This window comes from Rhinatrema bivittatum, chromosome 7, assembly GCF_901001135.1.
Source record: "Rhinatrema bivittatum chromosome 7, aRhiBiv1.1, whole genome shotgun sequence".
NCBI lineage: Eukaryota > Metazoa > Chordata > Amphibia > Gymnophiona > Rhinatrematidae > Rhinatrema > Rhinatrema bivittatum.
In genome coordinates, this window is record NC_042621.1 from 189,163,975 (window position 1) to 189,280,727 (window position 116,753).

The window sequence follows — 116,753 nt, forward strand, 5'->3', positions numbered from 1 at the left end:
GACCTGAACCTAGCCATACAGCGGTAGACAGAGAGGATGAGAAGGGAGTTGGAAGGTCTGCAGGGAGAGGGAGACTCCTCTCTGGTGGACCTGGATGAGCCAGATGGGGACACCCTTCCTGGTCTGGAAGCTTCTAAAGATGATCAGACCCTCGGCAAAGGGACTGGCCTTGATGGGGACGATCCCGAGTGGTCTGCCTGTTTAAGAGGGACCTTATTCCTCAGGTTTTGGAGGAATTGGGGGTGAAACTGGTTCAGTAAGAGTCTGATAACGAAGGAGTTAATCTGGTCCTGGATGGTCTCAGAGGCCCGCCGAGCACTTTCCCCATCCCAAAGAAGATTCAAAAGCTGATTAGCCGGGAGTGGGATACCCCGGGTTGAGGGTGATGATGAAGCTCTAGCCCCTATTGGAAGAACACTTGGACCGCCTTAAGACTCCTAAAGTGGATGCAGCAGTCTCGGCAGTTAGCAAAATGACCACATTTCCTAGTGTGTAGCAGATGGACTCAGAACAAATGGGTATAGTGTGCTCGTGCTAGCAGTTGGAGACGGATCTGACGTCAGCACGTGGTACATATACCCCTGCAGGAAGTGCAGGAGCTCAGTAATTTCCATCTCCAAAGCAGTTTGGATCTACCTCACGCTCGCTGAGCGTTTTTCCAAATTCTAACGATTAAAACTCATAGAAGGATCCTACCTGAAGACGAGCCCCGCACTTCTGCGGTGATACCCTTCGGTCCCTCCCCCAGTTGAGTTTCCGGAGGTGATTTCCGTGGTCCCTCGGAGGTACGAGCCTCGGTCCGGTGGCCGGTTCGCGGCAGGGACCTAGTTCCCGAGTGAGAAGGGCGCGGCATAGAGGCAGCCTCGGTCCCGGTGAGGACTTGGCCCCCGAGCAAGACTAGTTCGGGCGCGGCCTAGAGGCAGCGGGTGCACTTCCTTGAGCACGGCAGTGACAGTAATCACCCTCTCCCCCCGCAGCCGGAGACTGCCCGGGTCGCAACCGGGAAGCGCCGAAGACCAGGTAAGGCGTACATCTTTACTTTTGCTGGTCTCCGAGGAAGCGAGGAGTAGCGGGGTCTGCCTATGTGGCAGCTCGCCAAGAAGGTCGCCATTTTGCCTGCCTGCTCGCCGTTGCCATCTGCCCTGCTTTGCCGCCTCTCTCTAGCGCTCAGACTAAGCGCACAGGCGACGGGCGCATATGTTCGGCACCCGAAAATAACTGGGCACACGTTTGATAGAGGCGCTCATTGAAGGGCGCACCTTGCTACACATTGATTAAGCGCACGTTGTTGGGCGCATGTTGAGAGGCGCCCGTTGCTAAGCGCCCGTTGATAGGCGCACGCTAATAGGCGCACGTTGCTAGACGCACGCGGATAAGCGCACATTAGTAGGCGCACATCTTTCACACATATTACAAGGCGCATACTTTGGCTGGGAGTGCACAGGCGCATAGAGAGATCAGACGCAATGGAGCATATGAGAGCCCATGCGTCCGCTGTGCCGTCACCTCCAGAATCAGGCATAAAAGCTCTAGGCCTCTGCTCAGCATGCCACCTCAGAGCCACACAGAGCGAGGAAGCAGACTCCCTATGTGCCCAATGTGAGGAAGCCCTGGGAGTTCCAGGCCAGGGCCGGTCCCAGCCCAGCGTATTTGCCAGTTCCTCAGGGAACACCCCGGACCTAGCAGGCCGCGGGGAGCAGCCGGGGAATCCTAGAGACCTGGTGCCCCTTAGGCTAGAACCTGCCTCGCTCTCCTGGGTGGAATTATTCAAAGGGATTCATGCCTTTGTCAAGATGCAGTCTGATCCCCGAACGGACCCGTATGTACCAGATGACCCTGCCCCTGGACCCTCAAGACCTAGGCGCGGCCACTCGCCACCCGGAAGCCCCACGTATGGGGATTCAGATTGCTCCGAGGAAGAAGGCGAGCCCCCCCAAGGAGGGAGAACTCCCCTCGGGGATAGAACCGTATCGAACCATGAGGCGCTTCTTTCTTAAAGAAGATCTCCCAGACCTGGTGTCTCAATGCCTGTTGGAGCTGGCTATCCCGGGCCAAGGCACCCCAGGGAACCTAGAATGAACCCCCTGCTAGAGGGCCTGCGCCACACGGCTCACCATTTTCCCCTCCTACAAGCAGCACAGCAGCTAATCGATCTGGAGTGGAATGCGCTGGAGGCCTCATTCAAAGGGGGTCGGGCCTTGTCTGGCATGTACCCCTGGACCCGGCAACCAAGGACTTGCTGGCGTGCCCCAAGGTAGACACCATAGTTTGCGCAATTGTGAAGCGCACCACCATTCCGGTGGAGGGGGGGGGGGGCGGCCCTCAAGGATGCACATGACCGGCGCATGGACGCCATTCTGAAACAAGCCTTTCAGGTGGCAGCCATGTCTCTGCGAATTGTGACCTGCTGCACCATGGTGACGCGTTCCTGTTTATCACAAGCCAGGAACAACACCCCGGGAGAAGAGATGGAATCAGCCCTCTTGTTCCTCACTGACGCTGCCTCCGACCTAGTTTGTACAGCAGCCAAGGGAGTGTCATCCTCAGTGGCAGCCAGGAGACAGCTCTGGCTACGAAATTGGTCGGCCGACTCCTCCTCCAAGGTGCACCTTACAGAATGCCCTTTAAGGGATCCCTCCTGTTCGGCAGCAACCTTGAGAAACTGGCTAATAAATGGGGCGCCTCTCCAGTACCCCATCTACCAGAAGACAAGTCTAGGAGGAACCAGCGCCCTTTTCCTAGGCCATCCAAAGGTAGAAACTCTCAGCGCTTCAACCCCTACAGGGCTCGCTACCAAGCACCTCGTTCTCAGACCAGGAATCAGTCCTTTTGGGCCAGGCACAACAAGAGGAGAACTGGCTCGGGTTCGAGACCCGGCCGCACCCCACAATGAGATTCAGCCGACCCATCCGAGGGAAGAAGCCATAGGGGGCAGGCTAACCCTATTCTACCGCAGATGGGTCAAGATTACTTCGGACCAGTGGGTCCTCACCATCATCCGAGAGGGATATTACCTGGACTTCCTGCGCCTCCCTCCGGACAAGTTTGTGGAATCTCCTTGTCCTCCCCTCAAGAGGGCGGCACTGGAAGCTACCTTGTTGAGGCTCCTGTCCCTAAAAGCCATAATCCCAGTGCCTGCATGGGAAATAAATTCTGGGCATTATTCCATTTATTTCATAGTACCCAAGAAAGAGGGCATTTTCAGGCCCGTCCTGGACCTCAAGTCAGTCAACCCACACTTACGGGTCCCAAGCTTTCGCATGGGAACTCTGCGGTCAGTCAGGAGCGCAATACAGCCGGGGGAGTTTCTCACATCCCTGGATCTGTCAGAGGCCTACTTGTATATCCCAATTCATCGGGATCACCAGCGCTACTTACGCTTCAAAGTCCTGAACCAACACTTCCAGTTCTGAGCTTTACCCTTTGGGTTAGCCACCGCGCCGCGGACCTTTACCAGGGTCATAGTAGTGGTGGCGGCGTCACTCAGGAAGGAAGGAGTTCTCATCCATCCCTACCTGGACGATTGGCTGATCAGGGCAAAGTCACCGGAGGAGAGCCACCAGGCAACCAACAGAGTTATGTCTCTTCTGGAAAGCCTAGGATGGGTAGTCAACGCGAACAAGAGTTCCCTACAGCCTTCACAGTCGCTGGAATACCTAGGAGTCCGATTCGACACCCAGGGAGACAAGGTCAGCCTGAACTCCAAGAGGAGATCAAAACTCCGGAATCGTCTGCAGACCCTGCTGAGCGCCACCCGGCCCACAGCTTGGGATTACCTACAGGTCCTCGGCCTAATGGCATCCACTCTGGAGGTGGTACCATGGGCGCGGGCTCATATGAGACTGTTACAACGCGCCCTTCTACCTCGGTGGAGCCCACGATTACAGAACTACACCGTGCACCTACCTCTACCGGCCAGAGTGCGGAATCAGCTACGATGGTGGTTGCAGCCCGGCCACACGAGCCGGGGGTCAAAAATGTCTTCCCCAACCTGGACCCTGCTCACTACAGATGCCAGCCTGAGCAGGTGGGGAGCACACTGCGAAGAGCTAACCGCCCAAGGACGGTGGAACAAAGAAGAGTCGGGGTGGAACATCAACCGACTAGAGGCACGGGCAGTCAGGTTAGCCTGCCTGCGATTTGCCCACAGACTTCGAAACAGAGCAGTCAGAGTGATGTCGGACAACGCCACCATGGTGGCATACATCAACCGACAGGGTGGAACCAGAAGCCGACAGGTATCCCTAGAAATAACACTGCTGATGGCTTGGGCGGAAGCAAATCTCCAGGACATCTCCGCCGTCCACATCGCCGGGAAGGACAACACCACGGCAGACTTCCTCAGCAGAGAAAGCCTAAACCCAGGGGAATGGCAGCTGTCGCCCACGGCCTTCCAGATGATTGTGGATCAGTAGGGAACTCCGGGCATGGACCTACTAGCGGACAGGTCCAACGCTCAAGTACCCAGATACTTCAGTCGCAGGCGAGACCCTCTATCTCACGGGATCGATGCTCTGGTACAGCCATGGCCTCAGGGGATCCTGCTATATGCCTTTCCACCATGGCCCCTGCTGGGCGCCATTATACACAAGATTCAGCGGCACAGAGGCCTAGTTCTTCTGGTGGCCCCGGACTGGCCAAGAAGACCCTGGTACGCAGACATGAGAAGACTGCTGGCAGGGGATCCTCTACCCCTGCCCCCCCTCACAGGGACCTGCTACGACAAGGTCCCATCCTCCACGAGGATCCGGCTCAATTCTCTCTTACTGTCTGGCCATTGAGAGGGCTCGACTGAAAAGGGGATACTCGGGGCCGGTAATAGATACACGCCTCCGAGCACGCAAGTTCTCCACATCACTCACTTATGTAAGGATCTGGAGAGTATTTGAAGCCTGGTGTGAAACTTGCAGCACCAATCTACATGCCGTTAAGATCCCCATCATTTTGGATTTCCTGCAAGATGGTCTTCAGAAGGGTCTGTCCCTCAATTCAATCAAGGTTCATGTGGCAGCGCTATCCTGCTACAGCCCCAGGAGTGACGGCAACAGCATTGCCGCACACCCAGATGTTTCCCGTTTCCTGAAGGGAGTCAAACACATTTGCCCGCCACTGAAGTGGCCAGTGCCCCTGTGGAATCTCAACCTAGTTTTGGAATTCCTAGCCGGACCCGCCTTCAGACCCCTCCGAAGCCTGTCCCTCCGTTTACTAACCTTGAAGATGGTGTTCTTGCTGGCCGTATGCTCCGCACGCTGCATCTCAGAGCTACAAGCGCTGTCCTGCCGCGATCCGTTTCTCAGAATCACTCCTGGAGCTATCCATCTTCGCACAGTTCCTTCCTTCCTACCCAAGGTAGTCTCACACTTCCACCTCAACCAAACCATATCCTTGCCAACTATGGACGGGTTGAAGAAATCGGAAGCAGGTCGAATACTGCGTCATCTCGATATCGGCAGGCTGCTGTCCAGATACCTGGAAATGTCGGAAGCAGTACGAAAGCCGGACCACCTGTTTGTCCTTCACAGTGGGAAGAGGCAAGGAGAAGCAGCCTCACGGGCGACTATTGCTCACTGGATCAAAGAAGTTATCAAGGTGGCCTACGTAGAAGCGGGAAAGCCACCACCTCTACGGGTCAAGGCTCACTCTACCAGAGCGCAAGCGGCCTCCTGGGCAGAAACTAGGATGCTGTCACCTGCCGAGATATGTAGAGCGGCAACGTGGTCCTCCATCCATACCTTCTCCAGATTCTACCGCCTGGATGTTCAGGCCAGGGAGGAGACAGCATTTGCGAGGGCAATCCTAAATGGACTTCTGGCAGCTTCCCGCCCAGTCCGGGAGTAGCTTTTGTACATCCCATTTGTTCTGAGTCCATCTGCTACACGCTAGGAAATGGAGAGATTGCTTACCTGATAATCTCGTTTTCCTTAGTGTAGACAGATGGACTCAGCATCCTGCCCGGCTGCCGACATACATGGGGATTCACCGATTCAAGGTAAGCCATGTTTTTCTTACATAGGGCATCCACCCTGCCGGGTGTCGGCGCCTTCCGGTTGAGAACACTGGCGGTCTCCAGCTACTGTCAATCGGTCAGGTTAATCCTGTTAAGTTGATCAATCAGTCAGTCACACATATATCCATAATGCTTTTGCAAGGAAGATTACTGAGCTCCTGCACTTCCTGCAGGGGTATATGTACCACGTGCTGACGTCCGATCCGTCTCCAACTGCTAGCACGAGCACACTATACCCATTTGTTCTGAGTCCATCTGCATACACTAAGGAAAACGAGATTATCAGGTAAGTAATCTCTCCATTAGGCAATATTCAAATTTCCAATTACAACTAAGTAAAAGGTACTAATTTATCTACATTAGTTTTACCCTTTTTTTAAGGTTAGGAAACTATCTACATCAGCTTTACATACCCTTTTTAAAAAAATATAAGCGAGATACTGGTTTATCTACGGATGGAAAGGAGGGAACAATTGTATCAAGTCTACACCTGTTTTATATCTCCTTCACTTTAATTTAGCATTAAAGGTTCACTAAGGGGGTCATTTTCTATGCGGATTGCACGCGATACCAAGATTGGGGCGGCGTCAGGGCGACACCAGGGCTGACGCCATGAAGACTTCGCTGACAGTGAAAGGTACGCTTCTTTTTCGCAGCCAGTTTCACGCTGAATAACTACACCTTTTATGGTGTATTTATTTGGAGCGATGCCGGCAGTGATCGCACCACGGAGGTGCGATCACTGCTGGCTATCGCAGAACCGCTCCCCCGCCCCCTGTTACGGCCGAATTCACTATGCCTTGCGGCATTAGAAAATCCAGCCCTAAATCTTTGTGGAAATGTATTCAAAGTATTCTGTCACCCATCCATTCAACAGTCAATCACTATCAAGACTGAGAAATAAATTCCATGGGTCAGTAAATTAAAATTAATTTTTAAATCCTCAATCTTCCTTTCTTACCTCAGGATAATTAATAAATAAGGTCACAAACACCTTCATAATCACTCAGTTGTGTTCCCTAGCTATCTTTAGCTATTAAGTGTTTTTACTAGGCCTCTTGGTACAAGCAACAGCTGTACAGATCTTATCCCTTTCTCAGTCAGCTCAGGAATCCCCCCAGTATTCTAAATTAAAACTAGTATGTAAGATTCAAGAGGTTATTACTCTGCATGAAGTCAATAAATAAAATAGTTCCTTGCCGCTTGATTTTAGATAAATGAGAATATATATTTAACAATTAACCAATCTGTTAGTGAATAATAAAGCTAAACCAATTTTTAATCCATTTTTACTTTTGTTTATCCTCACAAGGAAATATTTTAAAAGTGTTTTGGCTTTAGAATAGTAACACTATGCTGACTTTTCATTTCAAGAATTTTGAACAAGACTCCATTGTCAAGGAGCCTCTATAGCAATGGCTTTCCTTGTTACAGTTGCTGCGATATTTAAACCAATGGAACTTAGAAAAAATAAGTGGCAGAAACTACATTTTTAAATAAAATTAAAATCTATAATTTCCAAATAAAATATTACTTTTCACAAAATACAAAACAAACATCTCAAATCCGTTACCTCATAATTCACAAAATTACTACAGTATTCATTTACTTGAAATCCTATGAAAACCTTCAGAACCTCCTTCAGTTCAATGTCTGAATTTAAAACTTTTTCAGAACAATGTAAAAGTAGCCAAAACTTCTTAGATATTTATTAATACAAAACAATTTTTTTCCTATGAATCTATTTATCTGGCCTCCAGAACTAATTATAAATATGAGTTTTTAAATAAACGTTTTAAAGTCTCATTTTTAAATGAATTACATTCTAAATAAGTCTTCTCATGACCACCACTATCAAAACTCTAAATTTTTAAAGTTTTATAGGTCCTCTGACCCCCTCCCATAGGGGCGGATTTTCAGAGCCCTGCTCGCGTAAATCCGCCCGGTTTTGGGCCCTGCGCGCCGGGAAGCCTATTTTACATAGGCCTACCGGTGCGCGCAGAGCCCCGGGACTCGCGTAAGTCCCGGGGTTTTCGGAGGGGGCGTGTCGGGGGCGGGCCCGAACCGCGCGGCGTTTTCGGGGCGTGTCGGGAGCGTTCCGGGGGCGTGGCTACGGCCCGGGGCAGCCCGGGGGCGTGGCCGTGCCCTCCGGACCCGCCCCCAGGTCGCGTCCCGGCGCGCAGGAGGCCCGCTGACGCGCGGGGATTTACGCCTCCCTCTGGGAGGCGTAAATCCCCCGACAAAGGTAAGGGGGGGGTTTAGACAGGGCCGGGCGGGTGGGTTAGGTAGGGGAAGGGAGGGGAAGGTGAGGGGAGGGCAAAGGAAAGTTCCCTCCGAGGCCGCTCCGATTTCGGAGCGGCCTTGGAGGGAACGGGGGTAGGCTGCGCGGCTCGGCGCGCGCCGGCTATACGAAATCGATAGCCTTGCGCGCGCCGATCCAGGTTTTTAGCAGATACGCGCGGCTCCGCGCGTATCTACTAAAATCCAGCGTACTTTTGTTTGCGCCTGGAGCGCAAACAAAAGTAGGCTATTCGCGCTCCTTTTAAAATCCGCCCCATAATGGGGTAGATTTTCAAAAAACGCGAATAGGCGTACTTTTGCTGGCGCATCAGGCGCCAGCAAAAGTACGCTGGATTTTAGTAGATACACGTGGAGCCGCGCAAATCCGGGATCGGCACGCGCAGCCTACCCCCGTTCCCTCTGAGGCCGCTCCGAAATCGGAGCGGCCTTGGAGGGAATCCTCTAACGCCCTCCCCTCACCTTCCCCTCCCTTCCTCTACCTAACCCACCCGCCCGGCCCTGTCTACACCCCCCCCCTTACCTTTCTCCAGGGATTTACGCTTCCCGGAGGGAGAAGTAAATCCCCGCGTGCCAGCGGGCCTGTTGCGCGCTGGGACGCGACCTGGGGGCGGGTACGGAGGGCGTGGCCACGCCCCCGGACCGCCCCGGGCTGTAGCCACGCCTCCGAGCCCGCCCCCGGAACGCTCCCGACATGCCCCGAAAACGCCGCTGCGCTCGGTCCCACCCCCGACACGCCCCCCTCCGAAAACCCCGGGACTTACGCGAGTCCCGGGGCTCTGCGCGCGCCGGTAGGCCTATGTAAAATAGGCTCACTGGCGCGCAGGGCCCTGCTCGCCTAAATCCGCCCGGTTTTGGGCGGATTTAGGCGAGCAGGGCTCTGAAAATCCGCCCCACTGGGTATTAAAATGAATGTGTAGCCCTTTAAAAATATTATGGGAGCTTCCTTAATTATTGCACATAAAAATTGCTAAGCTTTTTAATTTTAAAATGTCCCAAAAACTTTTATTTTTAACTTAAAAAAACATCTTTAGGCATTGTGGTGGGCAGCAACTGATGTCTTTGACATCACTTAAGGTCCTCACCCTTCCATGTACCGGGTGCATTTTTTTACCTAATTAATCTCCCTAATCTCCAGCAATGGCAGATCACCAGGCTACCGCTTGGGGCAAACGCGTGACAGCACAGACACACTTTTTTTTTTTTTTTAATTTAAATTTTCTATCAGCGGCTCTGGGCTGCAGGCGGAGAAGAGACCTGAACCAGCAGGACTGACATCTGCTGCCTGCTACGGTCTCCCCTCAGCACATGATTTTTTTTTCCTTTTATTTCCATGTCGGTGGGAGTCTCCACTCTCCCACGGCACCTCCAACAAATGCCCGCAGTCCACGGCACATCAAGGCACGCATTGGGGCATGCATTGGGAGCCTCAGAGCAGCCTCGGCGTTAAAAAAAAAATAGCCATCTGCTCTAAGCCCTGATGTCTTCCCCCAGTCACACACAGCGTATGCCGCTCACTCGCAGCAAACACCGCTCTAAAAAAAAAAATCAACACGGCGCTCGTGCCTTCGACACTCAAGGCAGACACTACTCCCTCAGTCCACCTCTCTTCTTCCAGATATGGCGATCATGCCACCAGAGGCCCTCACCATGGCACTTGCTGCTTCACTTTTAAAATGCCGTGTTTCAGCCGCTGAAACTTTTTTTTTTTAATTGTGAACACACTACTTTCCAAAAGGGCTCCTCTTCTTAAAAAAAAAAAAATCAGAACAGCACCCACACAGCATGGGCCAACCCTAGCCCTGTAAACAGATACTTATTTTTTTATTTTATTCACCTATCTATAAATTTATATAGTCTAATAAACCTGTATATATGTGTACATACTGACAGCCTTGTTCACGGCCCTATTTGTTTTCCTGGGGTGAAGGGAGGGAAATCCCACCCATTAACACCTTCTCCCCCAGGTGGAGGCAGGTGGACTGACAGACTGGGGGGGGGGGGGGGGGGCTCCTGCCAGGTCGGTCCCGGATCCAAGAACGCCTCGCAAGGCAAGCAGTCAGGGGGTCGGTACATAGTCAATTCAGGTTCACCAGATTCAAGAAGGTCCGATACACTAGCTATGAATGTCTGTGAAAAAAATAAGAAATCAGTTAGACATTTCTTAGCAATATATGGTGAAGGGGATCTGGAGTACTAGGTATTAAGCTATTCCTGGTCTTAGCCAGTTTGGATGGACCTTTCCGGGATTCTTTGTCAATGTCAGCGGATCAGGCAGCAAGTTCTGCATCTAAAATCTGGATGACAGCTTTGATTTCTCCCAGCATTTCTTCAAGGGACCTGAGTCTGCTTTTATATTCAGACCATTAGCTGGGCATCTGGATACTCGAATGCCTCTGCTGATTTACGAGTACCAGACTCCTCTGTAAATCAGAGTACTGTATATAGAATTTTCCTCTGAATGCAAGTCAGAGCCATAAATGGCATTGACCTGTGTTTTGCATTGGAGACTTTTGATTTTTAAGTTTGCTTTTAGCCAAAATATCATCACATGGTATTCCATATGCACTAATCTGGCACATGTGGAATTAACATATTGCCCAAAGAATTCTGTTCGGATCTGTTCTAGGGAGTTCAGATTCTGCTAAGTACTTTCTCTGGAATCAGTAATAGATCTTTGGTGAGAATTAGGATTTCTTTGTTCCTATGCTCCTTCCTGTGGTGATGGATGGTACACCTTATCAGGCTCAGGATGAACTCTCCCCCCGCCCCCCATCTTCTTTTTGGCTGGACACCCAGATTTGGATGTAGCCAGTACAGGGATAAGCGTATCACGCTCAGTCTTCAGAGCATCTGAAAACTCTGAACTAGATTCTGGATCGGAGGATCCAGAACCAGCCAACACATAGTCAGGGGTGTGATCACCCTCTGTCTTCAGAGCATCTGAGAACCTCGGACTGGACTCTGAATTGGAGGATCTACAGCCAGCCAAAAATTCCAGAACCTCTGGATTTTTAGTTTGTTCTCTTTTTAGATCTGCACGCAACACTTTATGGCTTTGCTTTATAAGCTGAGTATTATCTTTACACAGCTCTTTTCCTTGAATAGTGTTATGCAGAATTGCATTCTGAATCAAACTCTGATATTTGCTCACTTGAGCTGTGATATCAGTTAACTCTTGATCTCTCTCATGCACCATTTGCTGGAGAGCTGTTAGTTGTACATTTAAAGTATCAACTTTAATTTTCTGACTAACAGACAGAGACAGGGCAGATTCCAACTATGGAATCTGTCCAGCTTGGGCTTGATGTAATTCTTCAAGCTCCAAGTGTTCACAGCATACATTTATGCATGGGGTGTTTAGATATGAGATTGCAGCAGTCTGCTGACATAATTTGAACATGTGACAAGCACTGATTTGTCTATGCTGCATCTCTATCCTGTCCACTACTAGATTGGGATTCCAATCCCTGGATTGCACATTTAACAATCCAGAAAGCATGAAACACAGAGCAGAGCTTTTTAAAGTGCTCATTAAGGTCACTTCCACTTTTCTGGAGAGGCCTCAAAACTTTTAAGAGTTTGGACATTCTCCCAAAATCAATAACATGTTTGCATTTCATCTCTGCCTCTTTTTCAGGAGAGAAAACAAAATTCCTTTGGTCCTGTATTCTGTATTGTTGCAACAGGTGGCATGCACTCTTGGACCATGGCGGGGCTGTCCCTCCCTCTGTATCAGGCTCTGTGTCTTTCACAAGGGGGGGGGGGGGTGTCATTCTCCCATTTGTAGTGTGATGGAAAATCTGTACTGGACTTGGAAGATGCATTTCACAAGCCAGCAGAGATTTCTCTTAACTCTGGACAGCTGATTCTACCTAGAGAATCTTCCTCCTCATTCTTGGAATGCATTAGAACATTTTCAGGCAACAAATCAAATTGCTTTTGGGCTGCGTAACTTTCTTGGACCTCAGCCAGTGTACACAAATCTCCCATTTCTTTCTTTAACACAGATAAATCATCTGTTTGTTTGTACTCCCAAGCTCTCAAGTTCTGCAAGCTTATTAATCAGTCTTAATCGCTTCATTACCTGTGTGACATTATCTTTTCACCAAAGCAAGTTCATGTAAAATGCTTTGTAACTCATATTGAGAATCCATGGATTTCGTGCCTGGTTTGAAAGGTAACACATTTTGTATTTAACATGGAGCTAATTCCAAAAACCATTTTTAGAATCACTTATAAACAAATCATGAGAATAATATCTCTCTTTACCAAGCCATATGGCAACGATCAAACTTTAATTAGAACACTGTTAACTTTAAAGTTAGCAAACTGTATTTAGACAGTTTTATAGCTGTGTGGTGCTTAGCCTTACTTTCATTTTTACACAGCTCAGGGAAAAATAACCTTAATGTTTCCAAGGCAGAAGTAATACATTTCTTTCCTATCTGAAACTGCCAGTAACTCAGAGCAATGCTGATTAATCCGTTACCGGCAAGAGTAAAAAGACTCCAATTGCACCCTAAAATGTGTCAGTGGATTGCTTTACCAAAATGACATCACTTGTTGCTTTAACAAGAACTTATGCTGGTTTAAAACAAACCTCCGGTAATTGTAACCTGGATTGGCCACTGTTGGAAACAGGGTGCTAGGCTTGATGATCCTCGCTCTGACCCAGTAGGGAAACGTCTTATGTTGTTATGTTCTCAAGTAACTGCGTAACTCCAAATATCTGTGGTTTATATCCTCCATTATGTAGGAATGTCTGGATAGACAGCCTTACCATAGATTATCAGATTTAACCAATAACCCTATGATACAAATTCATTAGCTTTAGGGAGCAGATACAAACACTTTTTGTGAGGTACACAATTTATTAGAAGCATAAGAAAACAAGAATAAAACAGGACAATTATTTATTTTGTTGCTTTGATTTTGTTACAGCTTGTTTTACAGCACAAACACTGTCAAGTAAGATAATCAGAATTTATAAGCATTATCTAAGATCAACTGTGCACTTAAGAATTATACAGTTGCCAAAATACAGTAGATTAGCCCAGTAATTTAAGCCAGTGTTCTCACCCTCTGTAGTACTGCACAAATCCAGGGTCACTGCTATAACAGGACGCTGTCTTGACACCAAAGGATTAATCTAGTGAAATCCCTTTCAGTGGATGACAGATAAAACCCCCAAAATCTCACAGACATCTCTGTGAGATAAGTCGGCAAAAAAGGGGTAAAATTCACTAACTGGCCAAACGACTTTCAAGAGAATATTTGACAAACAGTTGCTTTCATGTTAATGAACAACTGTGCTGAGTAAAAACTCACTCTTAGCTGAGAAGTCAGTTATAATGACCTGCATAGTTAGTTCTGGAAGCACGGCTCTCAAACTAAACTTTCAGGTAGTCTGTGAAGGAAAGCCATGGGGAAAAGACTTTAGCAAAGGCTCTTTTGGATAATGTCCCTGGGATAATGTCATTTAGATAACTCTGAGTCTCTTTTCTTCAAGTCCAACTTGATTGCATATTCAGTTCCATAGGATTAAAACGTTGATATGGATTGGATATTGCCACCTCCTGTAGACACAGGATTGATGGGATGCAAATGATGTCGTCATGGTCCCAATGTGTATAAATATTCTCATAAGCTCATTAGAGTCCTTCAATAAAACAGCTGTTAGAATAATACCCATTTCATAGCTGGACTCAGGCTGGATACAAAGTTTTACCAAGGACATATTCTTAATTCTGGATCAAGGTTCTCCTTTCATTTGAGAGGTGATGACAGCTCTCTGATACAAAAAAGCAAGCACAGTCTTTTCTCCTCTATGTGAAAAAAAGTCTCTTATAAAGTTGCCAAAAACATCAAATGGCTGCAAACTCTATGTCTGTATTGCTTTAGGCCTGCACCTTTTACTCAGTCTGTGTGCATAGCAGTAGGCCTCAAAAGTTCATGATGCACATCCTGTTTAGGGCCACTGGTGTGTACTCTGCACCTCCAAGATAAATCCTTAGATAGCTGAGAATGAACTGAGTATATAAAATAGAGATGTGAATCGTGTCCTCGATCGTCTTAATGATCGATTTCGGCTGGGAGGGGGAGGGAATCGTATTGTTGCCGTTTGGGAGTGTAAACTATCGTGAAAATCGTTAAAATCGTGAGCCGGCACACTAAATCCCCCACCCTCCCGAACCCCCCCCAAATGCTTTAAATTACCTGGGGATCCAGCGGTGGTCCAGAACGGCGGCGGTCCGGAACGGCCCCCTCAATTGAATCCTGTTGTCTTCAGCCGGCGCCATTTTGCAAAATGGCCGCCGCAAAATGGCGGCGGCCATAGACAAAAACGATTCGATGCAGGAGGTCGTTCCGGACCCCCGCTGGACTTTTGGCAAGTCTTGTAGGGGTCAGGAGGCCCCCCCAAGCTGGCCAAAAGTTCCTGGGAGTCCAGCGGGGTTCAGGAAGCGATTTCTTGCCGCGTATCGTTTTCCGTACGGAAAATGGCGCCGGCAGGAGATCGACTGCAGGAGGTCGTTCAGCGCTGAACGACCTCCTGCAGTCGATCTCCTGCCGGCGCCATTTTCCGTACGGAAAACGATTCGCGGCAAGAAATCGCTTCCTGAACCCCGCTGGACTCCCAGGAACTTTTGGCCAGCTTGGGGGGGCCTCCTGACCCCCACAAGACTTGCCAAAAGTCCAGCGGGGGTCCGGAATGACCTCCTGCGTCGAATCGTTTTTGTCTATGGCCGCCGCCATTTTGCGGTGGCCATTTTGCAAAATGGCGCCGGCTGAAGACAACAGGATTCAATTGAGGGGGCCGTTCCGGACCGCCGCCGTTCTGGACCACCGCTGGATCCCCAGGTAATTTAAAGCATTTGGGGGGGGGTTCGGGAGGGTGGGGGATTTAATTTAAAGGGTCGGGGGGTGGGTTTTAGGGGGTTTTAGTGTGCCGGTTTTCCTGCCCTCCCCCTTCCCCCGATTTACGATTTTTTAACGATAAATCGGGGGAATTGTTATTGTATCGTGGCCCTAACGATTTTTGACGATTTAAAATATATCGGACGATATTTTAAATCGTCAAAAAACGATTCACATCCCTAATATAAAAGCCTCACCATTAGCTTGAACCAAAATGAGGGAAGGCTGATTAGTTGATATCTACCATGATCATCTTGTGGCTTATTTGGTATAAAGTTGGTGATAACTTTTACATATTTTTCCATTTTTGTTTTTCGGAAATTGCAGATCCACCTTTATTTTGTGCAACTCCCGGTTGATTGTGATATTTCAATTGTCCATCCTAAATCTATATGGTTACCTCCAGGCACAACTGACCCAAAATAAAAACTTTTATGAGTTTAATCCTATGTGATTTAAAGGACATTGAACTACAATATTGTAAACCTAGGTTTAGTCTCACAAAAATGAACATCTTGGCATGCGATCCCTATCTCGAGATACATCGTTGGTAATAAAACCTGCCAACAAAGGAGGTGCGATAGTGAGACCAAATAGAACACAATATTTGGTGAAAATAAAATTGCAACTTGCTAATCATAATAATTATGCTATACTGGACCATGATTCTACAGTGTATCTCCAGCAGCGTATAGCTGCTGAGGTAGAAAAAGGCCCTATAACAGGATTTCTTATCTCAAAAGAGGCCAATTTTCTGATCTTTGAACATCCTAAGATTCCCACTATTTATATGTTACCTAAAATCCACAAAAATATGGAATGTCCTCCAGGAAGTCCTGGCTTCATAAATTCATAAGTATTGTCCACTTTTTTGCTATTAATCAAGTTTATTTAGGGAATAGCCATTGCTATTAATTGTATCAGTATTCACTATACATCAACCAACCTCTTCCCTTCAATAATAATTCTCCAACACACACCAATACAAGGGAACACTTGTGCTATGGTGTTGCTTATGTACGGTGGCTCTATTGAAGGACAACCAATTGATGGGTGTCCTTTTCTTTCGCCCCGTCTATTATTCTTTATTATCCAAGTTTTGTGAAACCATTTTTCTTTCAATTTTTCTTCTTCTTAAACTATTTTCCTAAAAACCCCTTATTTCCCCGTTTTCTGAGGCGACCCGCTGCTTATGTGTAAATACTTATCAAGGCATCCGTCTCAACTTCTTCTCACGGGTTCGCGTCTGCTTGCCCGACATGGGCCATGTTTCGGCACGTTCGTGCCTGCTTCAGGGGCTACGGGAGGGGTAGTGCTGTGTCCTAACCAGGTACACAGTGGCTGTTATGTCTCCAACTATGAAGATAACACAATTAATTCTCATCTCAATTCCATTTCATCAATGATGAAATGGAATTAATTAATTCTCATCTCAATTAATTAATTCTCATCTCAATTCCATTTCATCAATGATGAAATGGAATTAATTCCATTTCATCAATGATGAAATGGAATTAATTATGAAATGGAATTAATTAATTCTCATCTCAATTAATTAATTCTCATCTCAATTCCATTTCATGATGAAATGGAATTGAGATGAGAATTAATTGTGTTATCTTCATAGTTGGAGACATAACAGCCACTGTGTACCTGGTTAGGACACAGCACTACCCCTCCCGTAGCCCCTGAAGCAGGCACGAACGTGCCGAAACATGGCCCATGTCGGGCAAGCAGACGCGAACCCGTGAGAAGAAGTTGAGACGGATGCCTTGATAAGTATTTACACATAAGCAGCGGGTCGCCTCAGAAAACGGGGAAATAAGGGGTTTTTAGGAAAATAGTTTAAGAAGAAGAAAAATTGAAAGAAAAATGGTTTCACAAAACTTGGATAATAAAGAATAATAGACGGGGCGAAAGAAAAGGACACCCATCAATTGGTTGTCCTTCAATAGAGCCACCGTACATAAGCAACACCATAGCACAAGTGTTCCGTTGATTAATTGTATCAGTAGCAGAGGTTTGGCCTCTGTTGGAAACAGGATGCTGGGCTTGATGGACCCTTGGTCTGACCCAGCATGGCAATTTCTTATGTTCTTATACACTGGGGTAGATTTTAAAACCTACGCGTGCGGCCTACATTTGTGCGTGCTACCCAGCGCCCACAAATGTACGCCCGATTTTATAAATATGGATGAATCCACAGGAAGTTGTGCCAACTGAACCAAGGCTATGCTCTAGAGTTAATACTCTGTATGATTTCATTTATATTTCTCATATATTTTGAATTCTACTAATTTTAAATTTGCTCTTCTGCCAATGCATATAGGGGCGGATTTTAAAAGGGTTACGCGCCGAGCCTATTTTGCATAGGCCCGGCGACGCGCGCAAAGCCCCAGGATGCGCATATGTCCTGGGGCTTTGTGAAAGAGGCGGGAAGGGGGTGGGACCGAGGCCTCTAGCACAGTGGCCATGCCGGGGGATCACGCGCTGGTACTCAGCAGGCACGCACAACCTACGCCTCCCCAAAGGCAGGAGCAACTTACGAAATAAAGGTTGGGGGGGTTAGGTAGGGCTGGGGGGCTGGTTAGGTAGGAGCAGAGAAGGGAAGGTGGGGAGGGGGGGGCGTGGAAGGAAAGTTCCTTCCGGGAACGGGGAAAGCCATCAGGGCTCCCCTAGGGAGGAAGTAAGATGGGAGAGTTAGAGTGTGTAGCAGTGAATGATGACATAGACTTTATTGGCATCTCAGAGACATGGTGGAAAGAGGATAACCAATGGGACAGTGCTATACCGGGATACAAATTATATCGCAATGACAGAGAGGAGCACTCGGGAGGAAGTGTGGTGCTTTATGTCCGGGATGGCATAGAGTCCAACAGGATAAACATCCTGCATGAGACTAAATACATCCTGCATGAGACTAAATACAAAATTCAATCTTTATGGGTAGAAATCCCTTGTGTGTCGGGGAAGACTATAGTGATAAGGGTATACTACCGTCCACCTGGTCAAGATGGTGAGCCGGACAGTGAAATGGTAAGATAAATTAGGGAAGCTAACCAAATTGGTAGTGCAGTAATAATGGGAGACTTCAATTACCGCAGAAAACACAAGTGCAGGCACACAGTTCAATCCTGACAGAGCACTCACAACCGGTGTATATATTAAATTCTTTTAATCCTTCAATATGGCAACTCCTCTGACTCATACAGGCAACAGACTTAATGGCGTCCCCCGACACGGTACCCTGTCACTTTTAAGTTCCTATGCTGTCAGCTTTCTTATGAACCCCTATTGGCGAGCCCTCCCGATGCAGCCCGCGGCGAAACACGGGTACCGTGTCGGGGGACGCCATTAAGTCTGTTGCCTGTATGAGTCAGAGGAGTTGCCATATTGAAGGATTAAAAGAATTTAATATATACACGGTTGTGAGTGCTCTGTCAGGATTGAACTGTGTGCCTGCACTTGTGTTTTCTGCGATATTGCTTGGAGTGCAGTATTTTGCTCTTATGTACTGTTAGACTTCAATTACCCCAATATTAACTGGGTAAATGTATCATCGGGACACGCTAGAGAGATAACGTTCCTGGATGGAATAAATGATAGCTTTATGGAGCAATTGGTTCAGGAACCAACGAGAGAGGGAGCAATTTTAGATATAATTCTCAGTGGAGCACAGGACTTGGTGAGAGAGGTAACGGTGGTGGGGCCGCTTGGCAATAGTGATCATAATATGATCAAATTTGATTTAATGACTGGAAAAGGAACAGTGTGCAAATCCAAGGCTCTCGTGCTAAACTTTCAAAAGGGAAACTTTGATAAAATGAGAAAAATTGTTAGAAAAAAACTGAAAGGAGCAGCTACAAAAGTAAAAAATATCCAAGAGGCGTGGTCATTGTTAAAAAAAAATACTATTCTAGAAGCACATTCTAGATGTATTCCACACATTAAGAAAGGTGGAAAGAAGGCAAAACGGTTACCGACATGGTTAAAAGGGGAGGTGAAAGAAGCTATTTTAGCCAAAAGATTTTCATTCAAAAATTGGAAGAAGGATCCAACAGAAGAAAATAGAATAAAGCATAAACGTTGGCAGGTTAAATGTAAGACATTGATAAGACAGGCTAAGAGAGAATTTGAAAAGAAGTTGGCTGTAGAGGCAAAAACTCACAGTAAAAACTTTTTAAAATATATCCGAAGCAGAAAACCTGTGAGGGAGTCAGTTGGATCGTTAGATGATCGAGGGGTTAAAGGGGCACTTAGAGAAGATAAGGCCATCGCGGAAAGATTAAATGATTTCTTTGCTTCGGTGTTTACTGAAGAGGATGTTGGGGAGGTACCCGTAATGGAGAAGGTTTTCATGGGTAATGATTCAGATGGACTGAATCAAATCACGGTGAACCTATAAGATGTGGTAGGCCTGATTGAGAAACTGAAAAGTAGTAAATCACCTGGACCGGACCTGGACCCCAGACTTCTGAAGGAACTAAAAAATGAAATTTCAGACCTATTAGTAAAAATTTGTAACCTATCATTAAAATCATCCATTGTACCTGAAGACTGGAGGATAGCAAATGTAACCCCAATATTTAAAAAGGGCTCCAGGGGCAATCCGGGAAACTACAGACTGGTTAGCCTGACTTCAGTGCCAGGAAAAATAGTGGAAAGTGTTCTAAACATCAAAATTACAGAACATATAGAAAGACATGGTTTAATGGAACAAAGTCAGCATGGCTTTACCCAGGGCAAGACTTGCCTCTCAAATCTGCTTCACTTTTTTGAAGGAGTTAATAAACATGTGGATAAAGGTGAACCGGTAGATGTAGTATACTTGGATTTTCAGAAGGCGTTTGACAAAGTTCCTCATGAGAGGCTTCTAGGAAAAGTAAAAAGTCATGGGATAGGTGGTGATGTCCTTTCGTGGATTGCAAACTGGCTAAAAGACAGGAAACAGAGAGTAGGATTAAATGGGCAATTTTCTCAGTGGAAGGGAGTGGGCAGTGGAGTACCTCAGGGATCTGTATTGGGACCCTTACTTTTCAATATATTTATAAATGATCTGGAAAGAAATAAGAGGAGTGAGATAATCACATTTGCAGATGACACAAAATTGTTCAGAGTAGTTAAATCACAAGCAGATTGTGATAAATTGCAGGAAGACCTTGTGAGACTGGAAAATTGGGCATCCAAATGGCAGATGAAATTTAATGTGGATAAGTGCAAGGTGATGCATATAGGGAAAAATAACCCATGCTATAATTACACAATGTTGGGTTCCATATTAGGTGCTACAACCCAAGAAAGAGATCTAGGCATCATAGTGGATAACATGTTGAAATCGTCGGTTCAGTGTGCTGTGGCAGTCAAAAAAGCAAATAGAATGTTGGGATTTATTAGAAAGGGAATGGTGAATAAAACGAAAAATGTCATAATGGCTCTGTATCGCTCCATGGTGAGACCGCACCTTGAATACTGTGTACAATTCTGGTCGCTGCATCTCAAAAAAGATATAATTGCGATGGAGAAGGTACAGAGAAGGGCTACCAAAATGATAAGGGGAATAGAACAGCTCCCCTATGAGGAAAGACTAAAGAGGTTAGGACTTTTCAGCTTGGAGAAGTGACGGCTGAGGGGGGAAATGATAGAGATGTTTAAAATTATGAGAGGTCTAGAACGGGTAGATGTGAATCGGTTATTTACTCTTTCGGATAGTAGAAAGACTAGGGAGCACTCCATGAAGTTAGCATGGGGCAGATTTAAAACTAATCGGAGAAAGTTCTTTTTTACCCAACGCACAATTAAACTCTGGAATTTGTTGCCAGAGGATGTGGTTAGTGCAGTTAGTATAGCTGTGTTTAAAAAAGGATTGGATAAGTTCTTGGAGGAGAAGTCCGTTACCTGCTATTAGGTTCACTGGGAGGCAGATTTTATAAATCCGCGCACACGCGTACTTTTGTTCACGCACCAGGCGCGTACAAGAGTACGCAGGATTTCAATAGATATGCACGTAGCCATTAAAATCCGGGGTGGGCGCGTGCAAGGCTGCCCAAAATTGGCAGCCTGTGCGCACCGAGCCGCGCAGCCTGCCTCCGTTCCCTCCGAGGCCGCTCCGAAATCGGAGCGGCCTCGGAGGGGCTTTCCTTCGCCCTCCCTTCCCCTACCTAACCCACCCCCCCCGGCCCTATCTAAACCTCCCCCCTACCTCTATCCCGAAAGTTACACCTGCTGGAAGCAGGCGTAACTTTGCGCGCGCCAGGCCGGCTGCCGCGCTCCATGTTCCGGTCCGGGGGCTGGTCCAGGGGCCGCGGACACGCCCCCGAAACGCCGCGTCACTCCGGTACGCCCCCCGACACGCTCCTCCATGCAAGCCCCGGGACTTACGCGCGTCCCGGGGCTTGCACGCGCCGCCGAGCCTATGCAAAATAGGCTTGGTGCGCGCAGGGGGGGGTTGGGGTAGGTTTTCGGGGGGTACGCGTGTATCCCTTTGAAAATCTACCCCTTAGTGAATAGCTACTGCCATTAGCAAGGGTAACATGGAATAGACTTAGTTTTTGGGTACTTGCCAGGTTCTTGTGGCCTGGATTGGCCACTGTTGGAAACAGGATGCTGGGCTTGATGAACCCTTGGTCTAACCCAGTATGGCATTTTCTTATGTTCTTAAAATCAGGCCCATAGTGTGAGGACATCCAAATTACTTCATTTGCACTATTAATCGCATATTCAATTTTAAATGTTACCATTTTATATGTTGTCTTGTTTTTAATGTTTCTTATTTGTTTTAATTTAGTCTTATATATATATATTTATTTTTATTGTAGCCCCTGAGGCAGCCCCAATTGTAAGGGATGAAACTCAGCCAGAGTCGGGCTTGTTTATAGTATTTCGTCTCCACTTGAATAAAGCAATTTGATTGGACATCTGGCATCTATTCTACTTTGTTCACCCTATTTGATATTGCATTTGTTGATGAGGAGGATCATTTGAGTATAATATTTGTTCTATCCATTCATGAGCTTCAATTTGGAAAAGTGTTTTGTTTTATGTATTAAACATTTACATACTGCTAGATTTTAGGACTCTTATGAGTTTATATAATTGAAAGAAATAAACATTAAAGCCAAGAGAGTGTGTGGTCACTGAGGTTAAATAAAGATTTCTGGATGAAGGTTATCTTGTCCAGGTGATTTTTGCAGCCATGGTAGATTGATTGCTTTAACCACCTCTTAGAATTGAAAACTGGTGCAGAGGTCTGTATCCTCCAAAAAGAGAATTCTGGTGTCTTTTTTGAGCTTAGAATTGGATTACAGTGAGTCAACAGATGCTATTACAAAACAAAGCATCATGTTCCAGAAAACATGTAACACATAATGTAGTAGTAGTATCATGATTTCTTCCTCTAAAGTGGTGGAAAAGATTGACCTACAAATTTCTCTTTATAAGAAACATAGGTGTATTAATTGATTCCAGCCTGTCCTTTACCCACCAACTTAAGGCTGTGATCAAATCAGGCTTTTATAAATTGCGACTACTGTGTGACCTGAAGCCTCTATTACAATTTCCTGATTTTCATTCTGTTTTTCAGACTTTCATTTTGTCCACATTGGACTACTCTAACTCAGTGTACATGGACTTGCTTGCTTTAGCATTAAGAGCTTTGCTGTTATTACAGTTCATGGCTGCTCAGTTAATCTCTGACCATAGCATGTGAGAACATATCACTCCAGTTCTGTTTAACATCTACTGGCTTCCAGTCCAATGGAGGATAAAATATAAAATTGCAATGTTAGTGCACATATTGTTCTTCCTTGAATCTCTCCTTTGGATTAACTCCATGCCCCATAAGTATAACCCCACTTGGTCATGCTGCGATCTTCGTAAAGGGGCCTCTTGGATGTCCATACTGTGAGTCAAGGCCACTTGGCTGACACAAGGGAGTGAACATGTTCTATGACTGTGCCAGTCTTTGAGAATTCCCTGCCTCAGGAGCTGCGTTTAGTGACATGCTCTAAGACCTTTAAAAGTTTACTAAACATCTTTTTATTTGGGCTGGCATTTCTATCAAGTGATGTTGCAGGTTACTGTCTGCCTTGAATTTTCTGTAAACTGTGCAATTTTTGTACATCAGTGTGTATTTTGGAATATTGATTGTATTGTGTATGCTTTTATGTACACCATATACATCCTCGGCATAAACAGCCTATAAATACTATTAATGAATAAATAAATATGGTTCCTGATTTTATCATATGCATTAGATCTCTGGGTTTCGCTATTCTGTCATTGTTCTAATAATAACAAATTGAAGACTAGGTTGAGAGAACATTGCAGAAATCTCATCTTTGAGTTAGTTTCCTCACTCTGAAGGTCATCAAATCTTCACAAGAGAGCACTGTCTGCCTCATGTCTCACTTTGAATGTCAAAGTGGCCTCTAACCCCTACACTAATACCTAAACCTCACCTCGAGTTACTAGGTAGGCCTCCTATAGAGGTATAAATATCTACTTAGGAGGAGAGCATTATGGCTAGACTCTCTCGCTCTCTCTGCCCCGACTCCTCCTCTTCCGGGGCCAATTCTGTCCCCATTTAGTGATCACACACGAAAAGGGACTTTTCGCGTGCAATCACTTTTGAAAATGACCCCCTTGGCCAAAATTCCCACCCCAATATCCTCCCCTTTTTCTTATTTGCATCACAGCAAACATTATGGTGCTTTCGCATGCGTTAATGGCATTTTCGCATGCATTAAAGGCATTTTTTGCATGCAAAAACGCCTTAATGCATGCGAAACGCCATATAGCACTTTGATAAATGAGCCCCACAGTTAGCATGTTATGTGGCAAATCACACTCCTCTGAAGTGCGTTGTATGCCAACTTAAAAAAAATTGTTGTGACATTGTCCAGCAACTAGATTGTTAATGTAAAAAAAAAAAATCTAAAGTAGGCTGGAAATAAATCATTTTTCTTCTCTTGGACTTTGGCAGTTTCCCAGACCTTTACTACTAGACAATAAAAAATGCCTGAATGAGGAAGCAAGCATGCTTGAGGTTTAATCATTGAACTAGGCTAGCACGGGAGTGAATGGAGTCAGTCTTGGGACAACGTCTTTTCCGAAGAAGCTGAATTGTTTGTGACTATCAGAACGGGACAATTATAAATAATAACCACCAAGTTCAACTGGGAACAAGAGGGAAACTTTTAGGACTTATTTAACACATTTCCTGCTAAAATTTTGTGCCATTTCTGTAACAAAAAGAAACTTTCAAGAAAATGTTTGCGGTGCAGTTAATAGCATTTTGCTTCACGAAACTGCAAGAGGATCAAATCAAGAAGGTAAGATCTATTTTGGTAGTTTGAATGTCAGCATTTTCTTCATAGTATCATAAGAGATGTGAAATTATAGTTTGCAGCAAAGGAAACTAGTTCAGAGTAAAGTTTATTCGTAAACTAAATAGACTGACTGACATGGAACTGGAAGGAAATTTTTAGGATTTAGTGTTATCAATACAATCGCAACAAATGTGATGATAAAAAACACGAGCTTGTTTCATAAAATTATTTTTCTATAAGAACAATACTTGGGAAACCCTTTTATTAATGAGGCCTTAAATTTAGCATACAAAGGGGCTATTCAATGTACTGTAATTTTGGGACATTCATTGTCAAATGTTCTAAAACATTTATCTAATATTTGTTTTGAACTTTTTTGCCACTTTGGGCGTTCATCATAATTATGATGTGGAGACCCACCCTTCTTTTTACAGACTAATGTATAATGTTAACGATTGTCTCCTTGCTTTTGGAACAGAGTTGCATGCAGTAGTTTACAGCTGACCCTCTAAGCCACATACAGCAGCATGGGGATAATCCTTCCCGGGTTATTTCAGACTTACAATCGATAAATTTAGCAACACACCTGGATATCCTTTTCCCTTGAGTGCGGGTCCTTGAGGTCCAGTCACAAGGAAGAGCAGGACAAATAGATACTCCAAACTATAACAGGGAACGTGAAACGCCTATTGAAAGTTAAAGCTCAATGCTTGATTTGTATTTCTGGAAGGATTAAGCCATTTCCCTTCATCAACATGTACAATTTTTACTTCTCCATGGTATTTAAATCAGATTTTAAGACTTGTTTCAGATGTTTTTATGTGATTTTTCTCACTGATTAGCATAAGAAGCATCCAAATAATTATTGATTTAAAAAAACGTACTAAATTAAATGTGATTAAAACAAAAATTGTAATTTTGCAAAATAGGTACTAAAGCAGTTTACTATTAACCTACAATACCAAAATGCAGATCAAGTGCTAATAATAAATATGGGATATTGTACAACTTGAATAAACTAAGAAGAATACTTTAATGTTTGGTAGGCTAATAATACATGATTATTTTTTCAGTCAATATATAATTAAGTTTTATAATTTATTGCTAGAGGATGTGGTTAAGGTAACTGGAATAGCAAGGTTTTAAAAAAAGGCTTGGCCTTGTGTGTGCACTGAAGGGTTACTGTTTTTCAGGGTAGGATGATCCAGTCCTGGTTTTACCCCATTGCATGCAGGGACTTATTCTGATTTCCCTATTGCGCTCTCTAAGAAAAGCAAGACTATAAGTACCTGCATGCAGTGGAGTAAAACCAGGATTGGATCAACCTGTCCTGAAAATCTGGAGCCAGTTGGCAGCTCTATTGCACTGCCATGCTGAATGTCCCCAGTGTGATCCCAAAGACCGGTCTGCCACTCCATGGGTTGGCTGGGGTTGGGGCTGCTGTGGGTGCAGTGTTCATAGCCCCCAGGAGGAAGAGAGCTGTGGTCATTGCATAAGAGTGACACCTAGTGGACATATTCAGTGCCCATGTTTGCAGAGGTCTGGAAGAATCCCTGATAATCTAGGACCATCGCTGCAATGACCAGACTAGGTTATGTTGGAGAGGAATTTAAAGTAAGGGAAAAATCTCCTACTGGTTGCAAATGAAGGTCACCAGATCCCAGCACTAGTTCCTATTGAGCTAGAAGTACAAAGGAACAGAGGAAACTGCTGGGCTAAAACAAAAATTTGAACAAGTTTCTCCCCTGCAATCACCATATAGAGCATACATAACCCTGCGGTTTCATATCTAAAGTGTAAAAAATAGTGTGGTGGTACTGAATCGACCTTATCAGACAAGATCATTGCTACATATTGCCATAATACAGGTTGTAGGCTTGGCAATATTTTTCTGTATGTCTTTTTCCAATTACAACTGAAGAAAATGTGACCATGTTTCACCTATTTTGCAGAAGCTGCATGGGCTTCCTGTGTTGTGCAGGATTAGATTTAAAATTCTTTGACTTTTTGTGATTTTCATACTGGTATTCCTATATATCTGTTCAGACTGTTAACTCCTTAATTGCCAGTGAGAACACGCTGATCATCTCAACAGGGTCTGTTACAAATTCCTTCTACTATGATCAGATTGGAAGGTACTCGATGCTCATCTTTTAGTGTTGGTACTATGGAATGCCTTGCCACAGGACATTTGTGCAGAGCTAAATTATATTAAGCTCAGGAAAGCCATTAAGGCTTGGCTATTTAGTAAGGCATTCAATTGCAGCTGGATTAGTGGCCCTTGGTTGAACAGTTGAGAGCCCTATGTAGGATGGACATCTGACTAGCTCAATACTCATTACTCTTATTTTATATTGCTGTCTAGTTCAGTATATTTATTTAACAGCTTTTCTTTATTTAACAGCTTTTCTATACCGACATTAAAATACACATCATGTCGGTTTACAATAAATAACAAAAATATTGTGTTTTATTAGTTTTGTTCTAGTCTATTTTATTTATTTTGTGTTTATTGTTCAATTGATTATATATGTTGCTTTGATTGTGAGCCATTTGGTTATTTATTTTACAGGCAATATATTATTTGATAAAATAATAATAATAAAGTACATTATTATTATTTCACTGCAAATATTGTATTGTATTGTTTTGATTTCAGATTTTTTTGCAAAAAAAAAAACAAAAAGAGGTGGGGGCAATAGTATGCATCCAGCTGCATCGCAGTGGTACGTTTTCACCTGCCACGGTTGCGGCTGCAGTACACATTATTGCCACCATACCTCCAATGGAATAGGTGGTGTTATTTCCAGTGCTACTGCCGGTGATAATGTCTAAAACATTATCGCCCGCAGTGGTACCAGAATCAACATTTTTCTAACCCCGCCCAAGCCCTGCCCTAACCCCTCCTCTTTCCCTCATTAAAATTATATCGTGTTTTAATGAATGACCCTGTTAGTTTGGTGATTATTTGTAAATCATTAAAACATCTCAACTTTCATGGCTTCAGGTTGACAGGTTTCTCTACCAGATGCGTCTCTCTGATGATGATTTATTGGATATCATGACTCGTTTCCAGAAAGAGATGGATAAGGGCCTGAAAAAGGACACAAACCCTACAGCTATGGTAAAAATGTTGCCAACACATGTCCGGTCAACCCCTGATGGATCAGGTGATCAATCTTCCTTTGAATTCTGGAAAATTTGTAAAGGAATTTCACTGCAAATATTGTATTGTTTTGATTTCAGATTTAGTGCACGTCAATACACTGTAATACACTTCATAAACTGGAAACTGGCATTGGCATTATGCCTAGTGAAATTACATTTAACATTAATGCCACCATTGCCAATGACACCATACCTTTTAACCCAGAGTTCCAAACATATCCTTGTGGCCTCACAGCCAGTTGGGTTTTGGGATATCCACAATAACTATGCATGAGATAAATTTGCATATATTGGGTCTATAGTATATGCAAATTTATGTCATGCATACTCGTTGTAGATAACCCGAAAAATCCAATTGACTGAGGAGTCACCTGGACAGATGTGGGTAGCCCTGTCTTAACCCTAAAGACTGTTGGTACAGATCTGCTAAAATAATTCATTTTAATCAGTATACTGAAAATGCAAAAAAGCCATTTTTAGTAAACTTATGATGAAGCATTAACAAAATGTAACGTCTAGAGCTCCCAGACATAAAAATGGATTCAACTAGCAGTGTTGCACAATGGTTAAGATACATAACTGGGAAGCCTGGTGAAAAACTGGCAGAAAGAATGGTATGGGCAAATGTACATCAAAATAAGTATGTTTGCTTGCTTACATTTATTTATTTGTTTTTCTATACCTATGTTCATCGGACAAATCACACCGGTTTACAGTGTGACAAAGGAGTCTATTAGCTTAGACTTCTTGTTTAACAAAGGAACATTGTGGCATTTAAAATTGAGCATTTTTAACATTTAAGATTTAACTTTTTTAACATTTAAGATTGTACATTTTTAACATTTGTGATTGAACATTTTTGACATTTTATCTTGAACTTTGTAACATGTTGCATTTGAACTTTATAGCCTTTTGTATCTTAGACTTTATGATATTTTGTGTTAAAGCTTAGTGGAGTCTGTGGCAGTTGGTCTGTGGAGTCATTCTGAATCAGTTTAGGGGTAAAGAGTTTGGTTGTAAGTCAGGAGTAGTGGGAAAGTTTAGGTTTTTGGGGTTGATCATGATATGTGATTATGCGGATCTGCTGTGTGTGTTGAGGGAGGGGGGTGGGAGGTGTGTGGGGGAGCGCTCGTGTTCATGTGTTGGGTGGTGGGTGGTAGTTGGATATGCTTTTTGGCAGAGCCATGTTTTTAGGTTCTTTTTGAATGATTGGGTTATGGGGTTGAGCCTGAGTTGAGGTGGTAGGCTGTTCCATAGCGCTGGACCTGCTACTGTTAGGGCTCATTCTCTTGAGGTCAGGTGGGCTGTTCTGGGTGATGGAGTAGGAATGAGTCCAGTGTTGGTGGATCGGAGTGTTCTCTGGGAGGGAAGGGCTGAGCCAGTCTAATTTTTCAGTGTATAGTGCTTTGTGTATGAGTGTTAGAAATTTGTATTGAATTCTGGGATGGTTAGCAGTGGAGGTTTTTGAGGATTGGTGATATGTGTTCGGATTTTTTAGCATTTGAGAGTGATCTTGCCGCTGCATTTTAGAGTAGTTGTACTGGTTTGAGAGCGTTGGATCGGAGGCCCAGGAGTAGTGCATTACAATAGTCGAGTTTGGAGAATAGCAGTGCTTGGAGTACTGTTCTGTAGTCATGGGTGTAGAGAAGAGGTTTGATTTTTTTTTTTTGAGGATTTGCAGTTTGAAGAAACCATCCTTGCTTATTAAGCTTATATATTTCTTCATGTTGAGTTCATTGTCAATGAGTACACCGAGATCTCTGGCTGAGGAGGATAATCTGTCGTCAAATGTAGGTGCTGAGTTGTTATCTTTAAGAGGTGATATTGTCTTGTTGTTCATGTGAAGTATTTCGGTTTTGTTGAGGTTGAGGGACATTTGCGAAAGTACATGTTTTTGAAATAGTGCATAGGCACTCACATTTACTCCTTTACCTCTTTCAACATACCCAAAAAATAATATCCACCCAGTTAAAGTAGAACAATAAGAGCAAAGTTTTAAAGCAAAATAAAAAATATTATAATCAGTTGAACTGTGGAAATATAGCTTACAAAAAAACCCACTCAGTTAAGCCCTAACCTTCCATATCAACCCCTAGATCAGATAAACATTTCATATTTCAAAAGCCATATGTGTTGTTTATATTTTATGGTTAAAGTCTTATATATTGTATTTGTTTCTTTATGTTGTTTGTCATTTTTAGTAATGTAAGCTGCTTTATTAAATTGTTTTAAAAGTAGGATATCAAAGATAAATAAACATAAAATAAACATGAGACTTGGCAGATCTAAAAATATACCCTAGAGCAGTGGTTCTCAGCCTTTTTCAGTCGGGATACACCTGACAGATGGTTCTCACTTGCATGACCCACTGAACACATGACTGTCACGGGGCTAAATGTAAACCTATACCCTGCATCCACATGAACCCCCCAACAATGAGTGCAGAGCAGAACTAGGACATTCCCCATACAACTCACTATACAAAAAAGATATTCTGGTGTCATCTCAGTAACAGCAACATAAACTCTCCCTCCTACCAGGCGCAATTTCCTTACTTATGAAAAGACAGCAATTTCCCACCAATGATTGACCTAATGAGAAAACACAATAAATAAGACTAATACAAATGCAAACATGTTAGTAAAATACCTCACCTCTGTCACATTCACAGAATCGACCTTCACCAAGTACAGAAAGACTGCAAATTATAAATATGGAGACTGAAACTAGAATGGAAACCCAAAAAAGCCACTCTGCATGCAGTGCAAGACTGGAGAAATGGAAACAGAAATATAGCACCTAACATAGTCCCAGGATCTGCAATAATGCACACAAACTAATCCGCACAAAGTTGCACTTGCATTATGGAATGCACTCACAGGGGCTACTGGTGCCATTGGTCGGCCCCTGTCACATGGTAGGAGCAATGGACAGCCGGCGTCATCTTGTGCTCCTACCATGTGACAGGGGCCTATCAATGGCACCAGTAGCCCCTGTGACATAGTAAGGGCAAAGGCTATCGACGCCATTTTGAATACCGGCAGCCGACAGCCCGAGTACAGGATATGGCTCCAGGACCCCCGCTGGACCACCAGGGACTTTTGGCACATCTTGGGTGGGGGGTCAGGAGGGTGAGGGCTAATTTGTTAGTGATACGTTGTATTTGTGGGAGTTCGCCATACATTTCGTGACCTCCACGAATACAACGAATATGGCATATACGTTGCGGATTGCCAATACATTGCAAACGAATGCACACCCCTAGCTGTCGGTCCTCTCTTTGCGGCCCAGATGCCGCCGACGCTTTTGTTCCCATCTCCTTGTGGCATGGAACTGCTGTTGGTGCACTCCTCTTCACGGCCCTGGTGTCGCCGCCACCGCTACGCTCCACCTCTTCGCGACAGGAACACCTCTGATGCTGCTGCTCTGCTCCTACCTGTCCTTGGGCCCTGCTTAGGTGTGTGCGCACGTCCCTTCTGGTTATTTAAAGGGCCAGCGGCGGGAAATGCCCCGCGGCCCCAACTGATGATGCCATCGCCTTGTCAGTCCTATAACCTCTAAACGGGCCCTGCTTCCTCTCCTCGGCGCCTTCGCATCAGATCTTCATGGTTGTCCATGTTTCTTCTGTCCGGCCAAGGTCCTCCGTGGTCTCCTCATGTTTAGATGGCTTTTCATTGGATGTTTCTGATGTTCCTGGTCTTCTTCATTAGATGCTCCTGATGTTCCTGGTCTTGTTCCTCGTTGGAGCTCCTTCATCGCCTGTCCATATTCCTGATGTTCCATGTTTCCAGTGTTCCATGTTCCTGCTCTTCCAGTCCTGGTCCTGATGTTCTAGCTTCTGGCTCTTTGACCTGCTTCCAGGTTTCCTTCTCGTCCACATTTCCTGGCGTGCAACCATCGTGGTCCATGACCAGCCCATGGGGAGCTGTGTAGGATACTTCGTGGCACAAGGCCTATCTTCGCATCTGCAGCTCAAGTCTCTGGAAGGCCCTTGCTTTTAATGCCGAGATCTGTTCCTGAATCCAAGTTCTGAATCCTTGAATCCTGAGTCTTGAATCCTTGAACCCAGTCTTCGGAGTTCCTTGTTCCTGCTTCCGTCCATACCCTAGACTCAAGCCAGAGCCTGCTCTGCTTCAGGGTAGTCCGTGACCAGCCACAGGTGGCTGTGTAGAGTGCGCCCCGGTTCAGGCCTCTCCTGAATCTTCGTCATGTTTCCAGTTCCAAGTTTTCAACTTCTCGTCTGGAGTCTGCTTCGCTTCTGGCATAGTCCGTGACCAGCCATGGGCGATTGTGTAGGGCCTGAATCCGGAATCCTCATCTGAGTCTTCAAAGTTCCTCGAGTCCTTGTCTGAGTCTTCCAAGTTCTTCAGTTCCATGTCTTGTTATGTTCCTGCCCTCAGCCTCCGTCTGGCCTCACACACTTGTCGTTTGCAAGGGGCAGGTTCGGAAGGGCTATCGAGTGGCTGGAGGGCTACTCTTGAGAACAGGATTGCGTTGCTGGGTCTCACCTGTTCATGCAGGTCCAGTGGAAGTCTGAGCTTGCCTTGTTCCAGTTCTTTGACGTTCCAGCTCCAGCCCATGGTTGGACACTCTCATGTCCCACGGTGTGTCTTGGGACTCCTCCCTGAACTGTGCCGTGGTCCAAGGGCTCACATCCCTCTAGAGAAAGTGACCGCACCCCCGCATTCACAACAGGTTATTTTTAGACGTTAAATCTCACATTAGTGTGTGATAAATTTTTGCAGCAAGTGGCAGGAGTCCCTCATGTGCATAAAAAGCTCGCTTTTGCATACTCATTTATCAAATTTGCTTACAAACATGCAACGTGAAAAAGATCGCGCATTTATCACGCTTTAGAGCCCTATCAGGATTTGATAAATGACCCTGTTAGATTGTAAGTCCTCAGGGAATAAGGAAATCCCCACAGTACCTGAATGTAATTCACTTTGAAGTACAAAAAAGAAGAATACACAAACAAAAAATTTAAACATCAGTTTCTCCCACCCTAAGGGCCTGATTTTAAAAAGCATTTGTTCGAGTAGAACTGGGTTTTACTTGAGTAAGTGGGTTTTTGAAAACTGCTAAAATATATGCCTTTGAACTGTCCATAGGATTTTCATGATTAAGTGCACTTTACTCAAGTAAATTGCTGTTAGGATGTTACATTTATGAACGTAACTCCTTTGAAAATTACCTCCTAAGTGTTTCAGTACGCACTCACTGGACACTTAGGGGTAGATTTTCCACTTTGTGCGCGCACATCCATGTGCTAATTTTCTACCATGCGCGCGCTGGCGCGCATGGTACAAAATCCATGGGCCAGGCGCACATGTGCGCGTGGATTTTATAATCCGTGCGTATATATGTGGGCGGCGCACACAAAGGGGGGGGGGGGCTTTAATCATTTCCGCATGGCGACGCATTGCAGCTTTCCCCAGTTCCCTCCCAGTCAGCTCCAATTAAGAAGTGGACTGGGAGGGAACTTCCCTACCCCCCTGCCCATACTCCTTCCCTCTTCCCCTCTCCTCTCCTCTCCTCTCCTCCCCACCCCCAAACCCTACCTTTTTTTTGGTATTTTTCATTGTTTTGCAACTTACTTCAGCTCCTGAGCTGAAGTAAGTTGTGCGCGCCGGCCAGCTGCTGGCGTGCGAGTCTCCGGGACAGCGAGCAATGGCGCTGTCCCAGTCGTTCCCCCGCCCTGCTCCACCCAGAACATGCCCCCCAGCCTGCCTCTTCGAAGAAGCCCGGCACTTGTACGCATACCGGGCTTTACGCGTGTGGCCAGGCCCCTTAGAAAATTGGCTCAGGGTGTGCAAGGCCCAGCCATGTGCATAAAGCCTGGATTTTACATGTGCAGGGTGTTTAAAATCTGGGCTTTAGCAATTCTCTCTGTTCTCCATAAAAACTTTATAATCCTTCAGAAGTTTTTTCTGCCCCATCTAAGCAAAAGCCTAGGTCTCACCTTTCTGTTACTTCCTTATTCCATTTTTTCTCCACTGACTGTAGGATTTCCAGACTGTCCAGGACTCAGGTTTGTTCTCCTGGTTGCTTGCCCATTCAGGAAAAACACCTACTGTATCTCAGACCTTTCCTCTTAAGAGAGAAAGGCCTGCAAGGTCCTCACCAGAAAGAGGCCACCCCAGGCAAGCTCAGAACTTGGCTGGGTTCTCTACAATTCCTGCCAAATTATCATGCCAGCATTTTATACTGGATGACCACTCCCACTACAGGATTTCTCTCTCTCTCTCATTCTTAAGAGACATTCCTCTCTAAACCATTAACCAATCTTCCCACCCTGAACACAGGACGATTGCATCCTGCACGTTTACCAGAAGGAAGGCCATCTAGTAGCCATTGAGGAAACATCTCCTACCCATCATTAACAGTAATTGACAGCTTTTGCTATCCTACAGTATCTTCACCCCACCCCCCCATCAATTTTCATAATTTAGATTAGCACCCGAGTGAAGGCCAAATACTTCCCCACCCAAAATTCTTTCTAGGGGTTTCTTAGTGACTTGAAAGGGCTCCTTTCTTGAGAAGCCCATCACATACATGAGCTTTTCAGTCCATATAGGTCTTTTCTTCTGAAATTCACTCTGTATTAAATCTTTCATTTATAAGAAGTGCATCAATGAGAAATACAAATCCCTTAATAAGCAGCAGTTACCTAGAGACTTCCAGAACTGACTAAGTACCTGAGTGTGTGAAAGGTTAACATTTTGCTGCTGTGAGTACTATGTTTAGATGCTGGTAATTTGTACTTGTACTTTATATTCTGCTGGAAGTTATGCATGTAAAGAAGCACAAGCCATTTCCAGATCTGTGTACTTTACCTTAGAAGAAATACACAGTGATGCTTAGTTGTCCTAACACAAGACAAGGGAACCCCCTACAGTTCAGTAATGAAAATACAATTTGAACCAAATATCTGGAATAAATGAATCTGGAATAATTTTATTGCACAGGATAACTATAGAAAATCAAGCAGGCAGAATGTGAAGCAAATTGCATTTACTGCTTAATCTTAGATATTCTATATACTATAAATTCATAAAAATATTAGCAGTAAATAGTAATTCAGCTCTACTCCATGCCTTTGTGCTATTGGTAATATATAAAACTTCCTATGTATGTATTTTGTGATTTTATTTTGTCCTAAAAGAGGCAGTACTATCAGTACTTGAGATTCAAGGTGCTGGAATGATTAACATCATCTATAAAAAAATATGATGGCAATTCAAATTAAAGCAGAATAATATAATTATTAAAAAGTAAAACACACCAACAACGTACTTTTTTATTGTGGAAAATGTTCAATCTGCATAATAAAAATGCATAGTATGCTTCTCTTGCTTTCAAATTTTAAATTAAGTAAATATTCTAGGCATGTTTAGCTGGCCAGCTTGTTTGTTCCAGCATTAGTATGATGTCTTGTTATGCAGGAGATATGAGTTTATATCTCAAGACCAACTTCTGCTCCTAGGATCAGCCAGGCATGGATGTGCATGAAGACCCGGGGAGAATAATCAGCTGTAAATAAGCCCTGCAGTAGATTTGGATTGGTGTCCTTGGTCATAATAGGCTACTCATCTTCATAGCAGTGAAAGTTAAAGAGCTAATGGGCCGATAAAGAAAAAAGTGTGGGAGAGCCGGCGAGCGACCGCTCTCCTGACGCACCCACAGGCTACTCTCCTGTGCGCGTGATTCAGGGGGGAAGAAGATGCAATTGAGGGCCCACGGTAAAAAGAGGCACTAGGGACACTAACTGGTCCCTAGCGCCTCCTTTTTGACAGGAGCGGCGGCTGTCAGCGGGTTTGACAGCCGACGCTCAATTTTTCCGGCGTCGGTTCTCAAGCCCACTGACAGCCACAGGTTTGGAAAATGGACGCCGGCATAATTGAGCGTCCATCTTCCGACCTGCGGGCCACGGGCACATTTTAAAAAATTTTGTTTTTTAATTTTTAATTCTTTTTTATTTTTGGGGCCTCCGACTTAATATCGCTATGATATTTAAGTCGGAGGGTGTACAGAAAAGCAATTTTTTTCTGCTTTTCTGTACACTTCCCCGGTGCTGGCCGAAATTAGCGCCTGCCTTGGGGCAGGCGTTAATTTCTGAAAGTAAAATGTGCGGCTTCGCTGCACATTTTGCTTTCTGTATTGCGCGGGAATGACTAATAGGCCCATCGACATGCATTTGCATGTTGCGGGCGCTATTAGTTTCAGGGGGGTAGGCCGCACATTTTCGACACGCTATTACCCCTTACTGTATAAGGGGTAAAGCTAGCGCGTCGAAAACACATGTCCAAACCCGGGCTAACAGCATGTACTGTATCGGCCTGAAGGTTGGCTGTGAAGACCTCAAACGAAAACTATCACAGGTTAGCTATTAGAGGTAGCCAGACTATTCTCCTCCTAGTGCATTTATAGAATCAAATAGACTAGTGGCAGGTGATTAAACTGACTGGGAGTGAGATGTACTGCCCAATTAGGAATGCTTTAGAGAAAGATTGTAGCAGGAGTCCTTGTATGGTGATTGAAAAAGGAAAGAAAATGAATGTTGCATATACATATAAATAAATGTCTTCTTCACAGAAAAAGGAGATTTCCTTGCCCTGGATCTGGGTGGTTCTAAATTCCGAGTCCTAAATGTGAGAGTGTCTGAAAATGGGAAGCAGAGTGTTCAGATGGAAAGTCAGATCTACCCTGCCCCCAAAGAGATAACACACGGCAATGGGGAAGAAGTAAGTACAAGCTACTCACTTCTCGCTTTCAGAATTCCATGCTGAGTATATTTATTAAAGAACTTCTGTTGCTAACTATACAACCATATATAACAACCATTTGAATACAGTTAGCTATAACCAAGATTTGTTGTCTTGTCCAGTATTTCTAACAATCAACCATGCTGTAACTCACCTTCTTTCTATTGAGGCCGATGCAATATCATGCCCGAAAAAACGTGCGTCCAACCTGGTCATCCATTTTTTTCAACGCGCGCACATCCACCTCGCCTGGGCACCCGATGCAATACTCAAATGAGTTGCCATGCTAAAACGCATGCACTAGGGATAAATGCGCATAGAGAAAGTGCTAGCACCGTGAGTGTTGAATACCGCGGGGCTGGCATGCAGGAGGAGCCGCAGAATGCCTGCTCTCCCCAATGAAAGAGATACATCTCCATGCAGCACCATCAGCGGAGGAAGACTAAAAGGCCCCGTGGACCCTGCCTGCCTGGGGAAAAGGCACAAGATGAGTTTTCTTGGGTCCCATGTGTGAGATGGACATAGTTCTGAATGATTCAGAAACAAGAAAAATGCCAAAAATCAAAACTGAAGATGGGAAGTAGAAAAAAATCTTTTTATTTTATAATGGAGAATCAGTTCCAGGAATGGTTGCAAGTAAAGATCAAATAAATGCGTGTGTGTGTGTGTGTGTGTGTGTGTGTGTGTGTGTGTGTGTGTGAATAGAAGCTTGCCTGGGCTGGGTGGGGGTGTATGAAAGCCTGACTGGGATTGGGTGGGTTGGTGTGTGTGCATGCATGCATGGGAGCCTTCCTGGGATGGGTGGGCCATGTGTATGAGAATGGAAAATTGCCTGAGATGAGTGAGTGTGTGTGAATGTGAGTCTGCCTGGGATTTGGGTGGGTGTATGGAATGGAAATCTACATGGAATTTGAGTGGGTGTGTGTGCACCGTGGCTGTGTGGGGTACATTTTATATTATGTCATAGAACACACAGAAACAAATATTGCAAAACAAAACAAAACTTAGTTTAGTAAATGTTGTAAATATATGGATAATAAATCAGCAAAGTAATATCAACATTGAATACAATTTCACAGTAAGCTGTACATAAATCAATGCAGGTAAATAGGAGACAGCAGAAATAAAGATAGAACATTAATAAAGAATAATAAAGAACACCTGAAAACCTCCCTTATACATCCTCCTCATATATATTTATAAGCCAGTGTTCATAAGAAATCTGGAGGTCTCGGATCCGGGGATTCTGAAGAAGACACCTCTGGTCTGTTCAGCTCATTCAACTAAAATAAGCAAATGCTATGCCTTATATATATCTCTCTCTCTCTCTCTCTGCAAGTTAGGTGGTTCAATTTGCACTTTTACCCAGGAAGTCCTTTGATATCCCATTTGGTAAAGGACATCAATTGTTTAACTTATTATCAGCTCATTGGTATGGGTGCTAGTCTTTAGAATTTGATCTTCCCAGGTGATAAGAAATACAAAATGTCATGGCCTTTGATGTTACCAGGGACATCAAATGTTCCTTGGGGCCATCCCTACTCTTTATCAGCACATTGGTGCCAGAATGTCACAGGAATTTGGAAACAAATGGTAATAGTGTCATGCCTATGTACCATCCCTGCACTCAAATCATATGCAATATATTGATTCATACTCATCAGTCATTGGAGTCTGTTCTGATCCATAGCTGTTACAAAGTCTTCCGGAGATCTAATTAGCTTGCCTAAAATTATCCTTACACAGTGTGAGTGTGAATGGGAGCTTGCCTGAGGTGCGCGGGTGTGTGTGTGTGTGTGAGAAAGAGAATAGAGCTGCAGGTAGATCGCAACCTGCCAGCAGGCAAATGAGGAGGAAGACCCAGGGCTGCTGGCAGATCCCAATCAAAGAAGAGCTGGAGATACCTGGGTGTGTGTGAGAGAAAGAAGCACGTGTGTGTGAGCTTGTGTGTATATATACAGTATATAAGAAAGAGAGGAGAAAGTATGTGCACCCCACTCCCACTAATCCACGACAATCTCAGGATGACTAGAAATCAAAAGTGCCTAGGTATGGAGAGTGTGAATTTTTTAAACCCTTTTCAGTTTTATTTTTTTGAGTGTTGTTTGAGGTGTCTGCTGTTTTGGAACATTAAAAAAATGTCTGAGTTTTTAATTTTTTTTCTTCGCACGCCCGCGAACCCGACGGCCACCCTCCGCCTCCACCCCCGATCAGCGACCGTAGGAGCTGGGAGAAAGGGCTGCGCAGCCGGCGCCGGGACCCATCGGGGTAAGGCCCTAAATTTCTCGCCCTACACAGACGGCTCACCCCCCGGCCACGAGGCCTCGCTGACTTACCCTCGACAGCATAAGCTGGCTTCCTTCCCACACGATGTCCTCCGGAGCCCAGAGTCGCGCCACTGACGTCACTCTGACCACGACGAGGAGGGGATTTAAATCCCTGCTTGCTTTCTGGGTGCTGTGTGCTTGGTGTTGTGCGCCGAAGGCGCGCGACAAAAGAGCCTGCCCCTTTGTGCGCCCCTTCGTGCAGCCCCGAAGCGCAGCCCGGCAGCTAAACTAAGATCTACTCACCTCTACCTGTGGCTTTCAAGTCTCATCTCATATGCCCATAGCCGCAGGTTGTGGGATCATCCACTTCCAGTTCAACTACATCGTCTCATGACCTCAACTTCTACCATCTAACTCCGGGCCTATCCCACTAACCATCTACACATCTCGCACAGATATTGACACTGATGTCATCTTGCACTCCTCCAGATCTCATCCAGATCTCTTCATAAACTCATTCACCCGCACCCTATCTTCAGCCATCCTGCACCCTGACGTCACCCAGAAATCACCCTCGACTGAATCCAGATACCATACAGACCTCATCCAGCACTCATCCTGACTTCATCCAGCTACCAGATTCCTTACAAACCCCAGCCAGAACTCATCCAGAACTCATTCAGCACTCATCCAGCTCTCACCCATCCCGAAGTCAGCCATCACGCATCTTGATCTCATCCTGCAACCATCCCGTCATCATTCAGCTCCCACTCAGACCTCAACTAGCACGCAACCTGACCTCATCCAGCAATCGCCCAGACGTCACCCAACTCCCATCCAAATCTCACCAGAATCTCACCCAACTATCTTCCTGATCATCTACCTCGAACCAACCTCAACCAAAAAACCAGCTCTCATCTGAAGCCCTACCAGCAATTATCCAATCCCCCCGTACGGCAAGATACAGTACCCCACAAGACCCTCTCCCAGAGTCACTCAACTCTTGGTCATCAACAATCCCCCAAGACACATCATACTTAACACAACATCACTTAGCCCTCGACACCAAAACCAGAGGGCATTCTGAACTCCATAATACCAATCAACTCAATCATGACTTCCCCCCCCCCAAAGTGACTAATCAGATGAGATACAGGCACCTGATCAACATCCCAATTAAGAAACACATCAAAAACTTAATCTACCTCACCTTCTTTCTAATAAACGCTCAATCCTTAACCAAGAAATTCATGCTAATATTTGATTTAATCCAAGAAAAAAATCCTGACTTCATCGCCATAACCGAAACCTGGTTTAAAAATACTGATCAAGTACTAATGAACCAGCTAACCAATAATGACTACGACTTATTCTCAATCCCGCGCAAATCTCGCAGAGGAGGAGGACTACTTCTTATAATAAAAAAGAATCTCGCCATGAAATTGATCCCTCACAACCTCCCGAAGAAGTACGAAGTTGCTCTCTTTGACTCAGAATGCCTACAAATATGCCTAGTCTACTGCCCTCCCAAGCTTCTAGATAGTGAAATCTCCCCACTCTTAGAATACTTAACAACTAACATCAGCACAAAAAAGCCTACTATAATACTTGGAGATTTCAACCTCCACATAGACACCACCCCCAGATCACAAAGCTGCCAAACGTTGCTAGACATGCTATCCAGCTTTAACCTGAACCAACAAGTGAACATCCCCACTCATAAAACGAGTCACACGTTAGACCTGATCTTCACCAATCATCATTTCTCAGACACACACATCTCATCCAAACCAATCCCATGGTCAGATCACTTCATCGTACAATGCAGGACACAAGTGCATACCAACAACATGATAAATGCAAACGATCTACTGTCATTCAAATCCGACCTCCCTTCCAACCCAACCTACTACAACAAGAGCTCGGAAAACAACTAGCCAACTTAGACCTCTCCAACATCAACAACGCTATACAATCCTGGCTCCACCTCACCAAACAAACTGCAAACAACATAAACCCTATAAAAACGAAACAGATAAAAAAAACCAGAGGTAAAAACAACCCATAGTTTAACTCTCAACTTAGATCAATGAAAACCAGCTTCAGAAAAATGGAAAAGGAATGGAGAAAATCCAAATACCCATTAACCCTACAAAGATACCGCACGCAACTTGCCACATATAAAAAAACGATTATGATCACCAAACATGACTACTATAGTCAAAAGATAAAAAAACTCCTCAAATAACTCAAACTCCCTGTTCAACATCGTAAGAAACCTTATGGAAGAGAACAACAACAACGCCCCCACAACCAAAACAAATAATCTAAGCCAAGACCTTGCCCTGTTCTTCAAGAACAAAATAAGTAAAATAACCAGCACCTTCAACAATCCCTCAACCACAGAGGAACAACTTGACAAAACAACCATAACACCCTGGTTGAACTTCGATCCAATATCCAACACCAAAGCTGAAAATATGATTAAAAAAAATCAACCCAGCGCATCACGAACTAGACATAATCCCAATATGAGATCTGAAAGGAATGGCGCACATCATTGCCCCAAACATAGCAGCTATTATCAACAAATCACTCGAAGAAGGCGAGCTTCCAACTGAACTAAAAACTGCAACAATCACACCAATATTAAAAAAAGAAGAACCTAGATCCTGCAGATTTGAATAACTACCGTCCTATCTCAAACCTCCCTTTACTAGCAAAGATAACAGAGAAAGCGGCACTGATATAGCTTAATGAACACCTAGAGAACAACAATATTCTACATACCTCACAACATGGATTCAGGAAAAACTGAAGTACTGAAACTCTGCTCATCAATTTATCAAATAAAATAATAAGGGGCTTCGACAACAAACTAAGACACCTACTAATTCTACTCGATCTCTCTACGGCATTTGACACTGTAGACCACAAAAGCCTGATATCAAGACTTGCAAGCATTGGTCTTTCCGGCAAAACTCTCAGCTGGTTCATATTAGGGATGTGAATCATTTTAGGACGATTAAAATTATCGTCCGATAATTTTAATATCGTCTTAAACCGTTATGGAACACAATACAATACAGATTCTAACGATTTATCGTTATAAATCGTTAGAATCGTGAGCCGGCACACTAAAACCCCCTAAAACCCACCCCCGACCCTTTAAATTAAATCCCCCACCCTCCCGAACCCCCCCCCCAAATAACTTAAATAACCTGCGGGTCCAGCGGCGGTCCGGAACGGCAGCGGTCCGGAACGGGCTCCTGCTCTGAATCTTGTCGTCTTCAGCCGGCGCCATTTTCCAAAATGGCGCCGAAAAATGGCGGCGGCCATAGACGAAAAGATTGGACGGCAGGAGGTCCTTCCGGACCCCCGCTGGACTTTTGGCAAGTCTCGTGGGGGTCAGGAGGCCCCCCACAAGCTGGCCAAAAGTTCCTGGAGGTCCAGCGGGGGTCAGGGAGCGATTTCCCGCCGCGAATCGTTTTCGTACGGAAAATGGCGCCGGCAGGAGATCAACTGCAGGAGGTCGTTCAGCGAGGGTTCCGGTGCCTCGCTGAACGACCTCCTGCAGTCGATCTCCTGCCGGCGCCATTTTCCGTACGAAAACGATTCACGGCGGGAAATCGCTCCCTGACCCCCGCTGGACCTCCAGGAACTTTTGGCCAGCTTGTGGGGGGCCTCCTGACCCCCACGAGACTTGCCAAAAGTCCAGCGGGGGTCCGGAAGGACCTCCTGCCGTCCAATCTTTTTCGTCTATGGCCGCCGCCATTTTTCGGCGCCATTTTGGAAAATGGCGCCGGCTGAAGACGACAAGATTCAGAGCAGGAGCCCGTTCCGGACCGCTGCCGTTCCGGACCGCCGCTGGACCCGCAGGTTATTTAAGTTATTTGGGTGGGGGATTTAATTTAAAGGGTCGGGGGTGGGTTTTAGGGGGTTTTAATGTGCCGGTTTTTCGATTTTTCGATTTTTAACGATTTTTAACGATTTTTCACGATATTTTACCCCCCCAAACGGCAACAATACGATTCCCTCCCCCTCCCAGCCGAAATCGATCGTTAAGACGATCGAGGACACGATTCACATCCCTAGTTCATATCATTCCTAAAAGACAGATTCTTCAAGGTCACCATTAACAACAAATCATCAAATCCCCTCCCACTCGAAACTGGGGTACCACAAGGGTCCGCCCTCTCGGCCACCCTCTTTAATATATACCTATTCCCACTCTGTCACCTCATCTCAAGTCTTGGCATAACATATTATATGTATGCCGATGACATCCAACTCCTCATGCCAGTAACCACCACTATCGAAGAGGCACTGAGCACTACAGCCAACCACCTAATCTCAATCAGAAACATGCTGAACCAACTAAAGTTATGCCTCAACATGAATAAAACTGAATGCATCCTCATAGGAAGAAACAACTCAGGTCATACAACCCCCATACACTCCCTACAAATCGATAACATCAGCATCCAACTGAAAAACACTGCAAAGGACCTCGGTATCTGGATCGACAATGAACTTAACTTAAAAAAGAACATAGCAACTAAAACCAAAGAAGGCTTTCATAAACTTCACATTCTGAAACACCTAAAACAGCTTCTTCACCAACAAGAATTCCGAACCATGCTGCAATCTCTTATTTTCAACAGCCTCGATTATTGCAACTCACTCCTGATTGGCCTTCCAAAATCTACCCTAAAACCACTTCAACTATTACAAAACACTGCAGCCAGAATTCTAACCGGCAAGAAGAAATCAGAACACATCACCCCTGTTCTGAGAAGTCTTCACTGGCTTCTGATCGAGCAAAGAATTGAATTCAAAACTTTAACAATAGTTCACAATGCAATTCACAAAGAAAACAACTCCGCCCTCAATAACATGATTCAGAAACACAAATCTCAATGTACGACCAGAACCACCTGCAAACTACACTTAGACATACCCTCTCTTCCTTCAGCAAAGCTTACTAGGAACAGAGCCTTCTCCATTGCAGGACCCAAATTATGGAACTCCTTACCACAATACCTAAGCACACTTAGCGACATCAAATCCTTCAAAAAGGAACTCAAAACATGGCTATTCAGCCAAACTTTCAGATGGTGTAGGTTAAGCTGCATGCAACTTCCTAACTCATTATCCACCTCTGCTTGACTCACACTAATCTCCTCGAAAGTTTTCCTCTCTCATTTCTCACCTGTCCAAATCTCTCACCCATCCATGGTCTCCTAATGTTGTAGCATTTTTTTAGTTAATAATAAGTCCTGTCCCCTCCACCTACCGAACTCGGACTCTCCCCTCAGTCCCATCATACCCATACACGAAAAAGCTAGATGCACCCTATGTCCGATGATGAATGCACCTTATGTTCGACGATGTACTATAGTTACTACGTAACCTACATAAAATTATCTTATGGTCCACTCATATACATGTTCATTTCATGTGTTGTTAGAAATGTTTGTTTCTAGATTTGTAATAGTCATTCAATTAATAAGTCTCTCGTTCAAATGTACATATGCTGTAATAAGTTGTTCTAATGTTCATACAATGTATTAAGTTGTTCTCATGTAAACCGGAGTGAAGGCAGATTGCTATACTTCGGTATATAAATGACTTGAAATAAAATAAATATTCGATCTTTTATTATTATATTATTTTTATTAGTATGTTTTTACTATTATGATTATGTATTTATTATATTTCTTGATTTTGTTTGATGTTTGAGGAATGGTGATGCTTCTGGTTTTTTATTGTTGCACTGTATAGAGAGTCTGGCTTCTTGTGGTTTCCAGTTCAGGTTTTGTCATGTTTGTATTTCTACTTTATGGTTCCTCTATTCCGTATTTGGTGAGGGTCTGTTTATGTTCTGCATGTGTGAATGAGGTGAGGTATTCTCCTAATAGGAAGTGTATTAGTGTTTTCAGGCTTTCAGAGTCAAGCCCACACAGGCCTAATACCATATGGGTTCCAAGTCTTTTTTTCCGCAGGGATTTCTGGTTGGTATCACAGCAGTGCATATAAATATAATGTGATATTTTTATCTTAGAATATTGTACTTTGATATTTTTCATGTACAATGTTGTTATAAATACATAATTCTTAACTCTGTGTGGAATGGGCTGGGGGTGGTTGGGGGAAGGGGGTGAGTTGTGCAAGGCTATAAGGTTTGCTTAGGGCATCTAATATCCTTGTACTGCCCATGGATTCTAGGGCAGGAGGTGAAGACCTGAGGGTTGGGAGGAGGTGTCAGTTGGGAGGAGGTGTCCCAGGACAGAGGCTGAATGAACCAGAAGGGGGGGGGAGGCAGCACGATAATTTGCACAGGGTGGCAAAAAAACGCTAGCACCAGTCCTGATGGAAATTCCATGCTAATAATGACCTTAGCTATTAGTCTGCAATGCAAAGAGGTGTGCTGTCTTATGTGGTATTTTTTCAGTGCTGGAAACTCAACTGCTTATCCAAGGTGGAGTAATGTTTCTAGGGCTAATGTTAGTCTACAGATAGAACTTGTAGTTCTGATGCTAGGACCTGTAGCTGGTATTTTATGTGCAGAAAACTTTTTTTTTTTTGCACTCTATACATGTTTTCTATGCACAAAACATGATTTATGTGCACAAAAAATATTTTATGTGCTGAAAACATTTTGTGAACATAATTCATGTTTTATGCACAGAAAACATGATTATGCATATAAATCATGTTTTGCTGTGCACTTAGGGCCGGATTTTAAAAGACCTATGCACGCTGGGCCTATTTTCAAAGGCCCAGCCACACGCATAAACCCCTGGGATGCATGTAAGTCCCGGAATTGCTGAAAGGGGCGGTCCGGGGGCGGGGAGGTCAGGGGGTGGGGCTAGAGGCACCCAGCACAGCGGCAAAAGCTGTGCCAGGGGATCACATGCTGGAAAGGTGCTGGTGCGCGCAACCTGTGCCTGCTTGAAGCAGGCGCAAAAGGTAGGTTAAGGATTTTGAGGGGGTTTAGGATAGGGCTAGGTGGCGGGAAGGTTAGGAGAAGGGGTAGGAAGGTTAGTATAGGGGGTAGGGAAGTTCCTCCCAGGCCACTCCTAAATTGGAGCGGACTGGGAGGGAAATGCAGAAGACTGCAGGCGTGCAAGTTTTTAAAATCTACCCCTACATACATCTGGATTATGTGCATTTTTTAACTCCCACTAGCATACCATTAGCTTACTGCATCAGAGTTAAAAATAATTAGCTGTTAAGCAACTATACGCTAAATTTACACACACAGTTTTATTGGCTAGCTTTTGCATTGGTCTCTAAGAGAGCAAAAGGAAGGTAGACAGGAATCAAGTCGGGCAGATGTCATTTCCCTATCAGTAGCAGTGGTACCAGGATCCCAGCTGGTCATGAGTAATATTAGACTAGCGGCAGTATAATTGCTGCAGTGCAACTGCACTGTCTGCTCTCATCATCACCCATCAAATTCAAAATCACAAAACACCAGAGTAAACTTTCCAAAACATAAACTGCTCCAGAGCTCTCTGACTGCTGCGCTGCAGCTGGGCCCACACCTCAAGGCAGAACTTTACTAGAATACAAGAGAAAAATGCTCACTAGTTGGTAGTCCCTCTGAACTAAGACTGATACCATAGGATGCAATCCACTCCCTTTCTTGCTCTTCTTTTTCTTGATTCCTCACTGCCTTTTCTCATTGTCATCGTTTGTTTTTTATTTACTTTCCTTGGGCTCTCCAGCTCTGTCTCCCAGCACAATGAGTGCTGCTCAGCATTGAACTTGCCAGGTGAGATAGGACCTTGACCAACACATGGGATAAAGCTGAGCTGCTCAGATCTGCTGAAAGGCTGAAATACCAAGACTGTATCCAGGGAAGTTGTTGCTGTGGTATTTTGGGGTCACCCAGAACCAGAAGCAGTCTGATCAAGGCTTGAGATTCATGGACCACTGTTCTGGTGATTTGTTCCTTCCAAATTGTTCTTGGATCGCGACCTTCTAAAGGCTCCAGATCCAAGAGATTTTGTCCACTTACAACTTCCTTTTGTTTTCACAATGCACTTACTAGTCCATCTGTAATGCCTAATAGAAATATTTTTGTTCTTTTGTACAGCTATTTGAATATGTTGCTGATTGTCTGGTTGATTTCATGGAGACAAAAAATCTGAAACATAAGAAACTACCACTTGGTGCTACATTCTCTTTCCCTTGTAAACAGACCAAGTTAGAAGAGGTAAGAACAATCCTTCATTGCTTTAGGGAGCTTTTTTTGAATCTGGCAAGAAAGGGAATGGGAAATGTACATATTTTGCTGTATGGACATAGCTTTCATTTTACATCTTCACTATGGGGTAAATATTTGAAAGCCTGCTGAGCAGGTAAAGATAAATGTACTGTACATAGTTATCTTTGTCTGGATATTCAGCAGCATTTATCCAGCTAAAAGTATCACTCCACATCTGGCGAAATTCACTTGTATAGAGCAGGTGTTTGTCATCATATGGGTGTGTTGGCTGACAGATATTTACTTTTTTAAAGCCAAAATAATAATCACCATAAAAGTAGCGTTGTCCAACTGCATATTACCATTGTTCTGAAAACCATTTTTACGGTTAAACCCCTCAAGCCAAATGGCATACAGAGAGATTCAGATATATTTAACAGTTGGTTTCAAGGGAAGTCAATATTCAGTGCATTTGTCTGGCTAGGTTAAAGCATCTCCAAATAAACAGTGCTTTATTGTATATCTCACGCATATTCATTAGGGATATCCTGAAAACCTGATTGCTGGAAGAGTGTGCGAGGACTTGTTTGAGCATTACTGTTCTTTATTAGAATTATATATATTATTATATAATTATATATATTAGAATGATATATATTTGAAAAAGAAAATCTGAAGTCATGTAATGATCCAGTAGAGAGCAGACACAGGGCAGTAGAGCTCTGTGAAAGATCTGCATTAAGTAACCCCTTTTTTGGGAGTAATTACTCCCTTCAGGGCACACAAAGCTAATTTAAATCTTCAGGGGCTGCTCCAGCTAGCATGTTCCATCCCATACCTTACTCTTTTTATGGAGGTAAGCTCTCGCTTGTGGCCCAGACGATGATAAAAGGCTCCCGGTGCGTGTGGGCTGTAGGTGCTTCTCATGAGGTGAGAGGCCGTAATGAATAGACAGGACCAGGCTCTGGGTGTTAAATAAAAGTTTACTGATTGGAAAGCATTAATTAAAGTTCATCCATCCATAATACTGAAGTTACATCTGAATGTTGGTACTTGTATGGCTCTAGGTAGGTAGGTCTCCTTTTTACAGGCATCTGGGTAGCCCCGTTGTGATTTTTAATGTGTGCAGGGTACCCAGCAGCTGTGAGGGAATCCTATGGGAGGGGTCCCCAACTTTACTGCAAACATCCTACCTGTGGTCACCTTCTCCTCGGACACCCAGCCCATCCTGGTCCCTTGGTGTTAGTGTGTGGAGATCCAGTTGGGCTTTCCTGCTCTTGGTCTTCCTTCCTTAGTGGTTCTTTCATCCTGCATTTGCTGATATTTCTAGGGGACTTCTCTTGGGGAAAGGTCAGTGGGATCAGGTTAGTTCTCAGCACTGCAATCCCAGTGGGGAAGAGGGATCAAAAAACCTCCCCACTCTGTTCAAGTCCAAAGGATACTTCAAAAGTTAAACTGGATACATCTTCTGCCCTCACTGTCTCTCGCAGCAGGATCCATCACTGGTGCTTGTCCACCTGAGGTTTAGAGTAAGCTCACAGGTCTTTGGTCCCCTGTAGAGAGCCCTTTCGCCCCAAATGTGTATCAGGCTTAAAATCTATCTCTATGTAAATTAGTAGGAGAAGGATCCCCTTGCAGGGAGTGCATGATAAGGTGTCACTTCTAAATGAAAATAGCCACTGCTCATTACCGGCATTAGTAGCATGGGATCTATTTAATGTATGGGTACTTGCCAAGTACTTGCATTCAATTGATACTGATGTGCCACAAGTCTTGGCATTATCAGCTTTATTGTTTAATGTTTATATTCAGCTGATCTGTAGCCTACTCGCTAGTTTGGGAGCGGGCTACAGACTATGCTGAGGATATACAATGTTTTATGCCAATAACCACCATATTCACTGATGCACTTGAACTGTTCTGTAATCAACTCTGCTCTATACACGAATGGATGTATAAAAACAAGCTATCATTGTATTGAGTAGATTTCCCTCAGAAGCTTTACCAACTTCATTTAGCTTCAAAAACTGGAACATTAATATATCAGTAGTAGTAAGAGACCTAAGGGTCAACTTGAATTTAATCTATATTTAAGGGAGCAAATAAGAACAGTGGCTAACAGTGCATTTATGAAACTGAAAGTGCTGCACGGGCTAAAGCTGTTATTGACCACAGCCGATTTCTGGAATATCATACAATCTTTAATCAATTTTAAAATAGACTATCATAATGTTCTGTATGTCGGTGTACTAGCATGTATGCTGAAGTGCTTACAAGCTGTACAGAATGCTGTGGCAGGATTAATTACAGGAACTAAACTTCATGATCATCTCACTCCATGTACTCTCCTTCCTACACTGGTTCCCCATAAAATGGAGGATCCAGTTTAAAATTGGTACTCTAATATATCAAGCTTGAACTAGTGATAGTCCTATGTGCTTTAGTTCCATCTTAAAAATATACAAGCCGCAGCAAAGTCTGAGATGATCTAGCTGTAATTTACTGGAAATAGCAACAGTCATCAGGTATGATTAGATGAAACAAGGGAGCGCACCTTTTATCTTGCAGACCCAATTTAACGGATGAGATTCGGAACATTCAGTGCTACCTTTGATTTAGGAGACAAGTTGAAGTCTCTTACTTTGTGCAGACTATCAGTACATGATATAATTATTTGAATATTTTATATACAGAATTATATAATTTTTTGTCTGTTCTTGTGGTATTTTTGGTAAATGTTTTTAAACTATATTTTATTTATTTTTTACTTTTATGTTATTAGGTTTTATTAATTTCATTTATTGTTACTGAATTTTTATTATGTATCTAATCTGTTAGCCACTGAGTACCTGTGATCAAGTGGGTTATAAATTACAGAAAAAATAACTACATTTTCAGGTGTCCATGCAAGAAAATAGCAAGAACATATTTTCAAAGCGGTGTACGGGTGCACATTGAAGTGTGTGCATCAGTACGCATAGGGAAGCGGCAGTTTTATAACTTTCATGCACATGTGCATGCATATTATAAAATAGCCAGAGCACACGCGTATGTGTGCCTAACTTTAAGTGGGCGCATGCCTAGCAACGTAAATCCCATTTCTACTGCATAAGACAGGGTATTTTAAAACTGGTGCGCCTCCACACCATGACCAGTTTCACCAGTTAGTCTAGTGTTGAGCCAGATCCTCCAAATACCCCTGATTATAGCTTGCGCTTCCCCCCAGTTACTCTAGACCCCTTAAACCCCTCCAGAATGGCTGCTTTTTTGTTTTATACTGTTACACCTCCTCCATAGCAGAAGTAAAGTTACGCAGCAGAGGACTTGGGCATGCGCTGGGGCGCCTAAGTAGTTACACGTATATCTCTTGACTATGCCCTGAAATGCCTATGCCCCACTCAGACCACACCCACCTCATACCCCTTTTTAAATGGAGTGAAATGTGCGTGCAGTGGGAGATACGCGCGCATCTGGGCAGCTTTTAAAATTCGGTGGGCGCATGCGAGTCCAACTTGTGCACCCATCTTTCGATTTTTAAAGCGTGCCGGACTTTTAAAATCTCCCTCTTAATCTATTTGCATCACTCATTAAGTGGCTTTCTAATGAGCCCATTACATTTTTTTCCAATTGATTTTTTTGTGAATTTTATTGCCTAGTTCTCTATGAGCTCAGTAGACTAAGGATAACTGGAACCAGTTAAAAAAAAATAGGAAGATTACTTTGATAAAAATATTTCTCTTTAGAAAATGAAATAATTCTTCAGTCTCATAAGGTAAAAGTAAATACTAATGTGGTAGAGCACTGTGTGACAGGTATATTAGTCAGAGATTATTGGGGGTTTTATTTCCTTAGAAACAGGGAAAAGGGAATCCTGAAGTAACAAACTAAACCCTAGGGAAATAGATTGAGTGAATTAATTGCATTAATTGACCAAAACAATAGAAAGGCTCCCTGGGGAGAATCCCTGGCAGAAAGTAGGGCAGGTCTCCAAGCCACCCTAAGGAACTGGAAAAAAGAAGACTTGAGTGAGTTGTAGTTCTCACATAGTTTGAGCTGATAATTTGTCACCTGCAGCTAATTAAGCAGCATTCAGGTAGAGTAAAAGTCTGAACCACCAGGGCAAAGAGGAGCGGGGATTCTACTCCAGGTACTTCCTGATTCCAAAGAGATCAGGAGGACTCCATTCCATCCTAGACTGAGGGCCTTGAACAAGTTTCTAAAAAGAGAAAAGTTCAAGATGGGTTCCCCTGGGCATCTTGATCCCCCTTTTACAAAAGGGGGACTGGCTATGCTCCCTCAACCTAAAGGACGCATACACTCATATCGAAATCTTCCCCAGTCACAGGAAGTATCTCTGATTTGTCATGGGAACATAGCATTTCCAGTACCAGGTGTTGCCGTTTGGGCTCACGTCCGCCCCCACAGGTGTTTACAAAATGCCTGGCCATGATGGTGGACGCACTGCAGACCTGGAGTACATGCCTTCCCATATCTGGACAATTTGCTGGTCAGGAGCACGTCTCAGGTAGAGGCTGGGTGTTGGAGTCACTAGGGTTTGTTCTCAACTACCCAAAGTCCCATTTCAGCCCCTCACCTCAATTGGACTTCATAGAAGCCCTGCAAGACACAGCTCAGGCCAAGGTCTTTATGCCTCACAAGAGGGCTGTTGTCATGGTGTCCATTGCGGCAGAGATTCAACAGAGCCAATAGTTGTCAGCATGGCACATGTTGAGGCTGTTGGGCCATACGGCCGCAATTGTACAAATTACTCCCTTGGCATGTTTACACATGCACAGATCCCAGTGAACCCTGAGGTCACAGTGGCACCAGGCCACTCAGAGCCTCCAGGATTCCATCCAAGTCACCCCACCTCTCTGAGATTCATTGTCCTGGTGGAGGGCACTTTCCAATCTAGAACAGGGGATCTTGTTTTGGAGTCTCTCCACTCAAATTGTCCTAACCACAGATGCATCTACCCTGGGGTGGGGAGCTCATGTAGATGAACTCGATACCCAGGGTCTTTGGTCCGCTCAGGAACGTTCTTGTCAAATCAGCTTCCTGGAGCTTAGGGCGATCAGGTATGCGCTATGGGCTTTCATAGATCGGAAGTCCAACAAAGTTGTTCTGATCCAGACAGACAACTAGGTTGCCATGTGGTATGTCAACAAGCAGGGAGGCATGAGATCATACCTCTTGTGTCAGGAAGCGGTCCAGATTTAATCATGGGCCCTGTCCCACAGGATGGTGCTCCGAGCCATGAACACTATCCCAGATGGAGACCGTGATAGTGGACAGGCTGAGTTGAGCCTTCATACCCCACGAGTGGTCCCTGGGCTAGGGGGTAGCGAATCAGATATTCAGCCTCTGAGGGAGCAAGACATAGATCTTTTCACGTCCCTCTGCAAAAGGAAGATGCCTCAGTTCTGCTCCCTGCACAGGATAGATAGCAAACCTGTCTCAGATGCCCTCGCCAATCATTGGGCCAAGGGTCTTCTGTATATGTATCCTCCAATTCCCTTAGTGGCGAAGACTCTCTTGAACCTTCGTGAGGACAAAGGGACTATGATTCTCATAGTCCCTCATTAGCTGAGACAAGTCTGGTTTACACTCCTTCGGGAGCTGTCCATCCAGAGACTGATCGGTCTGGGACTTCCCCAGATCTCATCACGGAAGACCAAGGCAGGTTGCAGCATCTCAACCTCCATGCCCTGTTGCTCACAGCCTGGATGTTGAAAGGTTAATCCTGCAGCCGCTTGATCTTTCAGAGGATGAATCTCTGGTCCTGATGGCTTCTAGAAAGCTTACCTATGGACTGAAGTGGAGGAGGTTTTCATGTGGTGTGAGCAGAAGGCCCTAGATCTGTTCTCCTGCCCCACACAAAAACTGCTTGATTACCTTCTACATTTATCTGAGGGTGGTTTAAAAACCAGCTTCGCTAGAGTTCATCTTAGTGCAATTAGTGCACACCACCATGGTATATATGGTACGTCCATCTCTGTACAGCCTATAGTTGTACATTTCATGTGCGGCCTGCTTCAACTGAGGCCTTCGCTAAGGTCTCCCACTGTGTCTTGGGCCCTCGATGTGGAGTTAGCTCAGCTGATGAAAGTTCCTTTTGAGCAGCTGCGCACCTATGACCTGAAGTACCTGACCTGGAAAGTCATATTTTTGATGGCAGTCACTTCAGTGCACAGGGTCAGCGAGCTCCAGGCTTTAGGGGGTCATTTTCATAGCGTATCGCACGCGATAGCTAGATCAGGGTGCAATCGGGGCAGAGTCGGCCCCAGAAGAGGAGGAGTCAAGGCGTCGTTGGGGCAGACACGGTGGAAACTTCGCTGGTGGCGAAAAAGTAAGAACCCTTTTCGCTGCCAGTAGCACGCCCAATAGCACCACCTTTTATTGGGTGCGAAAGCCGGCAGAGATCGCATCGCGGAGGTGCGATCGCTGCCGGCTTTCGCAGGCCCACCCCCCACTTCGCCCTAACCCCCGTTACCGCCGGATTCTCCAAGATCTGCGACCTTAGAAAATCCAGGCCTTAGTGACTTATCCATTTTATACTAAGTTCTATCATGACAGGGTGGTCTTGCATATGCACCCTAAGGTAGTGATGGATTTCCATCTTAACCAGCCAATTGTCCTACCAATATTCTTTCCCAGGCCCCATTCGCACCAAGCCGAATGAGCACTGCACATTTTGGACTGAAAGCGAGCCTTAGAGGTAGATTTTAAAAGCGTTGCTCATGAAAAATAGATGTTACTTGATATGTCTGCTGTTTTGAAATATTTAATTGAGTTTTGGGATATGCTTAAAGTTTTTTTTATTCTTATTCTTTTTATTTATTGGATATTGTATTCATTTGTTTTTAAATATTTTTATTAGTATGCTTTACTATTATGATTGATTTATATTTCTTGATTTTATTTTATGAGGAATGATGTTTCTGTCATTGCATTATTGCACTGATATGAGTCTGGCTGAAAGGGGAAGGGCTAGAAAGTAAGATTTGGGGCCTGGGAGGGGAGATGGGGCTGGGGATCAAGACTACTGGGGACTGTGAGGAGTAGGAGAGTGTGACTACTATTGATTCTTTTTCTCTGAGATGGGAAGTGGGAATAATTTGATTTTCTGTGTGTCATTTTGGGAAGTGTATATACCAATATTTCTATTTTTTACAGTACAGGGAAAATGCAATTGTCTTTATTTCTCTGGTGTTATACTGCTGGAAGAGTCTGGCTTTTTGGGTTTCCAGTTCAGCGTTTGTCTCTATGTTTCTCTTTTTAATTTGTGGTCAGTTCTGTATTTGTAAAGGTCTGTTTGTGTTTTGTATGTGGGACTGAGGTGTTTTGCAAGCATGTAGTTTCTGTGTCAGGATCTGTAGCCATTCAGCTTGCTCTTTTTGACATCACTAAAGAATTTTAGTGCTTATAAGCAATGAAAAGTCTAATAAGAGGAGTTGATTTATACACTGCAATCTCTGCTAGCTGCATTGTACAAATCAACTCCATTTTTATCACTTATAGAGACTAAAATTCTTTATTGATGTCAATTTTACAATGAATACCTCTGAATGTGTCTGTAACACCACCACCCCTAACCCCAACCCACCTCCCGAAAACCCACTCTGATTCAAATTGCCCCTCTACAGAGGAATGTATATTTAGAGTGTCAGACTGACTCTTTACAGAGGTGCACTCTCTCTGTCTCTGTCTCTCTCTCTCTATTTCTCTACAAAAGTCTATCAGCATATGAGTATTTTAAATGTTATGCATGTACTTTATAAAATGAGATGTATCTTTGTGCACGTTTATAGGTGCATGCACATTTCTTTTAAAATTTACCAGTTAGCCTTCTATCTGGAGCAGGCAGAACCCATAGACAGTCCACCCAACTTTTTGTTTCTTTTGATAAGAATAGGCTGGGCGTTGCTGTTACTAAACAGACACTATCCAATTGGCTAGCAGATTGTATCTATTTCTGTTATGCCCAGGCAGGGCTGCATCTTGGGGGTCATGTCAAGGCTCATTCTGTCAGAGCCATGAGAGCGTCAGTGGCCAACTTGCGAGCAGTTCCTATGGAGGAGATCTGTAAGGTTGTGACATGGAGTTATCTCACACATTCATATCACATTACTGTCTGGATAGGGATGGACAGCGCGACAATAGATTTGGCCAGTCTGTCCTTCGGACCCTGTTTGAGGTTTATGACCCAACTCTCCCAACCTAGGGCCCGTTGTTTGGGTTCAGACTGTCTCCCCCCTCTGTTACAAACAGCACTGGTTAGATGTTTGTTGGTCCCCTTTTTGTGTTGGGAAGCAGTCTGTAGCTAGGGATTCACCCATGTGTGAGTACTACCATCTTGCTCGTCTCTGAGAAAGCAAAGTTGCTTACCTGTAACAGATGTTCTCCGAAGACAGCAGGATGCTAGTCCTCACAAAACCCACTTGCCACGCCACAGAGTTGGGTTTCTCCTATTTTTTATTTTTAATTATAATTCTGTGTTATGAGAATGAAGAGGGACCCTGCATGAACGCATGATACAGGGCATGCTGGGCATGCTTAGTGTGCCTAATCAAAGTTCCAGAAACCTTGACATAGGTTTTCCACATTGGGGTTCCATCTGATGATGTCACCCATGTATGAGGACAAACATCCTGCTGTCCTCAAAGAGCACCTGTTACAGGTAAGCAACTCTGCTATATTCACTGCCAGCTACTGAAAGAGATAATGTGCTCATGTAGTTTGAAACAAGGTGGGTGGATCGCTAACCATATATCAATATATAAAATAATATGATTATAAAGTTTTTTTCTTTTGAGCCATTTATAGTTGATGATGAATAGTGTGATGTAAGAAATGAATGTATTGATGAGGGAAGTAAACAAAATCAAAATTGCATTGACCTGGAAACATTATTGTATAAATCTGGTTTTGAACATTTTTCACATGTCCACTTGCAGTTCTCTTATACTTCCCAATGTTATTTTGATGTGCAACTGGTGTTTCTATTCATACAATTTTTGCAAAAAAAAGAAAAGAAAATTTAGGAATGCCCTGCCACTCCTGTTTAAAACACTTTAGAATGACCTCGTGTTTAGACATGAAAAGCAAAGTCCTTCTTAGTATTATGATGTCTTGCTTTTTAATATTCTATCCTATTTTGAGCACTGTAAATCATTTAGTATCTATACCCACCCATTTCTGGCAAAGAGTTCCAAGGCACTGTAATTGGCATAGAGTTCATCATTTTGGGGGTGGGCAAAAGCATGACTATAAAGGTTGCAGTCTGCTGGTAGTTTTCATTCTCCTGGTTTCCTCTTCTAGTTTTCAAGGTGACTGTGTTGCACATGGTTGTCCAGTGACTAATAATCAGTGCCATCCATTTAAAAAATCATGAAGACCCATATCCCATTCTCAGGTCTATCCATGAACTTGCAGAAGATCAGACAGAATATACAGGTTCCTTGAAAGCATCATTCTAGATCTGTAATGGGCTTTGGATTACCATCAATTTTGGTTTTTTTTTTAACAAGCTGGACTGTAATGGATGATCAGGTTCCTTATGCTTCTCAGAGAAGGATGCACTAAATGTTTGTTTTAAATTTGTATTTCAAACTTTCAATAATATTTTTAAAGGGAGTGTTACTGTCCTGGACAAAAAACTTTAAAGCGAGAAGAGTTCAAGGGACAGATGTGGTCAGCTCTCTTCATAATGCTATCAAGAAACACAAGGTACAGTACATTTCATACTGAAACCCCCATATGGATTTTTGTTCTACAGGAATTAAGGTCTGCAGTAACTGCTTTGGGGTCTACTCTCATATGAATCTCATATTTTTAGAACTCTCTGACTTCTGCATTTTTGCATGCTGGTCCATTCGGGTTTTATGCATTTTATTGTTAAAGTCCCATGTTCTCCTAATACCAGTTAAACCACTACACGTTCATTGTACTGAATGCACTGATGTGTCAACAGTGTGTAAAAACCACTGCTGAACACACCAAAGTCATTAGGCCAGATAATTGACTAATAACAGTAACACAGCAAATGACAGCAAAAAAAGATCAAACTGGTCCATCCAGTCTGCCCAGCTGTAATTCTTCCACTTTGGGTAGATGGGTTGAATGTGCAAATTCCTCTGTTCAACACCAAGCTCCATCTGCCATGTCTCTTACCCGAAATTTCAGCTTTTTTTCCTACCACTGCCCTCCATATCAGTCTCAAATGCCCAGAAGCTGTTAATGTACTGGTTTCCACCATCTCCACTGGTTGACCATTTCAAGACTTGTCTTCCTCTATGATTCTTATAACATCATCTAATACTGCATCTTCTTTATTTCTTCTTCCAGCCCTCCCCACCTAATAATTATCGGAGTTTGCTGCTTCAACAAACATTCTAATATGAGCAATAATGGCACAGAATATATTTATCTCCATGCAGAGACTTTAGGTGTAATAAAGATACAGTTTATCTCTTTTCTTATCACGGATTAATTTTTGCAGATTATTAGCAGTTAACCACTAATCAATGCAAACCCATTTGGCCTCATGTTTCTTCAATATATTCTCTCTCTTTTATGGAGGTAGTAACTCCATCAAGGCTCTACCCAAGGATCCAGCTAAAGTTGTTTCCTCTAAATGTACAGTACATACAGTATCACATTAAAACAACATGTTTGCATTACAAATGCATTTTCTTCATTGTCAAACTAAGGGGGTCATTTATCAAAGTGCCATATGGCATTTTCGCATGCAAAAAACGCCTTTTAACGCATGCGAAAACACCTTTAACTCATGTGAAAACGCCATAATGCATAATGCAATGCAAATTAGAAAAAGGGGTGGGATTTGTGGCCAAGTGGGCTGCCTTGCACAAATCTCATCTTTGGGTGAGTTTCCTCACTCTGAAGGTCATCAAATCTTCACAAGAGAGCACTGTTCTGTTCGTACGTCTCAATTTGAATGTCAAAGTGGCCCCTAATCCCTACACTAATACCTAAACCTCACCTTGAGCGACTAGGTAGGCCTCAAATACCTACCTAGTGTGAGGGCATTATGGCGGGTCAGTCAGTCCCTCTCCCTCTCCCCCCCGTAAAAGGGCCCTGATAGCTAGGCTGGATCTCCAGCAGCTTAAAATGCTCCCCCCAGTGGTTGTATGTAGGAAATACAACAATTCTGGCACTTATCGCAAGGTGCGAAAAAGTTATCACAGTTTGCGCTAATACCTATGCGAAGTGCTAACATAGCGCACTTTGCGATAAACTGCCTATTACCATAAAACACGCCCCTTTTCCCATCACATGAGATATTTAGTGCATTTTGATAAATCCAGGCCTAAATTAGACAGCTGAAAATCAAAATCAAGCCCATGATATGGAAAATACAAACTCATATAATAAAACCTAACAATATTTTGCTTTCCATAATAATCAATTATTATTAATCTATAGTATAAAACTGTAAAAAATGTATGGATAAGTATGGATACACTAACAGTGTGTTTGTTCTGTTAGGATATTGATGTTGATGTCTTAGCATTGGTCAATGATACAGTGGGAACTATGATGGCGTGTGGATACGATGATCAGCACTGTGAAACTGCTGTCATTATTGGTAATAAATCATTTAGTTTAATTTGCAATGATACAGTATATTGGAGGCATCTAAAGTTTTATTATGAATGTGTTTTAATTTGTATTGTTATTTGTAATATTTTGTACATCATTTTGAGTGATTTTTAATCAGTGAAGCAATATATAAATATTATTAAATCAATAAATAAATAAGTATGAAATGAGTTGTTTTTCAGTATTTCAGAGTTGCTGAGTTGATTCCCTCAGCAGGGAAGTCCTGTGGAAAAAAGATGATGCTAATAGGTCTGTACGCTAGAAAGGTTTTGCAAGATCATGTACTGTATAGTAGAGGATATCAATCACACAAAAAAACCCACACACACCAACTGGTGTACTCCAGTACACACCAATGTCAACAACCAAAAATAAACAGTGTACTAGTTTGAAAATTCATATAACACCTAAAACGCCAAGCAAATTTTGTAAGACCCTCTATTCACGGGCAGACATATCATGTGTACAACCTGGGTTACCTGGGACCTTTTCAGTGCGGATAAGTACCCGTTTTTTATCTTGATTGGCAATTGCCTAAAAAATTTTTTGAGGAACTTTGAAAAACTTTGAAAAACAAAACAAAACAAAAATTGAGTATATAAATGATTAAAGTAATAGTGACCCCTATGAGAAACGAGTTGTACACATGATATGTCTGCCCGTGAATAGAGGGTCTTACAAAATTTGCTTGGCGTTTTAGGTGTTATATGAATTTTCAAACTAGTACACTGTTTATTTTTGGCTGTATAGTAGAGGCCCATGGAAATTTAACTTTTACACTGTTTTTAAACAGGGTCTTTTACCCACAGTCTTTACATTAATTTTCAAAGTGTAAGTACATGCATAATTTCACTTTAAAAATTATCCTAGGACAGTGTTTCTCAACCAGTGTGATTTCAGACCTGGTCCAGGTCCACAGAGCACTGCCTGATGCTCAGATCTAGACCAGTACCTGGGCTCTGCTCTCAGCACCTCACAGCAACAAAAGTCAACAGTGGTGGCTTTTAAACATGTAGGAACTTCTTTCTGACAACATGGATGATCATGCATGTCTCTTTTTCCTAGCAACAGTATGAGCCCCAGAGTGTAACATATAATAACATAGTAGTGACGGCAGAAAAGGACCTAATGGTCCAAACTGTCTGCCCAGCAAACTTAAGGTAGTAACTACCACTCTGTGCAGGTTACGCCTATATTTCTCTTAAGGATAGTAACTGTTGCTCTGCGCAGCTGTCCCCAAACCTTATGATACCATGAAAAATTTCAGCTGGTAACATTCTTTACTGGATGATGATGAGCACATGTACACCCGCGCTTGCGTGCGGGTGTACATGTGCACACGCTACCCGGCGCACAGGTGTACATGTGCGCACGCTACCCGGTGCACACACATGTACGCCCGATTTTATAACATGCGCACACAGGCACGTGCATGTTATAAAATCCAGGGTCGGTGCGCACAAGGGGGGTGCACAGTTGTGCACCTTGCATGTGCCGAGCCCACTCTGAGCCGCACTGCCTTCCCCCTTTCCCTCCCATGCCACTCCGAAATTGGAGTAGCCTCGGAACTTTCCTACCCCCCCCCCCCCACCCCATCTTCTCTTCCCTTCCCCTACCTCCCCCGCCCTTTCCCCTCTACCTTTGATGACTTCCCTGGGGCTGAAGTAAGTTGCGCGCACCAGCCGACTGCCAGCACGCGATCTCTGTCACAGCAGCAAATATGGCCGCTGTGCCAAGAGCCTGACACCGCCCCGCCCATACCCTGCTCCTCCCCCGCCCCTTTTTTACAAGCCTCGGGACTTACACGCGTCCCTGGGCTTTACATGCATCGACGGGCCTTTTTAAAACAGGCCCGGCGCACATAACCATTTTAAAATCCAGCCCTATGTGTGTGAGCATGCCTGTGAAAACTTATATGTGAAACATAGGCTCTCACAGGCACACACACACATGCATACAGGCACTTGCACACAGGCTCTCACACAGACACAAACACAGACTCTCACACGGATACACACACATACACAGGAACACAAGCTCTGACACAGACACAATACATGAACAGGCACTCAAGCTCTCACACAGACAAAAACTTACACATTCACACAAGCTCTGACACATACAAAGCTCTCACATAGACACAGCACATATACATGAACACAAGCTCTGACACATACACATACTCAGGCCCTGACACAGACACACACACCTACACATGAACACAAGCTCTGACACAGCTCTTTACAAGTACACAATGGGATAAACATATGATAAATACAAAATGGTTTTTTGACTCGCACCCCTTCAGAAGGTGGCATATTAATTAATTTCGGTTTAGAGGTAATAGCACTCTTTTTCAAACACAGATCCACTCACGTATCCTTCCAAATTTCAGTCTCTGGAGAACTCCAACTGCACCTACTTCGTGCTTCCCTCCTTCCACTGTACCACTGTATATTGAAATGCTGATTACATTATCCTATGGTCTTCCTCTAACAGTATGTACTAACCTGCATTAAGATGGGCATGTTATCGCTTTAAGGTGCCGAGATTAATTTTCTATATCCTAAGCTATTAAGACGCACAATGCATTTGCACTAAAATGACTGTGTATAAGTGAGCATGGCCATTTTAGCAGAGCCATGTTCTGTATTTAAATAGCCAGGTATGCAGCGAACCCTAACTGACCCATAGTTAAAAGAACAGCTAATGCAAATAAACAAATTCCTATAACAGGAGGAAGGACTGAGAGGGCTAAACACAGAGTGCCCTTCTACACCTTGATCTCCCTCTTCAAGGCCTCACTCCCTCCACACACCCCTGCCCATGATCACCTTCCTACCCTCCTTCAATCACCTCTTCCTTAAGACCTCTTCCCCTCCATCCTGAGACTCCCCTACCTGAAATCACCACTTCCCCCCCCCACCTCAGATGGAGTGGCATGAGGAGGAGAGTGGCAGAGTGAGCTACCCCACTTCTGCTCATTTGTCATCTTGGATCAAATTGAAAGATTTTGCCCTTCATGCTATGACCTTCAAGCCATGAGGAGGTTGGTGCTTTAAGGGAGGGATTTCCTGAGGAGATTGCTTCAGGTGGGAATGATCATTGTTGGGAGCAGGGGGAACCATGACCTGGCTTCCCCCCTCCCTCCATAGTTAATTGATAGATTTGCACTGGTCCTGAGGTGGATGCATTATTAGGCACCCTAAGCAAACCTTCAGTCTTATACGCCCGCCCCACCCTCCAACCTCGAGATCTTGGTAATTAAATTAAAAAATCATGATTACCCCACTACCACCCTTTCCAGAACAAGCCTGTAAAAACACATCATTGGACAAGGGAAGGAATTTTCAAAAGAAATGTATGTGGCTAAACACCAATTTACCCAGGTAAAAAGGCAAACTTGGGTTTCCCTAAAAGCACCTAAAACTAATCATGGTTCAAAGGGAAAGTAAATTCATCCATTCCCTTTGAGAACCAGTACAAAGCCTACAGATGCAAAGCACCAACAGGCCTTGCACCAAAATGTACAGTTTTTAAAAATGTCTCATGATAAATATTAAACTTTGTATATATTTTCATAATGCAAATGTTTCATTAAAAATCTCAGTGTATGTTGAATGTATCGTCTGTGATTTTGGGGGTTAAACTGAAAAAAAACAAAAACAAGAAATTCATATACATTTTTTTCCTTTATTCTTTATTCATTTTTAAAATATAACAAGTCAAACAAACTTGATTGGAAATAGCACATAGAAATCAAAATACAACCAAAAGAAACATATTATTAGAAGAAATAATAGATCTCAAGTACTTTACCAGGCCACAAAATTGGGGAAACCAATATAAAATAAAGAAGAAATAAAATACAGAAATTCATATAAATGTATGTTAAAAGAAATCCACAACACATTGACTGAAGGTAGTCTCTGAAATAATTTGCTGGCCTGAACTAGGATGTTTCTCCTTACTACTCACCATAAAAAAAAATTTCAAATTAATTTGTCACCTCAGTAACAGTGACACAAACTCCCTCTATTACCAGCCTGGTTGTGAACTAACACAAAACCTAGACCAATTACGATGGAGACACTGCATGCAAATCTATTCCATGCATATCCATTGTGGATATCCTGAAAACCAGGCTGGTGGTGGCTTTCGAGGAGCAGAGTTGGCCACCCTTGCTAAATAGCAACCTGTCATACCAAAACAGCACTAACTCCCTAATGCAAAAGCAATACTCCTTCCTATGAAAAGGCAACACTGCAAATACGACACCAGGACCTAGAAAAGCATTATTATTCTTCACTGTAGGGAAAAAGTGTAGCCTATCAATGTGCTGAAAACCAGGGAAATCAATTCTTCCACTGACTCTCCTTGTGATCTTGAGCAAGTCGCTTTATCTTGTGTTGCTTCAGATACCCACTGAGATTGTAAGCTCTTTGGGGTAGGAACTTATGGTACCTGAATTCTAAAAATGCTGCAAGCTGCCATGAGCGTTATGCGAAAGGAGGGCTAAAAAATCAAAATGTATTGTTAGCAATACACCTACTGGGAAAACAGAGCAAGATGGAGTACACAGAAACTACACATTAGCAGAATAACTCATATAAGTCACACACACACAAAACCCTCAGCAGAGACACAGGTGATCACAAATTAGAAATAGAAATACATAGATGAAAATACCCAGTTATTTTGTGGGTCCGTCTGGCAGCAGATTAAATAGTTCTATTGATAATATGCAGACCCCTTGTCTAATCATCCTAGGATGGAGTAGGTCACAGGAGAAGTTTGATGAAGGACAATAAAGCACAATCAAGAAACAAAAAAAACAGATAGGACATTCAGTTCATAATTTGACTTTCCAGCTTCTCATTATTACTTTGGGTAACGCTGATTCATGAAAATCAAGAACACCTAATTAGAACCCCCTATAGGAAATAATTCTTAACATTAAGATCAGGGAGTTTGTATACAATGAAGCTGGAGCTATTGTCCTTTTAAAAATATATATATATACTTAGCTCACACTTTATCATTAATAGCTCAAGGTAAATAGGTATTTCCTCCACCCCCAGAGGGCTTAAAATTTAAGGGGGTGTTTTTCAAAAGGATTTACACACTTAAAACTAGGTTTTACGTATGTAAATGCACTTTATGCATGTAAGTGGGCTTTTGAAAATTGCTATAATATATACCATTGAATTGTCAATAGGTTTTATGTACTGAAGTGCACTTTAAGTACATAAATGGGCTTTTGAAAATTGCTACAATAGCATGTTATATTTACACATGTAAATTCTTTGAAAATGAAATTACCTCCTAAGTGTTTACCTAACATAAGAGTGTAAAGTGACTTGCTCAAGGTCATAAGGAGTGTTAGTGGGATTTGAACCGTGGCTTTTTTGGTTCCTAGGCCTTTAGTACTAACCATTAGTCTGCTCCTCTTAGTCTAGTGAGTTAATCTTTGCATTAGATCTGTGCTTCACTGTATTTATTCTTGTATCACTTGCAATACAGGGAGTGGTACAAATGCCTGTTACATGGAAGAAATGAGTAATGTTGATCTGGTGGAAGGTGATGAGGGGAGAATGTGCATTAATACTGAATGGGGAGCTTTCGGAGATGATGGATTATTGGATGATATCAGAACTGAATTCGATAAAGAAATAGACTTAGGATCCATCAACCCTGGAATGCAGCTGTAAGTATTTGTTTTGCTACAATATATAATGGTTTCTGCTATTTTAGTTCTTTCATTAGCCATGTGGAGTTCAAAATGAAAAGTGAAAATCAATCTTTTATAATGAGTGTAATGGGAATGATGCAGCATTTTGCATGGAATAATTACATCACTATTTCCATGTTCAAGAATAAGATGTAATAAAAATGTACGGTAAGTAGTAAAAGACTGGCCATAGTTCAGGCCAAAGCACTATATGCTATGTTGCAGCAGATCATGTTAGAGTCTGCTGACCAAGGGGTCAGAAGGGTGGTGTTGTGCCATGGAGGTGTTGAGGTCAAGTTCTTGGAGAGAAGGTGACTGATGTTACTGAGTTGCCCCTGCTAGCTGTAAATTGGTGCTGAGAGAGAATCTCAGAGGAGACATGTTTCCAGTCCTTGAGATCTACAAAGGCATCCAGGCCTGCCATCCAAGGTGAACAAATGCAATATCACAAATATTAGGAATGAAACCAAATTTCACTTTCATATTCAAAATTAGCAGCAATATTGCCTTCATTATTTGACTCTAAATGTGAAATCTTGGTTGATTGAGGAGAAACATGTTACATATAACATAATATTCAAACACTGCCTAGAGACAAGCCAGTAATATCCACTGATAAAAAGCTTCAAGCTTGCAGTTTAATGGCTTTAAGGATATGTATGCACAGTTGTTCCTAAACCAAAACTCATTGGGGTAGATTTTCAGACCGCGCGAATAGGCGTACTTTTGCTGGCGCATCAGGCGCAAGCAAAAGTACGCGGGATTTTAGTAGATACGCGCGTAGCCGCGCAAATCCTGGATCGGCGCGTGCAAGGCTATCGATTCTGTATAGCCGGCGCGCGCCGAGCCGCGCAGCCTACCCCGTTCCCTCCGAGGCCGCTCCGAAATCGGAGCGGCCTCGGAGGGAATCCTCTAACGCCCTCCCCTCACCTTCCCCTCCCTTCCTCTACCTAACCCACCCGCCTGGCCCTGTCTAAACCCCCTTCTTACCTTTGTCGGGGGATTTACGCCTCCCAGAGGGAGGCGTAAATCCCCGCGCCGGGACGCAACCTGGGGGCAGGTCCGGAGGGCGCAGCCACGCCCCCGGACCGCCCCGGGCCGTAACCACGCCCCCAGGCCCGCCCCCAAAACGCTGCCGACACGCCCCCTAAACGCCGCGCGGCTCGGGCCCGCCCCCACACGCCCCCGACACGCCCCCCTCGCCAAACCCCGGGACTTACGCGAGTCCCGGGGTCTGCGCGCGCCGGTAGGCCTATTGAACATAGGCCTACTGGCGCGCAGGGCCCTGCTCGCCTAAATCCGCCTGGATTTGGGCGGATTTAGGCGAGCAGGGCTCTTAAAATCCGCCCCATTGTCTTTTACATTTTATCACTTACTGATTCCACTGTAGTTTGTATTGCAAATAATTCAGTAAAAAAAGGGAAATTATTTGTAATGACAAAATAAGTAAAGAATATATTTACCTATTGTGTATGCTAGAAATAGATTAATTTTCATTATCTCTGTTCATCTTTCCTCTTTACTTCAATCATGAACACTATCATAATTTGTACAATACTGTAGGGTTTCACATTTATCAGCTATCGGTGTTACAGCTCTATTGTGAATCCACAAGTATATATGTAAGGTGTGTTAGGTAACTGATTTTATTTGAATTCAATTAATTTTACAAACACATGAATCAGAACTGAAGGAGTTCCATGCTTCAGGACTGATGTAGCTACATACTTCTAACCAGCAGATGATATTTTTAAGGTGAAATGCCATCCCATTATATTATGGAATTTGTTACATTTCTGGTTGTTCTTTAATTACAGCTTTGAAAAGATGATTGGTGGATTGTATTTAGGAGAACTTGTAAGGCTCGTTCTATTAAAAATGGCAAAGAAAGGCCTTCTATTCAAAGGGAAGATATCCACTGCGCTGTGTACCAAAGACAAGATTGAGACAGAACACGTGTCTGCCATGGAAAAGTAAGACACACCAAGTATACATCAAGCTGATATACCTGAAGTGCTATAATTCCATAAGTGCCATTAGTTATGTCCATTCTCTCAGAGTTTGTTGTAGAGATACATATTGTTGCCAATGCCACTATATTTTCATGAAAATCTGAAAAGATTTCTAATTGATAACAATAATCTCTACCCATCTCTATTATTGTATCTACAATATTACATTGTTAAGATTATACTTTCTTATACTGGTCATATCTGATAAGGCTCAGACTCATAAACTATATCTTTTTTGTTGGCTTAAAAAAAGGAATTACAAGCTAGAAAATCTTCACTCTATCTTATAAAAGTTTGCATTTATCATTGAGTGTGGATACTGGGACTGGATTTCCCCAGCCCTTAAGGCACTACACTAGCTTCCAGGTGTCTAGAGAATTAAATTCAAAATGTTATGCCTGGTTTTCATGGCTATTTGGGGCAAGAGAACTGGCTATTTGAGATGTAATTGGGGCACTCAGATCCTCCAATAAGGTATGGCTCAGTGTCAATGAAGAAGCATCTAAATGGGATCATATATGAGGTCAGTGCTGTGAACTACTACTACTTCTGCTTATCACTTTTATAGTGTCACTTGATATACACAGCACTGTAACAAAACACATAAGAGACCATCCTAGCTCAGTAGAATTTATAATTTAATCAAGACAAACATATAGAACAAATGAGACTCTAGGAATTTCATTTATGAAGAAAATGATTAAAAGAAAAAAGATTGTGAGCAGGTTAATCAAGGTTTAAGATTTAAAAGCAACTTCAATGGATCTGAATAAGGCCAGAGAGGGAGCATGGTGTACCAACTCAGGAAGTCTGTTCCAAGGTGAAAAGCATGCAGTTGGGAGTTAGCGGTGAAGGAGGAGAAGGGCATAGATAAGAGTGTCTTGCTCGATGAGTGGCATTCATGAGGAAGGGTGTAGGGAGATGAAAGAGAGGAGAGGTAATGAGGAGCTGCAGAGTGAAGCTTGTAGATGAGTAAGAGGAGCTTGAACTCTATGCAGAAACTGGAAAGGGAGCCAATATAGTGATTTGAAAAGAAGAGTTATATGGGTGTAACAATACTGGTGAAAGATGTCACGCAGCTGAATTTTGGATGGATTGTAGTGGAAAAAGATGGTTCATTGGGAAACCTGTGAGGAGCAGATTGCAGTAGTCCAAATGGAAGGTGATAAGAGAGTGGATAAGGGTTCTGGTAGTGTGTTCAAAAAAGAAGGGATGGGTTTTGCTGATAGAGAGAAGGTTTTAACAGTATTTTGGATGTGTATAGAGAAGGAAAGAGAGGCGCTAAAGATGACCCCAAGATTATGGGCTGAGGGGGCTGGGAAAGTGACAGTGTTTTCCACAGAAATGAAAGGGAAAGTGGAATTAAAGATAAAACAGTTGTTTCTTGGCCATGTTGAGTTGAAGGTGGCACATCCAAGTAGTAATATCAAACAAGCAAGCTAAGATTGGGACTGCATTCCTGATTAAATTTCTGATGTAGAGAAATAGATCTGGGTGTCATCAACATAAAGATGGTGCTGAAAGCCATGGAAGAAGATCAGAGCACCAAGAGAATTAGTATAGGGAGAGAAGAGAAGGCCCAGGATAGAGCCCTGAGACATATCAATTGACTGTGTGATGGTGTTAGAGGAGGATCCACCAGAGGACACACTAAAAGCGCAATGGGTGAGGGAAGAAGAGAATCAAGACTGGACAGTCATAAATTCAAGTGAGGAAAGAGAATCAAGGAATTAGTGATGATCAACAATGTCAAAAACAGTAGGTGGGTCAAAGAGGATAAGGATCAAGTAAAGGCCTTTGGTTTTAGCCATAAACTAGTTATTGGAGACTTTGGAAAAGGCTACTTCCATGGTCTGTAAAGGGCGAAATCCAAATTAGACTGGATTGAGAATGATTTGAGATAAAAGAATGTAAAGATGGTGGAGATGAAAAACATGTTAAAGTAGCTTGGATTCAAAAGGAAGCAGGGCAGGTAAGATCCAATGAGAGTTTTTTGAGGAGTGGTATGATCTCAATATGTTTGAAGGCAGAGGGTGCAATTGGAGTGGGAAAGTGATAGATTGTGAATGTGAGAGATGGAAGAGGTGACTGCAGGGGAAATAGAACTGAGAAGCTGATTAAGAAAAGGGTCAGAGTAGCAAGTAGTGAGTTTGGAGGAAGAGAGAAGATGATGAGCAATTTCCTTCACTGTGATTTCAGAAAAGAAGGGGAGGGGAGAGAGGAAGAGGGAGGAGAAGTTAGAGGTGACTTAGTTGAGAACTCACTAATTCTGTGCACATTATCATGGAAATAGTCATCCATAGTGTGGGTAGAGAGTGAAGGGGGTGGGAGGCAAGGGCAGTTTGAAGAGGGAATTGAATCAAGTAAAGAGACAGTGAGGGTTGGAGGCACGAGAGTTTGTCAAATGGACACGGTACTCTTGCTTTGTACAGGAAAAAGAAGAGTGAAGGGAGGAAGTCAGCATGAGCACAAGATTGTAGCCAGAGGTGCTTTGCAGAGCATGCACAGGAACACAGGAAACAAATTCTGGGGTGTGCTGAGGCTAGGATTTGGTGCATCTTATAGGATGGGCAAGGGGAGGAGCAAGAGTGACTAAAGCAGAGAAGAGTACAGTGGTGTAAGAAGAAACTGCCTCATTAACTCAATGTAGTGAAAGAGAGGAAAGATAAGACAGTAGTGGAGAGGATACAAGAGTCAATAGTCTGAAGATTCCTGAAGGTGTTGATAATGATTGTACGAGGCTGTGGAGGAGAGTGGTGTAGTGTGAAAATTATCAGATGATGGTCTGAGAGGAAGAACTGAAGTGGAGAGGTCTGAGGGACAACAGTTGGAAGAAAGGACTAAGTCAAGGCAATGGCTGTGCTGGTGAGTAAAGGTGATAGATCAAAGTTGGCATTCAAATTAGGAAGTTAAGGTAAGGAGTTTTGAGGTATAAGAATCATGAGGGGCCATCAACATGGAAGTTAAAGTTCCAAAGAATAAAGGAAGGAAAAGATGGTTCAAAGAAGGAAAGCCAGTCAGTGAGAGAAGAAGAGGGGGATTTATCAGGGGGTCAATCAATGACAGCTACCTGGAGAAGCAGTGGGGTGAATAGGTGGCTCGAGCAGGCATCAAAGGAAGAAAAGTGGGAATGAAGTAGAAGGGGTTGAAACCTACAGGAGGGAGAAAGCTGTCAAATACTACCACCACGGCATACTGTGCAAGGTGTATGGGAGAAAATATAACCTCCATGACAAAGAACAACAACTGAAGTAGAGGCTTCAGGGGAAAGTAAATCTCAGTCAAGGCAAGAAGATGAAGAGTATGAGAGATAAAGAGATCATAAATATAAGCGAGCTTGTTAGAAATAGAACAAGTATTTTACAGGGAACATGAGAAAGGGAGAGAAGAGGGTGGAGGGGGAGAGGAATAAGATTAAGAACATAAGAAAATGCCATACTGGATCAGACCAAGGGTCCATCAAGCCCAGCATCCTGTTTCCAACAGTGGCCAATCCAGGCCATAAGAACCTGGCAATTACCCAAAAACTAAGTCTATTCCATGTTATCATTGCTAATGGCAGTGGCTATTCTCTAAGTGAACTTAATAGCAGGCAATGGACTTCTCCTCCAAGAACTTATCCAATCCTTTTTAAACACAGCTATACTAACTGCACTAACCACATCCTCTGGCAACAAATTCCAGAGTTTAATTGTGCGTTGAGTAAAAAAGAACTTTCTCCGATTAGTTTTAAATGTGCCCCATGCTAACTTCATGGAGTGCCCCCTAGTCTTTCTACTATCCGAAAGAGTAAATAACCGATTCACATCTACCCGTTCTAGACCTCTCATGATTTTAAACACCTCTATCATATCCCCCCTCAGTCATCTCTTCTCCAAGCTGAAAAGTCCTAACCTCTTTAGTCTTTCCTCATAGGGGAGCTGTTCCATTCCCCTTATCATTTTTGGTAGCCCCTTCTCTGTACCTTCTTCATCGCGATTATATCTTTTTTGAGATGCGGCGACCAGAATTGTACACAGTATTCAAGGTGCGGTCTCACCATGGAGCGATACAGAGGTATTATGACATTTTCCATTTTATTCACCATTCCCTTTCTAATAATTCCCAACATTCTGTTTGCTTTTTTGACTGCCGCAGCACACTGTACCGACGATTTCAATGTGTTATCCACTATGACACCTAGATCTCTTTCTTGGGTTGTAGCACCTAATATGGAACTCACATTGTGTAATTATAGCATGGGTTATTTTTCCCTATATGCATCACCTTGCACTTATCCACATTAAATTTCATCTGCCATTTGGATGCCCAATTTTCCAGTCTCACAAGGTCTTCCTGCATTTATCAAATCTGCTTGTGATTTAACTACTCTGAACAATTTTGTGTAATCTGCAAATTTGATTATCTCACTCGTTGTATTTCTTTCCAGATCATTTATAGATATATTGAAAAGTAAGGGTCCCAATACAGATCCCTGAGGCACTCCACTGACCACTCCCTTCCACTGAGAAAATTGTCCATTTAATCCTACTCTCTGTTTCCTGTCTTTTAGCCAGTTTGCGATCCACGAAAGGACATTGCCACCTGTCCCATGACTTTTTACTTTTCCTAGAAGCCTCTCATGAGGAACTTTGTCAAACACCTTCTGAAAATCCAAGTATACTACATCTACCGGTTCACCTTTATCCATATGTTTATTAACTCCTTCAAAAAAGTGAAGCAGATTTGTGAGGCAAGACTTGTCCTGGGTAAGCCATGCTGACTTTGTTCCATTAAACCATGTCTTTCTATATGTTCTGTGATTTTGATGTTTAGAACACTTTCCACTATTTTTCCTGGCACTGAAGTCAGGCTAACCGGTCTGTAGTTTCCTGGATCGCCCCTGGAGCCTTTTTAAATATTAGGGTTACATTTGCTATCCTCCAGTCTTCAGGTACAATGGATGATTTTAATGATAAGTTACCACATTTTTACTAATAGGTCTGAAATTTCATTTTTTAGTTCCTTCAGAAACTCTGGGGTGTATATCATCCGGTCCAGGTGATTACTACTCTTCAGTTGTCAATCAGGCCTACCACATCTTCTAGGTTCACCGTGATTTGATTCAGTCCATCTGAATTATTGCCCATGAAAACCTTCTCCAGTACGGGTACCTCCCCAACATCCTCTTCAGTAAACACCGAAGCAAAGAAATCATTTAATCTTTCCGCGATGGCCTTATCTTCTCTAAGTGCCCCTTTAACCCCTCGATCATCTAACGGTCCAACTGACTCCCTCACAGGCTTTCTGCTTCGGATATATTTTTAATAAAAGTTTTTACTGTGAGTTTTTGCCTCTACAGCCAACTTCTTTTCAAATTCTCTCTTAGCCTGTCTTATCAATGTCTTACATTTAACTTGCCAATGTTTATGCTTTACCCTATTTTCTTCTGTTGGATCCTTCTTCCAATTTTTGAATGAAGATCTTTTGGCTAAAATAGCTTCTTTCACCTCCCTTTTTAACCATGCCGGTAATCATTTTGCCTTCTTCACACCTTTCTTAATGTGTGGAATACATCTGGACTGTGCTTCTATAATGGTATTTTTTAACAATGACCACGCCTCTTGGACATTTTTTACTTTTGGTAGCTGCTCCTTTCAGTTTTTTTTCTAACAATTTTTCTACATTTTATCAAAGTTTCCCTTTTGAAAGTTTAGCACGAGAGCCTTGGATTTGCACACTGTTCCTTTTCCAGTCATTAAATCAAATTGATCATATTATGATCACTATTGCCAAGTGGCCCCACCACCGTTACCTCTCTCACCAAGTCCTGTGCTCCACTGAGAATTAGATCTAAAATTGATCCCTCTCTCGTCTGTTCCTGAACCAATTGCTCCATAAAGCTATCATTTATTCCATCCAGGAACGTTCTCTCTCTCAGCGTTGTCCCGATGATACATTTACCCAGTCAATATTGGGGTAATTGAAGTCTCCCATTATTACCGCACTACCAATTTGGTTAGCTTCCCTAATTTCTCTTAGCATTTTACTGTCAGTCTCACCATCTTGACAGGTGGATGGTAGTATACTCCTATCACTATAGTTTTCCCTGACACACAAGGGATTTCTATCCATAAAGATTCAATCGTGCATTTAGTCTCGTGCAGGATGTTTATCCTGTTGGACTCTATGCCATCCCAGACATAAAGCGCCACACCGCCTCCCGGGTGCTCCTCTCTGTCATTGCGATATAATTTGTACCCCGGTATAGCACTGTCCCATTGGTTATCCTCCTTCCACCATGTCTCTGGGATGCCAATTAAGTCTATGTCATCATTCACTGCTATACATTCTAATTCTCCCATCTTACTTCTTAGACTTCTGGCATTAGCGTACAAACATTTCAAAGTTTGTTTTTTGTTTGTATTTTCATTCTGCTTTTTAATTGATAGGGATAAGTTAGAATTTTTTAGCTCAGGAGAGTTTTTAGTTACAGGCACTTGGACTACTTTTCTAATTATTGGAACCTCACTGTCGGGATGCCCAAATTCTAATGCATCATAGTATCCTTTGAAGATTACCTCTGTCCGAAACCATGCGCTGCTGAGCGACTGTCTGCTTTCCCCTTTGTTCTAGTTTAAAAGCTGCTCTATCTCCTTTTTTTTAAAGGTTAGTGCCAGCAGTCTGGTTCCACCCTGGTTAAGGTGGAGCCCATCCCTTCGGAAGAGACTCCCCCTTCCCAAAAGGTTCCCCCAGTTCCTAACAAAACTGAATCCTTCTTCCTTGCACTATCGTCTCATCCACGCATTGAGACTTCCGGAACTCTGCCTGCCTCTGGTGACCTGCGCGCTGGAACAGGGAACATTTCAGAGGAATGTTACCCTGGAGGTTCTGGATTTAAGCTTTCTACCTAAGAGCCTAAATTTGGCTTCCAGAAACTCCCTCCCACATTTTCCTATGTCATTGGTGCCCACATGTACCACGACAGCCGGCTCCTCCCCAGCACTGTCTAAAATCCTATCTAGGTGACACATGAAGTCCGCCACATTCGCACCAGGTAGGCATGTTACCAGGCGATCCTCACTCCCACCAGCCACCCAGCCGTCTACATTCCTAATAATCGAATCACCAACTATGACGGCCTTGGGCAGTAGGCCTTGGCAAGATATCCTCAGTGTGAAAGGACAATGCATCACCTGGAGAGCAGGTCCTTGCTACAGGATCCTTTCCTGCTGCACCCAGTTGATGCTCTCCAATCATGAGACCTCTTCCTCCAAGGCAGCACCAGGGCTGCCAGTCTGAAGTTGGGACTGGACTACTATGTCCCTGAAGGTCTCATCTATATACCTCTCTGTCTCCCTCAGCTCCTCCAGGTCTGCCACTCTAGCCTCCAGAGATTGGACTCATTCTCTGAGAACCAGGAGCTCTTTGCATCGCATGCACATGTACAACTTCTCACCGCTGGGTAAAAAATCATACATGTGACGCTCGATGCAAAAGACTGGGAAGCCCCCCTCTTGCTGCTGCTAGATAAGTCAAAGAGCCAATGTGATTCTATTCACAGTAATTCTGTAAACAACTACTAAGTGGAGTGTCGCCCAGGTCAAAATCAATCTGGAAATTAAATGTACTCTTCTTATTTTAGGCTACTTATAAGGGGGCATATTCTACTCTTTCAAAATTACTAGTTACCTGCAGCCCGTTACCTCTTCTCCTTCCATTGTATCAATTTTTCATTCACTTTCTTCTCCCCCAGCCTACATACTTACCCACTGCCCCTCAAAATTAAGAGTAATTCTTAGTATTTGGAGTGGCTAAATGTCAAGGGTGATCACAACTACTTTGCCTACTGTGGAGCATAAGCCACTTCATAGCATATAGCAATAATCACTGATCTGGCCACAAAATGTAGCTTCTTATCGAAGTTATGCAGGTCTTTATACTTAATGTTCTGCTTCTGTGTTTTTTTAGGTATAAAGAAGGTCTAAGTAATACTAAACAGATCCTGGTAGACCTGGACCTGGACCCTTCAGAAGAAGATTGCATTGCTGTCCAGCATGTCTGCACCATCGTCTCCTTTCGATCCGCAAACCTATGTGCAGCTGCGCTGGCAGCAATTCTAACGCGTATCAGGGAAAACAGAAAGCTAAGAAGACTTAGAACAACTGTAGGAATGGATGGGACAGTCTATAAAACGCATCCTCAGTAAGTACACCGCTGTATGACTTTCCTTAGTTCATACGTACTTAAACTATGAAAACAAATAACCAGTTTCAGGTTAAAGCAGCTGTGCTAGCGAAAAAAACTATTTCTAGAAAATTCACTTGGCAGGTAAAGCAATCCCGTCCTCCTCTGTCTTGGATGTGTATGTCATTCCTGATGCAATAGCCTGTACAGGTCTTGAAAGGTCCTTCCACTGGTCTCTTCCAGCTTCAAGGGAGGGGTTATTAAAGTGGTCCCAGGCCTGTGGGTACAAAGCATCCTGAGAAGATCCCATTTCAGAATGCAGGGCAGCCAGTGCTGTGGGTGTGCAGATCCCCGCCCTGGCCCCACGTGGGTGCTGTTACTCACAGTTTCAGTCCTCAACTTCAGCCAGGTATTTCTATAGCTCATTGGGGAAAATGTTTTGGAAATTGTCCTCTAAGAAACTAAGTGAACCCGGGCGCTGCTGCGCTGGCTTTCAGCAAAACACATTGCCACAGGATTTTTACTATGGCCGTGTAACAAGTGTGAGTGATGGCAGCTAAAAACATTTTCTTACCATTCCAGCAAACACAGCAGTTAAATGAGCCAAATATTTTTGTAGCGGGGACTCTCAGTGGTCATCCTGGGAATTTTTGCAGTTAGGCTTTTTGCGTGTCCTGCACCTGCCCACCTTTTGGGCCATCCTCTTTCTGGGACGGGTCTCAGGGGTATAAATTGCCGCCGAGCACATGCAGTAGCCAGGGGGCTGGAGTCAGAGGGAAGGAGATATTGAGAGGGTTAGGAGAGATTCAGAAGGAAAGCGAGCTCCACTCAGACTGAAGGGTTGGTGGCAGAAGATTTGGAGAGGTCCCCAAGGCCCTAGTCATTCTGAAGAGTTTTTGAGACTAAAAGTTATGAGAATATTGAGAGGATTTTTGATATTTTGGATCAGCTCCTGACTGAGAGAAAGAACCCCCTGGAAGGAAGGACTGTATCCCTGGTTTTGCATCTTGTGCCCAGTTAACATGGAGTTTTTTGAGCATCTTGGAGATAAAAGCTTTTTTGGAAGCTGAGGAAAGATTTTCCATCGCCCCTGTGAATGCTGGAACTGGAGGAGAACTTACCTACGCTTGCTGGGGAAGGCACTTTGGACCAGGACATGGCTGAGTAGGAGGGTCATCAGAAGAAGCACTATGGACAGGGAAACATATTTCTTTCTGTATTTTTCTTATCTTGTTTTTTTATTTTTGGAATCATTGCATAGATATAGTTTTCATGCTTAAGTAAACCTTTTTATTATTTGAATACCAACCTAGGATTCTGAGCATTTATTAGAGTGTACCCTTTTGGAGCAACTGACCCCTCTCTCTGAGTATCGATATAAGAGTGAGAGTGGCTGTGCAGCCTGGTCAGCCCACCACAGCATCTAGGGCCCCAGAGGCTTAGGCCTCCTTCCCGCCAAAGAAGCCCGGCTCCCAGAGCTGAGGTTTGGTGTTTGAGAGTTGATAGAGGTCCAAGAGAGTAAAGACAGCCCTGGGACATTTCTATAGCCCTTGCATCAGGGACCTCCGCCTGAGAAGGGGGTTACACATTATTTTGGACAAAAGCTAGCCAAATAAAAAGAAGTTGATTTCTACTGAAATGTAATTTCAGTTTTGTTACATTGTCTTTTGCATTAACTGTATTAGCCAGTGTAACCCCATCCCCGATGGGGCCATAAAAGGATATGGTTTACTCTTTGGGGCTGGAACCTTACTGGGCTAGCTTGAACACGGTCTCTTTCTTTCAGGGCCTGGATTCTTTGTCGAGTGGGGGGTAGGGGGGAAGACAAGATTACTCCCAAGGCCCCAAGTGCTAAGGGTGACCTTTCATGTCCTTGTTTTTGCCCCTGGTAGAGGGGTACTTGTGTGTGCTGGATGTGCCAAATAAAACCACTGGAGCTACTTTGTTAGTGTCCAAATTAAAGTCTTTGCTACTGAAAATAGATGAAGGACAGTACAACAAATTACAATCTCCTTCTCAATCTGTGCAGGAATGCCTGATGCCAAAACCAGGGAACTTCTATCCTCCAGGGCTAGGAAAAATAGAGTCCCCAGATGGGCAGTGTATCCTTCCAGTTGGCCAAAAAAATCAAAGTTACTGTCTCTGCACAGAGAGATAAATTCTCTCTCTCCCTAGGGCTTTAGAAGCACTGGAAGGGTGTCCTCAGTCATCTCAGACTTTTCTTTACTCATAGTTAGATGATTTCCTGTGCTTCTTAGTTTTTTTTACAGTCCCTTGATCTCTTCATTTTGGATCTCTGATGGGAGGGATCCCCTGAAGCAGGCAACTCCTTGTGCTTTAGTCAGGAAGGAAGGGGCAGCCAGAACTTCCTCCTGGATCTTGAAATAAAATCTTCTCCAATAACTGAATGTAACACTGGATGGTATTCCTTGCAGCAGGTCACTGGCACCTCCTTCCTCATGGAGGATATGGAGGGCGGGACTTCCCTAACCAGCACAGCCCCCGACACAGGGTTCCCTGTGCTCTGAGTCCAGGTGCTGTACAGGTTCTCACAAGGCTCCTACCACTTACTTATAATATTAAGTCCAAAATATATATCAGCGGGAAAATCCAAACCAGTCAGTGACTCGAGCCTGGTCAGAGCCACCGAATAGGCTCCTCTGACTGGGCCTGAAAACAACTGAAAATAACTGAAAATAAGCTCCGAGTCCTAACTACCTCTTAACTTCAGCAAACCAAAATGGACTGCCTCCCTTACTCTAGCCAAAGCACTTACGGGCCAATTCAGTACAGTGCGCTCCGGTGAAGCGCACTGTTAGCCTGGGTTTGACTACGCATTTTTGACGCAGTAGCTTTACCCCTTATACAGTAAGGGGCGGATTTTCAGAGCCCTGCTCGCGTAAATCCGCCCAAAACCGGGCGGATTTACGCGAGCAGGGCCCTGCGCGCCAGGAAGCCTATTTTACATAGGCCTCCCGGCGCGCGCAGAGCCCCAGGACTCGCGTAAGTCCTGAGGTTCTCCGAGGGGGGCGTGTCGGGGGCGGGCCCGGTCGTCGCGGCATTTCGGGGGCATGTCGGCAGCGTTTTGGGGCGGGTACGGGGGCGTGGCTACGGCCCGGGGCGGTCCGGGGGCTTGGCCGCGCCCTCCATACCCGCCCCCAGGTCGCGGCCCAGCGCGCAGGAGGCCTGCTGGCGCGCGGGGATTTACGCCTCCCTCCGGGAGGCGTAAATCCCCCGACAAAGGTAAGGGGGGGGTTTCTACAGGGCCGGGCGGGTGGGTAAGGGAGGGGAAGGTGAGGGGAGGGCAAAGGAAAGTTCCTTCCGAGGCCGCTCCGATTTCGGAGCGGCCTTGGAGGGAACGGGGGTAGGCTGCGCGGCTTGGCGCGCGCCGGCTATACAAAATCCATAGCCTTGCGCGCGCCGATCCAGGTTTTTAGCAGATACGCGCGGCTCCGCGCATATCTACTAAAATCCAGCGTACTTTTGTTTGCGCCTGGAGCGCAAACAAAAGTAGGCTATTCGCGCGCCTTTTAAAATCCGCCCCTAAGGGGTAATAGCGCGTCAAAAACGCGCGGCCAACCCTCCCCCCCCTCCCAAAACTAATAGCGCCCACAACATGCAAATGCATGTTGATGGCCCTATTAGTTATTTCCACGCGATCCAGAAAGCAAAATGTGCAGCGAAAGCCACACATTTTACTTTCAAAAATTAACGCCTGCCCAAAGGCTGGCGTTCATTTCTGCCGGCGCCGGGGAAGTATACAGAAAAGCAGAAAAAACTGCTTTTCTGTACACCCTCTGACTTAATATCATAGTGATATTAAAATGTAAATCGGCCCACGGGTTGGAAGACGGATGCTCAGCTATGCCGGTGTCCATTTTCTGAACCTGTGGCTGTCAGCGGATTTGAGAACCGATGCTGTCAAACCCGCTGACAGCCGCCACTCCTGTCAAAAAAGAGGCGCTAGGGATGCACTAGTGTCCCTAGCGCCTCTTTTTACCGCGGGCCCTCATTTGCATACTAAATTGTGCGCACAGGAGAGTGGCTTTTACTGTATCGGCCCGTATGTAGGCTCACCAGGGGGACGGCCACTCCAGACCCCTCAAAGGGAGGGGCAGCATTTAAATGATATCTCCCCCCGCTGCACTAATCTAGCTGACACCTGAGAACCCAGGACTTACTGGTAGCATGATCATAGGGTCTACTACACCAGCAAATTTTGCACTAAACTTTTCATCATGACAGAAAAAGGGTTCCTACAGCTTGATCTTCCTTGCGTCCTTTATGGACTATTCAGACAGGCCTACAGGAGCTTCTCAATGCAGGCCAGGCATTGCTGAATGTGCCTTGCTGTGCCAAATACCAAATTAGACCAGCAGCAATATCTGTAGAATGCATCTGCTAGCTGAAGGAAACTGTGATGCTTGCTGCAGTCAGCTTTCAGCAAGAAAATGTTGCATTGACCTTGCCCTCACTAACCCAAAGAGCACAAGTATCAGACCTGTATATACTAAGCTTTTTTTCCCTCACAGACACAAAATGGGGTAAAATCCTTAGCAGATAAAGCTCACATTTGTACCTACAATTTTAGAAAGCAGAGTAATGGTAATGAACAATTGTTATTTTTTTTTAAAAACAGTTTAGTAAATCAATCACTCGGTTAAGGAATGGCAAGATAAAAAAGGCTCTTAAACACACAAATATTCTTGATTCCTGGTAAGTGCATCTCTGATTATTTTGATTTATTCATCTTGTGAACTGTTTGAGTATAAGGATTCAATATCACAGGTAACTGGCAAAAATATCTCCATGTTAATATGCATGGTGTCTAAAAGCTTGTTGATGTGTGCCATATCCCTCATATATTATCTATCAGTGATCCAGAAAGAGGCAACCAAAATGTGTATTTCTTTCGCAAGCACCATATTATCCAGATCAGCCATTCCCAAAATCTGGGGTCTAGCACCCAAATGATTGCACTGTATTGTTTTTTGCTTTATAAAATTCAAATATTACAAATGCAAACAAAATAAGAAGACTCTCATGAGATGTTTTTTCCCCTTTAGATATGCCAAGCGGTTACATAAGGTTACAAGAAGACTGGTGCCAAACTGTGACGTTCGGTTTCTTGTCTCTGAAAGCGGAAGTGGGAAGGGTGCAGCCATGGTCACTGCTGTGGCGCTAAGGCTGCTGGAGCAGCGGAAACAGATAGATGAGATTCTGGCCAAATTTAAGCTTACCAAGGAACACCTTATAGATGTGAAAATGAAAATGATGGTAGAAATGAAGAAGGGTCTGAAGAAAGAAACACAAGAATCTGCAACAGTGAAAATGCTGCCGACATACGTTTATGGAACGCCAGATGGAACAGGTGCAGTCCTATAATAACTAGGGTTTCAGATAAGCTTAAAGTTTTGGAGTCATAAAATGATAAGAATCTTTTTATCCTGGGTTCCCCACCCCCCGCCAATATAGCAACAGATTGTGTATCCCGAGCCTGTGCAGCGGGAAATATTCGGAAGTGAAAACAATAATAATTACCAACATTTATAGAAAAAAAAACCCTGTTTTTGGAAGCCAAACATTCCTGCTCTTTTGTGTTTAGAGATTTTTACATATTGTGGAAATAATATATCGCCAAATGAAGGTTTGCTGAAGCCCTGTTAATAGCAGAGAAAATTAATGTGCATTGACAATACCCTTTACTGTCCTCTGTAGCTCATCAGACTTTAGAAATATCACTTTAAAAAACCTCCCTGCTACAAGTCCAGAACTATAAATCCATACAGTTAGTGGGTAAAACTAACTGGCAACACTAGGCTCGCCATCATCGTATCCAGGGAGCCAATGAGATAAACAGTGCTAAAGCTGCTGCGGGTCCTTGCACATACTTGCTTGGGTTTCTGCACACAATTCTTCCTGCACCAGCCTTAGGCGGGTTTGTAATAACGTATTCAGTACAAGAAAAACGTACGCAGAAACCCGCTTGAAAACATGAGGCTGGTTTAGCGCTAGTTCATGCAAGTGAGGAAAATTAACTATTCACGGGCTATGCAGTAAGGGGCACATCGATTAGTGCAGGGTTTTTAAATGCGGATTTTAGTTAAGTTAAAGTGGGTGTCTGGAGAGCAGTTTTGCTGGCATTAGGGTGGTTGTCCGTGCAGCTCTGGGATAATCATGGATTAGCTTTACTTTTTCCGGATGTTTGTTTTATTCTGTGGGTTGGCAGAAAAAATCTCTGCTACATTATCCGTGCCTACCGGCCTCTGCCAGAACAGCTGCAATGCGGTCGGAGATGGAACATGAAGGGGATAGACATTGCTCTCCCCACCTTCAGTTCCACTCCTGGACCACTAATTTCTAAAGATCTGAATATAGATGTTGGAGAAGGCAGGAGAGACACTGAAGGATGATTTATCATGGTTAATGCTTTTACTGATGTAACCGGTCCCCCGTTTTGGTGTGTTATCCTTCACTAAGGGTGGTATGAGTCCAGGTTTGAGTCCACACGAGGGAAAAGATTGACTTCTAGGGTCCTAGGCATAATCAACCACAGCAGCTTCACACTCTAGCCTCAAAATCTCTTGAAGGTGCCAGAAGGGGAAAATCAAAGGCAGGGGAAAAATCAACCCCTCAGGCAAAACCCTTGCTCATCTAGGAAGGGAAAACAAAAAATTCCAAAGGAGCCCAAGTTTGGTGTACAAATAAAAATAGTCTTTACTGTAGCTTAAAAGGGATGTTCCAAGCCACAATGCCAAAAATAAAAAAAAAACAACATAAAAAATATGATGGCAATAAATATTATTGTCAGTTTATATATCTTAGGTGTTATCTCCCATCTCTCTTCCTTTGCCCCATTATCCTGATGGAAAAAATATTCTCACCAGGGAGGATGGGATAACTAGAGTGCAACTCCAATATGTATCAACAACCAGTGGTAAAATATACCCCAAGACCAAGAAAAGATTCAACTGGGTTACCAAAACTTCTCCAAAACTTCAACTGTAAATCCAGCTTGTCCAGAGTTGAGACTCTGGGTTCTTCTAGTCCAAAGTCCTTAACTCTTCCTCCCTTTCCACTCTTGCTTGACTGGGTACTTAGGCAAAAACATATGCAAATCCCAATCCCTAGGGGGAGGGGGGGGAAACATTTCCTTTCCCTTCAGACCAAGAAATCCAAAAATCTTCAAAACCAAACTCTTCTCTATAGATGAGATTCGGGAAGAATCTCTGCAAAACAGCTCCTATGAATTGAGTCTCGGGAGGAATCTTTCTCCTTCCCTCTTCTGCAGCCAACTCACCCACTCTTTTGAGATCATGTAAGGGATGTCTAGCTCCTTCAGCTGCACCTAACCCTCTGACCACTGAGCATGCTCCCAGGAACTATAAATCCCCAAAACATAGTCTCTCCCGCAAAAAGGTGGGGTTAAAGCTATGGAGGTAATCCCAAAATCTCTAACTCCTCCTACTAACTCTAGCCTAGAAAAAGTACTTTAGGGAAAATACACTTTGGGGAAAAATATTAGTGACAGGTTGAGACCCCATCACACTGAAGTTAATATTTACGCCCCTAACAGTAATCAAGGTGCCTTCTTTGACTTATTGGCAGAAGTGATAAACAGCTTTACTGAAGGTCACCTGATTACTGGGGTGATTTCAAGATTATCATTTCTTCCTCTTCAGACAATTCTTAGTAAGGGGCTTATATTTAATGTATATGCTTAGAAGTGCCTGCAAAAGCAGAATATAAATATAAATATAATTAATTAATTAATTAAATCCAAAATTGTCTATAAAAACAAGTCGCCTGTTAGCTTGGGAGAGGAATTTTGATTTAAGTTGGATGAAGTTCAGGGGGACAACTGTTCTGAATGAGTGACAAAAACTTTTCTTTCACCTTTAATCTTAGAAAAGGGCTATAAAAACTTCTTTTCAGATGGTATTTTACTCCAGAAAGATTACATAAAATCTATTCTAATATGGAGGGAATTTGTTGGCAACAATGTTTTAATGAAGGGACCTTCTGGTTCAGTACTACTGGGAAAGAGTGAGTGGGTTAATTAATGAAGTGATAAAAATTAAGATTGATAAAGATCCCAAGATATTATCATCAATGCCTATAAGGGAAGTTTGTGTCAAAGAGATGAAGTTGATCCTCCAGATTATAATAGCAGTTAGGTGTGAGATAGCTGGTGCATGGAACAAAGTAAATGTGTCATCATTAGACTCTCAGAATAAACAAATTTGGAGCATGTATTATACAGGGGAATTTGACTGCAATAAGGAATGATAGGATGCGGACATTCCAAAATATTTGGAAGCCATTTTGGATCCTATAGTGGCAGTGAGGAATGAACCTGTGTGACCCTGCCTTTGGTTCACTAGAAGGACTTTTTAAGATAAAGATCTTCTTTCAAAGGCAGGTCATGAGAAGTTCAATAAAGTAAGAGTAAACTTCCTGAGCTGGTGGGAGATATTTTCCTCTTTGATGATGGGCTTGTTGAGTATGATTGATGTGCTTCCAAGGCACCAGAGGGGTGGCAGAGAAGAAGCAAGAGAATGAGAATAGGTTCTAGGCAGTCCTGGCTTGGGATTCCAGAATTTGGGAAAGCTGAGATTTGAGACCTGAAAAGTTGAGAAGGATTTCTGTTAAGACCTGCAAAGGAGCAGGGCTGGAAGTAGTGTCAGAAAATGATGTCGAGGAATTGAGGAGGGATTTCCGCTAGCAGTAACTGAGAGCCAGCCAGGAGAACTGAGACTCCAAGAATAAAAGGGGTGTCTTGGGTTAACTGAAGAGAGAGAGAGAGAATTGTTGTGGATAAGGATTCTAAGAACTCAAGCTGTTTAGAGACTGTAAGTTGCCTTTTTCTCTGCCTGGAATGTATGCTGAGTTTTGCTGGGTTTTTCTTGTTAGAGTTTTGGATGTAATAAATTCTGGTTTGTTTTGGAACAACAGTTGGGTATTGTTCTATTTTATTTTTACACAAGGTGCAAGTCTCGCCATGGGCCGCCCACCTTTTGCTGGTCCCTAACTGGACTGAACACTGCTTTGGTCTGTTCCGGGGTTGCAGAAGGTTCTCTTGTCACCCTTGCAGCCGCCAAGGGTGGAATTGGGGATTACATTTAATTTATATTTTGCTTTTCAGGCACTTCCAAGCAGATTACATTCAGGTACTGAAATCTGAAGATGTTTGTTTGGGGGAAGGGGGAAATATAGTCATACAAAATTGTGACCTGCATTATGTGCTTTTTTTGTAGCTTTACCTAAAATAAATGTAATTGTTTCTCAATGTGAATGTTAATATTTATGCTATGTGGTTCAATAACATTTAATTATAAAAAAAAATTTTTTCAAATTTATCACATTTTATATCTGAATAAAGCATGTCTTCGTTTGCAGAGCACGGAAAGTTCCTGGCTCTTGATCTTGGAGGAACAAATTTCAGGGTCCTCCTTGTAAAAATCAGAAGTGGACGAAGGAAATCTGTCAAAATGTATAATAAAATCTTTGCCATCCCTCTGGAAATCATGCAAGGAACAGGGGAAGAGGTAACCTTTTTAGAAGCAGCTTAGCCACCATTCTACCAGCTTTCAAATTTCAGTGTTTGCAAATTTGTCCCACAACAAGGAAGTGCAGTCTACTGGTCAGAGCACTGAACTGAGATCCCACAACAAGGAAGTGCAGTCTACTGGTCAGAGCACTGAACTGAGATCCCACAACAAGGAAGTGCAGTCTACTGGTCAGAGCACTGAGGCTGATCCATTTCTGCTTGAACCCCATTGCATGATTGGATTTGTAGTTCTGATTTCTCTGAGAAAAGCAGCACTACACATTCATGCATGCAATAAGGTAAAATCCAGACTGAACTAGCCTACCCTGGAAAATGCGGCTAGTTGTTACCTTGTAAAGGCCTATGTACTAAAGAGCATTAGTGTTAACACCTGCATTTAACACACACTAACGCTGGCATTACCAATATCTAATGCCTATGTACAACACGTTACATGCACATTAGTGTTATTGCATGGTAATGAAATGTGCAAGCAAATAAACCCATTAAAATTATTCTAATTACCTCATTAGGTATTAATGCTGATTAGTGCAGCCATTAAGAATACCTAAGAGGCTTAAAGCATAATACAGGAATATTAACTACACCTCTGGGCGTGTAGTTACATTTCCTGCCAGTGTCTCACATTAACAGGTACCACTGGCTCACCCCACCAGAACTGTCTCCCCCCCCACACACACACACTCCTTGTGACATGATCAAATCTTTCAGCCCATGACTCCCCCAACCCTGTAAGAGTTGCAGACCTTTGGGACCCCCTTCAGAAGAGTTGCGGTTCATCAGCCCCCATCCAAATATCAACACAAGTCTTTGTGGACCAAGAATTGACCCACCTTTCCCACACCCCAATTCTACCCCTTCCTTTCTCCCCACAAAACCCATTTATTGTGTCCAGAAATAGCCTTCCTGACTCTTCACCAGCAAGAGAAAGATGGCTTCCTACCTGCCAGTCACAGCACCAAATTCAGTATTGCGCCAGGGACACCTTGGTCCAAATGCCACAGCACTTAATAGGCCGCAGCTCTTCCGAGGAAGCCCAATAGCATGCGCCTCTGCTGGGGATGGGGATGTCACTGATCTCGAAGCCCGATCATGTTTTTGAGAGGGGGAGAGCTTTCCTTGCTCTAACTGTCCCTTTCATTTTGGGCCAGTTAGTGCAGGGAAACCTAATACAGAGTCTGCAGCGTGCGTTACCATGGCCACACTGTCTTTAACACAGCCATGATAATGCAGCTATTACTTTATGCATCGATCTTTAAAGTCCAATGTAATGTCAGTGGCAGTGTTACCATGCCTGTTTTAACGCTAATTAGTACATCTCTTAGTAATCTTACTGGTACCAAACTCCATATGTACACATAAGTGTACAGCAGATGAAAATAAATCAGGTATGTTCATTAACTTTATTCACCTAGTCTATGCTTTCTCCTTCAATTTCTCCTCCTACAACCTATCCTCTTCTCCTCCCTCCCCCAGGCTCTTCCCCTGGTTTCTCCTCCAGCCTCTCAATTCCTCCTCCTCCCTTCCCTCTCCAGTCCCGTTTCTCTTTCTCCTTTCTTTTTGTATTCCTCCTCCTCCTATCATTGCTGAACTCATTCCTGTGTATTTCTTATGGTGCTTTGTCTGCAAAATGAGAGAGAACATTTTTTGTAATAGAATCGATGAAATACTTTTACGTAGTTCATCAAACAACTTTCTACATAGTATAGATGCCTCCATTCATCTACCATTTAGAAGCCTTCATGCTCCAATGTAAAAAAAACAAACATTGTGTATGTTTCTAAAGTGCTAGGATAAAATGTGTTCGATTCCTATTCGGATGAGAGGTGCTCTAGAAATGATTGTTGTTCTTTCTTTTTAGCTCTTTGATCACATTGTAGAGTGCATTGCTGAGTTCCTGGATTACATGGGACTGAAAGGGGCTCCACTTCCCCTGGGTTTCACATTTTCCTTCCCCTGCAGGCAAACTAGCATTGATAAGGTAAGCAGGAGTGCTGAACATTATACTGCTGACCAGCTGTTTCAAGAAAGACCTGTTGACCTTGGGTTTACTCTGTGCAGCAGATGCAAACAATGTTTTGTAATTTGTGCTGACTGTAGAAATGATTGGATAAACAACCACTTTGATTGCTGCTGTCTGACCCTTCTAGACATGCAGTTCTTTGTTCCTTAATGCCTTTTATATTGGTGATCTGAAAGAAAGATAGAACAGTAATAGACAATAGGTTTGACCCTGCTTCAGCCCATATGTTCTGAAGCAGTGATGCCAGAAACAGTAAGGTGAGGAGGAAGTCCTCAGCCACTGCTCCAGCTCCGGCAACCTCCACATACAGTCACTGAGCTGGGGAAGAGGAGGCCAAAAATGCCACTGCCACTCCTCTTGGTCCCTGCGCCCCCATCTCCCAATCAGCAACCATGACTACTGGGTCTGCCTACCCTTGTTAGCTGGAGTATGCGCTTACCTGGGGTTTGCCTCCTCCACTTGCCAGCTTCAGTCTCACAGTTTGAAACTATAAGGTACTGTTCGATTCAAACCACCATACTGAAACTGGTCAGCTGAGGAGGCAGTCACGGGCAAGCACACACCCCTTCTGCCAGACAAAGAGGAAGCTGGCTGCTGCAATGGTGGCTTATTGTAAACCTCTCCCCTATTATGGGAGGGGCCACAAAAATAACTCCACCTCTCAGCTTGTGTGTTTAGGGACAGCCACATGTAATGCACCCACACAACTAAAGGGTCTCCCAGGGACGGCGAGGAGAGGCTGAAGCATAGAATAGCACAATAAGTAATAAAATAAAACCTACCTTATGTAGCTACAGCAGGTATTGCATATAAAATCAGAGCATGCACAGTTACACAGTGCATTAGGATTCTTATACTTTATAGCAAACACAGACAAATGGCATTATAATAAAAAAGAAAGAAAATGTTATTAACATTCAAAAGTGAGGAAAATCAGTTTGCAATATATATTAAAAAAAAAAAATCACTAGCCCTACTCTGTATCTCAGTTCAGTTCACTTTCAAAATACTTCAAACTCCCACCTAAATTCTGGCCAGAATAATAACATAAGTTCTTAGCTAAGTCTCATGTGAGTTCTGTTCTTCTTTTCTTTAGACAAGCTGTTCCACTATGTGCTTGATAAAGCTGATGCAGATGCTTGAGATCCTGTGATCAGTTCAGCTTTATGGTCCCCTTGCTTCAGGAGATTGGAAGTCCCAGTTCTCACAAAAAAATATATAAATTCCCTCTCTATATAAAATCATGACAAATCTTCCAAATTTCCCTGCAACTATGTCAGCCTCATACTGAATGTATGCAGATACTATTCTAACTACTGTCCTAGCTATAAATGAAACAAAAGATCAGGAAATACTTGAAACTCACTCTTTTTTCCCTCACTAAAAAATAACAAACCACTGCTTTCTTGGCACGCTATATAATTACTATTCTACAGACTATGGCTATTAGGAATGCTCCCTTCTATCTGCAACTGCTCTTTCCTTTGTGGTAGCAGCCATGTGGCTGGGGTAGGAACCTCACCTCATTTCTATGTCCTTCTGTCTTTTCCTTGCTCTGCCTGTCTGACTGTATACAAAAGACAACCTTTCTTTTATAACTAATTTAAAAAGTTAGTTAGCAATCAATCCCCTGCTCCTTATTGGCTCTGGTCTGGGATTACACCTCAAGTTCTAATTCCAAGAACTGCCATTAAACTCAAAAATTTTCTTCTGTGGATATATCCATTTAATCCTAGCAATTGTAGCCATATCCACTTGGTATCACTGCAGTTCAGAGGATAATACCATTGGCTTCCAGCCATAGCACCCCCCACCCCCCTTGTAGTGAAGCCAGAGGGTAATTTAACATTTGCATAAGTGAGAAGGACTTATGTAGGCTTCAAAGTAAAGAATTTGCATTGGCCTCTCTCTGTCTTGACTAATAAAGGTACTGACAAGTAATTCACATGTCACCATTTGCCTTTACTGTTCTTCCCTGGCATTTTTTTTTTTTAACTTCAAACAGAGAGTGAATAGGGGTTATCCCCTTTGCAATTTAATTCACCTTTGCTAGTCAGAGCAAGAACAATATCTTAAGCTTCCTCCCCACTAAGAATTAATGTTGCTGTCAACATTAACCCAAAACTCAATTTGATAACATCATAAACATATCCACAACTCTTTGGTATACAAAGGAGAAACGTAGTCACTCTGATTTCACTTTCATCAGAATAACTTCACAGAAAAAGCAGCTTTATATCGCTCAGCAACATATAATGTCCATCTTCAGAGAGCATCACTGATAAACCCAATAGTGTTCCTTCAGATAATGGGACATTTTCCCTTTGTTGGAACTCTCTGACTTTGTGACATTTGACTCTGAAATTGGCTCAGAGCTGCCAGAGCACTGTCTTCTCTTGGGGTTTCCCTTTCAAGTTCCATCTCTCCCGCTGAGCCTTCAGATTCTAAGCCATCAGCACTATCAAGTACAGTTCCTGGCTTGTCACCTGGAACTCCTGAGTCTCTTAGTACTAACTAGATTTGATCAGAATCTGAGTCATCTTCCCTAACATCTCAGAATTTTGCATTTGCCAAATTGCATCCTCAGATGGGATTATAGTATTCCTAACCATTACCTTGTCTTCATCCATCAGAGTATGCAGCTTAATTTGGTTTCAGTGTACAACTTTTCATCTCCCCAAACTTTAAACGTATTCTGAATGTAATCTCATGGGGTTCAAACAGTTTTATCACTTCATAGAGAGCAGATTCCCAGATATTTTGCATCTTATGCCTACCCAGGAAGTTATATAGTCTGAGGAGAACATTATCACCCACACCTATCAATGCACCTCTGGTCATAGTGTCTCTTCTGAATCTCTTGACTTCACCTTGATGTCTCCTCTGCTATTGCATAGTCTATATTTAGCCTATTTTGGTGAGACAACACCCAATCATCTAGCATCACTTACTCTTCTTCTTCAGTGAATGGTGCAGACACTACATCCCATGGTAATTGTGAGTCACGACCAAACAGTAGGTAATGTGGAGAGTATATGGTTGAACTATGCACATTCCCATTATAGGCCATCACTGACTCTGGAAGATGCTCTGTCCACCTTCTCTTCTTCTCAACAGACACTGTCTTGAGCATGTCATGTAGTATCCGATTGAACTGCTCACACCTGCCATTCCCTTCAGGATGATAGGGGGTTGTTCTGCTCTTCTCCATACCATACAACTTGAAAAGTTCTTGTATAGTAGCAGAGTCAACGTGCCTCCCTTGATCAGAGTATAGGCTAGAAGGGCAGCCATAATGGGCTATCTAGTGTTGCACTGTCACATTTGCTGTGGTTTTTGCTGTCTGATTTCGAATTGGTATGGCCAATGTATATCTAGTAAACATGTCTGTCAACACAAGAACATTTTCCATTCCAGTGGAATCTGGCTCTAGCACAGTATAATTGATCGCTAATACTTCCAGTAGATAAGAGACATTCATATACTGGAGGAATGTGCATTTTTTAGGGAATATGTCCTTTGCAAGAACACACCTTTTACAGTTCTTAACCCACTCAGCTACATCAACAGACATTGTGACCCAACAGTACAATGTCTTCAGGTTCAAGGTGCTTTCTGCTCCAAAATATCCACCTCGATCATGCTTACTTGCAAACACTTCCCTCCGAAGAGTCTGTGGGACCATGAACTGAAACACATTAGAGGAGTCACAGGGGTCACTTATTTTACAGTATAACAGCCTTCTCTTAAGAAACATTCTGTCTTTCTGTTTCCACAATTTTTGGCACGAAGGACTCCAATTAGCAGTTTCTGGATCGTGCTCTCTCTAATTCTGTGATGAAAATATTCAGTTTGTCATCATCTCGTTGAGCCTCCTTTACAAATTCATGAGAGTACTCCATACTGTTTGCCTTTGTCCTACGTCTTATTGCATGTACTTTGCTCATAAGCTTTTTACTTGGCAATAACCATTCTCAAACTTCCTCTGTTTGAATTCAGAAGAAATCTTTTCCGTTATCTTCAAATTCTGGCTCATCTCTTTTTGAAAGTCTCAAAAGCATGTCCACATACAAGCCCGGCAAATCCAATATGAAACAGATTTCAAATTGCAGCTCTGCTTGTTAAGGTAGCCAGCGTTGTTCCATATCCTGTATATTGGCATTTTCTAAGTACTACAAGGGGTTATGACCAGTCTTTACAGTAAATTTCTTGTAGATCAAGTATTCACAGAACTTTTCAGTTGCTGCCCATTTCAGTGCCAAAAGCTCCAGCTTAAATGCACTGTAGTTTTTATCATTTCTCTCAGACTTTCATAGACCCCTGCTGGCATAAGCTATGAATCTCTCCTATCCACCTGGCTGAGAACTGGCCCTAACCCATGAAAGCTTGCATCAGTTGTTAATATGAAGGGCAGTTCAAAGATGGGGAATGCCAATACTGGAGAAATACTAAGCTTAGTTTTCAAGGTATCAAAAGCAGCTTGACACTCTGCACTCCAGTTGAATGGCTCTAGCCTTTTATGTTTCTTGGACCGCCCTATGACAGCATGAACTGTGGCAGCTATTCTTGCAAACCCAGGCATGAAATGGCAATAATAGCTGGCAAAGCCCAGGAACTGCCTTGTCTCTGTCTCTGATGAGGTTACTTGTCAGTCTTTCACAGCAGAGATTTTGCCAGGGTCTACTGACACTCCGTCCTTTGAAACCACATGACCTAAGAAGTCTACTTTGTACTGCAAGCGACACTTGGAAGGCTTTAACTTCAAGCCGCTATCAGTAAGTTGCTGGAACACTTTGTCAAGATGCTCTATGTGACTTTCAAAGTCTTTTGAAAAAAACAAGATGATATCAAGGTACAGGAGCAGGATGTCAAAGATGTATTCATGAGCCACTGAAAATTATCTGGAGCATTGCACAGTCCAAATGGCATGTGGGTCCATTCAAAGAGGCCAAATGGAGTGGTCACAGCTGTTTTCAGAATATCATCTGCTTGCACGGCTATTTGAAAATAACCTGATGACAAATCAAAAGATGAAAAATAAGAAGCTTGGCCTAGTGCATCAAGGGACTCCTCAATTTTTGGTAGTGGGTAAGCATCTTTAACTGTCACACTTTTTAGTTTTCGGTAGTCACAACAAAATCTCACACTCCCATCTTTCTTGTAGATAACTACAGCAAGTGAGGCCCATGGAACTATTAATTTTCCTCAGAATGCCCTGGTTCACCAGACCTTACACATGTTGCTTGAATTCATTGGAGACATGGGGTGAGACTCTCCTGTAGGGTTGTTTAATTGGACTAGCATTTGCTATAGGAATGGTGTGCTGGATGATATTAGTATATCAATTGTCAAAATCATTGATTGAAAATACAGACTTGCGCTTCTGCAGTAGATTTTGTAATTCAACTCTTTATAATCAGCTCTCAGACAGTCAATCAACTGTCACCAGGATATGGTTTGCATGGCTAGCCCCTACTTTTGGTGCAGTGGTCTTTTCTCCAGCTTGTATCATTCTTACTTCCCCTCTTTCACTGTTTAACCTTAAGTCCTCGAGTGTTTTAATTTCTTCGGGCTTTAGTAGTTCAGCCACTCTCACTCGAGGGGGTAACCTTATACTTCATTCTCCTGCATTCAAGAAACATACACGAACTCTCCATTGTTTGACTGGGCCAATACATGAGCCACAATTAGAGCATCAGGAAACATTGCTGTTTCAGTTGGAGTGACCAGCACTGGGACAAGCTTGGAATTGAGTACAAGTTGAAACATATTCCCACTATTAACTTCTTAGTTAGAGAGGGAATAGTCACCCATTTGTTCTCCATAGTTCAACAAACCACAACTTTTCTGGTGTCTTTTCATAGTTATGAAACTTATGTCAACCCAAATCTTGGCCACCCTGCCTCTTCTCTGGTGTCCTTTGGTTAAAGCAGTGATATCCTTGAAGATACCTTCCAAGTATTGGAGAACATTCATCCCAAGTATGTTTCTGGGAAGTCATTATCTTGTATAATGAACACACACCTAGGGGATAATGTCTGTCTCATATGAGTGATCTCTGCTTCCAGTTAGCCAACTACTAGCTACTCTATGTGATTGGATGTCTTCAAGGTCACCCAACTGCATCTTCAAATTTACCAGATGCTTAGATGTTCTGTGGAAAATGACTCTCAGTGATCGTAGTTACATCTGATCCTGTGTCTATGTAACAGCGGGTGTTAATACTTCCGATGACCACATCTAGTATGGGTGATTTTCCAAAGGCTTTCCTCTTCTTATCCTCCCAGTATTCCTCCATCATACTAACTGAATGGAGTCATACTGCAGGAGTGGTATAACCAGATCCCGCTTCCTCTGATGTAGACACCGTCTCCCTCTGCCTTTTTATGTCTTCTCCACCAGCACTAGGCCGTGACTCTTGTCTACAATTTGCCATCTTCCTTTCACTCAAACAGTTTCAGGCTATATGCCCAGGCTCCTGGCAATGATAGTATACCAGCTCACCAAGCTGTGTTCTTCTCGGAGTAGACCTCATACCTGGTGTACTCCTCTTGGTCTTTCTGAAGTGTTTGGGTGAAGTTCTAATTGATTCTTCCTGTTGGGAGAAAAACTTCTCTTGCTGCAGAATGAGCTTCTCTATGTTCTGGTTCAAGGAAGCTATAGTGATTGCTGTGGGATCAGTTATAGCTGAGGTTGCCCTCACTGCCACTTCAGTTCTGGGCCTTGTCAGGATCTGAGTGGTGCTCCTGTTCTCAACCTGCTAGATAACTTCATTCTCTTCAGCCCTGGAGGCCTGTAATAGGTAATGTCATATTAGGTTTCTCTAGACACCTCTGTTTCATTCCCCTTCACAGGTTGTGTTCCCTTAACCTGGAGACAAATTTCTCTTTGACCATGGCCTCATGGTCTCCCATGCAAGTAGCATCTCTGGCAATCACCTTTGTAGCCTTTTCCTGTAGGCATAATCTCTGATACTTTCCCCAAGCATATGTTTCCGGGCATAGAATTCCTTCAGCCTCTCACTAATTAGTGCTTGTCTCCATATTCTCTGAGCATTAGTGAGAAAATATCTTCTATAGATTTCTGTTCTGAGGCAGATGCATATTTCATAGTGTTGTTAGTTTGGCCCTTCAAGTGGTCCTTGACCATCACCAATTGATCACCACCTGGAATGCACAGAATCTTCAGGGCCTCTTTGGTCTGAGTGATCCATTCTTCTACAGTCAAGTCCTCAGGCCCCAGAGGAGCTCCATTGAAATCTGGTATCTTCTTGTCTCGGGAGACTATAATGATGGGTACTTTTTGGGACTCTTTCAGTTTTTCCATCACATTCTTGGCTAAGGACAGTGCTTCTTTCTGCTTCTCCCTTGCCAGTCGTAGAGCTTCAGCTTGTTCCCCAAACCTATCCTCCTGGTCATCCAGTTTCTTTTTCAATGATTCGAATTGGGCCTTCAATTCTTTCATGGCTGGCACTGGGAGGTAAGACTGAACTATGGTGTGGTAAACAAGCTACTCTGAGATGACCCCCCCCCCCCCCCCCCCCCCCAATGTAAAGATGTATACTAAACAAATATTTTGCAACAGGAACATAAATTTTCACTGACTAATATGTGACAGGTTTTGAGTACAGGAATGGATCTGGTTGGATAAGAATTGATCCTGTTCTTGTGATGCCAATTGTAAACCTCTCCCCTATTATGGGAGGGACCACAAAAATAACTCCACCTCTCAGCTGTGTGTTTAGGGACAGACACATGTAATTCACCCACACAACCAAAGGGACTCTCTGGGATGGGGAGGAGAGGCCGGAGCAGAGAATAGAACAATAAGTGATAACATAAAAGCCACCTTATCTAGCTACAGCAAGTATTGCATATAAAATCAGTGCATGCACAGTTACACAGCACATTAGGATTCTTATACTCTATAGCAAACACAGACAAATGACATTATATTAAAAAAAGAAAGAAGATTTTATTAACATTGAAAAGTGAGGAAAGTCAGGTTGCAAGATATAAAAGAAAAATCACTAGCTCTATTCTGTATCTCAGTTCAGTTCACTTCCAAAATACTTCAAACTCTCAACTAAATTCTAGCCAGAATAATGACATACGTTCTCAGTTAAGTCTCACATGAGTTCTGTTTTCCTTTTCTTTAGACAAGCTGCTCCACTGTATGCTTCATGAAGCCAATGCAGATGCTTGAGATCCTGTGATCAGTTCAACTGCAGGGTCCACTTACTTCAGGAGATTGGAAGTCCCGGTTCTCATAAAATGTTAGCTCTGTGGACCCTTGAGCCGGCACGAGCACTGGTAATGGCCCCCAGAGGTCCTCGTAGCCAGGAGGTGGTAGAGGTCCAGGAGACCCAGTAGGAGCTTCACCTATACCAACCCTGTTCCCCTCAGGTTGAGCCCTTGGGTGCCGGGGCCGGCAGGACTTAGGCGGGGGTCTCCCAGTGCAGGGTGGTCCAGAGGAGGAGGAAGTGTCAGGAAGTCCAGGTCGAGGCAGGCTGAGGACAGAAGCACCATGGACAGTCCAGAAGTCAGGGCAAGCGGAGAACAGGCTGGACATGGAACCAGGCCAGGGGTCAGGGCTGGCAGCGGACTCACAGGAGCCGGAAATAAGCCAAAGGTCAGGACGGGCAGCAGACACGGAGAAACCAGGAAGCTAAGCCAGTTGGGACAGAGAAGACCATCCAAGGGTCAAGGAGCCAGAAACAGCAGAACCATGGGCAAGGGGCAGGCAGGAACTCAGGAGCAGGCAGGAACGCAGCAACACACACTCAGAGAATAGGACCTGTTGCCAAGGCAGAGAACGCTAGTCTGAGCTGGGCCTAAATAGCCCGGGCATCTGACGTCATCTTCAGGGGCCAGGCTGAGGTTTCCCACCACGGACCCTTTAAGATGTGGCAGATGCTGTGCGCGTGCCTAGGAAGGCAAGCATAGGAAGCCTGCCAGCGGTGTCCTGGACCGCATGGGAGGCCTGCAGTGGCTGGGAACCGCAGTTGCCGTCTCAAGCCGCTGGAGAAGCGTACTCAGCGTCGGGGCCTGCTGGAGCAGATAAGGGGAGCCGGTTGCAGGGGACCACGGCCGTGATTCCCAACAGTACCCCCCCCCCCTTACGCCCCCTCACAGAAGGACCAGGCTTGTTGGGATGAGCTTGATGAAATTGCTGGAGGAGGGATTTATCCAGTATATTCACAGCAGGTTTCCAAGTGTCCTCTTCTGGGCCGAAGCCCTGCCAGGAGATCAGGTACGCCCACCGTCTGTTGTTGTATCTTGCATTCAAGATGTTACACAATCCGAAGGGCATTACCAAGTATTCATAGTACCCATCTCGCGTATTGATGGCGGTCTTCCATTCATCCCCAGGTTTAATGCGGACCAGGCTGTAGGCCCCACGAAGATCTAGTTTAGTGAAGATTTTCGCCCCCTGCAGGCAATCCAGAAGCTCAGGGATCAGTGGGAGAGGATACCTGTCCCAATGGGTTATAGCGTTGAGGCCTCGGTAGTCGATGCACGGCCTTAATGAGCCATCCTTCTTTGCTACGAAGAAGAACCCAGCCCTTGCTGGGGAGGTTGAGGGTCGGATGAAGCCTCTGTCCAGATTTTCTTGTATGTACTGTGACATTGCTGGGTCTCGGGAAGGGACAGTGGATAGACCCAACCTCGAGGCGGAGTGGTGTTGGGCAGTAAATCGATGGCGCAGTCAAAGGGCAGATGTTTCGGGAGAGTCTCAGCCTTTTCTTTTGTGAAAACATCTGCAAAATCTGCGTAATGGGCTGGGAGAGCCAGGGAGGCCATGGCCAGCGGAAGTTGAGCTCGGGGCAGACCAGAAAGGCAAGTAGAGAAACAACCAGGCCCCCATGAGGCGATCTGTAAGGTCTCTCAGTCGATGCGTGGAGTATGTCTTTGGAGCCATGGGAGTCCCAGCACCACCAGGAGGATGGCCTTCTCTAACACAAAAAAGGTGATCTTCTCCTCATAAAGGATCCCGATGCGGGGCGACACTGTTGTGGTGACTGAAGTGACTCGGCCCGGTAGGGGCTCCCCCTAAATTGAGAATATCCGTAAGGGGGGAGCCCTTGGTTGTATAGGGAATTGTAGTTGCTTCACTAGGTCAGCCAAAATAAAATTCACTGCAGCCCCGGAGTCAATGAAGCCAAGGTATCGAAGGATCCTCCAGGGTAAAGAAGAGTCACTGGAACGGTGCATTGGGGAGCAGGGTTCACACAGCCTAGGGTCAGCTCCCCTGTGACACCTAGGCTCGGGAGTTTCCTGGTCGCTCTGTGCACTGGGCCAGCAAGTGGCCCTTGCTGCCGCAATAAAGGCAAAGTCCTAGCGACCGACGACACTGCCTTTCTTCAGGAGTAAGGGGACTATGACCAAGTTATATTGGCTCTTCTGAGCGAGATGACCCCTGCCCAGAAGGTGAGGCTGGGACTAGTGGGCATGAGAAGGAGGGAGCCAATGATACCAGCTTGTGCCCTGGTTTTTGCTCACATAGGCGCTGCTGTAGGCGGCGATCAATTTGCCCAGATAAGTCAATCAAGGCCTCCAGATCCTCAGATAGATCCCAAGCTGCCAGTTCGTCTTTAATCCTAGAGGCCAGGCCCTCAAGGAAAATGCTTTGAAGGCTGTCCTCCCACCAGCCTAGCTCAGAAGCCAAGGTACGGAATTCTACCGCGTAGTCCACCAGGGGGCGAGACCCCTGCCGAAGGTGGAGGAGTTCAGAGGTGGCTATGGTTTGACGAGCTGGTTCGTCAAAGACCTGTTTGAACGTAGGGACAAACCACGGGAGATCCCCCAGCAAGGAGTTGCCACACTCCCAAAGAGGGGAAGCCCACGCCAGAGCCTTGCCATCTAGTAGACACAAGATGAAGGTCGTTTTGACCTGGTCTGATGGGAACCGTGTTGGCTATAGAGAGAAGCATATGAAACAGTGGTTAAGGAACCCATGGCACTGCTTCGGGTCCCCAGCGTATCGGGGAGATGCTGGCAGTGGCATGGAAGTGGAAGAAACTGGTACAAGGGCTGGTGGCAAAGGTGGAACCCCAGGCAATGGTGCCATTTCTAAGCAGTTGGCCAGGTACTCAACAGTAGCCACTAACACGTCCAGACACTGCTGCTGTTGTTGAAGTCGTTGGGCCAGGCAGGCGGGTCCATGGCCCTGGCAAACTGTTAGCTCTGTGGACCCTTGAGCCGGCACGAGCGCTAGTAACACCCCTGAGGGATGGCCCCCAGAGGTCCTCGTAGCCAGGAGGCAATACAGGTCCAGGACACCCAACAGGAGCTTCACCTATACCAACCCAATTCCCCTCAGGTTGAGCCCTTGGGTGCCGAGGCCGGCAGCACTTAGGCGGGGGTCTCCCGGTGCAGAGTGATCCAGAGGAGGAGGTGGTGTCAGGAAGTCCAGGTCGAGGCAGGCTGAGGACAGAAGCACCATGGACAGTCTAGAAGTCATGGCAAGCAGAGAACAGGCTGGACGCAGAACCAGGCCAGGGGTCAGGGCAGGCAGAGGACTCACAGGAACCGGAAACAAGCCAAAGGTCAGGACGGGCAGCAGACATGGAGAAACCAGGAAGCCAAGCCGAAGTCGAGACCGAGAAGACCATTCAAGGGACAAGGAGCCAGAAACAGCGGAACCACAGGCGAGGGGCAGGCAGGAACCAGGAACAGGCAGGAACTCAGGAACAAGCAGGAATGCAGCAACACACATTCAGAGAGTAGGACCTGTTGCCAAGGCAGAAAATGCTGGTCTGAGCTGGGCTTAAATAGCCTGGGCATTTGACATCATCTTCGGGGGCCGGGCCAAGGTTTCCCGCCATGGCCCCTTTAAGATGTGGCAGATGCCCCGCGCACCTAGGAAGGCATGCACGGGAAGTCTGCTGGTGGCATCCTGGACTGCATGGGAGGTCTGCAGTGGCCGGGAACTGCAGCGGCTGTTTCAAGCCGCCAGAGAGGGATACTCAGCATTGGGACCTGCTGGAGTAGGTAAGGGGAGCCGGCTGCGGGGGACTGTAGCCGGGATTCCCAACACAAAAAAAATATAAATTGCATCTCTATTCTATATAAAATCATGACAAATCTTTCAATTTCCCTGCAACAAAGTCAGCCTGATACTGAGTGTATGCAAATACTATTCTAAATTCTGACCTTCTAGCTATAAATGAAACAAAAGGTCAGGAAATACTTGAAACTCACACTCTTTTCCCTCACTACAAAATAACAAACCACTGCTTTCTAGGCACTGCTATATAATTACTATTCTACAGACTATGGCTATGAGGAACGCTCCCATCTGTCTGCAACTGCTCATTTCCTTTGTGGTAATAGCCATATAGCTAGGGTAGGAACCTTACCTTACCTATTTATTTATTTATTTATGTATTCATTTTTATATACTGATATTCATGGAATCTTCATATCGGTTTACATCACAAATAATTAAAATCCAATAATGCGAAAACATAATCAATTAATATATGATCTTTAAAAAATCTTTTAAAACATTATAAATAAGATTACAATAAATTCATTAAAATAAGAGTTTTAAATTCTAGCTACAAAATAAATCTATCTGCCTTTAAACATACATAATATAATAGTACAGTAAAATTAAAAGAGAGATTAAAAAACACATAAAATTAAAATGAAATAAAAAAACAAAAGGGGACCAGCCTGATTATGTGAATGCCTGTTCAAATAGCCATGTCTTATTGCTATGTCATTCTGTCTTTTCCTCACTCTGCCTGTCTGTACACAAAAGACAACCTTTCTTTTATACCTAATTTAAAAGTTTGTAAGCAATCGATCCCCTATTCCTCACTGGCTCTGGTCCAAGTTCTTATTCCAAGAGCTGCCCTAGGTCCATTCAACTCAATATTTTCCTTCTATGGAAATATCCATTTAATCCTAGCAATTGCAGCCAGGTCCACTTGGTGTCATTGCAGTTCAGGGAATAATACCACTGGCTTCCAGCCATGGCACCCCCCACCCCCCGCCCCTTGTAATGGAGCCAGAGGGTAATTTAACATTTGCATAGGTGAGAAAGACTTCTGTAGTCTTCAAAGGAAAACATTTGTATGGGCCCCTCTCTGTCTTGACCAACAGAGGTACCGCCAAGTAATTCACATGTCACCATTTGCCTTTACTGTTCTTCCCTGCCATTTTTTTTTACTTCAAACAGAGAGTGAACAGGGGTTCTCCCCTTTGCGATTTAATTCATCTTTGCTAGTTAGAGCAAGAACAATATCTTAAGTTTCTGGCTTACAGTATCAGAGAAATAGAGAGAGAGAGAGAGGCCTGATGATGGCTGATCAGGGCATGGCGCAGAGAGAGAAAAAGAGAGAGAGAGGGGCTCCTCCTCCATGGAGGAATGGGAGAAATCAAATGATTTCCTCCAAAAAAATATGCAGCAGTGGGCTTGCAATAAAATTAGGTTCCTGTTCATAGGCTCCACCACTGCTTTGTTTCTGTATTAGAGATGAGGGCTATGAGCGCACAACTACCACCACTGCCAGGCACAAGGGGAAGTGGGAGAAGACTGACATTCTGCCAGAGAAGGAATAGGAATATCTGGAATACCTGTCAGTATTTCCAGTGCACTGTAGAAACAGTGTACTGCATGTATGAATAGCATCTGATTTTCCGTCAGTCTCTTCATTATGCATCGATGCATACTATGCCATGGTGGTCCATCTCTAATTAGGCTTTTGATATTAACTTGTTGCTGAAATTTGTCATGAATTTTATGAACGAACACATTTCATAAATTCGAATTTTAAAAGCAAGTATGTGAAATTCAGTGGAGTCATAACCTTTCCCTTTGAGTACAAACTGGCTTCTTGTTTGCTTGTAATAAAATTGCTTTTTTTTCCCCCGAGATTAGCATAAGTTTCAATCTTTGTCCATGACACTGGTAAAGTCTAGATTTCAGTCCCACCAAGATATGTTTTTTATAATTTTTTTTTCATATGAATTCCTACAATCATGTCACTGATTTTCTAGAAATCCTTAAGTAATGAAGGCCATTGGTCTTGTAGAAAACCATGATCCCTCATGATCTATGTATACAGCAGTTCACTATGAAAGTCAAAGATTTCTTGTATTCATCTGTGAATATAAATATAACAGAACCATTTTTTAATATCAGTCACTTCTGATGCCTATATTTCTGGTTCTAAATGGGAAAATCTGTCAGTAGAAATTAACCGAAGCCCTGGATATATCAATATCCTTCCTACAACTCAAACATGATGTATTATGGAGAGAACACTTTGTAATCTGGTCAATATTGTTAAAATGCAGCACAACACCAGCTTCCACATCCCATTTGATCTCCTCACCTTATAACACAATTAAACACAGATTAGTCCTTTCCGTACATAATTCAGCAGGATCTCACCTAGAGGCAAGCAGAGGTTAAACTGTCAAAAACCAAGTCGTAAGTTAAAGTTCTTGTTCAATGTTTTAATTTAAAAAAATGTTTTTTTCTTTACACTCTTGAAATTGGGTTTTCAACCTCTGATTAATTTTTACCTGAAAAAGTTGATATTTTCGTATTGTTCTGTAATTTTTTCCTTGTTGCAGGGCTCTCTTGTTGAGTGGACCAAAGGTTTCAAGGCAACAGACTGTGAAGGGGAAGAGGTAGTCGACATGCTGAGAGAAGCTATTAAAAGGAGAAATGTAAGCACAATAAATCCAGTGGGGTTCATTCTGCCAGCCTTACCCAGAATTCATTAATGAATGTTTGTCTTGCTGCAGGAGTTTGACCTGGACATTGTGGCACTTGTAAATGATACCGTTGGGACAATGATGACATGCGGATATGAAGATCCAAACTGTAAAATTGGTCTTATTGTTGGTAAGATCCTTTTGTGAATAAATGTTTAATTATGTTTTGCATCCAGGGATCCTTTTGTAGGAATGTAAAACATTGTAGTGGCAATAATATTGCAGCTCAAATCATGGTATGACTTCATTTCCATATTTACCATTAATTATTTTGTTTGCTCATCTCCTTGTAGTTTGAGTTTTTGCAAGACTCTCTGGTATGGTGCCAAATAAATAAAATGAATCAGATGCCAACTATAGAGTAAGAAAAGGAGAGCATGGCTAATGAGTAGTTTCATCCTATTTTTTGTTTCACAGAAGTATTGATAAAGTACAATGACCTTGTCATATCATAGAAGGACAGGCTCTTCAAAAAGGAAGAAGAATGTGACTGAAGTACCCTTCCAGATGTTGGATGTAAATAATTATCACTAGGTTATGATGCTTTGCAGGATACATGGAGGAACTTAACAGGAACTGAATTTTAGCCATCCTGAGAATTTTCAGTAATTTGCAAATTTTTTAATATATAGGAACCCGTGCAGTTCAAGCTTATTTAGTGTTCTTTTGTTCTTAATTTAGTCATAATAAAAGTATCTCAGCCTAAGGAGTGTTGCTGTCAGATAGCACTAATATTATTTCTTTCTTTTAGGGACTGGTAGCAATGTGTGCTACATGGAAGAAATGAAAAACATAGAAACCGTGAATGGAAATGAAGGAAAAATGTGCATTAACACCGAATGGGGAGGGTTTGGGGACAATGGCTGCCTTGATGACATCAGGACAAATTATGATAAAGAAGTGGATGAGGGGTCACTGAATTCTGGAAAGCAGAGGTAGCGATCATCTTACGGCTCAACAGTTTGAGGGGCATGATGGCCCTTTATTTCATTTCACCATGTCCAATGATTAAATCTCCGATGTGTAGCTGCATATTTGCTGGTTTAAAGTTTGAGCCATAGGTGAAACAGGAATTTTAACTGTTGGTATTATTTGTCTGTAATGTAAAACTCCTTGTACTTTGAAAACATTTTTTCCTGACGATCTTGGGCTGCACAGCAGGTGGCAGTATAACATGCAGTGTTTCACAGCATGAATCCCAGCGCCAGAAGCAGTTGCTGACATCACTCTGCTGCTCAGGGTCCATAGAGCAGTCAGGTCAGGTTTTTCAGATATTCACAATGAATATGTAGGAGATGGATTTGCATGACTGTCTCCATTGCATGCAACTTTATCTCATGCATATTCATTCTAGATATCCTAAAAACCTGACCAGCTAAGCATGCCCCGAGGACTGAGTTGAGATACTCCCTCTTTCCTCACCCCACCACCCCCACCCCACCTTAGAGAGAGAACTGGAACTGCCTGAGAAAGAGAGAACCATTATAGCTGGGAAGTATAGCTGTGGGTTGACAGGAAAAGGTTACACAGGACCTTCATATCTCAGAAAGATGCAGCATTTTGCTCTGTAGACAGCTGATTTAAGTATAGCTGCGTGTGCTATCCTGAAAATTCCTTTTTTTCTTTGTTGTATATAGTTTTTCAAGCCTTTGTTTATTGAGTTGATTAGCACTATGTTTTTGAAACTGATTAGTGACCCAGGAAAGCAAGTTGCTATATATATATATAGGATCCCAATATTTTTAGCAAATATTCAGTGAATGTCTTTCTGAGAGCTCTGTGGCTTCAAGTTGTTGTGAGGTGGCAGTGTCCCTGGAAACCTCAGGGAGTATCTTGGCAGGTGGAAAATTGCCAGGAGAGAAGCACTGTGCTTGTTGGGACCCTCAGGAGGCCAAGGTTTTAAACCTGGTTGGTGATAAGGATAGCACAAGGGCATTACGTGATAAACCAGGCTCACTAAATTTTTTAAATATATACTGATATATATAGAGAGAGATTTTCTATGCTAATCCTCGATATATTTAGGGCTAAGGGAGACCAGACAGGAACAAGAATCTGAAATCTGGAACTTACTGTTATACAGGCATAACAGCTTTGCAACCATTCTATATAGTGCTGTTCTGCTCCCATACAGGACACAATAAACCAGTGATCTTCACTCTCAGCCCTCGAGGGCCATCAACAGGCAGTGCATATGCAACTCTATCTCATGCACATTCATTAGGGATTTCCTGAAACCCTGACCCTTTGGTAGCCCATGAGGGCTGGGAATGAATATCATTGCAATAAACAATCCATACAATAATATATTATCTTTTGACACCTTTCCTTCAGACCGTTACAGCAGTGCTTGTTGCCTGTCCCCTTGCATACTGTATTGTGTTGTTGGTGCTGGGTTGGACGGTTCCACGAGTGCTGCGGTGATGGGGTATACTCGGTGTGCTGTGATAATGGCATCCTCATTGTCAGCATTTTCTTTGTAAACTAGGTTCGAAAAAATGATCAGCGGGATGTATCTGGGAGAAATAGTAAGGCAAATTCTGATCGATTTAACCAAACAGGGACTGTTGTTCAGAGGTCAGATTTCGGAAAGACTAAGGACTAAAGGCATATTTGAAACCAAATTTATATCACAGATTGAAAGGTAAGACAATCATTACATACTGCAGTATAAAACTCAATGTTAAATTTTACTATTGTTTCGACAAATAGCCACTGCGTGAATTATGCTTAATAAAAACTTAAAATGAAATAAAATGTGACATCCTCCACCACCACTGTTGGTAAAAGCCATTTAGGCACTGTCATTTTCCACTTTGATTTTTGCAAGATCAATATTTAAGGCAACGCCCAAGCCCCTTTCTATGTCTTATTACAAAGTTTTATAGCAATCTGCACAGCTACCAAGGTAGGTGAGGCTGCTGCAAAAATTCTGGCCTTCCAATATACTTTGAATCCATATGGATTTCCATATGGATTTCCCCAGCCTTCTTATAACCCCCAACGCTCTTCTATCACTGCAGTTTAGGGTTGTACTTGTCTCTCCATGCAGGTTACTCTCCATGCTTTATTATCATCCTCTTTGCCACTAGAGATCCTCTGTGCTTTTCTGTTATTTTTATCTCTGCCATCCCCTCTGGCAGTCCATTTGTATTTATTTTTACAGACAGACTAAAGTTTATATAACCAATCAAATTTGAGTGTACTTCTCAACCCAGGTTCTAGTGTGTAGAGCAACCATCTTTACATATTTATTACAATTTATCACCTGCCTTTTAGAAAAAAAAAATCACTCAAGGCAATACACAGCTTATTAAATAATAGTAAGTGAACATGGGCATAGAGATATAGTGGCCAAACCAATAGTAATATGTGATAAATAATCGAAATGCAAAAACCTCCATATAAAGACTCCATGCCTGCAGCACAGAATATTCATAAAACAAGACAAAAAAAGTGAAAGAAAGCACATAATAAACCATGTTACACATGCCACCAACGACTTATACTATAAAGAAGAAAGCAAGACCTGTGTAAAATATAAGATCCAAGATATTATCCTAATCCCATGGGATATCTGATATATCACTGGGTACTTGCCCAGATTTCAAATGTATACTGTGAAAATACCAGGGCTGTCACCAAAATACGAACCCAAGTTTGATAATTATTCCAGGGAAACATAGATACAGCTTGCATTTCAAACTAATTCCAGGCCAGACACCTAAAGCAGAGCTTTAGTGCCATAATCAATTAAAAGCCTGACAGAAGAGTCAGGCTTTCAGCTGATTTCTGAAGCAAAGCTTATCCTGGGTTAGGTGCCCATCTACTGGGAGAGAATTCCAGAGGGCAGGAGCTGCTCCTGTAAAGGCCCACTAATGAGTTTTGGACCGCTTGATTTCAGTAGAGTGAATAAGCAGGCTCCCTGAGAGGACCATAAAAACCTAGAGGGAACATAAAAAGGTCCTTCAAATATGCTGGTGCATTTCCTCTGAGAGCCTTGAAAGCCAGGGTCAGAATTTTAAATGTGGCCCTATATGGCACTGCTAACCAGTGCAGATTTTGCAGAAAGGGGGTGAAATGGTCATGCTGTGGCATTCTGGATTAACTGAAGCCTTCACTCTCAATCCATTATATAGTGCATTGCGGTAATCCAGCTGTGAGGGTATCACAGCAAGCACTACTGTGACCAAACTCATTTTCTCAATGAAAAGTCAAAGTTTACAGAGTTGACATAGATCACTGTTTCCTAACCACTGTGTCTTCAGACCTCATCAGGGGTATCACGGAAAAGTTACCACTGCCTGATGCTTAATCATACCCAGACCAGCATCTGATAGCAACAAGAGACTACCAGCACTGGGGTAGATTTTTAAAAAATGCGCGTTCGCGTACTTTTGTTGGCGCACCAGTCGCAAACAAAAGTACGCTGGATTTTAGAAGATACGCGCGTATCTTCTAAAATCCAGGATCGGCGCACGCAAGGCTGCCGATTTTGGGCAGCTGGCGCACGCCGAGCCGCACAGCCTGCCTCCGTTCCCTCCGAGGCCGCTCCGAAATCAGAGCGGCCTCGGAGGGAATTCTCTTTCGCCCTCCCCTCACCTTCCCCTCCCTTCCTCTACCTAACCCACCCCCCCCGGCCCTATCTAAACCCCCCCCCCTACCTTTGTCCACGGATTTACGCCTCCCGGAGGGAGAAGTAAATCCACGCGCGCCAGCAGGCTGCTGGCGCGCCGAGACTCGACCCGTGGGCGGTTCCGGAGGGCGCGGCCATGCCCCCGGACCGCCCTGGGCCGAAACCACGCCCCTGGGCCCGCCCCCAAAACGCTGCATTAATCGGCCCCGCCCCCCCGACACGCCCCCGACAAAAAACCCTGGGACTTACACGAGTCCCGGGGCTCTGCGCGCGCCGGCGTGCCTATGGAAAATAGGCACGCCGGCACGCAAGGCCCTGCTCGCGTAAATCCGGGCGGATTTACGCAAGCAGGGCTTTTAAAATCTGCCCCACTGGCTCTTGTACACACTCCTATCTGAGCACATGTGTAGTCAAATATGCCTCTCCTTGACTCTGGGAATTAATGGGCAACATGCATAGTACAGATAGCTACATCCCACTTTGTGTGACGCATACATTGCACACGGCGCCTCCTCTGAGTCCTCCTAGCCCCTGTCTTATCCCCAGGCTGAGTGAGGCATGATGAGCGTGCAAGGGCTGAGTAACATAGCATGGGTGTAGGTTGCTTATTGCGGCGGTTACTACCCCTAACTAATCAAGCTAGATATTTCACTTGGATGCAGCTCCATCACTGCTCACTGCATTAATGGTGGGGGTGAAAGGGAAATAGAACCAAGGGTTGCTAAGAGCCAAGAGAAACAGATAAGTATGAAAGGAAAGAAGTGTGAAGCTTGCTGGGCAGACTGGATGGGCCGATTGGTCTTCTTCTGCTGTCATTTTCTATGTTTCTATGTTTCACTGAGTACTAGATGTGACTTACTCTGGGAATGATGTAATAAAGGGCACCCAGCCTAGCGCATAGGTTTGTTTATTTATTTATAAAATGTATAAATTGCTTTCCAGGTCTTATAATAAGTCGTCCAAAGCGATGTACAACAATAAAATACAATTTCAATGCGCTAGACTAGCACCTAATGGAATAAGGAGATTAGCACGTCCAAAACACACAGCCAAACAAATGTGCAGCCGAATGCGCCCATCACATGTAAATTCCATGTAGATGAGGCTATTCGCTATTACCCCTTGATTCAGAAAATTGCTGGGTGCGCAATGCACACTTTTTAACATGGAAAATTTAACTCCAGCCCTGGAGGTGGCGCAGTCAATCCGCGAGTCAAGGGCTAATGAGAAATGTAAAAATACGGTCCTCTGTGGTCCCTCCTACTTAGTATAGTTGTGACACTTAAATGTACTGCTTGCGGAGTTGAAAAACAAATGTATATTGGCTTGATTTTTTTTTTTAATTCTTCTACACGTACAATTTAGACACCAATAGCAAGGGGGGCAGTTAGCTATGACCATTGTCAGCAACCTCAGCAAAATCAGCCAGAAGAAGCGTGACAAAAACGGATGCTCATATTGAACGCCCGTTACAATTTTGGGCATCCCATGCATTTGAGCGCTAGGGACACACAATTCTCCCCTAGTGTGTCCTTTTTTAAGAAACCCTTCATTTAAATGCTGCATCAGGTGCCCAGGGGATGTGGCTGCATGTGCATTAGGGGCTGAATTTTAAATGCCCTGCACGCGCCAGCGCGCCTATTTTGCACAGGCCGCCAGCGCGCACAGAGCCTGGGGACGCGCGTAAGTCCCGGGGCTTTGTAAAAGGGGTGTGTCGGGGCGTGTCGGGGGCGTTCCGTAAATGACGCAGCGTTTCAGGGGCGTGACGCGGCATTTTGGGGGCCGGCCCAGGGGCATGGTCGAGGCCTCCGTACCAGCCCCCGGGTCAGGTGATGGCGCGCCAGCAGCCCGCTGGCGCATGCAGATTTACATCTGCTTTCAGCAGGCATAAATCTGCCAACAAAGGTAAGGGGGGGGGGGTTTTAGATAGGGCCGGGAGGGTGGGTTAGGTAGGGGAAGGGAGGGGAAGGTGGGGGGAGGGCGAAGGAAAGTTCCCTCCGAGGCCGCTCCAAAATCGGAGCGGCCTCGGAGGGAACAGGCAGCGCGCGCTGGGCTCTGTGCGCGCAGGTTGCACAAATGTGCACCCCCTTGCGTGCGCCGACCCCGGATTTTATAAGATACGCGCGTATCTTATAAAATCCAGCGTACTTTTGTTCGCGCCTGGTGCGTGAACAAAAGTACGCGCTCGCGCAAAATTATAAAATCTACCCCTAGGAAAACAGGTGCCCACTTTCAATGCATGTTGCATTGCATCGGCCCCTCTGAGTATTGCTAGCAGCAGCAGCAGTGAAGGAATTCTGGCAGCCGCAAGCAGCAGCAAAAGTAGCTAAGTTGACTGCTCTCATCACACCAATTTCTTCCTTCTCCTGCACTTGCATGTGGAGGAAGCTAGAGGGGTTCATGTGTGTCTCCACCCCCCACCTTTTATTTTAAAATTTGGAAGAGAGACTAGTAGGGCTTTCAGTGCTTCTCTAGCTCTTCTTGTAGCCATATAAATGTTCTTCATGTTTGCACTGGCCGCTCCACACAACATTTTTACTAATGTAGGCATAGCTTGGGCTTTAAAAGGTTGGAAAACACTGACATAGATGATAAAAGCTACTTTGAAAAGGTTTGCTTGAGTTGCTGAGTCCAGCAAAATCCCGAGGCATCTCACGTATAGTTTTAAAGGGAGTATACAGTTTCCGAAAGGGATGTTAAGATTAGGGACCTGACAGCTTGAATTTTGAACCCACAGAATCTCCATTTTATTCTGGTTTAGTTTGTTGGGTTTAGCTCACTCTTGAATGGAGGTAAAGCAAGCAATTAGCTTTCCCTTAGCTTTTGGAAGGCGGAAGACGCTGTACATCCTCAGTGTAAATATAGACTTTTAAATCAGAGGACTGAATTAGATAGGCTAGAGGTTTTAAAAGTTTTAGGAGGTAACTTTCAAAGGAGTTACACGTGTAAATACAACATGCTATTCTTGCAATTTTCAAAAGCCCATTTATGCCTGTAAAGTGCTCTTACAGGTGAATAACCTATGGACAATTCAATGGCATTTATTGTAGCAATTTTCAAAAGCCCCCTTACACAGGGCACATGAATTTGCATGTGTAAAACCCGGTTTTTTGTGGGTAAATCCTTTTGAAAATGACCCCCATTTTATATAGTACAAGTGATGATATGGATCCCTGTGGGACTCCAAAGGTCAAAACCCAAGATGATGATAATGAGGTGCCTGCAAACTGTACAAATTTAGTTTTGACTAATTGGACTGATTTAGGTAAGGTTTTTTGTACTGTTTCACAACATATTATCTGACCTATAAGCTCTGATGTCCTTATGTTTATATTGATGCAGTGACCAACTAGCCCTACTTCAAGTAAGAAGAATTCTACAGGAGCTGGGTCTGGACAGCACTTGCGATGACAGTGTCATCGTAAAGGAAGTGTGTGGTACAATTTCTACACGAGCAGCTCAGCTCTGTGGAGCTGGGATGGCTGCGATTGTGGAGAAGATCTGGGAGAACAGTGGATTAGACCATTTGGACATCACAGTTGGTGTGGACGGGACTCTGTACAAGCTACATCCACAGTGAGTGGATCCTACCAGCTTTCCATAATTATTGATTTTCTTTCTAAATTATAACAAACTGAAAGGTTGATGTAAGATGTTGATCTTGAAGGCCATGTTTAATTAGCTAATGCCCATATACCAGTTTTTTAAAATGTGTGTTTAACTTGCATGTGAGCTGGCTAAGGAAATCCAAACAGTCTTCTGTACTGCATGTTAAGCAGGGACTTCAGTCTGCAGGGAGCCAGGAGGCGGCAGCAACAGGTGGGGTCTGATCAAAGTCAAGAAAAGGCAGCACCACCAGACAGAGCCCAACCTGACTAAACATCACCTGTCCTAGACTCCCTCAGGAGATCTGCCACTGGCTAGTCCAGGAAGAAATTTGGCTGCAGGAGGGCTGGGACACAGGAAGAAATGCTGCTAAAAGATAGGTAGATTTGTGGACAAACCAGAACCCAGAAAGAGATATGGCATGGACAGATTAGTCAATGGCCAAGCCAAGACCTAGAGGAAAATGCAGCTACCAGCAATGGTCAGGCCAGGGCCTGGGAAAAAAATGTGGCTGGCTGGGTCATGGTCTAGAAAGAGAAGCCTCTGTGGGCAGAGAGGTGGCAGCACCAGGGAAGAAATGATGCAGCCACTGGTGGATAAGCCTGGGACCAGGAATATCTGCTGCAGAAGACACCATGACATGGGGCTTCCCACTACCACCAGGCCAAGAATACCACCAGGCCAAGAATACCACCAGGCCAAGAATACCACCAGGCCAAGAAAGCTGCTGCAGGGAGAGAAAGGACTGAAGGGAAGGCAAATAGGGAAAGCTTCACCTCAGAAGGAAGAAGCTTGGGAAGTGTGGGGAGAGGCTGAAAGGAAGGCAAGGAGGGAGAGCTGCTGCCTGTTGGTGGGAGGGGAAAGTTTGAGGGAGACAGTGCAAAGAGGGCAAGGGAGCAACTGAAGTTAGCGGAGGCTTCTTGGGGGAAAAGCTAAGGAGCAGCCGATTGAATTAGGTGATGTTGGAGGTGGGGAAAGGCTGGGAGAGAGCTACTGTTGCTAGGGGAGAAGCTTGGGGGGGGGGAGAGCTGCTGGTGGAAAAGAAGTTTGATGGGGGAAGATTCTTATGGGAGGGAAAAGGAGGAAGGTACTGGAGGGAGAGAAGAAGCTTGGGAAGTAGGGGAAGAAAGAAGAAGTCAGAGGGAAGAGGACAGCAAAGAAAATCAAAAGGAAAAGCAGCAACCCTGCCCCCTCCCCTCAAATAAAAAACAAAATAAAAAAAATAAAAAAGTAAAAATAAAAAAAGAGAAAAATAAGCACTAGAATTTCCCCAATATAAAGGACAAAAAGTAAAATAAAAATGTTAAGGAAAACAGTTTCCCTTGGCTGGCACTCATGTTTTCTAAATATTTTTGTACCTCTGCGGTCTAGGGCCCTGAAGCATAAGGGGGCAAAGGAGGAGGAAAAGGACCGGAGTTTGAAGATGAGACTTGGGAGGAGGATCTGGAATGGGGGTGGGGTAGAAGAATTGGGGCCCCTCTCTGACGCGCGGCATGTCCAACACAGACCCTGCAGTGGAGGGTGGGCTCCATCAGGGTCGGGAGGCTGGGCTGGATCGGGGTCTGGAAGAGGCTGCAGGGTTGGGGTGCGGCAGCCGGCAGTATGAAGACAGGTCAAGAGCACATCTTCTCCATGTTCACAGTGACTACTCCTGTACCCTGAAGTGCTTTCTGTTCAGAAAGGAAATGCGCAGGACAGAGGCAGGAGGAGCCACTATGAGACCAAGAATATATGCGCTTGGTGTGTCCCTGCAGGCCGGCTCACTGTGCAGGCTGAGGATGATGGGACCCAGTAAGGGAAAGGTGGAAGGAGAGAGGAGCTTTGGGAAGATGGAGGGGTAGAGAAGATGTTGGGGAGGAAGATGATGGGGGAGATGACTGAGTAAAGAACCTGGGGAGATGATGGTGAGAATTTCGGAAGCAAGGAAGTTGCATTAGACCACAGACGCCAACTCTGGGGACATTTGAGCACCTCCCAGAAGCGCTGGCCTCACTTCCTTCCCTTCCCCCTGGTTTTCCCCCTCTGATCCCCTTCTCAGCCACCACTGATCGGAATCAGCAAGAGGAGGAAGGGGAGGATGGTGGTGCCTCAAGCTGCACCTTTCTCCTCGTCACCCAGGAAATGCAAATATATTTTGGGGCGGTATAAGAAGGTGGGAGCGTCAAAATCTGCATTTATAATAAGTTCTTCACCAATGTCTCTACTACTGTATAGAGTTATTTTTCAAGTCAATGATTGCTCTTTTTGTCATGCCTCAGAATCTGCTTGTCTCTGTACCAGAGAAGCCTGTCTTACGCATTATGTATGCTGAGAAATGCTTCAGCTGTGCGTGGGTACATGTACCGACTGATGCATTTATCAAAATATGATCATGTTAGAGTAACATAGGATGTCAACAGATAAGGATCGTTGTCCCACTCAGTCTGCCCTGTTTCCCTACCTAAGAATATTTTGGAGCTTTGCCACACTGTCATGTTGATTGGCCTTGCCTGCTCTTGTTGGAAGCCTGATGAAGCCGTACTGCCGCTCTGTGCACATTGCCTTGTCGTCTCCCTTTTAAGGCCCTCTAATGTTCTATACGATTGAGAAAATGTAGGGTCCCCCCACGCCTTTCCCACAGCACTCTGTGTCTGCACTTTGCTATCACCTTTGCTGGTGGCCACTCCAGGCATCCACCACCTTCTCAGTATAGAAGAATTTCCTCTGTGCCTGCCTGCGTTCATGACTACATGCTCTTGAAATGTTTATATTTATATGGAAATTGTCTCCTGGTGATTTTTCTTTGAACATTCTTGTAGTTGTTGGTCATATTTGTCTTTTTGTTTTTATGTCTGTGTTGATATGTTTGGGATCTAAGACGTCACACATAAATGCCATATATTGTTCGTGAGAGAAGTATCAAGATCCACAATCCATGTTTAATTTTTGGTAAACTGTTCCTCTTCTTCTTCTAATAGGCTGCCATTTATTTGACTGTTGCCATCTTGTAAACTATTTTACTGTGGGGTAGATATTCAAAATTAAATGGCTAAATAAATTAGCTGGATAAGACTTATCCGACTAACTTTAGACTTGCTATTGAGCATGTCTAACTTATCTGGCTATGTTAATTGGATAAATAACTCTTCCCCAAAATGTTCATCTCCTGCCCACCACTTAGCCGGATAAGTACTTATTTATCCGACTAAGTGGCACTGAATATTGACCTCTGTATATCCTGTTTTATGCATGGGGGTTCTAAATTCAAGTCTATGAGGTTAAACTGGTTAAAATTCCTCCCTCTCCTTCATCCCCCATCTGGCTAAAATCCGTCAGGACAAAATTGCTGTGCGCATAGATTTATCCAGACAGAAAAGGGGCCAGGTTCGGGGTGTGCACAGGGCAGAGTTTTCAGATAGTAGTCAGCACTAACCAGCTTAATAATTTGTCCACCTAAGAAGAGCTGCCGAAATGGTTGCCTGAAACCTAAGCGCACACGTTTTGTGAGGTTAGATTTAACCAGAAATTCTTCCATAACTTTAGCTGCAGCTGAATATTTGGGCAAAGTTAACCAGTTAAAATTAACTGCTTAATTTTGCACCCAGCGGTTCCCTGAATCTCTACCCCCTAGTAATTATTCTTGATTCCTTTTTTGATCCTTTTTTTTTTTTGTATATTCCAAAACACCTTACATAAGCATTGACAAGTTACGAGACGCGGACAATCAAGTAACTTGAGTTTATCTGTAGATCAAGCTCCTTACTAATTCCACTGTACTTCAGAGGTGTGTGTGAGAGAGAGAGAGAGAGAGAGGTGATTCTTGAATGACCAGGGCTGCTCCACACCAGCAAAAGTGAAAAGAGAAGCATGTACTTTGTGATTTATAGCATTATAATCAAGTATAAAATATGGCTGCACTAATTTTAGTATTTTGTTTCAAATTTAGTTTCTCTAGAATTTTGAAAGAAACCATGGCAGATCTGGCTCCCGAGTGCAACGTGACTTTCATGCAGTCTGAAGATGGTAGTGGAAAGGGGGCTGCCCTCATCACCGCAGTGGCAAAGAGAATGCACAATAATCTTAAAACAGGTGGAAATGATGCACCACCACCCGAATGTGCCTGAAAGATTTAGTGAGCCATCTGAAAAGTTTAAGATATGAGAATTAAGAGGAACATTTTGTACCACGTTACACTCAGATCTTCACTTTGTGTTAAAAAGATTCTGTCTCATGATGCGGTCAGCTCTGTGCACTGGTGTCCATGTTGTGTGACAGAGTTGCTGAAAATGGACATCATACTGCTTTCCAAATATTATCCAACTAGAGAAGGCCTCTCTTCAATCCTTCTGCCAGTGTGAGAGTGGTAAAATAGGCTGTTTTCTTAAAGTGAGCATCACACTGTCCTGTTGACCCAGTATCGCATAATGCCCGCTCTCCTGTGCGCGCAATTCAGTATGCAAATTAGGGCCGGCGGTAAAAACAGGTAAAAGGAGGCGCTAGGGACACTACCACGTCCCTAGCGCCTCCTTTTGGACCTGAGCGGCGGCTGTCAGCAGGTTTGACAGCCGACGCTCAATTTTGCTGGCGTCGGTTCTCGAGCCCGCTGACAGCCACGGGTTCGGAAACCGGACGCCGGCAAAATTGAGCATCTGGTTTTCGACCCGCAAGCCGCGGGCCATTTTCAAATTTTTTTTTTTTTACTTTTGGTAACTTTCAGGACCTCCGACTTAATATCGCCATGATATTAAGTCGGAGGGTGCACAGAAAAGCAGTAAAAACTGCTTTTCTGTGCACTTTCCTGGTGCCCGAAAAAATTAGCGCCTACCTTTGGGTAGGCGCTAATTTCTGAAAGTAAAATGTGCGGCTTGGCTGCACATTTTCCTTTCTGAATCGCGCGGGAATACCTAATAGGGCCATCAACATGCATTTGCATGTTGCGGATGCTATTAGGTTCGAAGGGGTTGGATGCACGTTTTCGGCCCCTTACTGAATAAGGAGTAACGCTAGTGCGTCGAAAACATGCGTCCAATCGAGGGTTAACAGTGCGCTCCATCAGAGCGCACTGTACTGTATCGGCCCGTTGGTGGGCCATGGTCAGCAGTCTATGAAAAAGCTAACATACTTATCGCCAACAGAAAATGTTAAAAATATCAAATAAGAGCATTTATTTGGAAATATTTGTGACATGAATGTATTGCTGTCTTTTACTGGCCACAGGGTACTTTTAATTTGGTTATCATAATTACCAGTTTCTATTTTGTGGTAAATATAAAAAAAAAAAAATAATAATCTTTCAGTGGAAATAATATGAGAACCAAAGAACTATTAGCCACTCTAATTCACAGATAGCTATAACTTTGGTTAAATGTAAGGAACAAATTGTACATTAAATATCTGGGCTTTTATTGACACATTGGTTCTAATTTGATTTGTTGTCTATCTCTGGGAGAGAAATCTAATTTATAAAGAGTTCTGGGAAGAAGATAGCAATGCAGAATGAGCACATATTGTTCTTTGAATGCAAAGTAACAAACTGTATTTACAAACCATAATCCTATAGCAACATGATACCCAGTGGGATTAATTCAGGATTATATTTGTAACAGGCCCATCTTACTCAGCAGGTGTTAACCCGCAGATCTCTCACAGGTACTGTAGTTGTCAGCTTGCATGTGGCATATGAAAAGTGAAGGCTTGAATCAAAACTTTAACTTGGGGCCCCATGATGAAATTCGCCAGTGCTTTCCACATAGGCATGGACTGGGCAGGAAGCAGCGATGTGAGAAATGGCCTCTCCCTCACACAGCAGTCACAGTATTCCAGCAATCTTCATGTTCTACTAATGGAAAAAGCAGCTGCCTCTCATATCCTTTGTTGTTACACAGTTAAATAAATTATATTGTCTCTTGCACTAAGGAGAGCTCAGAGTCCCTCTTTAATGGATTATCAAAAAGGTTCTTGTTTGTACATAACAAGATGAGGCGTGTCATGCTGCCATCTACTGCAGCTTTTTGTATGTGTAGGGAGGGGCCTGTACTATAAAGATGTTTCCATAGGCACAGAATGGGTAAAGGTCCTTTTATAATAAGATCCAAGACTGGGTGACTGCAGGATAGACGGGGATGAATAATCTTGAGTTACCAACATTTGAATTTGTTGAAAATGTTTGTGCTTTGAGACAAGTTTGTAAAATGAATATACACTTTAGTGTCTATGAAAAATCCAACTGCATTTACAGCACTGTTGAAAAGATAAGTACACCCAACACACCATGGATAAAGAGCATCTACAGAGAAAAAAAACAGAGGGTCCATATTCTGACAGTTTAAATTGCTCGCTGCTCTGACTGCCTCCAACTTATCTGGCTAACTTTGTATCCTGATAAAAGCTAACTGGATAAGTTGGAGGCATCCCAGGGCAGAGTTAAATTAGCTGGATTAAGTTATCTGGCTAATTCCCAATATTCAAGATTAGCCAAATAACTTATTTAGCCAAGGTTGGTTATGGCAGAGAGCAGGCCTAAAGTTAGCTAGATACGTTTATTGTGCTTATTAGGACTTTATCCGGCTATATTCAGTGGAATGTTTAATCAGCAGCAATCCACTGAATATCCATGACAATTTATCTGGATAATTTTAGCCGGATGAATTATCCACATGCCATACTGCTGAATATTGGCCCCACTATTTTTAAATAAGAAAATTATTGCATAATATCCAAGCTTTACAGTACACTATTGTGCTTTGTTATACTGTATTTAATACCTATGCTTCTAAACTTGGTCAGGCATCCTATCTGAGCAGTATGACCTAACCCAGTGATGGCTAACCTATGACACGAGTGTCAGAGGTGACACGCCGAGACGTTTTTGCTGATACGCGCAGCATTTCATGGACTATCGGGAATTATTTTTTTTTTTATCGGCTGTGCCGAGCCTTTTTTTTTCGGCTGTGCTGACCCTTTAAAATTTGCTTTTTAGTATCCCCCCCCCCCCCCCCCACCAATGCCCCCGGGCGCAGGGAGGCTCATGCAGCGCAGCGATAGGCAGGGCCGTTGTGAGGCTCACATCACCACGGCCCGAAGAAAAAGATCACATTTAAACGCGCTGATGCTCCTCCTCCTTCTTGCCTGTGCGGCCCCGGAAGTAAACATTGCCGGAGCCGCGTGGGCAGGAAGGAGGAGAAGCATCAGTGCGTGCAGAAGAGGAGCAGCACTTGCGCTTACGGGCCGCCGCGAATTCCAAGTCGCAGCGGCCCGAGAAGAGGAAGAGGCCTGGTAGCAGGGCCGCCGCAGCCCGAGAAGATCAGGGCCGCTGCAGAGCCCATCCTGCAGCAACCCGCGAAGAGGAGGCCCAGAAGTGAGAGAGAGGCTGAGGGTCTGTAGAGGGTGTGTGTATGAATGAGATGAGTTGAGTTGAGAGATTGTGTTTGAGAGTGAGGACCTGAATGTTTGCAGAGACAGCATGTGCTTGAGCAAGACAGCATGTGGGAGTGAGAGAGAGCCTGTGTGTGAGAGTCAGACAGCATGTGCCAGTGAAAGACTGTGTGTATGAATGTTTGTATGAGAGAGAGCATGTGACAGTGAGAGACTGTGTGTGTGTGAGAGAGAGAAATGCATGTGAGTATGAGAACCTGACTCTGTGTTTGAGGGAAGAAGATGGAGAGAAAAGAAACAGAAAAAAAGACAATATAAAAGGAATTGGCAA

General features: G+C 43.9%; 1 protein-coding gene across 1 annotated transcript; it reads left to right on the forward strand.

Moving 5' to 3' along the window:
- Positions 1–24,301: 24,301 nt before the first annotated feature.
- On the forward strand, positions 24,302–113,582 carry LOC115095650 (putative hexokinase HKDC1). The gene is made up of 18 exons (XM_029609660.1): positions 24,302–24,552; positions 27,557–27,719; positions 36,313–36,461; positions 46,854–46,973; positions 56,598–56,693; positions 58,476–58,575; positions 64,113–64,296; positions 66,138–66,293; positions 74,283–74,516; positions 79,565–79,869; positions 83,898–84,046; positions 85,931–86,050; positions 100,684–100,779; positions 100,858–100,957; positions 101,579–101,762; positions 103,316–103,471; positions 108,806–109,039; positions 112,995–113,582. Exons 1-18 carry the CDS (start codon positions 24,490–24,492, stop codon positions 113,170–113,172), a joined length of 2,787 nt encoding a protein of 928 aa, XP_029465520.1. The 5' UTR covers positions 24,302–24,489; the 3' UTR covers positions 113,173–113,582.
- Positions 113,583–116,753: the final 3,171 nt, after the last annotated feature.

What these genes read in the sequence shown, in the direction of transcription:
- LOC115095650 (XM_029609660.1), top strand. Translation starts at nt 24,490, where the DNA reads ATGTTTGCGGTGCAGTTAATAGCATTTTGCTTCACGAAACTGCAAGAG. An exon ending in GGCAAACTAGCATTGATAAG is followed by an intron (nt 86,051 to 100,683) that starts GTAAGCAGGAGT and finishes TCCTTGTTGCAG; the next exon opens with GGCTCTCTTGTTGAGTGGAC. An exon ending in TAAAATTGGTCTTATTGTTG is followed by an intron (nt 100,958 to 101,578) that starts GTAAGATCCTTT and finishes TCTTTCTTTTAG; the next exon opens with GGACTGGTAGCAATGTGTGC.